This window comes from Pseudophryne corroboree, chromosome 2, assembly GCF_028390025.1.
Source record: "Pseudophryne corroboree isolate aPseCor3 chromosome 2, aPseCor3.hap2, whole genome shotgun sequence".
In the NCBI taxonomy this organism is placed as follows: domain Eukaryota; kingdom Metazoa; phylum Chordata; class Amphibia; order Anura; family Myobatrachidae; genus Pseudophryne; species Pseudophryne corroboree.
The window spans coordinates 743,998,275-744,142,453 of NC_086445.1; the positions used below are offsets into that span (position 1 = coordinate 743,998,275).

The 144,179-nt window shown below is 45.4% G+C and overlaps 1 non-coding gene across 1 annotated transcript; it reads right to left on the bottom strand.

The window, feature by feature from the left end:
• Positions 1-61,322: 61,322 nt before the first annotated feature.
• On the bottom strand, positions 61,323-61,435 carry LOC135054159 (U5 spliceosomal RNA). The gene has a single exon (XR_010243398.1). It is a non-coding gene; the product is annotated as a U5 spliceosomal RNA (small nuclear RNA).
• Between the last annotated feature and the right edge of the window lie 82,744 nt (positions 61,436-144,179).

Below are 144,179 nucleotides of genomic sequence, written 5' to 3' on the forward strand. Positions count from 1 at the left end.
TCAAGCTCTGCTTCCTTAAAGCCTTCAGCATGACGGTGGACCGTGATGCCTGGAAGACTGGCGGGTGGGAGCCCAACTAAAATTCTTCAGTCATGTCTGGACAAGTTCGTGCCAGGATGCCTGGGTCATAGATCTTATTTCTCAGGGCTACAGACTGGAGTTCCAATAGCTCCCAATTCACAGATTCTTCAAATCAGACTTACCAGTTTCGCAAGAGGCAAGTATAACTTTACAGGTCACAATTCAAAAACTGGTACAGACTCAGGTCATTGTTCCAGTTCCACCTCATCTGCAAAACAAGGGGTATTATTCCAACTTGTTTAAGTACCGAAACCGGACGGTTCGGTAAGACCGATTTTGAACCTCAAGTCGTTGAACCTGTACTTACGAGTGTTAAAATTGAAGATGGAGTCTCTGAGAGCGGTGATCTCAGGTCTGGAGGAGGGGGAGTTCCTAGTGTCTCTGGATATCAAGGATGCATACCTTCACATTCTGATCTGGCCACCTCATCAGACTTATCTCCTGTTTGCATTGCAGAACTGTCACTACCAGTTCCAGGCCCTGCCATTTGGTCTCTCCACGGCACAGAGTGTGTTCACCAAAGTGATGGCAGAGATGATTTTCTACTCAGAAAACAGGGAGTGAACATAATTCAGTACCTGGATGATCTTCTGATAAAGGCACCGTCCAGGGAGCGGTTGTTGGACAGCATTGGCCTTTCAACCAGACTACTCCTGGATCCCGGGTGGATTCTAAACTTACAAAAATCTCAACTGGAACTGAGGCAGAGGCTCAGACAGTGTTCCTTCCCTTGGAAAAGGCAATGGTAATCCAATCGATGGTGCGGGCTGTCCTGAAGCCAACCCGGATCTCGGTGAATCCATGCAGTCGCCTTCTGGGGAAAATGGTGGCCTCTAACGAGGCACTTCAGTACAGAAGGTTTCATGCGAGAGCCTTCCAGTTGGATCTGTTGGACAAATGGTCTGGATCGCATCTTCACATACACCAGAGGATCAGTCTGTCACCAAGAGCCAGGATCTCCCTCTGTTGTGGCTACAGACTTCTCACCTCATCGAGGGTCGGAGGTTCAGGATTCAGAATTGGATTATGCTAACCACAGATGCAAGCCTCAGAGGTTGGGGGGCAGTCACCCAGGGGATGCAGTTTCAAGGAAGATGGTCAAGTCTGGAAGTCATCCTTCCAATTAACATACTGGAACTCAGGGCTATCGACAACGCCCTTCTGCAGGCCTCATCTATACTTCGGAATCAGGCCATTCAAGTCTAGTCGGACAATGTGACGGCGGTAACGTACATAAACCGACAGGGCGGCATGAAAAGCAGAGCAACAACGTCAGAGGTGTCAAGAATTCTCCTCTGGGTGGAAAACACGCTGTGGCATTGCCAACGGTCTTCATTCCGGGAGTAGACAACTGGGCCTACATCTAGGCTCCATTAAAGTCCAGATTTCGGCCTTGTCTATTTACTTTCAGAAACAGTTGGCATCTCTCCCTGAGGTCCAGACGTTTTTGAAGGGTATTTTGCACATCCAACTTCCTTTTGTGCCTCACACGGCACCTTGGGATCTCAATTTGGTTCTGCACTTCCTCCAATCGGACTGGTTTGAACCGTTACAGGAGGTGGACGTAAAGTACCTTACGTGGAAGACCGTCACATTGCTGGCCTTGGCTTCAGCAAGACGTGTGTTGGAGCTGGGGGCATTGTCTTACAAGAGCCCCTACTTAATTTTCCATGAGGATAGAGCTGAAATCAAGACTCGTCAGCAATTTCTTCCTAAGGTGGTGTCAGCATTTCACATCAACCAATCTATTGAGGTTCCGGTTGTTACGGACACCTCTGCTACTTCAAAGTCTTTAGATGTCGTAAGAGCTTTGAAGGTCTATGTGAAGAGAACAGCTCGTCACAGAAAATTGGACTCTGTTCGTTCTTTATGATCCCAATAAAATTGGGTGTCCTACTTCAAAGCAGTCCATTGCACACTGGACAGGCTCACTATCCAGCATGCTTACTCCATGGCAGGTTTGCTGGTTCCAAAATCTGTACAGGCCCACTCTACTGGGTCGGTGGGTTCTTCTTGGGTGGCTGCCCGGGGTGTCTCGGCTTTACAGCTCTGCCGAGCAGCTACTTGGTCAGGTTCAAACACGTTTGCTAAGTACTACAAGTTCGATACTTTGGCCACTGAGGACCTTCAGTTTGGTCAATCAGTTCTGCAGGAACCTCAGCACTCTCCCACCCGGTTTGGGAGCTTTGGTACTTCCCCATGGTACTAAATAAATTCCTAGTATCCCCTAGGATGCAAGAGAAATAAGGATTTTAATTACCTACCGGTAAATCTTTTTCTCGTATTCTGTAGGGGATACTGGTAATCCATTTAGTACCAAAGCTCCCAAACCCGGTGCTTCGTTCTTCCTGCACAGTTACTTGGTTAAGTAATGTTGTTTGGTTCAGCTGTTGCTGTTCCTGGTTTCAAGCTTGGTTAGCATGGCTTTCCTCTTGTTCTGTGTGTGCTGGTTCATAATCTCACCACTTTCCTTATCTATCCTTCTCTCAAAGTATGTCCGTCTCCTCGGGCACAGTTTCCTAGACTGAGTCTGGTAGGAGGGGCATAGAGTGAGGAGCTAGCGCACACTATCAAATTCTTAAATTGCCCATGGCTCCTAGTGGATCCATCTATACCCATGGTACTAAATGGATTCCCAGTATCCCCTACGGACTACGAGGATTTACCGGTAGGTAATTAAAATCATATTTTTAAACAAGGAGACAAGTTCTTGTACCCACCAGTGGAATAAAAATGTATGCTCAATGGCGAGGCCTTATTGAAGTCATAGAGGCAGTGAGACCTGTTAATTATAGGCAGTGCCGTTTCTAGCGGCGGGCGAGCCGTGCAACCGCACGGGGCGCCCGCCGCGGCACTTTGTGACCACTGCTCTCCTCCCTCTCTCTCCCCCCGAGCGCTCCTGCTCGGGGGGGCGGGGCTTCGCGGAATGACGCGTTTGCGTCATTTCGCGAAGCCCCGCCCCCCGAGCAGGAGCGCTCGGGGGGAGAGAGAGGGAGGAGAGGAGGACTGGAGATAACCATCGACAGAGGAGGCGGCCGGCGCGCGGGACCCGAAGAGCGGCAAGTTGTAAGTATTCATTCTCTCTCTCTCTCCCCCCACTTGACACCTGCCGATACCTGCCGCACTGTGTAAAATGGGGATACCTGCCGCACTGTGTAAAATGGGGATACCTCCCGCACTGTGTAAAATGGGGGCACCTGCCGCACTGTGTAAATGGGGATACCTGCCGCACTGTGTAAAATGGGGACACCTGCCGCACTGTGTAAAATGGGGACACCTGCCGCACTGTGTAAAATGGGGACACCTGCTGCACTGTGTAAAATGGGGGCACCTGCCGCACTGTGTAAAATGGGGATACCTGCCGCACTGTGTAAAATGGGGATACCTGCCGCACTGTGTAAAATGGGGGCACCTGCCGCACTGTGTAAAATGGGGACACCTGCCTGCCGCACTGTGTAAAATGGGGACACCTGCCTGCCGCACTGTGTAAAATGGGGACACCTGCCTGCCGCACTGTGTAAAATGGGGACACCTGCCTGCCGCACTGTGTAAAATGGGGACACCTGCCTGCCGCACTGTGTAAAATGGGGACACCTGCCTGCCGCACTGTGTAAAATGGGGACACCTGCCTGCCGCACTGTGTAAAATGGGGACACCTGCCTGCCGCACTTTGTAAAATGGGGACACCTGCCTGCCGCGCTTTGTAAAATGGGGACACCTGCCTGCCGCGCTGTGTAATATGGGGACACTTGCCTGGTGTAATGTGTAAAAAGGGGACTTTTTTATTTTTATTTTTTTCCCCTGTGGTGGGTGTGATATCAGACGAGGCCACGCCCACTGTAATGAGACCACGCCCATTTCAATCAGGCCACACAGCCTTGTCGGGAGCGCGCGCGCCTTCGGCGCACGCATGCTTTTTTTCTGGCTATATGGGGGGGCACGCAATTTTTTTTTTATAGCAATGGGGGGGGGGGGGGGGCGCATTTTGAAATCTTGCACTGGGAGCCAAATTGTCTAGAAACGGCCCTGATTATAGGGATCGAAAGAAGGGTAGAAGGATTCCTACCCTTTACCCCGGGTGGACGAGCTGGTGGAGAACCTAGCAAACAGCCAGTATTTCACCATTCCTGATTTGACAAAAGGGTATTGGTAAATTCCTTTGACTGAGGTTGCTAAGGCCAAAACAGCCTTCTCTACTCCAGAGGGCTTATTTCAGCACAAAGTGCTGCAATTTGATTTGCATTGAGGACCAGCAACTTTCCAGAGAGCCATGAACAAGTTGCTACGACCTCATAGAGAATATGCAGCTGCATATCTAGATGACAGTCATCTTTAGATCTGACTGGGAGGCACACCTTCCAAGGGTAGAGGTATTGTTACAGTCTTTAATGGTGGAGACAAAATACTTGGGATATATTGTAGGCAGAGGGCAGGTAAAACTTCAGCCCAATAAGGTGGAGGCAGCCCTCACATGGCATAAACCCAAATATAAATCCCAGCTCAGAACATTCCTTGGTCTGGTGGGTTACTGCCGCAGATTCATTTGTGATTTTGCCACTAGGGTGGCACCAATAACTGAGTGCCTGAAAAAACAGTCCCTAGACAATATAATGTGGTCTACACCAGCAGAGGCTTCATGGCAGGATTTAAGGCATGCCTTGTGTGCAGAGCCTGTTTTGCAGGCTCCTGATTTCAAGAAACAGTTTATATTGCAGGTAGATGCCTCAGGTACAGTCAGGGTTGGATTGGGACGCCGGGACACTATGTCAGTTCCTGGTTGGCCGTTCCCTTTGTCCCATCAGTGGCCACCTGCCCCCCCCCCCCCAATACAGGGCCAGCCGCCGCGATCGGGGCTTGTGCAGCGTTACCTGATAGAGTGTTTTTGAAATGCCGGCCACTGCGGGGTTGTGGTGGTTTCCTATGCGGTAGCCGCACAGGAGGGGAGAGTTTATCTCTGAGCAGCAGCATCACCAGCAGCGGAGGCGGCAGCGTTACCAAAGGCAGGGGCAGCAGCGGCAGTGTTACCAGCGAGTGCATGCGGCAGCAGTAGTGGCCCGCTCCCCCCCCCCCATGCTTAGACATTGTGATGAGTGTTGAGCCATTGCGAGGTGGTGAGAGGGTTGCCGGCCACTGTGGGGGAAGAGAGCCGCTGATGAGGGCAAAGGGGTGTTGCCAGGTGCTGCGGGGGACAGAGATGGCAGGTTTGCCGGAGGCTGCTGGGGGAAAAGAGGGAGGTTGCAACATACTGTACTGGGGGGAGAGAGATAGTGGGGGGAGAGAGAGTGGGGGGAAAGAGGGGGGCTGCTGGTGACTGTACACTGCAGGGATATTTGCCAGCTGTATGTCGGCTACTTATGTGCATTGAATCTGACAACTATCATCTCACCCGGCGACTGCATGCATCTCAGTGTGTCCGTATCGGTCTGTGTTATGTTTGTGTGTGTGTGTCATCGTCAGTGTGTCAGAGTCTGTGTGTGTAGGCTTCTGTGTGTCAGCATCTGTGTGTCAAGCATCTGTGTGCCAGTATCTGTGTGTCAGCGTCAGTGTATCAGCATTGGTTTGTGTGTCGGCGTCAGTGAGTCAGTGTCTGTTAGCATTAGTGTGTCAGCATCTGTCTATCAGCATCTGTGTGTCTGTGTCATGCTCTGTCTGGTGCAATGTGCTTTACCTGGTGCAATGTGTATGTATGCTTTACCTGGTGCAATGTGAATAATGTGTTCTGTCTGGCACAAAGTGTATACCACGCTCTACCTGGCGCAATATGTATAACATGTTCTACCTGGCGCAGTGTGTATAGGCGGTTCTACCTGGAGCAATGTGTATAAGCGGCACTACTGTGTGGCGTAACGTGAATTGACACTATTATGTGGCCACGCCCCTTCCCCACAAAGCCACACCCCTAAAATTTTGGTTCGCACTTTCCATACCAGCATGTAACCAGGCCTTCTGAGCACCAATCCTGCCCACTTGACAGACTCCACCCCCTCAACAGAACAGACCGCCACCCCTATTAGTGCTGCTTCCATAAATTTCCCGGGCTGGTTTTCGATCCCAATCCGCCCCTGGGTACAGGATTGGGGGCAGTCCTTTCCCAAATGATAGAAGGAGAAGAGAAACCCATCCTCTACCTTAGCTAGAAATTTCTGCCCAGGGAACACAAACGCTCTACTGTAGAACAGCAGTGACAATCAAGTGGGCAGTAGACTCATTGAAATACTATTTGTTGGGACTGGAAATTTTACTAATGTACCCCAATGTGTAATGGTGATATATTAACTATTTATATTTAAGGTAGTCAGATATGTTTTATAGGATGTATAAAAATTATATATATGATTGATCAGAAATGGGAAATTAGTATTTCAATGTGTGTGAACATGTGCAGTTTATGATATAGGGTTAACATCTTGAATGCCCAAGTGCAGTGAGGGATATGTAGAGACTGCGGTATGTGGACTTGGGATGGCCATCCGACCATTGATGATTCAAAATCATCGATGGTCTATGACTGATGTTTACTTTTACCATCGATGGGGAAGAACCAGATGGTTTCCCACCATCGATGTCAGAGTTATCAATATTTTTTCCCACCATCGAGATTATCAATCGATGGTACCAGTGATGATAACCCACCGATGGCCATCCCTAATGTGGACTGAGCGGGAGACATACAGGGGAACTACCAGCTAACACAGCTCCAATCTGAGAGAGTGAGAGAGACTTGCTTGGGGTAATCAGGCTGAAAACAGCTGTGCTCCTGTCCTGTTACGGTGCCATGGTTACCTGATTCACCGCAGGGAATGATCAGGAGCTTGCCTCTTGTTACGTCCTACTGAGTGAGCTGTTCTGAAAAGGGAATCTGACAGTGATCAGCTGAATGGGTGGTTCTATGTCCAGGAAAGGATGGTGGTGGGTGGGTGGGGGGGGGGGGGGGGGGGGGGGAGATGGACACAGGCATCCTTGTAAAGGAATAGTAGGTGGCAGTAAACTACCTATGGAGAGCTGGATCAGAAGGCAGCATTAGAAGTGACAGCTACCCAGGAACAGGAGAGGAGGCAAGACTGGAGAGACATTGAACACCGCTGCAGTTCCTTGATGTTTTCAGCCCACACAGAGCATCCATCTAGTAAGTTATAGCAGCCACACCAACACTGGGGGTAATTCTGAGTTGATCGCAGCAGCAAGTTTGTTAGCAGTTGGGCAAAACCATGTACACTGCAGGTGGGGCAGATATAACATTTGCAGAGAGAGTTAGATTTGGGTGGGTTATTTTGTTTCTGTGCAGGGTAAATACTGCCTGCTTTATTTTTACACTGCAATTTAGATTTCAGTTTGAATACACCCCACCCAAACCTAACTCTCTCTGCACGTTATATCTGTCCCCCCTGCAGTGCACATGGTTTTGCACATGGTTTTGCACATGGTTTTGCCCAACTGCTAACAAATTTGCTGCTGCGATCAACTCAGAATTAGGCCCACTGGCCCTCATTCCGAGTTGTTCGCTCGGTAATTTTCTTCGCATCGCAGCGATTTTCCGCTAATTGCGCATGCGCAATGTTCGCACTGCGACGGCGCCAAGTAAATTTGTTAAGAAGTTTGGTATTTTACTCACGGCATTACGAGGATTTTTCTTCGTTCTGGTGATCGGAGTGTGATTGACAGGAAGTGGGTGTTTCTGGGCGGAAACTTGCCGTTTTATGGGTGTGTGTGAAAAAACGCTGCCGTTTCTGGGAAAAACGCGGGAGTGTCTGGAGAAATGGGGGAGTGTCTGGGCGAACGCTGGGTGTGTTTTTGACGTCAAACCAGGAACGACACTGACTGAACTGATCGCAGTGGCAGAGTAAGTATCGAGCTACTCAGAAACTGCAAAGAAATTTCTATTCGCAATTTAGAGAATCTTTCGTTCGCAATTTTGCTAAGCTAAGATTCACTCCCAGTAGGCGGCGGCTTAGCGTGTGCAATGCTGCTAAAAGCAGCTTGCGAGCGAACAACTCGGAATGAGGGCCACTGTGCAGAATTGCAGCCACAGTTAGTTAAACAGTAAGCAAAGCTGTAACATAAGCCTGCATCACCTATTAAGGTTGTAACTAGTGATGTGCACCGGAAATTTTTCATAGATTACCGCACTTGGGGGGTAATTCAGATCTGATCGCCGCTGTGCATTTTCATAACAGCGCATGCATATGCACCGCAATGCGCAAGCGTGTCAGGGAACAACGGGGATTGCCGGTCCGCGACTGGATGGTGCGATAAATCTGATCGCACATTGCCTGACATCAGCTCCGGCCCCAATAAGCCTGCCTCTATTGCACCAGAGGAGTAAAAACGCAGCCCAGCGATCAGATCTGAATGACCTCCTTTGATTGGTTGTACTGTTCCACACCAGTATACTATTCCTCATATTGATGAAGCAGTGGACTGTCCAGAAGCCAATGGTTCTCAGTTTTTGACTTACAGTATGTTTTAGACTTAAGGAACGGGTACTATAAAATCCCAATGAGTCCTGAAGTTGCTGAGAAAACTACCTTTATTTATCCTCTAGGCTAGCTGCCTAGAGGACCCTAGGTCCTCTAGGGGTTTTTTTTAGTTTGAAGGAATGCCACAAGGTTTATCAAAAGCTCCTGCTATTTTTCAAAGGAGCATGGAGAACACTATGGGGGACATGAATCTCCGTGAGGTCCTCATGTATCTTGATGACATCATTGTTTTTGGGAAAACATTGGAAGAGCATAATATACGTTTATTACGAGTGCTTGACAGGTTACTGAAACATGGTTAGAAGATTTCATTAGACAAATGTAAATTTTGTCAGACATCATGTAAATACATACAGTAGAGGTCAGGTGGTTAGCCGAGAAAGCATTTTCACAGGCCCTGAGCAAGTAGCTTCAGTAGCCGATTGGTCACAACCAAGGAAACTGAAAGATCTAAGATCATTCCTAGGTTTCTGCGGATACTAACAGATTTGTGCCAAATTTTTCTAAAACAGCTAAGGCATTAACAGATTTAACCAAAGGATATCCACCTCCAGTCGAGCAAATCTTTCAACATTGAAAGTTCAACTTCATGGCCCTTATTTTAAGTTCAATAAGGAGTTTAAAAAATGTTGGACTATTGAATTTGAACACTTTTTTTTAAGCTAAAAGAGTTTGACCAGCAGTCCACTTCTGGTGGTATGCAGGTCCTGCATTACCATATGTGCTTCATGTGGATTTCTCTTTTGAAGGATTGGAGGAGAGCTTTATCAGCAACATCAGGATCAATTCCAACCTGTGTCCTATATAATTCCTGGGCTGAGTGTAAGTGAAAAGAACTACCCAGTGCATAAATTTGAGTTTTTGACGTTAAAATGGTCTGTAGTGGATAAACTGCATAAATATTTGTATGGGGCTCGATTTGAGGTTCATAGAAATAATATCCTGTTACCATACATTCAGACCGCTGCCAAGCTGGATGCCACTGGGCACAGGTGGATGGCTTCTTTAGCCATATATAATTTTTGCATTAAGTATCATCCCAGAAGAAATAACAGTGATGCAGATTCTCTGTCTCGAAGACAAAATTTTTCCTATCATTGACAGGAGGATGAGTGGTTTGAGGTCCTAGCTTCTGAAGTACGAAGTTTATGTAGAATAGGTAAGGTAATCATGTCTCAACCCGAGGGAAGTGTTGCTGCTTTGGGGGTGACCGGGAGTGCTCTTCCTTTGTCATTTTGTTGGCTATCCAATTTGGAAATTAGGAAATTGCAGAGGTTAAGATGAAACCAAATTATATCTGAACAAATTAATGACCCTTATATATGGGACGTGTAACTAGAAGTAAAACATCTTAGAATTTTACTTTTCAAACTTATAAAGCGTCTTATGGCCAGATTTTTGGTGAAACAATACAAATGGTTAGTGGCACTACTAAGAGTGGACAAATACAAAATCAGCTAGTACTCCCGGGAAAGTATCGTTCTATGGTACTACAAGCTCTCCATGATAATCATGGACATCTTAGCATAGATAAGACTATAACTTTTAATATCTGACCATTTTTGGGGCGCTAAAGGAAAGGGGGGTATCTGAATATTGTTGGATATGTGGAAAATGTTTTTGAGGAAGACCTTGCCTACTTGTTCAGCATCTATGGTAAATATATCAAGTAGTGGACCTTTAGTCTTGGTTTGGCTAGATGTACTGTCATTGGAAGGGGACTCGGGACATGTCAATGTGTTAGTGGTCACTGACCATTTCATAAGGTATGCTCAAGCTTTCCTTACTAAAGACAAACGAGATGCTACAGTAGGCAAACCTTATGGGAGCAATATTTTGTACACTATGGGCTTCCAGCTCGACTGCATTCTGACCAGGGAGGGATTTTGAGAGCTAGATTAGTAAGGATTTGTGTCACCTATGCAGCATTAGGAAGTCAAGGACTACCCCATAACATCCACAAGGGGATCCTTAGCCTGAAAGATTTAGGATTCTTCTGAATAAGTTGGGCACCTTGGATCCACACAAGAAATTACATTGGAGCAGATCTTTTTCATCTGGTTCATGCATACAATTGCACTAAAATAATTCAACTGTGTGCTCTCTATTTCTCATACGTCCGAGAGGATGCTGGGGACGACATCAAGACCATGGGGTATAGACTGGATCCGCAGGAGACATGGGCACTCTAAAGACTTTTCATTAGGTGTGAACTGGCTCCTCCCTCTATGCCCCTCCTCCAGACCTCAGTTTTAGAAATGTGCCCAGGTCGACTGGATGCACTCTGAGGAGCTCTACTGAGTTTCTCTGAAAAGACTTATGTTAGGTTTTTTATTTTCAGGGAGATCTGCTGGCATCAGACTGCCTGCTTCGTGGGACTGAGGGGGCAGAAGCAGAACCAACTTCCTCAAAATTTCTTGGCTCTGCTTCTGGCTGACAGGACACCATTAGCTCCTGAAGGGAACTGAACGCTAGCAGTGTCTAGATGCTCACTTCCACAGCACGCCGTCACCCCCCTCACAGAGCCAGAAGACAGGTGAGTATAAGAAGAATGATCTTCTATCAAGTGAGTGACGGCTGAGGTGCGGCGCGGCTGGCGCGAGCGCAGCGCGCCATTGCGGCTCCCACACACAGGCACTACAGGGTGCAGGGGGGGCGCCCTGGGCAGCAAGAAAACTGGCTAAAAGAGGGCATAAGTTGCCGCTGGCACAGCCCTACCCCCGCCAGTATAAATATTACAGTGTTCTTCCTCAGGCAGCTAGCACACTACTCAGCCCCATTTTCTCTCTCTCTCCTCTGGCTGCAGAGAACACGCTGGTCCTCTCCTCCACTTCTGACAAGTACAGGGTGCTATTAAGGGGGGGCACAAAGCGATTGTGGTGCATTTAATAGTGTGAATTACTGTTTAAAGGCACTATTTGGCTGCGGACATTCTGTGTTCAAAGGGAATACTGGCGCTGGAGTTGTGAACTGGCTGCTCCTATCCTGTGTCCCTCTGATAGATTTTACTGTGGGTCTGTCCCCAAAATAAGTCCCAGTGTGTCTGTTGGTATGCTGTACACGTGTGAGACATGTCTGAGGCAGGGAGTTCCTCCCCGGAGGAAGCCATTTTAGGGACACAGAGTTGTAATGTGGTGGCGCTACCGGCACACCAAGAGCCTGCATGGGTGAAAGAGATACATGACAGTATGTATCTGATTAACCATAGATTAGATAAGTCTGAATCTAAGGCTGCATGCTGGAGAAAATCTGTGGAAGATGCAATTTTTCAGGATGCTGTTATTCCTTATGTGGGCAGCCCCTCTGGGTCACATAAGAGACCATTTGCAAATGTTGTAAACACTGATACCGACATGGATTTTTACTCTTGTGTCGACGATAGTGAATCCAGAGAGATAGATCATAAATTGGCAAAAAATATACAATATATGATTGTGGCTATAAGGGACGTGTTGGAGGTTACAGAAACCACTCCTGTACCTCAGGAGAAGGCGTATTTATGTAAGGAAAAGAAGCCCAAAGTCACGTTCCCGCCTTCACACGAACTAAATGCTCTGTTTGAAGGGATGTGGGTGAATCCTGGTAAAAGATTTCGTATTCCAAAAAGGATTCACATGGCTTACCCTTTCCCGGCTGAGGACAGGAGAAAGTGGGAGTCACCCCCTGTGTTAGACAGTGCACTTTCCAGGTTGACAAAGAAGGTAATTCTCCCTGCTCCTGGTACGGCTTCTCTTAAAGAGCAGGCAGACCGCAAAATGGAAACGACATTGAAATCCATTTATGTTACCAATGGTACACTGCTCAGGCCCACTGTTGCCTGCGCATGGGTGAGTCGTGCTATTGAAAAATGGTCAGAAAGCGTGTCATCAGAAATTTACACGATTGATAAAGATGAGATACTCCTTAAGTTAGGGAATATCAAGGACGCTGCCGCCTACATGCTGGAAGCAATGAAGGATATTGGACTCTTGAGTTCACAGGCCGCTACCATGGCAGTTTCGGCTAGACGGGCGTTGTGGATTCGCCAGTGGAACGCGGATGCAGATTCCAAAAGAAACATGGAGACTCTCCCATATAAAGGTGAGGCCTTATTTGGCGATGGCCTGGATGCATTAGTCTCGGCGGCTACCGCAGGTAAGTCGACATTTTTGCCCTCTGCGCCTGCACCGGCAAAAAAGACCTATCACCCGCAAATACAGTCCTTTCGGCCCAATAAATACAGAAAGACGAGAGGTTCCCCCTTCTTTGCAGGTAGGGGAAGGGGAAAGAAGCCCACAGCGGCTTCAGGTTCCCAAGAGCAGAAGTTTACCCCTACTTCTGCCAAATCACCAGCATGACGTTGGAACTCCCTTGCGGGAGGCCGCTCAGATGGGGGCACGTCTCAGACTCTTCAGCCAGGATTGGATTCGGTCTGGCCTGGATCCCTGGGTGTTGCAAATAGTATCCCAGGGGTACAAGCAGGAGTTTCAAGATGTTCCCCCATGCCGATTTTTCAAATCGACCTTGCCAGTTTCTCCGTCAGAAAGAGAAGCAGTAACAGCGGCAATCCAAATATTATGTCAAGGCCAGGTCATAGTCCTGGTACCGTTGTCACAACAATGGAGGGTTTTTTATTCAAGCCTCTGTGGTTCCGAAGCCGGACCGATCCTAAATCTAAAGGATCTGAATTGTTACCTAAAAAGGTTCAAGTTCAAGATGGAATCACTTCGGGCAGTGATTGCCAGTCTGGAGGAGGGGGACTACTTGGTGTCAGTGGACATAAAGGATGCTTACCTGCATGTCCTCATTTATCCTCCTCACCAGGCTTATCGGAGATTCGCGGTTCAGTTTTGCCATTACCAATTCCAGACGTTACTGTTCGGTCTCTCCACGGCGCCGAGGGTATTCACCAAGGTGATGGCGGAGATGATGGTTCTCCTTCGTCAGAAAGGAGTCAATATAATTCCTTATCTGGACGACCTCCTGATAAAGGCGAGATCCAGGGAGCAGTTGTTACAAAACATATCATTCTCTCTGTCAATACTCCAACAACACGGGTGGATCATAAATTACCCAAAGTCACAGTTGGAACCGACGACAAGGTTGTCTTTCATCGGGATGATTCTGGACACAGAAGTTCAGAGAGTATTTCTTCCGCTGGAAAAGGCTCTGGAAATACAGAAAATGGTAAAACAGATATTGAAACCATCAAGTGTGTCGATCCATCAGTGCATTCGGTTGTTGGGGAAGATGGTGGCGGCCTACGAGGCCATACAGTTTGGCAGGTTCCATGCCAGAGTATTCCAGTGGGGCCTGTTGGACAAGTGGTCGGGGTCACACCTACGCATGCACAGAAAGATAATCCTGTCGTCAAAAACCAGGATTTCGCTCCTGTGGTGGTTGCATAGCGCTCACCTGCTAGAGGGACGCAGGTTGGGGATTCGGGACTGGGTCCTGGTAACCACGGATGCAAGTCTCCGAGGCTGGGGAGCAGTCTCTCAGGGAGAAAACTTCCAGGGATGTTGGTCACAACAGGAAGCCTGCCTTCACATAAACGTTCTGGAGCTAAGCCATTTACAACGGCCTTCAACAAGCAGTACATCTTCTTCAAGACCGTCCCGTGCAGATCCAGGCGGACAATGTAACAGCAGTCGCATACATAAACAGGCAGGGCGGAACGAAAAGCAGAGCGACAAAAATCCTCCGCTGGGCAGAAAAACATCTACAAGCTCTGTCGGCAATATTGATTCCAGGAGTAGACAACTGGGAAGCAGACTTCCTCAGCAGACACGATCTCGATCAAGGAGAGTGGGGCCTCCATCAAGAGGTCTTCGCAGAGGTGACAAGTCTTTGGGGAGTTCCTCAAATAGACATGATGGCGTCTCGTCTTAACAAGAAGCTTCAGAGATACTGTTCCAGGTCGAGAGACCCTCAAGCAGTAGCAGTGGATGCACTGGTGACCCAGTGGGTGTTTCCGTCAGTGTATGTCTTCCCTCCTTTTCCGCTGATCCCAAACGTACTCAGGATCATAAGAAAAACAAGGGTTCGAGCAATCTTCATTGCCCCAGACTGGCCAAGGAGGGCTTGGTACCCAGATCTTCAGCAGTTGCTCATAGAAGATCCTCAGCCTCTTCCTACTTGAGAGGACCTGCTTGCAGCAGGGGCCGTGCGTGTACCAAGACTTACAGCAGCTACATTTGACGGCATGGCTGTTGAGCGCCGTATCCTAGCCAGGAAGGGTGTTCACGAGGAGGTCATCCCCACCCTTACTCAGGCCAGAAAGGGAGTAACGTCGAAACATTACCACCGTATTTGGGGAAAATGTGTCTTTGTGTGAATCCAAGAAGGCTCCTACGGAAGAGTTTGACTTGGGTCGTTTTCTCCATTTTTTGCAGGATGGTGTGGAGGCGGGCCTCCGATTGGGATCAATCAAGGTACAGATTTCGGCCTTGTCAGTGTTCTTCCAGAAACTGGCCTCTATTCCAGAGGTTCAGACCTTCATGAAAGGGGTTCTGCACATCCAGCCTCCATTCGTGCCTCCAGTGGCACCATGGGACCTTAACGTGGTATTGCAGTTCCTTCAATCGGATTGGTTTGAGCCTCCACAAAAGATAGAGTTGAAGTTTCTCACTTGGAAAGTGGAGATGCTTTTGGCTTTGGCATCCGCAAGGCGGGTGTCTGAATTGGGGGCCTTCTCTCACAAGAGCCCTTACCTGATCTTCCATGAAGATAGGGCAGAGTTAAGGACTCGTCAACATTTTCTTCCGAAGGTGGTTTCATCTTTCCACATAAACCAACCTATTGTAGTGCCAGTAGTTACTGACACATTCACTGATTCCAAATCTCTAGATGTGGTTAGAGCTTTGAAAATCTATGTCGCTAGAATGGCTCGTATACGGAAAACAGAGGTTCTGTTTGTCCTGTATGGTCACAACAAGATTGGCTGTCCTGCTTCCAAGCAGACTATTGCACGTTGGATTAGAAATACGATTCAGCAAGCTCATACTACAGCTGGTTTGCCGTTACCAACGTCGGTAAAGGCCCACTCCACTAGGAAGGTGGGCTCATCCTGGGCAGCTGCCTGGGGCGATCTCGGCATTACATTACAGCTACTTGGTCAGGGTCAAACATTTGCTAAGTTCTACAAGTTTGACACCTTGGCCGATGAGGACCTCAAGTTTGGTCAATTGGTGCTGCAGGGTCATCCGCACTCTCCCGCCCGTACTGGAGCTTTGGTATAGACCCCATGGTCTTGATGTCGTCCCCAGCATCCTCTAGGACGTATGAGAAAATAGGATTTTGATAACCTACCGGTAAATCCTTTTCTCCTAGTCCATAGAGGATGCTGGGCGCCCGTCCCAGTGCGTACTTTACCTGCAGTTTATTTATTAGAGTTACACAAGTTGTGTTTTCTTGGTTTCAGCATGTTGCTGCTATTGGTTCATGCCTGTTGGCGTGTGTTATGTTGAATGCCATGTGTGCGGCATGGTTGAGGGTGTGAGTTGGTAGATATCTCACCACTAGTTAAGTAATTCCTTTCCTCGAAATGTCAGTCTCCCTGGGCACAGTTCCTACAACTGAGGTCTGGAGGAGGGGCATAGAGGGAGGAGCCAGTTCACACCCAATGAAAAGTCTTTAGAGTGCCCATGTCTCCTGCGGAACCCGTCTATACCCCATGGTCTTGATGTCGTCCCCAGCATCCTCTACGGACTAGGAGAAAAGGATTTACCGGTAGGTTATCAAAATCCTATTATTTTCTGATGTTTGGGTGTAAAGCCCATCTTCCAATTGATGTTTGTATGGAACTATCCCACAAAAGCCTTATTGTTCACCAACAAAATATGTGGAACAACTTAGACACGAGTTGAAGGAGGCATATACTATAGTTGAAGAAACTGCAGAGAAGTTGGGAAAATGTAACAAGATTAGGTACAACAGAAAAGTAATGGAGCAAACTTTTATTCCTCGTGATAAAGTATTAGTACAGCTATTAGGTTTACCTGGAAAAAGGAATTGTCTAACCGCTCGAAATCTGAACCCTATGAAGTGATTGAAAAACTACTTGGAATTCCATATTACAAAGTGAGACCCGATGGGGCCACTGGGCTTATTAAGATGCATCACCGGCAGCATTTGCTTCATTTTGGCCACCCAATGAGATTCTCTCAAAAGAAACCAGATAAAGAATTGGAGGGTCATCATCAAGGTTGGAAAAATACTACTAGACTTCGTGGTCATTCTTCACTACATCATTCTCAGCCAAACCTATTCATTTCACCACATCTTCAGATGGATGATATTGATTCCTCCTATGATTCGGACAATGAGAGTGGGTGCTTTTATGATGAATCCCCTAAAAACCCTTTGGATAATATGGCAGATTATGGAAGTATCTTAGGAAGAAGCATCTGAAAAGACTATCCCTGTGCCTAATGTTTCTGGAAAATATGTTGGCTCAAGCTTTAAAGAGATGAATATGTCATTAGATAGTAGAGAATTTAACACAATTTTCGAATCAGAGCAAATTTCAGAAGGGGAGGGTGATAAAGAACAGTAGAAGAGGCAAGGCTGGAGAGACAGTGAACACAGCTGCAGTTCCTTGATGTTTTCAGCCCACACAGAGGATCCAAACTAGTAAGTTAAAGCAGCCACACCAACACTGTAGAATTGCAGTCACAGTTACTTAAACAGTAAGCAAAGCTGTAACATAAGTCTGCATCACCAATTAAGGTTGTAACACTAGGAAAAGTGATGTATCAAAGGAGCTACATTAATGATAGCTATAGTGAATCAGTATTAAACACTGGAGAGGAGTTCATTATAGTTGCTGAGGGCTAAATAACTTCAATTTACAAACTGGTATTTCATATATGCAGGAGCACATCCATAGCTCATAGACTAGGATTATATATCTCAATTTCAGTAAACCCTCAGTATCTTCTATGACATCCACTAACATCTGTACATGCTAGTCCCTCTCAGCTGCCATCTAGACTATTCTGAGCACTATATTTTTTTTTTAGACAGCTGTGTTTGGATGTGTTTGTGTGTGTGTATATATATATATATATATATATATATATATATATATAATATCCCAATAAAGATGACAGCGGCACTCAAGGCTTTGCAAAAATGAAAAACTGTATTCAAAAGTGAATAAACAAGCCGACGTTTCGGGGCTTACTCGCCCCTTTGTCAAGGTGTGTAACAATCAAAACGTGAAACATACCTTTTATGATGGAGAAGCCCGCCAGTGCTCGTGTGTGGGTCGGAGTCGCGGCTTCCCGCTATACTTCCGGTCCCTTTGTGATGACATCACTCCGGCTGCGTCTGATGGTTGCCGTGGCAACCCCGACGCTTCTCTGTGTGCCGAACCAATCTGTCAACTGGAGACAAAGTGCTAGATAGTGTACTCTCACCAATTAAAGAACCCACCACCTCACTACTTGCATTCGGCGCACATCTCATTAAATATTTCCAACATTATGACTGTCTGATTATTAAACAAGTGATGTGTTTTATAAAAATCGTGGTACGCAGGCCGTGTATCTGTTAAGCTAAAGACTGTCGGGCAGTGATCCCCTGTTATGTCTGATGTGCTGATTAATCCATAACTACATTGTCTTCATCTAGTGTGTGTTATGTCAAAAAGTGACATGACGTGAATGTGGTGTCCGCTTATATCAGTTAAAAGCAGGCCGGCAGGTCCCACATAGGACACTGCTGTTAGATACGGCTAACTACTGTGCATATGACTAAATGGAGAGTAACCTTTGTGTCTGCTCAAAAATGTGTCTACAGTGTATGCTGTGCGAGTCTAATCGTGTGTCTCTGCTAACCAATGCTTACTGGTGTTTGTGACAGGTTAAGTGGACAATTACCGTCCTGTGTGGTCCGTGCATGATGATACCAATTGGGCTGTGATTCTAGGGGACCAATGTCTGGGTCATGTACCGTGGCAGGTCTATAATGGCACTAAAAGCCAGATGTGTCTCTGTATTCACAGTAATTAGAAAAATAATGAGAGGTGCGCTGATGGGGAAAACAGATATCACTATACAAAGTTGCCTATGTCATGTGTTTCATGGTATTAACCAAATAGGTACATGATTGGGGCAACCTGTTTCTATATTGTCAAACCCTATTGGGGTTTATAAGACAAATCAGCAGTACCTCTGCCTTCTGCTGCTGTAATTTGTGTGGGTCATATCCCCTCTGCTCGAACTTCCTCACCATCACATTCAATTCTTGGTCCAGTGAAGAGCGGTCGCTGATTATTCTGGAAGCCCTGATCATTTGGGATCTTGGTAGACCATCCTTGATGGTGACTGTTGGCACGTAATAATACGTTTTTGTCTGTCGGTTTGGTATACAGGCTCGTAGACAGCCTCCCTTCTGATAGGGTCACTTTGACATCCAGGTAGTTGAGGGTGTCACCACTGATTTGATGTGTGTATTTGATGGTTGATTGTCGATTATTGGTATTCGACATTAAACATTCAAAGGCTTCGCGTCCCCCAGTCCACAGGAGGAACAGGTCGTCTATGTACGTCTGTGATGGTGAGGAAGTTCGAGCAGAGGGGATATGACCCACTCAAATTACAGCAGCAGAAGGCAGAGGTACTGCTGATCCCTAGGGACAATCTGTTGAAACCTACCCCTAAATCCACCAAAGCAGTGATCCCATTTGTCAACACCTTCAACACGGCCAGCCCAGTTATCCAAAGAGCCACTAGGGCACTGTGGCCAATCATTGCAACAGACAAGGCACTCAATCAATGAAAAATATGAGACCTATGATGTGTTTCTCCAGGGGTAGGAACATCAAGGACACTATTGTACACACCGACATTACAGGGTTCCAAGATGAGATAAAAAAGAAAGGGGCTTCATTTTTGACCAAAGCACCAGGGTGCTACAAGTGCCTTGGATGCACAACATGCAGCAAAATGATAGTAGGGACTTCATTCAAACATCCCCATAGTGAAAGAAGATACAACATCAGATATGTGCTGTCATGCACAACAACTCATATAGTATATCTTCTCACATGTCCCTGCGGCCTGTTCTATGTGGGGAAATCAATAAGAACGATGCGGGAGAGAATGGCCCTCCACAGGACAGCGATCAAGCAAGCACTGGCGGGCAAAGCCTCAGACCAGCCGGTGGCACGCCCATGTGCCCAGAAACCCCAGGGGGGGTGACCGTGACCGTAAGCTGTTACAAGTAGAATGCAAGTGGATCCACGAGTTGGGCACGGTCAGCCCGGGAGGACTTAATGAGAAATTTTCATGGAATGTCTTATAGAATCACAAAATCAAAAAAATCTTTTTCCATGCATTATGATTAGCACCTTGACCCCATACCTGGAAATGGAAGAAGATGGGACTGATCACTAATGTTTAAACCTGATTTGTCTTATAAATCCCAATAGGGTTTGACAATATAGAAACAGGTTGCCCCAATCATGTACCTATTTGGTTAATACCATGAAACACATGACATAGGCAACTTTGTATAGTGATATCTGTTTTCCCCATCAGCGCACCTCTCATTATTTTTCTAATTACTGTGAATACAGAGACACATCTGGCTTTTAGTGCCATTATAGACCTGCCACGGTACATGACCCAGACATTGGTCCCCTAGAATCACAGCCCAATTGGTATCATCATGCACGGACCACACAGGACGGTAATTGTCCACTTAACCTGTCACAAACACCAGTAAGCATTGGTTAGCAGAGACACACGATTAGACTCGCACAGCATACACTGTAGACACATTTTTGAGCAGACACAAAGGTTACTCTCCATTTAGTCATATGCACAGTAGTTAGCCGTATCTAACAGCAGTGTCCTATGTGGGACCTGCCGGCCTGCTTTTAACTGATATAAGCGGACACCACATTCACGTCATGTCACTTTTTGACATAACACACACTAGATGAAGACAATGTAGTTATGGATTAATCAGCACATCAGACATAACAGGGGATCACTGCCCGACAGTCTTTAGCTTAACAGATACACGGCCTGCGTACCACGATTTTTATAAAACACATCACTTGTTTAATAATCAGACAGTCATAATGTTGGAAATATTTAATGAGATGTGCGCCGAATGCAAGTAGTGAGGTGGTGGGTTCTTTAATTGGTGAGAGTACACTATCTAGCACTTTGTCTCCAGTTGACAGATTGGTTCGGCACACAGAGAAGCGTCGGGGTTGCCACGGCAACCATCAGACGCAGCCGGAGTGATGTCATCACAAAGGGACCGGAAGTATAGCGGGAAGCCGCGACTCCGACCCACACACGAGCACTGGCGGGCTTCTCCATCATAAAAGGTATGTTGTTTCACGTTTTGATTGTTACACACCTTGACAAAGGGGCGGGTAAGCCCCGAAACGTCGGCTTGTTTATTCACTTTTGAATACAGTTTTTCATTTTTGCAAAGCCTTGAGTGCCGCTGTCATCTTTATTGGGATATTGCAGAATTGTTACCAGGAGGCACCAGGGTCACGTTTTGCCATCAGGAGGAGTGCCGGTCCATACCTGCTATATATATATATATATATATATATATATATATATATAAAAATATATATTAAAATAGAACAGTTGTTGCCCACAAACTGATATTTCATTTAAATGAGGGATTAATACCCTTGGATACCACTATAGGAAAATTTAGGAGCACATCCGCTATCTACAAATGCTGGATATTAGCTGATATTACAAGTTGAGATTACATTAGATCATCAGCTAGAACAGTAACTAGTAATGGAAACGTGTTACTTTATTTCATTCAACTCAGCCAGGGAGAACCACAGTGTCATTTAACCAGGGTTCACCAAGTAATAAAGAACCTTTCATAATAAACAAATTTGTGCACCAACGAGAGTATGGCCAACAACAAAAACATGCAAACTATTTAATTCTTAATATTTTTATTATTTCTCTATTTTAGAGTTTCATATATTACAAGAGTAGTAACTATGATACAGCATGTGAGTGTTGGTTTGTGTAAGGTAGTATATCTTGTAGGGTTCAGGACCCCTTTACTCTGGGGAAATAAGTGTACAAGCTTAAATTTGGTGATGGCAAAGTCAGTTATTATTATTCATACTACTATATAAAACAAATTTCTGTAATCTATATATTTAATGAAATGTGACTGCATTGAAATGTGAAATATCAGGGGCGTTCATTAGCTGATAATTGTTTACAAGTTAATGATTGATTTTTATTCTGTGCCAGTCTATGGAAAATGTTGGTAGAAGATTAAGTTCCAGCTCAATAAATTTTTCATCTTTATTTTTTTCTTGTGTCAATTTGTCTGATTGTGCTTCTTATTTGCTAATGGTATTAGGGTTTCCCAAAACTGCCCTATTATTAGAAATAATACAAATCTTGGGTGGAGGCATCACCACAATCAACTAACAAAATCATGAGTGTAGTTTTGTTTGCCACATCATATCTTGCAGGTAAGCAAGTGTTACACTAATTATAGATCATGCACATTTACAGTAGATGTACATGAACAAAGAAGTGAATGCTCATGTGACCTGCTGGACCAGGATGTCCCAGGTTTAGCAGAGCAGCAGCAGGCCTGAAGGGTCAAGCCCAGGTTTTGCCTATTGCCTTAATCAGTTGTCAGGCAGAAGCTAGGCTAATTAATTAACAGCACCTGTAATATGCCTTTATGTATGTGTTCAGTGCACAGACACTGCTCCTTATGGCAGTTAGTTCCCAGGTGAAAGTGTGGGGTTATGTTAGGAGTCATTTTGGAATAATATTATTATTATTATTATAATCCTTAATTTATATGGCACCGCAAGGGATCCGCAGCGCTCAATTACAGACTACATAAACAAATCATCAAAACAGGAAAATAGTGACTTACTGTTGAAGACAATATAGGGCAAGTACAGGGTAACTAAACAGAACTACACCAGCAGATGACACTGATATACATATCAGGGCGGCCAAAAACTGCAGGATTTGGGGCAGTTGAGGATTATTAAAGTAAGAAAAGGATAAGCACATGAGGGAAGAGAGCCCTACTCATAAGAGCTTACATTCTAAAGGGGAGGGGCAGACAGACAGGGGTGACACAGATGAGGTAGACCGAGCGTGGAACAGAAGGTTAGGATGAGATTTAAACAATTTTTTTTCTGCTTAGAGAAACCCCTCCCTTTCGAGCACCTTAATGATATCACTAAGCTAATTGAGCATACCACTATATATGTTTAGGATGAGATTTGTCTGGGTTGTGTTATGTCTGTTTTGTTTAGTTATTGTCTCACCACCAGGGGTCACCAGACATTTATGGATTGCAGTTCCGCTCTCTGCTGCTCTTTGGACATTCTTGCAGATCAGGTGCCTGGTGAGTCTGGACACCTGTCATCTGGCTTTTAAAGTCTGCTTGAGGCCAATACACTTTGCTGGTCATTAAATGTCCTGGTCTGATATAAGGAGGTTGCTGTTCCTGGAGCTGTTCCTGTTCTTACCAGCAACCCTTTGTTCTTTGGATTCCTGACTAACTTTGGGAAAGTAAGCTTAACAGTTTGGTAAAGAAGTGGGTCTTAAGAGCCCGTTTGAAGTTCTGTAGAGAGGTGGAGAGTCTGAGGGGGAGAGGTAGAGAATTCCAGAGTAAGGCAGCAGCACATGAAACATCTTGGAGACAGGAGTGGGAGAAAGTAATCAGATGCACTGTTTTTGACTATGAATATTTGGAGTGTTGTCGGCTGTGTTGAAAACTACCTGTAAACCTAAACCTGTAATTCCTACATATGAAGCTGTATCCTGTATGAGGTGGAAACTAAAGTGTTGGATTTTACCCTGTCTATGATTTCTGTCACTATGTATGTATGTAGGTATGTATGTTCAGGGTCCATATAGGTTCTTCTGCCACTACACCAGGTGCCCACACTTGCCCCAGTGTGCTAGATTGTGGATTATATTTGGACACCCCTTCTAGGAATCCTGCATTTGCCCCTGCATGTCAAATGGCATATTTATAAAAAAATTTTTTGCTAAAATATGAAAAAGGGTGTTTTCACACCCTTGTCATATTATTTTAGAATCACCTGAATGTATTACAGGGCTTATGGAACAATTTTTTGAAAAAGCCCCTTAAATCACAGGCTAATCACTGTGAAGGAAAAAAAAACACCAAAAAAAAAACCATACTCTCCTAGCCCAGGGACCGGTGATCAGTGCTCTGGTGTGGGCTGCCATTCATTGGGGCTCCCTGCTGCTCCTGTGACCTCCATTGCAGTAAAGTGATGCTGCGAAGTGGCAGGTCACTTTACAGCACCATAGGTCACAGCAGCAGGGAGGTGGTAGCAGCAGCGGTGATGTCGGGCAGCGGCGCATGCGCAGCATATTATCCGGGTATTTTTCATGATAAATACCCCAATTTGGCAGTGGAGTGGCATTGCAGGGACAGAGCTTCCTCGCAAGTTCTGTCCCTGCATGCAATTATTGATGCTTCCATGCAATGTAATCAATAATTGCATTGCTAATTGGGTTGATTTTATGACATCACATCCTCAGATGCGGATGGTGATAAATTGGTACCTTAGCCTCTACCAATTCTGGTGGGAAACTATTCCACTTATCTACTACTCTTTCTGTGAAGTAATTTTTCCATACATTTCCCCTGAACCTACCTCCCTCCAGTCTCAGTGTATGTTCTACTTAAGTGGTGTGCCACAAGGCTCGGTATTAGGACCGCTATTGTTCAACATTTTCATTAACGACCTAACAGAAGGTCTAGAGAGCATGGTGTAAATTTTTACAGATGATACCAAATTGTGTAAGGCTATTAATACGGAGGAGGATGCTGAGTCTTCAGAACGACTTAGTTAAATTAGAAGCATGGGCAGCCAAATGGAGAATGCGCTTCAATACAGACAAGTGTAAGGTAATGCACATTGGTAGCATGAACAAAAATAACACCTACATACTGAATGGGATAAAATTAGGGGATACTGTACTGGAAAAGGACTTGGGTGTTCTCATAGATAGCAAACTAAGCAGCAGTACCCAAAGGATTGCAGCAAAGAAGGCTAAAGATATTAGCATGCATAAAAATTAGGAATTGATGCTAGGGACGAGAGTATTATACTCCCGTTATATAAATCACTAGTGAGGCCACACCTTGAATACTGTGTACAATTCTGGGCACCATACTATAAAAAGGATATCCTGGTGCTAGAAAAGGTTCAGAGGCGGGCGACCAAACTAATTAAGGGCATGGAGACGCTGGAATATGAGGAAAGGCATGCAAGACTAGGCATATTTACACTGGAAAAGAGGAGACTAAGAGGGGACATGATCAACATCTACAAATATATAAGGGGACAATACACAGAGCTTACACGGGACCTGTTTTTGGTTAGATCAACACAGAGGACTCGTGGACACTTGCTTAGGTTAGAGGAGAGGAGATTCCGCACAATACGTCGTAAAGGTATTTTCACGGTAAGGACAATACGTGTTTGGAATTCCCTGGCTGAGGGAGTTGTAATGGCGGACTCAGTCAACATCTTTAAGAATGGGTTGGATAAATTCCTAATGGATAAGGATATCCAGGGTTATGGTGCATAGTCACGTACTATAGTTACTATAAAAAGAGGGATAAAATGCGACGGCTGACATCAGCATCAATCAAAATTTTAGACCATTAATCCCGCATAGGAGACCACAAATAGGTTGGACTCTATGGACAATCGTCTTTTTTCAACCTTAGATACTAGGTTACTTCTTCTCTTCCCTTGAAGAATGTTTACCTCCTGTACTTTGTTAAAACTAGGGATGAGCGGGTTCGGTTCTCTGAGAACTGAACCCTACCGGACTTTACCATTCGGATCCGAGCCAGGCTCTGGTTTTCCCGCCTGACTCGGAAACCAGAACGAGGCAAAACGTCATCATCCCGCTGTCGGAGTCTCGCAGGGTTTGGATTCCATATAAGGAGCCGCGCGTCCCCGCCATTTTTACTCCGGCATTGGTGAGTGTAGAGAGAGGACGTGTCTCCGTTCTCTCAGTGTCCGTGTCTTGTGCTGTATTTGTCCACAGTGGTTGTGTCCTCTTGCTGCCATATGTTCATTGCTGCTGTGTTGTGCTGCATCAGTCCAGTGGTAGTGTTCTGTGCATCAGCCATCAGTCATTCCAGTGACCAGTATTTCACAGTATCTGTATCCTCTTGCTGCCATATGTCCATTACATTGCTGCTGTGTTGTAAAGCATCAGTTCAGTGGTGGTGTATTGTGCTGCATCAGTCCAGTGGTAGTGTCCTGTGCATCAGCCATTCCAGTGACCAGGCAGTGACAGTGTTATATGCTGCTACTGTATGTCCACTGCTACAGTATAATAATAATAATAACAATAACAACAAGTCCCTTACAGTGTTGCTCTGCATCAGACCAGTGGTAGTGTCATGTGCATCAGCCATCAGTCATTCCTGTGCCGCATATTGTGTTATATAACTCCAGAAACATAATGGAGAACAAAAATTTGGAGGATAATAGGGAAAGATCAAGAACCAATTCCTCCTAGTGCTGAAGCTGCTGCCACTAGCCATGACATACACAGATGAAATGCCATTGTCGTCTGCCAAGGCCGATGCCCAATCTGATAGTAGAGGGCGTGTAAAATCCAAAAAGCCAAAGTTCAGTAAAAAGACCCAAAAAAGAGAAATATAAATCATCTGAGGAGAAACGTAAACTTGCCAATATGCCATTTACGACATGGAATGGCAAGGAACGGCTGAGGCCCTGGCCTATGTTCATGACTAGTGGTTCAGCTTCACATGACGAAGGAAGCCCTCATCCTCCCGCTAGAAAATTTTTAAAGAGTTAAGCTAGAAAAAGCACAGAAGAGATGGTATCACAAATCCCCAAGGAGAGTCCAAGTGTGTCGGCGGTTGCGATGCCTGATCTTCCCAACACTGGATGGGAAGAGGTGGCTCCTTCCACCGTTTGCATGCCCCCTGCAAGTGCTGGAAGGAGCACCCACACTCCAGTTCCTGATATTGAAATTGAAGATGTCACTGTTGAAGTACACCAGGATGAGGATATGGGTGTTGCTGGTGCTGAGGAGGAAGTTGACGATGAGGATTCTGATGGTGATGTGGTTTGTTTAGGTCAGGCACCGAGGGAGACACCTGTTGTCCGTGGGATGAAGAAGCCCATTGTGATGCCTGGGCAAACTACCAAAAAAGCCACCTCTTCAGTGTGGAATTATTTCTTCACAAATCTGGACAACAGGTGTCAAGCCATCTGCTGCCTCTGTCAATCTGTAATAAATAGGGGTAAGGATGTTAACCACCTAGGAACATACTCCCTTATACGTCACCTGCAGTGCATTCATCATAAGCCAGTGTCAAGTTGTGAAACTTTAGGTAAGAGCGTAAGCAGTCCACTGACACCTAAATCCCTTCTTCCTGTTGTACCCAAGCTCCTGCAAGCCACACCACCAACTCCCTCAACGTCAACTTCCTCCTCAGCCATGTCACTGTCAAGACTGAGGAGTCCTCTCCTAACCGGGATTCCTTGGGAGGATCCTTGAGTGGTACGCCTACTGCTGCGGTTGCTGCCGCGAGTCGATCATCCCAGAGGGGAAGTCGGAAGACCACTTGTACTACTTCAACTAAGCAATTGACTGTCCAACAGTCCTCTATAAGTAAGAGTGAGGAAGATTAAATATGACAGCAATCATCCTGTTGCAAAGCAGATACCTGAGGCCTCGACACTTATGTTGGTGTTAGACATGAGTCCAGTATCTGCCATTAGTGCAGTGGGATTTAGACAATTGATGGAGGTATTGTGTCCCCAGTACCAAATCCCATCTAGGTTCCACTTCACTAGGCAGGCGATACCGAGAATGTACAAAGACGTCAGAAAGAGAGTCACCAGTGTCCTACAAAATGCGGTTGTATCCAGTGTCCACTTAAACATGGACATGGACATGTGGATAAGTAGAACAGAGCAGACTAAGGACTCTATGACTGACAGCCCACTGGGTAGATGTATGGCCTCCCGTAGCAACAGCAGCAGTGGCACCATTAGCAGCATCTTGCAAACGCCAACTCATTCCTAGGCAGGCTACGCTATTTATCACAGCTTTCCGTAAGAGGCACATAACTGACAACCTCTTACGGAAACTGAGGGACATCATTGCAGAATGGCTTACCCCAATTAGACTCTCCTGGGGATTTGTGATATCGGACAACGCCAACAATATTGTGCGTGCATTACATCTGGGCAAATTTCAGCACGTCCCATGTTTTGCACAATTAATTTGGTGGTGCAGAATTTTTTGAAAAATGACGGGTGTACAGGAGATGCTGTCGGTGGTCCGAAAAATTGCGGGCCACTTTCGACATTCTGCTACCACGTGCCGAAGAATGGAGCACCAGCAAACACTCCTGAACCTGCCTTCCATCAACTGAATCATTTGGCGGTAACGAGGTGGAATTCAACACTCTATATGCTTCAGAGTACGGAGGAGCAACAAAAGGATATTCAAGCCTATAAATCCACCTACGATATAGGCAAAGGAGGGGGAATGCACCTGACTCAAGCGCAGTGGAGAATGATTTCTATCTTGTGCAAGGTTCTCCAACTCTTCGAACTTGCCACACGTGGTCCGTTCAGACACTGCTAGCTTGAGTCAGGTCATTCCCCTCATCAGGCTTTTTCAGAAGCAGCTGGAGAAATTGAAGGAGGAGCTAAGATGGAGCGATTCCGCAAAGTATGTGGGACTTGTGGATGGAGCCCTTCATTCGCTTTGCCAGGAATCAAGGGTGGTCAATCTGTTGAAATCAGAGCACTAAATTTTGCCCACCTTGCTCGATCCTAGGTTTAAAGCCTATGTTGTATCTCTCTTTCCAGCAGACACAAGTCTGCAGAGGTGCAAAGACCTGTTGGTGAGTAAATTGTCAACTCAAGTGGAACATGACCTGTCAACAGCTCCTCCTTCAATTTCTCCCGCCACTGGGGCTGCAAGGAAAAGGATAATATTTCCTAGCCCAACCGCTGGCGGTGATGCAGGGCAGTCAGGAGAGGAAGCCGACATCTGGTCCAGACTGAAGGACCTGCCATTGCATATGATTCTGTCACCATTGAAAGAATGTTGAATATGAGTGACAGCATCCAAGTAGGCATGTCAGACAGTCCGTATGTATACTGGCAGGAAAAAGAGGCAATTTGGATGCCCTTGCACAAACTGGCTTTATTTTACCTAAGTTGCCCCCCCTCCAGTATTTAGTACAGCCGGTAACCTTGTTAGCGATCGGCGTAGGTGGTTACTTCCACAAAATGTGGAGATGATGTTCATCAAATTGAATTATAAGTTCCTCCAGGAAGACCTTTACCAGCAATTGCCTCCAGAAAGTAGAGCTACCTGTGATGGTGGATTCCAGTGGGGATGACTTAATACTCTGAGAAGGAGGATGTACACAGTGAAAGGGGTGAGGAATCTGAGGATGAGGTCGGCATCTTGCCTCTGTAGAGCCAGTTTTGTGCACTGAGAGATTGATTGCTTTTTTTGGTGGGGGCCCAAACAAATCAGTCATTAGGGTTAGGGTTGTTTATACAACATAAGGGTTGGTGGGAGGGCCCAACGACAATTCCATCTTGCACCTTTTTTTCTTCTTATCATGTGCCGTTTGGGGACTATTTTTTTTTAAAGTGCCATCCTGTCTGACACTTCCATAATATGTCCAGTGGTAATGCCATTTAATTCCAGTGATTTGGATGTCTAATTCCAGTGATTTGAACGTATAATTCCAGTTATTTTGCAGTATAATTCCATTGATTTTGCCATTTCATTCCAGTGATTTGGATGTATAATTCCAGTGGGAATTGTTTATGTCGCTTGGTTTAGTCATATAGCTACCTCATTGCACCTCTTTGCATGAGGTGCTGTTTGGGGCCTAGTTTTTGAAAAGTGCCATCCTGTCTGACACTGCTGTATGAGTCCTGGGGTACTGCTATATTAGTCCTGGGGTCCTGCCGTATAAGACCACCACTTGCAGAATTTTAAAAAAATTACAGGGGCATACTGGAGACGCTGTCAGTGGACCGAACATTTGCGGCCCACTATCGACATTCAGCCACTGCGTGACACTACTAGATGGGCCAGGTGGTTGTGTCGCTTAGCTTAGTCATACAGCAACCTCGGTGCACCTTTTTTTCTTCTTTGCATCATGTGCTGTTTGGGGGCCTTTTCTTTATATCTGCCCTCCTGTCTGCCACTGTAGTGCCACTCCTAGATGGGCCAATTGTTTGTGTCACTTGGCTTAGGTATACAGCTACCTCATTGCACTCTTCTATATCTTTGCATGAGGTTCTGTTTGGGGCCTTTTTTTGGATATCTGCCCTCCTGTCTGCCACTGCAGTGCCACTCCTAGATGGGCCAATTGTTTGTGTCGCTTGGCTTAATCATACAGCTACCTCATTGCACCTCTTCTACATCTTTGCATGAGGTGCTGTTTGGGGCCTAGTTTTTGAAAAGTGCCCTCCTGTCTGACACTGCAGTGCCACTCCTAGATGGGCCAGGTGCTTGTGCCGCACACTTGTGTAATTTAGCTTAGTCATACAGCCACCTCGGTGCAACCTTTTGGCCTAAAAACAACAATATTGTGAGGTGTTCCGAATAGACTGGAAATGAGTGGAAATGATGTTAATAATACGTAGAATCAAAATTACCCCCAAATTCTGTGATTTTATCCATTTTATGTTGTTGTTTTTCAAAAATCATCCAGAACCAAAACACGAAAGGGTGGTTTTGACAAAACCAAGCCAAAACACGAAAGTGGAATTAGAACCAAAACACAAAAAGTGCCAGCCGCACATCTCTAGTAAAAACCCTTGGTACAATATATTTGTAACTTTCTATTTACATGTTAACTAATTTCATACCTATGTATAGAGCAAGGTATCTTAATCTTTTTCAAGCACAATCCATCAAAGGTGGATTAAATATCACAGTAATTAAAACTACGTTGTTCACAGACATATCTCGTCGGCCCTGTAGCAAAACCAATGCCGATCTATCTTGCAGGTGCATTTGTGCATCCAATGGTGGATTTCCCACTAGGTACATGATGCACGTGCTTAAAGCTGCCACTCACTGGGGGGCGGCACAACATGCTCCCCTTCATGAGAGCCCCACTAGGCTTCTTACTTGAGGAGGCCAGGTGATTTTTTATTTTTCTTGTGCAATGGGCACAGGGAAGAGGGGTTGAGGCAAATTTGTGTGGGAGATGAGATATGAGGATGGGGCTGCTTTGGAGGCATTAGGACTGGCCCATCATGAAGGCAGCAGTGATGGGGGGTGACCAGTGTTCTTGTGCTTAGGGGTGGCCTGATGCCTAAATATGCACCAGGGTAAATCTACATGCGTTTACAGCTGATCTGCTGGCTGACCCATATACTAACCTCAGTAACCGATGACAATGACATCACAACTAACATCCACAATTCCCAATTTTCACAATACCACATTTTACTATATTTTGATTTCATTTTTATATCCAGCAATAAAAATATTATTGGAATCAGTAGCCTTATAACCAGTTGAAATAACTTGAATGGCTATTACTGCAATTGACAGGTGCCCCTAACCTATGGAACTTTAATAGCAACATTGTTATACCCAACGAATTTCTAATATTCTAGAAGATTAGGACTGTCTAGTCCTCGTTTGTTAACCATCTGCACTGCAGGGGGTGCAGGTGTAACATGTGCAGAGAGAGTTGGATGTGGGTGGGTTATTTTGTCTCTGTGCAGGGTAAATACTGGCTGCTTTATTTTTACACTGCAATTTACATTTCAGTTTGAACACACCCCACCCAAATCTAAATCTCTCTGCACATGTTACATCTACATCCCCTGCAGTGCACATGGTTTTACCCATGAGAGAAAAATTTTGCTGCTGCGATCAGGTCTGAATTAGGCCCTAAATCTTATCTGGATTAAGAGGTAATAGAATTTATAAAAAAAAAAAAAATTCACCCCTTTGGGGGTGGACTTTTGAAAAATCTCTTCTTAGCCGGTGCCTATGTCACAAAACAAAGCTTCTGTCCAAATTTCAAGCTCCTAGTCCTTATGGTTCCGGAGATTTTCTGATGAGTCAGTCGGTGGTATTTGGCTTTAATATATGTAGATTGTGTTCTTTTGCACACTCTTCAGTATATTGATTAACATGGATATTATAACATTGTTATCACACAAGAAACAACTTAAAGCAGCTCAAACATTGTTATTAAGATGGGGAGAGAACACTGACACGCAGAAAAGCAATTACCATTTAACTTATAAACATTGCCCTAAAAGGAGAATAAGAACTAACAAATTTCTTCACGATTTTCAGCTTCCTTTTGACTTTATCTGAAAATCAATCATCGAGTTTCTCTTTCGCTTTGCAGCTTCTGCATAATGCCATACTGCACTGCGGCCCTGATTCATATTTGTATGCAAACTTGATGGTTTTCATACATTGTTCGTGGGTCTGCATAGGTGCAGAGCCGTTCTGCCCATGTGCATACCGCTCACAGACCCTATTAGTTGCAGCATGATTGACATGCTGTGGTGTTTGGGGGGCAGCAACCGGCAGACTGACTGGTGCGGGTTGCGGCGGGTTGCGGTATGGGCGGCGGTGGGTTGCGGTGGCGGTGTGGGCGGCGGCGGTGCGGGCGGCGGCGGGTTGCGGCAGCGGTGCGGGCGGGGGAAATTTACCTTTATCTTGCAGAGTTTGGCAGCGGAGCGGTACCAGTTTCAAAAATGGCGCCTCAGCGTCATTTTTGAAATTCAAGATGGCCGCCGCGAGCCAATCACGGCTCGCTGCGTCATCGCCCCGCCCCCTCCCGCTGACTTATATAAGTCAGCGCGAGGTAGCGGCTTTCAGTCCGACGGCGGAGGAGGAGCGGAGAAGAGCTCCTGAAGACTGAAGACGCCGTGGAAGTCCTGGATGGGCGGCGGCTATGCAAAAGAGCTTAGCAGCCGCCGCCCACCAGGTGAAGATGCTGGAAGTCCTGGGAAGGCGGCGGCCATGCAAAAGAGCTTAAAGGCCGCCGCCTCCGAGGTGAAGACGTCGTAGAAGTCCTGGATGGGCGGCGGCTATGCAAAAGAGCTTAAAGGCCGCCGCCTCCCAGGTGAAGACGTCGTAGAAGTCCTGAATGGGCGGCGGCTATGCAAAAGAGCTTAGCAGCCGCCGCCCACCAGGTGAAGACGCCGGAGCAAGACCCCAGAAGCCCTGGGGAGGTGGCGCCCCCCCAGGTGAAGACGCCGGAAGCCCTGGGAAGGCGGCGGCCATGCAAAAGAGCTTAAAGGCCGCAGCCCCCAGGTGAAGACCCAGTTTAATAAAGGATTTTTTAAAGAATGTGTCGTGTTTTTTTTCCAATATTTTCTTTGCAGGTGGACTACAGGTGCCAGCGGGCCCTTTATGTCCGGGCATGCTGGCACTTGTGGTTCTCCAAGTGCCAGCATGCTGGGGCAGGCTTGCTGGGACCTGTAGGCCACCTGTAAAGAACAATATTACTATTGAAAGGCTATCAGCCTCCCATCCACCGCCCACGGATGGGGGGGGGGGGGGGGGGGGGACAGCCTCGGGCTTCACCCCTGGCCCTTGGGTGGCTGGAGGGGGGGACCCCTTGATTTAAGGGGTCCTCACTCCTCCAGTGTACCCCGGCCAGGGGTGACTAGTTGGGGGGGTAATGGCACGGCCGCAGGGACCAATATAAAAGTGTCCCCCGGCTGTGGCATTATCTCCCTGGCTAGTGGAGCCCGGTGCTGGTTTGAAAAATACGGGGGACCCCTATGTCTTTTGTCCCCCGTATTTTTTAAACCAGGACCGGACGCAGAGCCCGGTGCTGGTTGTCTAAATATAGGGGAACCCTACTCATTTTTTCCTCTGTATTTTAACAACCAGGACTGGCTCAAAGAGCCCGAGGCTGGTTTTACATAGGAGGGGGGACCCCACGCAAAAATTTTTTTTTTACTTTTAGCTATTTAAATACCAGCCACCCTGTAAAATCGTCCTATATATGACACTCATCCCCTTATTTAAATGATAGTCAAAATCTCCCATAGCCAAAATCTCCCATAGCCAAAATCTCTTGCATAGTTAGACAAAATCTCTGGTAAAGTTAGTCAAAATCTCCTACTGCCAGTTCAAGGGAAAAGTTAGTCAAAATCTCTCCGTGTGTATGCACCTTGAGACTATGTATATATATATTCGCGTTTCTTCTCTCAGACTTCATGGGGTCCATGAAGAAGTCTGAGAGATGAAACGTGTTGGCCCTTTCCCTAGAGACCTCCTGCTGAATCAGTTAAGATTCATAAGCTTTATTCATTTTTTTCGACTTGTATTTTTGCACTTTGCACTTTAAATAGGAATGACATATAATGCATTGTACATTGACTTTTATATAGCTTTTCTTTTTAATCTTTATTAATATCATTCTTGTCAATTTTTTTATCAGTATTGTAAAATAAAAATATTTTTATTTACTCATATAAACACTTTGTGTATGGATAAAAAAATTTAAATACCACACCGTTGGTCGCTAGAACCCTTACTGACGCCCAGATAATTGGGAGTGTGATTATACATTTTGGAAGGAGTAGTATCATAAGTGGCGCGGCATTTCTTTGCAAATATATACTACGAAGGGAGATGCACTCTCCTAAAGGTCAAAGAGTCCAGTCCAAATGTAATCATCTTTAATGTTCAAATATAGGAGCTCAGTATGTCAACGTTTCGATTCCAGAATAGAATCTTTGTCAAGACGAGCACAAAAATGACATCCAGCATCATATGTACAACATAGGAAGTAATTCATAGCCCTCAGCAATAATAAAGGGATCAAATATTCTACTAATGTAGTGGCCGACAAGTTCCATCAAGAGGATATCCATATATCCAAACTAGAATCAAATATAGTCATAAAATAGTCAGCTGGCAGACATCAGGGCATCAGGACAAGGGCTGCATGACATACATACATATATATATATATATATACATATATACATATATATATATATACACACATACACACACACACACATACATATACAGTCACAGTGGGCCAATTGGTGTGTGTGTGTGTGTGTGTGTGTGTGTGTGTGTGTGTGTGTGTGTGTGTGTGTGTGGGGCCATCTGTCACATGTGCTCCCCCCTGCCTCAAATCGTTGTGCCTTGTGTGCTGCGTCCACTGGAGGATATCAGAAGACCTATCAGGAGTAGAGAGAGCCTGTCGCCCCATTGCGCGTCACAGACTCAAATCAATGTGCCTTGTGTGCTGTGGCTGCTATCAGGAGAGGCACCCACACCCCACCCGACTCTCAGGAAGTGGAGGTCCGCTAAGCAAGCGCCATAGACGTCATTGGTGCGGACCTCGGAGGAAGAGACGGCCACGGTGGTTTTAGCAGCAGGAAAGGCGAGTATGATGTATTGATCTTGTATTGCCAAATACACTGCTCAAAAAAAATATAAGGAACACTTAAAACAACATAATGTAACTCCAAGTAAATCACACTTCTGTGAAATCAAACTGTCCATTTAGAAAGCAATACTGATTGACAATCAATTTCACATGCTGTTGTGCAAATGGAATAGACAACAGGTGGAAATTATAGGCAATTAGCAAGACACCCCCAATAAAGGAGTTGTTCTGCAGGTGGTGACCACAGACCACTTCTCAGCTCCTATGCTTTCTGACTGATGTTTTGGTCACTTTTAAAAGCTGGCGGTGCTTTCACTCTAGTGGTAGCATGAGACGGAGTCTACAACCCACACAAGTGGCTCAGGTAGTGCAGCTCATCCAGGATGGCACATCAATGCGAGCTGTGGCAAGAAGGTTTGCTGTGTCGGTCAGCGTAGTGTCCAGAGCATGGAGGCGCTATCAGGAGACCAGCCAGTACATCAGGAGACGTGGAAGAGGCCGTAGGAGGGCAACAACCCAGCAGCAGGACCGCTACCTCCGCCTTTGTGCAAGGAGGAACAGGAGGAGCACTGCCAGAGCCCTGCAAAATGACCTGCAGCAAGCCACAAATGTGCATGTGTCTACTCAAACGATCAGAGACAGACTCCATGAGGGTGGTATGAGGGCCCGACGTTCACAGGTGGGGGTTGTGCTTACAGCCCAAGACCGTGCAGTACGTTTGGCATTTGCCAGAGAACACCAAGATTGTCAAATTCTCCACTGGCGCCCTGTGTTCTTCACAGATGAAAGCAGGTTCTCACTGAGCACATGTGACAGACGTGACAGAGTCTGGAGATGCCAAGATGAACGTTCTGCTGCCTGCAAAATCCTCCAGCATGACCGGTTTGGCAGTGGGTCAGTAATGGTGTGGGGTGGCATTTCTTTGGGGGGCCACACAGCCCTCCATGTGCTCGCCAGAGGTAGCCTGACTGCCATTAGGTACCGAGATGAGATCCTCAGACCCCTTGTGAGACCATATGCTGGTGCGGTTGGCCCTGGGTTCCTCCTAATGCAAGACAATGCTAGACCTCATGTGGCTGGAGTGTGTCAGCAGTTCCTGCAAGACAAAGGCATTGATGCTATGGACTGGCCCGCCCGTTCCCCCAGACCTGAATCCAATTGAGCACATCTGGGACATCATGTCTAGCTCCATCCACCAACAGACTGTCCAGGAGTTAGCGGATGCTTTATTCCAGGTCTGGGAGGAGATCCCTCAGGAGACCATCCGCCACCTCATCAGGAGCATGCCCAGGAATTGTAGGGAGGTCATACAGGCACGTGGAGGCCACACACACACTACTGAGCCTCATTTTGACTTGTTTTAAGGAGATTACATCAAAGTTGGATCAGCCTGTAGTGTGTTTTTCCACTTTAATTTTGAGTGTGACTCCAAATCCAGACCTCCATGGGTTAATAAATTTGATTTCCATTGATAATTTTTGTGTGATTTTGTTGTCAGCACATTCAACTATGTAAAGAACAAAGTATTTAATAAGAATATTTCATTCATTCAGATCTAGGATGTGTTATTTTCGTGTTCCCTTTATTTTTTTGAGCAGTGTAAATTACCCATGCTACTGTATTTCCAAATAAACTGATCAGGGCATGGTGTATTTCTCCCTTCACTCTCTATTATGGATAGACTATGTTTTAAGATGTTTGTGCTGCTGAGCTTGGATGTGTGCTGCCAGGTAAATAACATGTTTGCAGGCAGTACTAGAATATATATATATATATATATATAGATATAGAGAGAGAGAGAGAGAGAGAGAGAGCGAGAGAGCGAGAGAGAGCGAGAGACTACATTTGGTGCTGCCCACGGGGCCACTTCTAGAATTTTTCCCAGGCCCACTTTTGTTTCCCAATCCGCCCCTGTACACAGGGCTGGATTAACAGTGGGGCAGAAGGAGCTGCAGCTCCAGGCCCCCCATTGAAAATAGACCCACAGCCTGCCACAGTGAAGAGGCACATATCGCTGGCATTACAATGAGCCACTCTGACTCATTGTATGCTGCGGACAGACAGTGCCCGGCCGGAGCAGGAGGAGGGGCCGCTCTCCTCTTTAGCGTTTCTTCCCCACAGATTATTGAACTGCCTGGCCAGTGTGGAGGAGGAGCCACTCTCCCCTCTACTCTCAGCTCCTCCCCCCTAGACTTTAGTGCTGCTGATGAGGAAGGCCCAGCAGAGGGGGAGGAAGGGCACAGCAACGTAACTGCCACACATCCTCCTTCCTGGTACTGCACGATGTAGCGGCGTATGAGTGTCCTGGGTGCATGAGCGGCAGGGGATGGCTGAGGTGATCAGCCCTGCTGTGCTGATACAGAATGATGAAGATGACCTCCTGTGTGCCTGTTCCCACCGGGGACACTGACACAAATTCTTATGTCATACTCGGATCCACGGTGGCAAGGAGCCGACAGACCCACCCGTGATCCTGAACCAGATGGTCCCTGTTCCCCACAGTCTCCAGCCTGCCACCCCACAATAACCTGAAGCAAAAACATGAGCTGGGCAGTCAGTGCATGGTTCAGGGAGGGGGGCAGGAGGTTATTTACATTTTTTTTAAAAGAAGAAGACTGACATGTTTTCCTGGCGGGCTGGCCTGATATGGGGCTGCGAAAAGCATTTATTACCGGCCTGCCCTATATTGATGTACTGCCTGGAGGGAACTGGTCACAAGAGCAGCGCCAGTGTTCCGCCACTTGCTGGAGCTCCTCGCTTTTACCCCTGCCTGATGAGTTAATAATAATGAGTTAATAACACAGCTCCACATCATGTTTTACAGGAGTGTCTGGGAAAACGCAGGAGGGACCAGGTGTTTGGAGGGAGGGTTTCTGACGTCCCCTCCGGCCCCGATCATCGCAGTGGCTGAGTAAGTCCTGGGCTGAGCAGAAACTACACAAACCGATGTTTGTGCAGTTCTGCTACAAATGCATTCACACCCCTGCACATAGCTAATACCCTCCCCCTGTAGGCAGTGACTACCTGATCGCAGGGATGCAAAAAACGCACCCTAGCGATCCATTCTGAATTACCACCTTTGTGATAAACTCTGGAAAATGATACAACACACAAACAACTCACTGTAGCATACCTCCCAACATGACCCTCTCCAGGAGGGACACAATGCTCTGCTTCTGGATTTTTCTCTTAATTTATGATTGCCGGCACCTGTTTTGAACAGGTAATGGATAAGAAAGGCGTTTCACCACAGGTGATGGCAATAATAAATTGAGGTGGAACTCCAGAAGCAGAGCATTGTGTCCCTCCTGGAGAGGGTCATGTTGGGAGGTATGCTGTAGGTCTATACCCAATTTGCAGGTTGTAGTCAAAGGGTTTGTTGCGCAGTTGGCCCCATTTTGCTCTACCACAAGCATGTGTAGAGCAATGCCATGCAAGATATGCTACAATAACTGGTCTAGCACCAACTTTGCATCAGGCCCAAATTCTGGTTGTCAACTAAAAACCTCAAACACACAATACCTGTAATTATAAACTGAGATAATAGTGTATTGTACTATTTAAGATTTCATCTCAAATTATCAAAGTTGCTTTCTACTTTGCACTTCCAGTTTCTATCAAAAGACATCTGGTTTTTCACACTTCACTGCTCCATTTGATGAGAACCCCATCCCAGGTGAAACATTAACTCATACAATGAATTAATATATATTGGGCGCAGCTATTACTATAGACACAATTAATACATTTTTATATATAAAAACAAGAGCACTAGTAAAATAATGACTACAATAAATGTGCAGCTCCCAATGGGTGATCTGGATTAACACCCCAATATAACAATATAAGAAATATTATGAGAGCACATAAAATTTATGCACATATATAAAAACCATATAATTATAAACTGTGTAATTTACGGCTATAAACCTCCCATGGAGAAGTGCAGCACAATTATAGCGTATCCGGAATGTAGTGGTTCTTATCTCAGGAATCTCAGGATAAGAACCCCTACAGTGGTGAGCATTCAATTTACCTTTATGAGAGGACATTGCAACAGTATCCTCTCTAGCTACACTGTGTGACTACTGTATATTCATATCTCCATCTGTGGCTGATTATCATCCTACTGGATAATTGGCACTGGACTATACTAACTTTGATTATTTTGCATACACTGTAATTGTGCTGCACTTCTCCATGGGAGGTTTATAGCAGAAAATTACACAGTTTATATGGTTTTATATATGTGTGAATTAAATTTAATTCTTTCAAATTGTATGCGCTCTCATAATATTTCTTCTATTGAAACATTGGGCCTAATTCAGATCTGTTCGCTCGCTAGCGTTTTTCGCTGCGCTGCAATCAGGGCTCTACTGTGCATGCATATGCAGTGCAATGCACAGGTGCAACGTATGGGTACAATGTGGATTGTTGATGTGCACTGGTTCTAGCGAAGAATCCATTTGCACAGACGATCACAAGGAGATTGATAGGAAGAGGGTGTTTGTGGGTGGCAACTGACCATTTTCTGGGAGTGTGGAAAAACGCAGGCGTATCGAAGCGTTTGCAGGGCGTGTGTCTGACGTCAATTCCGGGCTCAAATAGGCTGAAGTGATCGCAGCGGCTGAGTAAGGTTAGAGCTACTCAGAAACTGCACAAGCTGTTTTTGTACAGGGCGGCTGCACACACGTTCGCACACTTGCAAAGCTAAAATACACTCCCCTATAGGCGGTGTCTATCCATTCACAGCGCTGCAAAAAATAGGTAGCGAGCAAACAGATCTGAATGAGGGCCATTGACAACCAATAGCAATCGTAATTGAAGGCGAAAAAGATTTTATTATAAAGAAGATCTTGGCTCGGGACTCCTGCCTGTGGAAGATGTATTCTAGATGTGGAATAGTTGTTTACAGTATGAAACAATGAAGTAATGATAACACCAATTAAAGAAATATATTGGTACTTTCCACAGATTTAATTGAATGTTTTGATGCTGCTCTACATAACAGTTTAGTTAGTTTATACAATAAGAAGTAATAAAAAAAGGGTCTGTCCCGTGAAAATCAGGAGAGTTTGGAGGTATGTACTAGGCAGGTGCATAACTATAGTGGGGCAGGAGTTGTCGCTGCTGCTGGTCCTGGGGTCATAGGGCCCTGACTCAGGAAACCCATCTCACCAACTCCCCGGGCAATTTTCTTGTTTGTAGATTATTTCTTTTGCACTGCAGATGCTTGTGGCTTTGTTGGGCTTGCTGTTCTTTTCACTTATGCATCTGCTTGGATCTTGAGCAGCCGTACAGAGAATTAGGACTCTGGTATTTCCTGAACTACAGAAGGATTTGTACGGGTACAATATTGAACTGGTAATGGTGACTGAATGCAGTATGTGGGAGGAGCAGCTAGAGTCACATGTAGTGTGTAATGTGGAGAACCTGCTGTTCTCTGTTCTAGTCTCTTGTGGAAGATTAACCCACATCACACATACTGGCAGCCATTCCTCTACCCAACCTCCTCTCCTAGACAATTATTACATAGTGAAGTGAGGACCCAGTACACACATAATCCCACCCCAGGTACTCACATGGGGTGAGGACGAGAACCACCAGTATAGATATGATTCCCTCACCCTCCCTCTGTATGAGTACTACAACACATACACACACACTCTCCCATGCTCCCTGTCACACTCGCAGAATTTTTCTATGGGGCCCACCAACGTTTAGTGGGCACGCCCCTTTTCCTATACTTTCAATGGAAGTTTGGAGAGCCAAAAATCAGTATAGACCATAAAAAACACATACTGCACCTGCCAAAAAGGTACAGTTGGAGGGTATGCAATTAGCTCCTGTCATTTTTCAAACACAGCCTGTAACATGTGTCATCCAGGACCTGAAGCAGTAACCCTCCCAGTGAAAAGGAAATACAGTAAGCATAGAAAAAATAATCTGCTGTAATCCATGGGTTGCACACTGTGTGAAACAGGTCACTGCTGTGACAGTTCCATGTACAAACTGACTTCCTTGTTCTTAAGATTGCAAATTAATTTTAAAAAGGGTCAATAGCCCTGTGTCCTCAAGGACATGTAGCCAACGAACACATTGTTAAAAAATTAAAAAACACGGGGTTATTCAGAGTTGTTAGTAAATCAAAAAAGTTAGCAAATGGGCAAAACCATGTGCACTGCAGGGGGGGGGGGGGGCAGATATAACATGTGCAGAGAGTGTTAAGGCCCATATAGATGGGAGTGATGTGTGCTGAGCGATGCGGGGTAGGACAGGAGGCCGCTCACCGACGTGCTACAGGCCAATCTAGCACCGGCGATAGCGATGTGCAGGGCCGCGCATCGTTATCGCTAAGGGGGGTACACACGAGTGATCTGTTCTTAAAATCTAAGCAATCTAGTCAGATTGCTTAGATTTTAAGCATGGATCTCTCCGTGAGTACCTCCCTTAAGATTTGGGTTCGTTATATTGTTTCTGTGCAGGGTAAATACTGGCTGCATTATTTTTACACTACAATTAAGATTTCAGTTTGAACACACTCCACCCAAATCCAGTGTCGGACTGGGGCATGAAGGGCCCACCAGGGGGGATGCAGTTATAGGGGCCCATACTTAAGGGTGTGGTCAGCATACAAAGGGGGTGTGGCCAGCGTCCACAGAGGCTTAAAATATAGTGCAGTGTAATACAACATATCTAACATGTATAATACAAGTCTGGAACCTGATCACTAGAGGAAGGAGTGGCCCCTCAGGCAGTGGGGCCTACCGGTGGTTTCCCAGGGACCCCTGTGGGCCAGTCCGACCCTGCCCAAATCTAACTCTCTCTGCACATGTTATATCTGCTCCCCCTGCAGTGCACATGGTTTTGCCCATTAGTGTGCTTTTTTGGTTGCTAACAACTCTAAATAACCCCCATAATTCCTATATACATTGTTATAATAATATCAGCTGGGAAAGTATGTGGCAGGAAGTATGTGCAATTCCAAAATATAACTGGAAACAGCAATATAAAATATATAAACTCGTGATATATAAATATATCAAAAGGATCAAGGACACAGGAACTGATAATATTCCATATTTATTTATTAAAATTATATAAAGTAAATAATATAAATAAAGTAAACAACTAATTAATAACATAAGAAAATAAATTATACACATTCCTCCATCACAGTTCTTCAGAGTAGACTGCAGGAATGATGGGCCTGATTTAGCATTGTAGTCCCAGCGGCTGCGGACAATGATGAGGCGTAGTTCGCAGATCAGTTATCGAGCTTCTGAATACTCCTACAGTATAGTTGTGCAGCTTGGCCTCAGGAAGTGAAACACCACAGCCACTGTTACTGCATACGGGATCGCTGACACATATCCAGCCTTTTTCCCAACATTCCCTATAACCACCACCATCGTGATTGTCAATCACTGTAAATACATCCTCTCTGCTGGTGCCATCGCAAGCCCTTTGCAGCACATGGGCAGTGCGACGCAGACCTACGCAGTCGGCCGATAACCATTCAACTGTAAAATAACTGCGTTTGCGTATACCGTAACTCTGTACTAGGCACAATATCGTCTAATCAAATCATGCTGCAATAACACTGTTCTAGTCTGATCACAATATACAGTAGAACGCGGTGAGATAATATATATAATAGTATTAATAGAACTATAATCAACACAGTCTTATTTTAAAAAGAGATCTACAAGTGGACCCAAAATATCTCAATTTAATCGGTGAGTGCACGTGACATTAGACATAGCCCTGCTAATGATATCAAACAAGAGACCAATTAAGCTACAAATCTGTTGTTGTCAATTTCAGGTAGCATATCAGCATAAAGGGCATAGCATGTTTGTCTGCCCTCCTATACCCACACACCTATGTTCTTCATCATCTTAGTGGCATGAATGAATGTAATGTAATGTAATATTATGGGCCTAATTCAGACCTGATCATAGATGTGCGAAAAAATGCACATTTACAATCAAAATCTCAGGCATGCGGGGGGACGCCCTGCACAGGGCTAGTCCGCCTCACATGCCAGGCCCTAACCCCCCACCCCGCAGATGTGTAAAAGCATCGCACAGCGGTGATGCTTTCACACCTGCCAAGTAGCTCCCTGCTTGCGATTGCAGACAGCTACTCGCCAAAGTTTTGGCCACAGCAGCTGCGTGTGACATCACGCAGTTGCCGCAGCCCGCCCTGCAAATAGTTCGGAACACCTGCATTGTCCGGACTGCACCGCGAAAACACAGCCGACACGCCCCGCGACGGCCTCTACCTGTCAATCAGGCAGAGGTGATCGCACAAGTGAGATGCCTTCGCATCTCACTATGTGCGCACACGCAGTGCGTCCGCTGCACGTGCGCACACAGCACAGGGCTTCAGCCTGCGATCCTACCACTGCAGCGACAAGGTCTGAATTAGGCCCTATGTTGTAGCCCAAATTCTGATTTTCCCTAGTTCCTCTTATTTATTTTGCCCCAATGATTAGAAAGTATGATAACTGTAGGTACTAAAGGTGCCCACCGACTAAGGTACTGTGCATACTACTCACACAGAGGACAGAATTGGACTAACGGCTGTATTGGCTAAACAAGAATATTACAGGTCTTCTTGTGTGAAAGTGTCTCTGTAACATGACTGATTAAGCACTATTGTTCTTCAATACTATTATAAATATATAGGCGCAAATTGATCAATTATCGGGTGTTCGACCCAATACTTGTTATTACTTATCGCTGCCATTCATGGCAATAAGAAACTAATTACCGCCCAAACGCATCCAAACTCATACACTAGGAGAGGTGCTTCAAAAGGAGCCGTACCCTCTGTGTTTTCGTAGTAAAATGACCGAATCAGTGGTCTCTTCACAACTCTATTGGGACCTCTGCCCACCCCTGAGTGCAACTGCGCCTATGCAGTCTACTGACCATGCATGTCCGGTGGCTACTGTCTTGCTTGGTAATTTATGCAAAATGTAGTCCATATGCTACAGCAGCTAATGCCATCTGAAGCTTGGTAAATCTGACAGTTTAGATAAAACAAGGAAAAATAATGTAGTTTTAAGATGCACTTTTCGGCCAATTGAGTAATTAATCAGGATGCAGTTATGCGGTCACTTTACCGACCCTGGGATCCCGAACAGTAAACAGCCCGCCATTCAGCATGCTGACCAACAGGGACTTTTCCCACTCATGGGTGTCCACGACATCCATACAGTGAGCATCAAACCTGTGGCGAGCGCATCTAACCACCAAGCCTGCTGCGTGGTGAGCACAGCAAGCCAGCAAGGGGCTTTGTTGTGCTCGTCCTCCCTGCCAGCCATCTAACTATCGAGTTCCCGGCATCAGTATGCTGACTAGCGGTCTCCCGCACAATAAAGTTTATTTTGTCAGGGCGCAGTGGCATGAAATAATGGCATCGCACCACTCGACACTGTGAAGAGGAGCCGAGCCACCTACGATGATGGAGCAGCAAGCAACATCCTCATTATGCAGCTCCTCACATGCTGGGGACCGCGCAGCACAGGGCAAGGCCACCCAGCATGTGTAGCACCATCTCATGATGCGTCTGCAATTAAATTGTGGATGAACCAAACAGGCTGACCTAGCAGCGTCCTGCCATCATTTTTTAAAATGTCACCCCATGAACGCCTGCCGCTGTCAATCACACTGTAGCCACATCCTCCCGGAGTGGGGTTGCAATGTATAAGGTCATAGACGCGTGGCTCCGTTCGGGTCTGAATGATCCTCCTACTGCATACTAATCGCCTATGTACTTACATATGTGATATGTGATTAATAACACAAAGGACAGCCCTCCCGCTAACAGCTATCCTTTGTGATCACTGCACTTCCAGGTTTCGGCCCTGGGAGTTCTTCTACGCATAGCAGACACAGTGACTGTGATGCTGATGGACACAGATGGAGAGGCTGAGAGACACAGGGGACAGGAGACTGAAGTGATGGGGCAGGAAGCTGGAGAGACATAGGGGGCAGGTAGCTGGAAAGACAGGGACAGGAATCTGTAAAGACAGGAGGCAAGAGGGATACAAGGAGCAGGAGGTGACAAGAGTCATATTCCAGACTTTGGGATCCTACGTGAATACCAACTGATGACGCTGCCAAGGGAGGATCAGTTTCTACAGATGTTCCCCATTGCAAAGAAACCACTATATAGTGGAGTGCATGGAGACATTGAGAAAGCCCCTTAAAAGACAAAATACCCTCCTCAGCAGCCACTTACCTAGTGGTATCGGTGTACCCTGCAGCTGCTCCCTCAGGTGAGTCTGCGTTGCATATATAGTAACAGACAGCCTGGGGAGCTATGTGCATTGTCTTTGCTTGTCTCTGAGTCAGGACTTGAGGCTGATGTTGCTAACCCAGAGTTCAATGTAGATCCCTGGTCAGTATCACCCCAGATTTACCTCTCCCTCACTTTTCTTTACCTTCATTAATCAGGCACTCTCATTAGGGAACCTTTCCCTCGGCAAATCTACAGTACCTACTATTGGATTTGCGAGGGAGAGGGATCTCAACAGCAAACGCGCCTGACCTTCTTTCTGTACCCAGAGATTATGAATCCGCTCACATATCATTCACTGCATATCACATGCAGCAGCGATCCGTGCCTATATATCCTAAGGTACAGTACTTCTCTGTTTCCAACTGTTACTACAATATTTATTGTCTCCTTAATTAAGGAATACTGTAGCCCACAATATAGTGGTATATTTGACTCTGCCATCCTACAGGTCTTGTGTCATAAGTGTTCACTGTTTGTTGTAACTATAACTTTGTAACTAGCGTTGCTGATTTTTGAAATCAAGAAACTGTTTTGTTTATTATAATAGTATCTATCCTTTATTATTATTGCCAGGGGGTGCAGAACTATTCCCATTTGGGTGTTATCTGATTCAATATACATTTTTGATAGATTTTTGCTTGGTCTATTTTTGATTATATGGGTGCATTCTAACAAACAGTTGGAAATGACCAGTATGCGGATGATAGATAGACAGTGTCTAGTTACAGTACATCGTCCATACATATACACCATAGGCCAAATGTAATAGAGTGAGAGTTTCAGAAAGTGAGAGATTTGGTAAGGTTTTTAAGTTTTTTATTTTTATTTTATGTGGCAATCATTTACACTGCAAAACCAGGTTGCTCTTGCTGTGTAAATGATTGCTTCTTTAAAAAAAAAATCTGCAAAACCTTACCAAATCTCTCGCTTTTTGAAACTCTCACTCTATTACATTTAACCCCATATGTTAGACAGACATAAGATCGACAGTACAAAAGGTCCACAGGGTCAAAAAGGTAGACAGGGTCAAAAGGTTACTCTGTTCTCAAAACGGCAACTTATTGGCTATCCAAAACAAGAAACATCCGTGAGCCAATAAGATGCTGTTTTGAGAACCAAGTAAATCCGAGTAAAACCGAACCCGCTCATCTTTATTTTACATGTTTTGGACTTTCACATACCGTCTCTATCCATGTCGGCATAGATTTGGTTTTAAACCTTGTGGTGAGCGCAGAGAGCCACGGAGCCCGAAGCGTGGCGAGCAGATGTCTTTCTACAGTTGGGGGTCCCAGATGAAAAACTATCCACACAAACCCCAAAAATGCAAAAAAAATGTTGTCTACCTTTTTAATGTCAACCATTTTCATGTCTAGCTTTTGACCTTGTCTAGGTTTTGACCCTGTTGACCTTTTGTGGTGTCTATCTATTGACTGCCTAACTACACACAGTCTATTTATTATACCACACCAGGGGCAAATGCAGGAGAGGTTCCGTATATTGACTTAATCTGAAAAAAATGTGGAAATGAAGGCACTAACCAAAAAGAGTATACAGTAATAATCTATTTACTTCAACTCAATCACAGTTACTGCCACAATGGTTGGTTAACGTTTCTTTTCAGGCGAATATTTTTCAATGACATGCAGCAGGCTGAGTACTGAATGCAAGTCTCCGAGGCCCTCCCACATTTATACACTACAAACAGGAAACATACCATACAAAGGGAAATTACATCAACCCATATATAATTGCAAAAAATAAATGAATAAAAAACAGATAAACAGATAAATGAAAATAAAGAAAATGCCACCACTTTAGATACCCGCAAGAGAGATGAATATAAGTAATAACATCGGAAACAGACAGAAATTGCGGCTGGTACATAGTAATAGCACAATAATAAGCATAATAATAAAAGTATAGCTTATACTAAATATATATATATATATATATATATATATATATATATATATATACACAACAATACCATAACTAGAAGCTCCATTAAGTACATGCACAGTGGGAAAAAAACTTCAATCGCCGGACCAGATGGGGCAAAGTGTGGCAGCGGAAACAGTGTGTGTATCAACCACCCAGAACGCATAACAGATGCTAAACGGAAGTGCCATGTGCTCCATAATAATGGAACGCAAGGTGGAAGAGGTTTTCCATCACCGGTGGAAGCCGCATGCATGGAACACACAACAAGCAATAACCGGAAGTGCCATGTGTTCCAAATACTGGACCAAAATGCTTAAACCGTAGTGGGTGGCACAATCAAGGCTATCTGTTAAAGTGGAGCAATCATATAGGAAGACCCAAGAACTCACAACCACCAATGAAAATACATGTAACAAAAAGGGACACAAAACATAAGCACACACACTCAAGTCAGACTCGCATATCTAGACATACCATGGGTTGAAGGTAGACAGGCGACACTGCTGGAACATTGCTAGTGTGCTGCTGTGGCTGAACATGCGCAGCCAGCACCTTCCGCCGGACATTCTCTATGCCGAGAGCTACAGAGCTCTCTATTGCTGCAGATCCACGATCGCGGTCGCGTCTTTTGCTGAGGTGGAGACACAGCTGTCTCCGTCTCCAAAATAAAAAAATTTACTCATCAGGGGGGAGTGGGGTTAGGGGCACTGCCGCAGTCCAAAGTTCAAATAGGGAAGCCACACCAACTGCCAGTGAGTCAGTTTGGAAAAACAGTTGGTGGCTCCCCTATTTGAAATTTGGACTGCACTGCTGCCCCGTCTCTGAAGCAGCCCCTGTCTATGTTTCATGTTGTGCTTGTCTTGTGTTGTGTTCCAATATTTTAAAATTAATTAATAAAAGTTAAGTTTTACTTGGTATTATACCTGTTACTATGGTGAATTAGTGCCCCAAACAAGAGAGTACTCCTTTTTTCTCTTTATTTACTTACAAACCACTATGTCGGTAAGGTGTATTTGGAATGGAATGGGGAAGAAGGCTCCCAGAGTGACGAAAAACCAGTGGTGTGTCATACTGACATGCAACCCGTTTTCCAGTGTCCATGCCCCTCAAGATGCATGGTCATGCTTCTCGTGACTGCACAGAGTGGCCGATTCAGCAAGAGTTGTAGTTTTGTGAAATTTTGCAAAAAATACAATTCCTTTCTCTAGCATGCGGGGTACTGCCGAGCACAGAGGAAAGCCGCCTTGCATGCCGGGTCCTTCTTCCCCGCTAAAATGCAAAAGCATCGCTAAACAGCGATGCGCTCACATCTTACGTGTGTCATCACGCAGCTGCCGCGGCACGCCCCTCAAATGGTCCAGACACCCTCTGTTGTTCGGACCGCACCCCCAAAATACTGCAACGCTGCCCCATCGCCGCCCACGCCTGGACTTAGATTGCGATCACTTACTGTTGTCTCTGCCTTGTCCTGTTCCCTACCTAATCTCCTAGTCAGCGTGTGCTCCTCTGCTTCTCCTCCACCTGCTCTGTGGCTGCCTGTACAGCGGCCCATAGTGTAGCTAGTGGAGAGAGGGGGGCACACCCTCTAACTTTTCAGGTGCCAGGAGCTCGCAATCCACCGGCGCCACCCTCGCTACACTCCTGGCCACACCATCCCTATCCATTGGTGTTTCTATCATGGGTGCAATGTGTGTAGTGCACACAGGTTTCTGTGTCCAGGGGGGCCCACACTGCACCCATGTTGTTGTATTACTTACCTTTCCGGAGTCTCGCGATGGGTGCTGCAGCCGCAGTAAAAATCACGCTGCACAGTTGGTAATTAGTCTCCAGACCATGGTGGGCGCCATGTTTCCGGAGACCTGCACTTGCGCAGTAGATTGCAGCACATTGCCAAAGCCCACTGCACAGAGGAGAGAAGGGGGCCCATCTGGAGTCTGCACACAGGCCCCCTCCTCTCTTTAAAATGCCCCTGCCCCTATACATATGCTTGTTAAAATAGCTGTAATCGTTATCTGCATGCACTTGCACCTGTCCTATAGCTCATGAAAAATATCCGTCTGAAATAAATATATTGTGATTATACCACCAACACTAATTATTGTAGGTGATTGATTAATATATATTTATCTTTTCTGCTGTCCATACTGAACAATTGTGTAAGAGTATTTCTTTGATGATTTATTAAATGGTTATTGATTTTTATTAAAATATTATTTATTTTATATAAATTGAAATTAATATGGAAGATAACTTGACCTTGATTATTTTCTGACACATTTGGTTAGTAAAATATTTACAGAGAGTGGGTTCATACATTTTATTTTCATGTTCCTTAAGAATATTTGTTCGAGCAGTGTATCCGTTCCCTAATTTTACATATTGTTTATCTTATGGAACTAAAAATATTTATTCCTATACTCTAGCAAAAGAAAATTATATCTATAAAACCCATATGCACATGTATTTTATTAAAGAAAATAAGCAACAAAAATAAAAAAGTTATTTCCAAAAAATATAGAGGAACAGCTTACTGCTGCAGCCAGAGCTGGATTAAGGCATTGGAGTATAAAACAAACATTATAAAGGTTATAGAAACCTAACAGTAGCAACTGTATCAATTTATTCTGATATTTGCACAAATACCATTGGTAATTGAAAACTATGAACGCCAAAGATGCTTTATCAAAAATCATATGTAATTCAGCTTTATCAAGACTGTATACACATAGGTGTTTCTATCATGGGTGCAGAAACACACACACCACACACTGCACCCAGAGCCGGATTTAGGGGTCAGGCTGCCCGTAGGCACAATGATATTGGCTGCACATTGCACCAGGTAGCCTATTATACCCATTGCACCAGGTAGCCCATTATACCCATTGCACCAGGTAGCCCATTATACCCATTGCACCAGGTAGCCCATTATACCCATTGCACCAGGTAGCCCATTATACCCATTGCACCAGGTAGCCCATTATACCCATTGCACCAGGTAGCCCATTATACACACTGCACCAGGTAGCCAATTATACACATTGCACCAGGTAGCCCATTACACACATCTCCACACAAAAAATAACTGCTGTCTTATTTTTTCCTCCTTGGGGAGAAAAGCCTGATCATCTGCATGCCTGTACACTGCAGTGCCTGTGGCACGCTTCTCTCCTGCTAGAATCCCTCTATGTTATGGGCCCGCCGCCAACCCAGGCTCCTTCCTTACAGCCTGCGTGGCAGCCGATCAGTCAGATTGGAGAGTCTGCGCAGTCACAAGATTTCACAGTCTCCATATCTTTTCAGGGCAGGGCTTGTACTGCGATGCTGGGCTGCAGTGGCAGCGATGCGGATCGTTTATTAAGATTCAAGCTGCGGCAAGTGGCAGGGGGACCTTTCAGACCGGAAGGGGGTGGGTAATCTTGTTCCACCCCTAGGCACGTGCCTCATGTGTCTAGTGGGAAATCCAGCACTGACTGCACCCATATCGTTTTACTACTCACCTTTGGAAGTACTGCGATGGGCACAGCCATCTCTGGACTATGGCGGGCGCCATAATTCCACAGACCTGCGCATGCGCAGTAGACTCTGGCACAGTGCTGGAACCTACGGCACTGTGGAGAGGAGAGGGCCCACCTGGAGTCTGCACACAGGACTCCTACTCTTAAAATGCCCGTGTGTGTACTGTATAGTGTCTCAGCCAGAATTTTCAAAAGAAGTCCAAACAAATCCACACAAGTTTAACTATTATTTTGTCAGGTAGGAATTTTATAACACCATGTGGCTGCTTAATTTAAATAATATAGTTCAGCCAAAAATATTTATAATAAACAACTACCCCAGGCAAGAATTCTGGTTCTGCTTTCACCATTATATGATATATATGGCTTTAAATAGCCATACTGACAATGCTCGATGTAGGTGCCCGGCATCCCATCCTGGGACTAGAGGCTGACCTATGTTGTAGCCAAGAAGAGCTGGCATCTGACCCCACAAAGTGGAGCCATGGGCAGATCCCCAGCGAAGATGAGAGAACTTAGGGGGTTATTCAGTATGGATTGCAGAATCTGGGTAAGACCGCCCAGCATGCAGAATGGCCTGCCAAGTGGCTGCGACCCCAAATTAATTATGGTCGCAGCAACTGTGGATGGCCCCCTGTAGCCACAGCTAGGCTGCATATGCAGGTGGTCAGCCACCATTTTTCGCATCCTAAAATGCTGCCAAACCACCCCCGTTTTCCCCACGCCGCCCCCGCTATGCTCCATCCCTGCCCGCAAATGCTTCTGCCTGACAATCAGGCAGAGGAATTTGCAGCCAATGCGATCAGATGGCATTGGCTGTTCACACACAAGCAAGATGGGACCTGCGTGTGCGCATTGGCACCAGGAATGGGGTTATTGCAGTTGCATCGCTTGGTGATGCGACTTGACTAACCCCCTTAGTCCTTATCGGTGCGTTAAAACTGCAGCGACTGACCAACTAAATAAAAGACAAGATTAAGAAATATTATTCCTAAAGACAAACCAAAATTTCCTTGTCACAATGTCGAAAAGCAGGCCATGTGCAAAATATTCACATTATATGGGAAATCACACATAAATATGTTGTTCCATATTGCAAGTATGATGCCCCAGTATCTGCTCCCCCAACTCCTGTTGAGAAAACCTGCAAGGGTTAACAGAACCCCCGGTTGCTAAGCAACCACAGCCGGCAGGAGGGCTACACAGAGGGCACTAGGACCAAGTGCAGGGCAGCATGTGTGTGGAGACGCGCGCTGCTGCAGCCAGCTGACAGGAGAGACCGAGAGCCGCAGTGAGGAGGCGGCCGGACCAGGAGGCGCTGTGTGCGCCCAGGAGAGGAGAGCCACAACATGTGGTGTGGTGTAGGGCGAGAATCGGTCCAGGAGGACGGGATTATGAATCCTTGGTGGAACCCTGTGACTCGGAAGGCCAACAACCTTTTGCTGTGGCGAGGACGTTGACGAAGGTGGAACACGGGAGAGGGACAGTATGCATCCTGAACCCGCACCCCTATTCTATCAGGCTCCACAAACGCTGCCTGGTAGTGAAAGTAAGCCTAATTGACTTCAAAGACATTGTGGGACAAAACAGGACCACAGCCACTCAGGAGTTGGCGACCGAGGTGCTGACGACGTAGGGTCAAGAACCCCCATGGTGGGCTTAAGTTCAGATCGGCGACACCGATACTTCTGATGAACAGAAGGAAGGAGTGTTACGAGTGGTACAGCGAAATGCAGCAGCTTTTAGCCAATACCCTTCCGATTTCAGAAAAGCCGACAAAGTGTACCATCATATTCCTACAGGGACGACGACTCATCAAAGAGAGACACCGACCACGCCCTCCAGCCTTGTATCAGCCTGTGAGGAATATGATCGCGGAGATGAAAGATGCAGGAGATATCAGGGAAAGTCACAGCCCGTGGGCCGCCCCACTAGTAATCGTCAAGAAGGATGGCAGCCTTCACTTCTCCATTGATTACCGCAAGGTCAATGCGGCTACCCATAAGGACGCCTACACACTTCCCCGATCGAAGAGTCCTTGACGGCCCTGAAGACTGCTGCATACTTTTAGACCCTTGATCTCACCAGTGGATACTGGCAGATCCAAATGGCTCCAGAGGATAAGGAGAAAACAGCCTTTACAACACCAATGGGGCTGTTTGAATTTGAAGGGATGCCTTTCGGGCTTTGTAACATGCCTGCCACGTTCCAACGCATCATAGAGCACTGTCTTGGACAGCATATTTTCGAGATGGTTTTGTTTACCTCGATGATGTATTAAATATTCTCCAAGAACTACGAAGCCCACTTACACCATTTGGAAGAAGAGTTCTGGCAACTGAGCAAATGTGGTCTAAAGCTTAAGCCGACAAAATGTCACCTGCTCAAGCCCAGTGTACAGTACTTGGGCCACGTCATCAGTGCTGAGGGCGAAACGCCGATACCCGACCCCTAGAAGGTCCGAGTTGTTTGGGACTGGCCAATGCCGAAGATCATCAGGGATGTCCAAAGCTACTTTGGGTTTGTGGGTTACTACAAACGCTTCGTAGAGCACTTTGCCAAAGTTGCAGCCCTGTTGCACGAGTTGTTGAGAGGCCAGACCGGCCATGAGAGAAGGGAATCGTCATTGGTGCAGTGGGGTGAAGAACAGCAACATGCCTTCCACCAGCTAAAGACCTCCTTAACAGAAGCCCCACTATTGGCTTACCCCGATTATGAGCAGCCATGTCAAGTCTATACAGATGCCAGCCACCATGGATTGGGAGCCGTATTGTCCCAGAGGCAGAACAGGTGCAAAAGGGTGATCACATATGCTAGCAGGGGACTATGCAAAACAGAACAGAATTGCGAGAATTAGAGTCTTTTTAAGTTGGAGCAGCTCACCCTTGTCTGAGCCGTCACAGAAAAATGTAAACATTACCTCATTGCTACGCCATCATCATGACGGATAACAACCCATTGGCACACCTGTCCACCATTCGCCTTGGTGCCCTTTAACAGAAATGGGTATCACAGCTCACCAATTTAGAATACATCATGTCCTAAAGGAGTGGGAAATCCAACGGCAACGCCGACGCTCTATCCCGCTTACCTACCACTGATTTGGTGGAGGAGGAAGGGGACATTGAGGGGGAGATAGAGGCCCCAGTCTTCAAGGCCTTGAGGAAAGGATGGACAGTTACCTCAGACCCACTAGCCGTCGTGGGCCAACAGCAACCTGATATGTCCAAAGCCCCTGCAGTCAACTGGGAAGAGATCCAGCGACGAGATCCAGTGCTGAAGGAACTCACTGCCCTACTCATGCAAAACTGCCAGCTGTCCCGGGAACGTGCCGAGGCGGATCCGGGGCTGGTAACATTACTGCAACATCGGGAACAGCTTCATCTGAAACAAGGCATTCTTGTACGGACCAGCATCAACTCTGGCACTCACCAGATAGTTGACCAAGTGGTTGTCCCCAGGAACCAAGCCACCTTTCCACTTACCACAACAAATCCGGGCATTTTGGTACACAAAAAAACTGAAGCTATCTTGTGCACACTTTACCTCTGGATAGGTATGCGGGCCGACGTAGAGCGATGGTGCAGGGACTATGTGCCCTGTAACTAGAAGAGGCACCCGGATGCACATCAGAAGGATCATCTGCACCCTTCTGAAAATTGTCACCCTGGACCACGTGAAACTAGAGCCCAGTACCAGCGGACACAACTACGCCTTAACCATGATCGGCCAATATAGCAAGCTCCTAGTGCTGGTCCCTACGAAAGATCTGACTGCTAAGATGATGGCTGCGCTATTCCTGAAACACTTTGCCAGGGGTATCCCGAGTGTATACTAACTGACCAAGGCCCTGCCTTTGAGTCACAGCTATTCCGTGAACTGTGCTCCTACTATGGCTGCAAGAATGATGGCATACCACCCACAGGGGAATGGCCTGTGCGACTGAGCAAGTCAAACCCTTATCGGGATGCTCAGAAGTCTACCAGCTGAAGACCGCGCCCGTTGGCCAGCCTTGTTACCCAAACTCATCTACCTCTACAATAATGCAGAACATTCTTCTACAGGCTTCACACCATATTACCTTATGTTCAGTCGCAAAGGTAAACTGCCCAAGACCTGGAGCTCACCTCTGCACTAAATTTTCCGGTTACTCTGCAAACCGACTGGGTCCGGGTGCATCAATGGAGGATCGAAGCATCCTGAGGGGATGCGGTCAAGATGCCGCCGGCCGGAATCCTGGCGGTCGAAATCCCGACGCCGGAATCCCGACCGCCACAATCCCGACATATTCTCCCTCCGTGGGTGTCCACGACACCCATAGAGGGAGAATATAATAGTGTGCCGAGCGTAGCGAGGCACCGTGCCCGCAGCGTGGCAAGCGAAGCGAGCCCGCAAGGGGCTGCGTTCCGCTCGCCACCCCTGTCGGGATTGTGTGGTCGGGATTCCGGCGTCGGTATTTCGCCCGCCGGGATTCCGGCCGGCAGCATTTAGTACTGATCCCAGCCTGAGGACTAGTGGAAATGCGGATGCAAACTGTCCGACACCGCCAGGAAAGGAATTACAATGCAACTGTCCGGCCTACGCCTTTAAACGTGGGTGACCTTGTTTGGAAGAAGCGGAATCACTGCACCAGTAAGTTGGACACCATGTGGGAAAGCACACCCTATGTTGTCGTCAGTGTTCCGGAGGGAGAACAGTTCACCTATATCATCCAACGAAAGTCAGGACGGGCCCGTCAGTGTTGTGTCCCGAGAGCAACTCAAGACTTGTACCTCCGAAGTATCACCTGAGACAGAGTACTCACCTGTGGCAGAAGGGCGGGGATCCTCAGGGGCATACCCTTACTCGACCCCATGGAGCTCTTACTCTATGTGCAGCCCACCCTCATCGAGCTCAGCGCCCCATGACACCCTAGATCCTGTGGCTAATAGGCCCGTCGAGGGTCAGAGTCGGCCCAATCCAGTCACTACCCACAGTGAGAACAGAGTCCCCACTGTGGAAATTAGAAGGTCAGGATGTGGCACAAAGGGCGTCCCGCCCTCCAGGTACAGGGAATAGGCTAATACTTGATCTGTAAATATGTTTATATTCAGAAATGTACTTGCATGTTGGTACCCAACTTAGTTATGTTCACCGGTTTACTACTGTTTGCATCTTGAAAGACTATGGCATTGACTTTTGTCATGTTGCCTAATGCGTGAGGACACACAATCTTCCAGAGGGGGAATATATGATGCCCCAGTATCTGCTCCCCCAACCCCTACTGAGAAAACCTGCAAGGGTTAACGGAACCTCCGGTTGCTAAGCAACCACAGCCGGCAGGAGGGCTACACGGAGGGCACTAGCACCCAGTGTCACGGTGAGCTGGGGATGCAGGGATTGGCTGCCGGAGAGCAGGAGAAAGGAGAGGTGGGGTTGGTGCTGGACAGTGAGGGAGAGATCACGCTGCAGGCGGAGAGAGGTGACTCTGCTGCCAGGGCTAGCGCTGCCGCTGACCAGGAAGGAGGGACGCAGGACACGCTGTCACTGGCCAGCAGAGGAGAGGTCGGACTCACTGCCGCTGAACAGAGGGGAGACACGCAGCGCTGCTGACCGAGAGAGGCGCAGGACAGCGTGTGTGGGGAGACACGTGGTGCTGCAGCCGGCTGACAATAGAGAGCAAGAGCCGCAGTGAGGAGGCGTCCAGGACCAGGAGGCGCTGTGTGCGCCCAGGAGGAGGAGGAGAGCCACAACAGCAAACAGGAACCTGCACCTCCAATGTTATGCTCTCTGCAACACTCGGGAGTCTATTAAAGGCAGCTCTCTGACTCTTGGAGCTACCACTGGACCCCGTTAATATTGTGCCCCCTGAACTTCTATAGCTGCATGTAAACTCACAAAGGGCCACTGCATGTTTATTCCATCCATCGCATAACAAAAACTGTTATTAGGAATACGCAGGGGTGTACCCTTCCCCGTGTTTGGCCATTCTCTGGCATTGTATACAGCTACCCAGGAATTGAGGATACAGGATTCACTGGATTCAGACGTCGCGACAAGTGAGAACTGGACGACCAGACAGGCTGCAACTGGACAGGTGTAGATATAGGGCCGAATTCAGACCTGATCGCTGTCCTACAAATTACACTGTCCTGCGATCAGATAGTCGCCGCCCAGGGGGAGTGAAAATTCACCCCGTGCAAGTGTGCGATTGCATGTGTACGCTGTGCGGAAATTCCCCTCAGTCAGCGGACATCTGCAAAGCCGTTTGCATCACACTCACCATCGAATGGTTTTTCCCATTCTGTGCAGTGTGTACAGTCTGTACGTAGCTCAATACTTACTCCATCAGTGTGAAGAAATCAGGCTGATCGGGGCCGGAGTTTGGGAACGCCTGCGTTTTTCCTGTCACTCCCTGAAATCGGCCAGTTACCACCCACAAACGTCCTCTTCTTGTCAATCACCTTGCGAACAGCCGTGCAATCAAAATTTTCACACTATCCTGTTACTGTTTGGCGACACGTGTGCACATTGTGATGCATACGCATGTGCAGTAGTTCAATAATTGCCCGCTGTGCGAAAATAGGATTTTGGTACTTACCAGGTAAATCCTTTTCTTTGAATCCATAGGGGGCACTGGAGTACTCTTGGGATATGGGCGGTGTAGCAGAACAAAGGCACTGAATATTTAAATTTAGAACTCTCCACCCCTCCATATCCCTAGAGTACCTCAGTGTACGAACCCAGTGTTTTTACTGAGCGAACTACTATAGAGAGGTTGACAATGGAGAATTCCTATAACATAACGGACAACAACAAAGTTGACCCATAACGTTAGTGTCAACTAAACAGTTGACAGCATAACCGATAGACCTTTATTGTTGAACCAATCGGTGAAAATGTGTTACCATAAGCTCCTTTGAGCTTAATACAAACCAGGTAAAACGTGTTACCCTAAGCTCCTCTGAGCTTAAAACAACCCAGGTAAAACTGCTCTGGGTGGGCGTCCAGTGCCCCCTATGGATTCAAAGAAAAGGATTTACCTGGTAAGTACCAAAATCCTATTTTCTTTTTCATCCACTAGGGGTCACTGGAGTACTCTTGGGACGTACCAAAGCTTCCCTCGTGGGCGGGAGAGCTGTTTGACACTTGTAACAGTAGGCAGCCAAAGCTAGATGCTGATGCCGCAACCATTCATAACGTGTAAACGTGCACAAACGTGGTGCACTGAAGGCTATGTAGCCGCGTCGTAGACGCTCCACGACCCGCTGGGTCTGACATTCCCACAGAACCTGTGGGATGAGCTATTACTGACGTAGGCGATTGTAACTTAGCCTTAAAGTAAGCCTGACTTGTAGTCATTATTATCCCACTGGATAATATCTGCTGAGAAACTGGCTAACCCCAGTTGGCAGCATTATAGAGAACAAACAACGTATCCGTATCACGTACTGTAGACGTTCGGGACATATATAAACGCGTAAAGCGTGTACCACATTCAGAATTCTAGAATGTGCTGTCAACACAGGAACCACTATTGGTTTATTGATGTGAAAAATAAGAAAGCGGAATTCGTCCGAAGATCTGCTTTGTCATGAGAAAACTCAAATACGGTGGCTTGGAATACAAGGCACCCAAATATGAAAACAAAACCCTTGCCGAAGCTAAGGCTAGAAGAAAAATGTTTTCCCAAGTGAGAAACTTAATTCCCATTTATTGTAAGGGTTCAAAATATGAAAACTGTAAGAAATCTGAACCCAACCTCAAGTCACCTGGCACTGTAGGTGGGATAAATGGAGGCTGCACTTTGATGACACCTTGTAGAAAGGTGTGTACAGACGCAATAGAGTCAAACGTCTTTGAAAATAAGTTGACCACACAGATACCTGCACCCTTAGTGCAGATAAACGCAGTTTTCCATCCCACCCCGTTTAACAGAATACGGGTAACTTGAAGGATGATGTCGGAAACTTCCGAGCTTTACCACCTACGTAAGCACACCAAATTTTGTAATAATGAGCTGCCTTAAGCGGCTTACTAGCTCGTAACATGGTGGTATAATACTGTAATGCCCTATTTCTTTTCTTAAGAGGGCGGTCTGAACCCTCACCCCGTCAACCGCAGCTGCGGTACATAGGTAATAGGTACATAGGTAACTATGGGTAAAAGAACTTTCCCTGTTGTAACAGGCTGGTCGTATTATGAGCGGACCAAGATCGTGTGCAAGTATTCCTTGGAGATTTGAGAAGCAAGCTCTCCGAAACCCATGAGATATCACTAGTATGACTGTGACGAACTGTCTTATGATCCGTTTTGGCAACGGAGAGAGCAGCGGAAAATGGTGGAGCCAGATACACGATGCTGAATGACCACACGAATGTGAGAGACTCCACCGCCACTGTCCTTGTGATCTGTTGTTTTGTACACATACTGAGCTGTAATTGTGGCGAGATGCCATCATGTATACCTGAGGGTAACCCCCTTCTGTGGACTCACATATGAAAGACCTCTGGATTTAATGTCCAGTTTTCAGGATCTAAATCCTGACGGGTGAGATCATCTGTCTAACAGATGTCCACTCACGGAATGAACCCCGTTGACATTATCACATAATGTGTTCTGGGCAATTGAGGATTCGAGTTACCTGCCGCATTGCCATGCAGCTTCTTGGTTCTCCCTGGTTGTTGTGTATGCAACTGCCGTTGCGTTGTCTGACTGTTGGTCAGACTGAAAGCGAAGCATGTAGTGCATTGTAAAATGCACGGAGTTCCAGGACATTTCTCGACAGCAATCTGTCGTGATCCGTTTCAGAACCTCTGTCGCTGATCTTTTTTAACTACAACTCCTGAACCTCTGAGACTCTCGTCCAGATTATATGCACCCTCGCCCCTCTGTGGGAAACGCGAGTGAAGGCCGGCGAACTAAATCGCTTTGAAACACATCATTATTCTTAACAGGCGAAACTAGCAATGTACCGCTAGTGCGCGTGTTGGCGAATACAGCAATGTACCGCTAGTGTGCGTGTTTTGCACTAATTACTAGATGTACATTTGTTCTTGCTGGTGTAGTAGGTAAATGTCTTCGATTTACCGTATTTATAATCTTACCTAGGAATTGACGTCGTTTAGACGGAATTAGATGCGATTGTTTTTGAACTTGATCTGCCACCGCAGTATACATTAGTAGCGCAAGTTAGAGGAACTTTGTTGAGACATAGTTCTTATGAGCAGATCGTCTAAGATAGAGGAACTCTGTTGAGACAGAGTTCTTATGTCTATCAGGACTCTGAGATGAGCTATCATCACCAACATCACTTTGGTAAATACCCGAGGCGACAAGAAACGGTAGACCTGAAATGGTTAATGGTTGTGGCGTTTTGCAAACGCTAGAACCTGTGATGAACAAACCGGAATGGGTAAATACGCATTGTGAAGATCAAATGCAATTATGCAATTTTGTGGCTCTAATAAGCAAAATACTAACCGCAGAAATTCCATTTTCAAACTGCAGTAAGTGACTTGCTGATTGAGATTGCGACGGAGCTGTCTGGTTTTGCTCAAACAGAGGGGAATAAGTAACCCTGACTCTGTTGGTGTACTACTGCCTGGATTATAAAGACAGCTGAAAACCAGCAGAGACTAAATGGCAACCTGCCAAACCGTTCGACAGAGGCAGTCTTGTCCTTTATCTGTAAATAGCTGAGACATCCATGAGTTGAAGTCTGGAACCCCCGCAAATGTAAGATGTAAAGACGCGCTTCCACAATTGGAAAAGAGGTCATCAAACCACTGGCTTGCTGACTGTAGCGTCCTGTCGTTACAAGGCGTGACTGTTTTGTACCACCGTCTGGAAAAAACTGAAGTCTAAAGGGAATAAACGCCGGCACAAGTATTTCCGTTTTGATACTGGATGCGGTAATGGCTGAATATCAAATTTAGGACCAAACAAGCTCTGGCCTTGTCGTGCTGAAACTAGCGACGATGAAAAGTGAGAATCGAAGTAACCGGCGTTAGTAGAAGGTTTACAGATATACTCTGCAGCTTCTTTTAACAGTTATCTCATTGTTTCCATACATAGAGTCTAGTGACCCAAATGTATCTTGGGTCTTTATAATGTTTGACACAAACGCATTTACCAATGGTGGATCGCATCATTTTGGAAACGATTAAATAGTGGTCAAAGTCTACTCAGTCTTTGTAAAAATGGAGACATTGACTCACTGGGATTTAGCAATGTACGTCAACAACCCCGCACTATCTGAGTGCTGGTCTAATGTACCCTTCTCACTCGTAGTTATCGGTGTGAGATCTGACATAGAATCGTGCATTAAATTATAAGACCAGTTAAATAAACACCCTGGTACCCAAAGGGAATTTGGCCCTTTGGAAAGACTGTCTTTTGTTAGAGCAGGCGGAGTACTTCCGAGACTCCGATGTTACCGCTCTTTTAATGTGAATTGCCCATGCTTATAGGATATTTAAAATTATTTTTAGTCTGCGCTAGAGCCTTACTCGCTATGCAGACAGACACCACAATAGGCAACGGACAGACACTTGCACGACTTATTGAAGTTATTATGTGTCATATATATATTTTATTGTATATGAAACTCATGGTTGTTCCTCTCTACGGAAATCTTTAGTAAAAGGCGAAAGATTTATTAGCTCTGAAGAGAAACAAGAGTATTCTTATGTGAAAAGCAGTTCACATGGGCATGTGAAACCCGAACCAAATTCCCACTAACACCCCTGCGCCTCTGGTGGCTTAGAGATGTAGGGCAGGAATGTTCCAGAATTACAAACTGGAAAACAACAGGAAGCATGGTTAAAATGGCCCCTTTGCCATGCTGACCTGATAATCACAGAACAAATTACAAATGTTTCCGTGTTAATATATTATACAGTATAATCACAGGCCGGGTACAACACATGCTCTATGAATAAATATATCTAAGCTCATAGCCTATGATAATTACATACATTAATATATTTATACAGCATTAATATAGGCTCAATAGCCTATTATACAGTGATACCACAGACCTTAATATAGGCTCCCTAGCCTATTTACAGTGTTAATAACAGCCATTAATATATAGGCTCAATAGCCTATTCACAGACAGTAATATAGATTCAATAGCCTATTACTGCCAGGACAGGTACAATACCTTATAAATACCTGTGATATATATATCTATATACCCTGCTGTTATATTTGATCCGCCAGCTTCCACCGTGCCTCTTCCCCCCTGTAACGCTGTGTCTGCGGGAAGCCTGCACTGGCATGTCACCGTCTCTGTACTGAGACTGATGGAGCTGCGGCTGTATGGCGCTGGGCGGCCGGACGTAGCTGGGCGGCCGAACTCTCTGCGGAAGGCCTGCACTAGCACTTGTGGATGGAAGGTGCCGGAGCGGCGGTCATACTGAGTATGGCTTCCCCCCTGCTGTGCGGCCGGACGGAGCTGGGCGCCGAACGGAGCGCTGGGACGGGCGCCGCTGTTAGACGTAGCGGCTGGGCTTGGCGGCGTATGAGCGGCGAAGCATATTAACCCCAACATAGCGGGGCGGCAGCCTGCGCTGACCGCCCCGTTCCCCAGCCTACCTTGCTTGCTCCTGATCATGGCTGCGACAGGGCTTCTTATGTGTAAGCTCCGTCCAGCTTCAGTGATGTGACTCATGGCTGTGACGGGGCTTCTTCTGTGTAAGCTCCGTCCAGCTCTGTAGTCCTGGCTGCGACGGGGCTTCTATGTGTAAGCTCCGTCCAGCTTTCAGTCAGCTTCCAGTGATCTATGGCTGCGACGGGGCTTCTTCTGTGCAAGCTCCGTCCAGCTCTCTAGTCCTGGCTGCTCTTTGCAGGAGCAGTGGGCTGTCTGTGGCTGTGAGGGTGCTCTTTGTGAGGACCGACACGCCATGCGCTGCCCGTGCAGCGGCACTATCCCGGACCCATGTCTTTCTTGAAACTGGGAAGGGATGTGCTCTTAAAAAAAATTAAAAATAAAAATGAAAAATTAATAAAATCTTCCAACAAGTGTGGGAATCCCACAAGCCGATGTTAGTGCTTTGAGCACAGAAAAAACACTGGGTTCGTACACTGAGGTACTCTAGGGATATGGAGGGGTGGAGAGTTCTAAATTTAAATATTCAGTGCCTTTGTTCTGCTACGCCGCCCATATCCCAAGAGTACTCCAGTGACCCCTAGTGGATGAAAAAGAAAACGCACCGCAGCAATCAGGTCTGAATCGGGCCCATAAAGTGTAGATGAAAAGAAAGTTCATGGATATTCATTTTAGGATCATTCTCACCAAAGGGACTCAATGACAATATTAAGTATACCGTTTTTCTGTCAAACTGAAACACACTATTGGAATAACCATGGAGCATCCTATATTACTATTATTGATAATTATGCTCAGATTTTCAATATAGTTATTCATCACTTCATTAGACTCAGATTTTAATTAGTTACTGTAGCATTAACACAGTACAAATTACACATGGGTGTAGTAGGGTATGCCGGCGGCCGGGCTCCCGACGGCCAGCATACCGGCGCCGGAATCACGACCGCCGGCATACCAACAGCTGGGTGAGCGCAAATGAGCCCCTTGCGTGCTCGCCACGCTACGGGCGTTATGCGCGCCACGCTGTCTATTCTCCCTCCACAGGGGTTGTGGACCCCCAAGAAGGAGAAAAATTGTCGGTATGCCTGCTGTCAGGATTCCGGCGCCAGTATACTGTGCGCCGGGATCCCGACAGTAGGCAAACTGAAGGCCACTTATCTCACACGACTCAGGTCATCTTCTTGCTATAACTATTACTGTTTCAATTTTGACTTTCCCTATAATATCGTTATCACAAATACCACATTTTATTAAAATACCTCGAGAAAAGTCCCAATATCCCTGTCCCAACGAAAAATTGTCTACAGAGTCTAACAATTGGATACTCAGTTATTAGTCTCAGGGAAATACTGTGCCTAAGGCAAGGGGATCACTAATACCTGAATGGCTACAACAAATGTCAATCAGGCCCTTGCTCCTTTGTGATTGGCTCACAGCTGCTTAATAGCGTAAGCTGGGGGAATCTCAAGCAGGGACAACGATGACCAAGCCCATCCTAGGGTGAAACATACGTTCGTGGCAGACGTCACATCTGATGTCACTTCCGGGATCCTGTGCAGTGCACACGGGACCTGGCATCGGGAACCGAGAGAGACGCTTCCAACACTGAGGACACAGAGAAAAACACACTCTCCACACAGGTATCTTTGGCATCCTCTCATTGGGGTGCAGCGGCAAAGGGTGCTCTGCAATGACCGGTTTGTTATCAGGACAGTCAAAGCCAGGATCCTCCAACAGCAGACATGCCACTTCTTCCTTCTCCCCGGCGCCGACCAGTTAACCGTCTCACCTCTCATTCATTGTGCAGACACATGGGAAAGAAGCATAGGTTACAGGACACATAGCATAAGTCCAGTGGTGCCAAGAGAGGGGGGGAGAGAGTACAAATGACCTGGGCCCAGGTCTGAAGGAGGGGACAGTGGGGGCCCAGGCCCATGCCTCCTTTGATTAAGCCATGCCCCCTGAAAAGTACCTGGGCACAGCCAAGTTCTCTACTGCCCTAGCTGTGAGGCATACCATGCTCCTGTGAGTGGGTGCTTCTCATGTGCTAGACACGCCAAAGAGGTGTGGCCATGCCCCCCACATGCTGTGGTCACTCCCCCGCCAGGGGGCCCCAGAAAGTTGTTGTACCGGGGCCCAGGATTTCTCTTGGCAGCCCTGCATAAGTTTCCACTGTCCATTACATTGCACTGTATATTTGATGAATTATTCCTGGTAATGATTAGCACCTTTTACTTTTGACTGTCTGAGGACAGCTGAAGTATTACTACCAGCTTTGTCATTAAGGTGGATGCATATTGATAAACAGTGACTTACCCCAAACTATCATATATGATTCATACAGAATACCACTCTTAGAAGGTTGATTAAAAAAAAAAATAGGAGTGAGTGACAGAATACCGTGCCATCATAAATACCAGACTGTGTGAATATAACACTGCAAGTGTGTCTTTTTCTTCTGAAAATTATATAGTAATAAAAATTGCTGTTATAGATCAATTTATATTAGTCTAAGACTGCTAAAGTCTCTCTCTCAAATTATTTTTTATAAACCACATAATGAGGAAAACACAACCATATACCTGATATTATCTACTGTGCCCAACAGAGGCTATAGGTATTGCTTACCTTCAAATTATTAAGCCACTGTCTTACATCATTATATTTTTTCACCCATTTGACAAACCGTGATCATTTTGTCAACTACGCCCTTACTGTAATATAACAGGCAAGAGGATGATTTTGTCTATTTTTTTTCTATTAAATTCTATTTTTAACCTATTTCCTGTAGTAGGAAACAGTGGAGACTTGTTAATCACCAGGGACATTTTTAACTCTAATTCTCTCTCAATTTTTTTATATATCTATTAAAAGTTACATTTTAACACATACTCAAAAGAGTGCCCCCCCACCCCCACCCCCAAGAGAGGTCAACCTCTCGCCTTCCTGCTCTCCTGCAGGAATAACCCCCTGTAGATATAAAGTACAGCAACTTATTGCAAGTAATGGAGAGGATGTTATTAGAGATAATATAGAAATTGCAGCAGTAATATTTGATGCCCTTTTTTACTTATTAAATATACTAATGACATTGGTGTTACTTAAATGGACCATTCATTTAAAGGAGGTGTCCCTGCATAGAAATATTTTATCATTGATTTCTCACTTTCCCTTTCCAGACACATAGGGGTGTATCCAATTAGCTGCAGTTAATTACCACGGCACAGGGTGTGTACACACGGTGAGATCCTTGCTATGCCCGATTTTCACTTGCGATTTCCCTTGAACTCCCTGGAGCCCAGCACCACCGATTTTGACTAACTTTTCTTGAGGTATGGACTATGAGTGCTTACGATTTTGGCTTATGTGAGATGTCATTGACGTGTGAGATGAACTAGATAGTACACCGATCTAGCAAGGATTGACTTGCCTGCACAGTCTATCTTTTCTTGCGATGCCGACCTGGCGGGACCGCGCATCGGGATCGCAAGGTGACTTTCACCTTGAAATCTGCACTAACTGTTCTTACGATTTTGACTATACAGTGAAAATCGAAAGAAAATACCTCACCGTGTGTATACACCCTAACTGTCCCGCCGGGGGCTTGCCTATAAACCCTAAACTGGCGAGAGTCGCGGCTTATCAGGGCAATTGTTTCACCTGCCTCAGGGCGGGGGGGATTGAGATCAGATTAGGATAGTCCCAGAAAGTGACAGGGTGCCTGCATTAAGAAGATCTCCAATCAAAATGGAATGGTCCTGCAGGTTGGAGCTGGTTGGTCCTAGCCCCCTGAGTGGCATAATGTGTACTGCCAGCACTTCAATGTGGCATATTGTTAACTGGGAGGAATACAATATGGCATATGAACTGGTGGCACTGTGTGGTAAAATGTGAGCTAGGGCACTACTATGGGGCATAAAATGAAATAGGCACTATTACTGTATATTGCATAAAATGATCACTGGTGTCCCTCTAGAGGCAATGGGGAGGAGGCCATTTAAAATGTTATGGGGCCCACAAAGTTTTGGTTATGCCCTTGAATGAATGCCAACCTCCATGATGCCCAACTCCACACATTCACTTTCCTAAAAAAGAGGGCAAATTTATGCAAGAGTAGGCAGGTGACAGCACAGAACAATAATTGCACTACATTTTTACACCTGTTTATTTTTTAAAATGAGTATTACTATTCAAAAAGAATAAAAACAAATGATCCTTTAATTCATTCTAATGATTTAACTGCATTATTGATATGAGTAGGAAAATCCATCCATCAATGTCCATAGGAATTCCAAAAACAGAACTTGAATACAATATCACTATTCACCATATACAACACATATTTACAAACAAATAAATCAACAGGAATGTACACATTGCACAGCCACCTGGGGATGTATAGGATATGATCACCTTAGAGATTTGAAACCTACAGATAATATCCAGCACCCTCAGTAACCAGTTAATGAAACACTCACCATTATTGCACTCGTCCTGTGACATATTTTAACTCGCTCTGAGATCTAAAAAAGCAGAAATGAAAAACAGAAAGCTGAGCTGTAGATAATAGTCTGTAAATTGGTAATGCTATGACACTCTCCACCCATTTGTAAAAGGATAATTGTGTAATCCCTTAAAATTGCACTTTTCTGCTTTACTTACTTGTGGTGTTTTAACTGTAGAGGCTCTATAGAACATATTCTAACCGACTCATTTGTCATTTCCTTGTTGTCTTTACTTGTAGATTTCAAGAGTTGTTGAAGCCTTAAAAGAGAGAAAAAGCACAATCATATTATCATAGTTATCCTACTAGAATCCAAACAAATAATAAAAAAAAGATTTTAAAGGATATCTTGGATATGGAGATATAGAAGTGTATTCAATTAGTGTTGAATCCTCTACGTCGAAGAGGATCCGATCCAACCTTAAAAAGTCGGAAAATACAGTTTTTCCGACAAGTCGGGAATTTCGACAGTAACTGAATACACACCACAGGCGTAAATGTATGATCTGTCGGTATGGGGGAAAAGTGGTTATGTGCACTGATACCGCTTCTCTCCCATGTATGACAGCAGTAGTGCGGGCTTAGGGAGCAGGGGTGCCCCTGTCCATATCGGCGCTGCTGTCTAACAGATAGCATACCGATATTCGGGGCAATGTATGATGACCGTTCCGACACCTGCAGCTATCGATTTCACCAGCCGCAGGTGGCGATGCCCCATTTCCACAGCAGGGACAGAGCTGTCCCTGGCTGTGACGGGGGCCGGCTCTGAACTGCACAGAGGATCTCGCCTGAGTAGCGAGATCCCGCGCAGGAGCAGTGCAGCAAGCCGGGCAGGGAGACTAAGCTGATGCGCTGTGTGCTCAGGGGAGCATCGCCAGAGGGGGCAGTTTCCACTCCCCCGCTTCGGCAGACAAGACGTTAATACATCTTGTAGATGTCCCTTCCTGCTTCGCCTCTGTAATGTGCCGCTATAATACATTTACCTAATAATGCTCTAATTTTAAAGCTGTCACCTGAGATATAGGGGTTTTTACCGTTTTGTCAGATTCATGAACAGGGTTTTCGCAGAGAAATCTATGATTTGTTTTATATTTCTGTCGCCCCATTTTTGTCTATTTTCACTTCCAATAGTTTGTGAAAAGCGACACGCTTGCAATTTATTAAAGTCATAATACCAATTTGTAGTTGAGAGAACATTCTTCCTGCTTCACCCAGTGCTCAGCATGCCTGGTATGCTGTGCAGTGTATAGAAGTCCTCCATAGCTTGGAATTCCCTGTCTGGTGGGTGTGTCAATTGTTTAAAATATCAGGAGATGCGGGTCATTATTTTAATCCCTGTCTGTAACAGTCAGTTCCCTCTGGTAAATCACTCACTGTAGTTCACTTATAGCCCTTTCAGACATGCATCAAAATCCCAGGTTTATGCATGTGGATGCTCATCAACCAAGGATTTTGGTATGTCTGAATGCAAATGACCCCGGACCCTTTTCCCGACCAGAATCATGGAGCTCAAACCTGGGAATTTGCTGGCGTGCTAGACCTTGAAATTTCCTGGATCTGATGTCTGGAAGGGGTATTAGATGACCGCAAGTGCTGCACTCTATCCACATATCTCCCAACATGACCCCCTCCAGGAGGGACATAATGCTCTCTACCTGGACTTTCCTCTTAATTTATGGTTAGCATCACCTGTGCTGAAACACCTTTCTTATACATTAACCTGTTCACACAGGTGCTGGCAATCATACATTGAGAAAAGTCCAAGAGCAGAGCATTTTGTCCCGCCTGTAGAGGGTCATGTTGGGAGGTATGTATCCGGGTGTCTAAGCAAAATCCTGAGCCCTAACATCCAGGGTTGATGTGCAGCAGGGAAGATTCTAGCACTGGCTCAACCACAGTCTGGGATGATGTTCATCCATATGCTGTCAGCTAATGCCTGCTTATTTGTGGTTTGCCTAAGGACATTGCTGATTTAATATTGTAGGGCATTTCTGGTAAAGTATGCTTTGGTGGAAGTACTGGTGTAATGCAGGGTGAGCACTTGAAGCATGTTAGCTGGGTGCTGAAAGGGGTGAGTGCAAGCTACATAGTTGCACAGATTCCAGGCCAGTTTGAAGAAAGCTGCTGAAATATTGGACTGTGTGAGTCTGATGACTGATAGGGCATTTAAAATGATGACATGATGATGTGTAGTGGTGAATTTCCCAGTAGGCACATGCCTGAGGACACGACTTGATTGCATCGCTACCGGCCATTAGCATGCTGTGCAGCCTTGCCCTGTGCTGGGCGGCCCCCAGCATGCGATCGCAGACCGTTGCAGTTTTATTATTTTAGCAAAACTCAACAGAAGCTGTAATAAGGTCCTGTATGCCATCTTGAATGGAGTTTGGACGGGTAGGACTTGCAAAGATTGTCCCTGTAAGCTGTCCTACTTAGCATACATGTACAGTATACTTTACATAATGATGACCGGAAACCCCCTCGCTGCCTGCGCCATGCGATCGCAGATTGGGTCTGGGGACCTGGCCAATAGTGGATACCCTCTTATCAGTAACTGTCTGTTACTGACTCTACCCACTGCACAGTAGGTTGGTATTTTGCTGCCACCACTGGCACCAGGAACCACGTTTCTGCTCAGGCTCCTACCACCGGCACCTGAATACCGCTTACTGCTATGTATGCATAGGCCTGGTGTAGTGACACCTCCTGGTTAGCGTTGGGTGACCCCAACTGGCCACTGACCAGGCCCCTGCATCAGTAGCTGGCAGAAGGTGAAGCTCAGAGACACTGGGCTCACTCCAGGACAGGCGGGGACAGGACTGCGTTTGTTGCATTCCTGGTAGTCGCAAGATGAAGGCAGTTGTTTTGAAGCATGATGTTTAATTTCTCAAATGGTCTTAAAAAAGACCCTTCCCTTTTGCAAGGCGATACCGCATACAAGATGTTTACAGTTCCACACTTCAAGATGTCACAGAAAATGTACATTCTGAGGCACACAGGCCTCCTTTTATCTTCATGCAACACACAATGCCACAGGGGGTAGTTCCGCCCTGTTATCTTTACCCAATCCACTTAAATGCATGTGTCGTGCATGCCTTGTGCACATGTACGTTTAACATATGGTTACTCCTCTATGCCTAAACCCACCCGGGGTGTTAGACACAGACCAGGAGTCTACTCGTTTGGAGTTGGGTGTTCCCTCCAAATATACTTCCAGGAATCTGCTCAGGGGCCAAGCCTGCTATCTCTAACCTGAAACCAAGCTCCAGAGATGGGCAATCAGGGTCCCCTGGCAGAGTTCCCTTACAAAGGCAGGTGGGGGAGGTGGTGAGGGGGGCCCACAATCCGACAGAGAGCTCCGGACTCCTGCTAGACCACCAAGAAGAAAGGCAAGTGCATTTTATCTTTTAGAATACATTTAAAATATATTTCACATATAAAGATGGCGCCCTGCTCATCTATCCCTTTAATAGGATTAATTGAGCCAGGGCTGTCGGACTTAATCCCCTGCTGTAATGACTTAATCCCCTGCTGTATTGTTCTCTCTATATTGTATTGCAGCTGAGAACAATAATAAACCTTGGTGCACCTAGGCGCAACAGAGAAGGCTAGATGAGCGAGGCTCCATCTGTACATACAGTAGTTTGTGCCTGGTCCCTGCACAAGGCTTTACACAACAGCACTGCAGCTCGGGATCTGCTCTTCCCGCCTCAGTGCTGCACAACCCCTTAAATAATATTTATTGGAAATATTCTTATGCTTTATTTTATACTCCCCCTGTTGCAGCATGGCCTCTGGGCGAGCATTAACTCTCCCCTGGTGCAGAACAGTGCACCGGGTGTTAACTACTCAAATCGCTGACGTTTTGTGCTGGGTGTACGTGTGCCTGCCCCTCCCAGTCCCCCAGCGTGGAGCAAACAAAGCCCTGCATTGCCGACTGGGAACTGGCTTCCCTGGTCCCCCCAGCGGCAGCTCTGCTATCCCCTGCAGCGGTTCCTTACACACTGCCCGCTGCCTTGGTAGTGCTGGGGATCCCAGTGGTCGGTATTCCTGCAGTGCACAAAGGGTTAACACAACACTGCCTCCCCCCGGGGCACAGAACACTGCACTGAAGGTTAACTAGCACTATTGTCACAGCCTACGGAGGTGATCCAGGACTGCGGAGCTCTACACAGCACAGGGACAGCTAATTACCTCTCCTGGCCCACTGGGGGGGGGGGGGGGGATTAACATACATTGCTACGGCCAACGGTCATGGTCCGGGGCTGTGGCACATCAAAGCACATTCAAATAATGATTTTGAAACCCTTGGCGTCTAGCGTTCACATACATTTAAATATGGCACCTAGCAACGATTGACTCTTTAAATATTGCACCGCAGCATGGGGGGGTTTAACCCTTTCAGTGCCACGGTCACCATTAACCACGTGGGTCGGGGGGTTAAACAATCGTCAAATGAGGGCATATTTTCAAGCAATGAAAATCATAAAATTGGGCGCGAAGGAGCACTCATTACTTTTGTGCATAGGGCTGAGTTGACCCATAAATCCATCCCTGACAATGGGCCTGATTCAGGTCTCGAAGCTAGTGCATGATGCAAAGTACTGATGTTCTGTTCTTTGTGCATATGCCACACCCGTACTGCACATGTGCAATACGGGTCTGCGATGTAACATGCAGACCGGCCTCATACTGTCAGTGATTGACGGTCTGATACGGTTTGGTGGTAGGAGAGGGACAGCGGCGGCAGCGGTTTCCTAAAACAGAGGAGTGTGGGAGAGGGACAAGGTCATGATCTCTGTCAGGGGAGGGAGTATTACCACAGACCAGGATAGAACCAATTCTTCGAACAAAGAAAAAAAAGAAGCTTGTGAATGGTGCACAATGATCAAATAAAACACAACTTTTATTGAGTTAAATTAAAAAAGTTTAATTAATTTACACTATATAATTTATATTTAAAAACAATAGTTAAATTATAGAAAAAGTAAAGAATGTGTATAGATTGAGAAAATTGTGAAAAATAAAAACTATTCAACTGTGTTCCTGTGTTGTGTTTTCTGTTAAGCTGTGATATGTGTTTGTACTCTATCGAGTTGATCGCTAGCTGCATTCGTTCGCTGTGCAGCAATGAAGCAAAAAAACGGCACTTCTGCGCATGCAGCGCAATGCGCACGCGTCCCGCAGAGTGATTGACAGGAAGAGGGCGTTTCTGGGTGTCAACGGACCATTTTCAGGGAGTGTTCGGAGAAATGCAGGCGTGGCTGGGTGAACGCAGGGCGTGTTCGTAACGTCAAAACAGGAACTGAACAGTCTGAAGTGATCGCAAGCGCTGAGTAGGTATTGAGCTACTCTAAAACTGCACAAAAAAACTGCCGCCGCTCTGCGATCCTTTCGTTCGCACTTCTGCTAAGCTAAAATACACTCCCAGTGGGAGGCGGCATAGCGTTTGCACGGCTGCTAAAAACTGCTAGCGAGCGATCAATTTGGAATGAGGGCCAATATACGAATTAGAGTAACAAGGTTAGGGATTAGAAATATTACAATTCTTTGACAAACCTAGTATTTTAATGAATTTTAATCGAAGCTAATTAGCCATCTGTTATTAGCCAAAATCTGTTAAAATTAGGTAGCTGCATAACGCCATATCTGACAAAAAAAAAAAAAAAATCCGTTTTTTAATTACATTGAAATCTAAATTGCAGTGTAAAAATAAATGTGTCTAAAGAATGATTCCACAATCCACGCCAATACATTACAGATACAGTATTTTTCAGTGATATGCAGATCATTTTCAGCATATACAGATCTGCCAATCTTGAAAGACTCCTCTGTTTACTAGAAATGGTCTGCAAATCTGCTAGTTGTTACTATACACTAGCAATCTACAGCCCCAATTGATCTGTGAAATCCAACATGTTGGACAACCTGATTTACCAATCCCAATAACTTTTTGGTTGGAATCTACGATCTGTGAACCCCATACATTGCAGATTGTTTTACACAATCATCTGCAAAACACCAAATTGTCTTAATTGATTGCTGATGTATGGGGGCATTAACATTTGTAACTACATGCAAAAGTAGCTAGTATTCACCCTGGGATTTACCCTGGCAGTAGGAATGCAGACACCTGAATCCCGACACTGCTTGGAATACCAACACATGGGGGGGTTGAGGTTAGGTTTAGGCCGTGGGGCAAGGCTTAAGGTTAGGCACCACTGGGGATGGTTGGGGGGTTAGGTTTCGGGGAAGGGAGGGTTAGGGTCCGACTGCGATATGGGGGGGGGGGGGGGCGTTAGGGAAGTTAAGGATTAGGGATAGCATCCTTACCTTGTAGGTGTTGGGATACTGAGCGTCAGGATGACACTGTCGGTATTCTGGCTGCCAGCGTCCCAAGCGCCGGGATCCCAATACCATACCTCTACCTTGCACAGACAAAATGTAAATGTATTTTCTCCCCTTGCATGGTTGGTTCCACACACAGAGTTATAGTACTTGCTTTTTTTTTTGCTTTACTTACAAACATGAATCAGGCCGAAATTTTAAATTGCAGTGTTATAACCACCGCTGCAATCCTCTCTTCGTCATTTGGCTCTGTCCCCTTGGAGCCTTCATAAGAAACAGACAGCAGTATATATATAATATAATGGGTAACACACTGTTAAAACACACACTAGGTAGCTGAAACTCAATATTAATCGAATTTAACACTGCATACCACCCATCTTTAAGATACCCATGTCTTAATAGAGGGCCCATGTGCAAGGTCTTTGTGGACGCCCTTCTCTCTGGCAGCGGCCACAGCACTGAAATCTCTGGCTAGAGTCTAGGGCAGAGGTTCTCAAACTCGGTCTTCGGGGGCACACACAGTGCATGTTTTGCAGGTAACCCAGCAGGTGCACAGGTGTATTAATTACTCACGGACACATTTTAAAAGGTCCACAGGTGGAGCTAATTATTTCACTTGCGATTCTGTGAGGAGACCTGCAAAACATGCACTGTGTGTGCCCCCGAGGATTGAGTTTGAGAACCTCTGGTCTAGGGCGTATGTGCAGGTCTTAGAAAACGGCATCCACTCCTTTTTCTCGAGGACATCACTACTATGCATGCGCAAATCTCTGGGAAAATATCCGCCACACCTTTTTCCTGGTGATTTGTTTCTGCAGTGCCGGCCGCAGGACTTTGGAGGGGTAATTATAATTATATGGGTAAGGGTGTGCAGTGTGGGCCAATATGAACTGGAAGGAATACAGTGTGGCGTAATATGACCTGGTGTCACTTCAATGTGGCATAATATGACCTAGGGGCACTACAATGTGGCATATTATGAACTGAGGGCACTGTGTGGCATAGTGTATAAAGAGCCTTATTCAGCACGGCAAAAATAGCAAAACTGCAACTGAAGCTAAATAAGGTCCACTGGTTGAACTACAATATGGCATATTATAAGCTGGGGCACCACAATGTTGCATAATATGAACAGGGGGCACGGTTATATAATGCGAACCAGGGCACTGTGTTATATAATGCGAACCAGGGCACTACTATTGGGCATAAAATGAACAACAATACTATGGGACATAAAATGAACTAGGGCACTGTGTTATATAATGCGAACCAGGGCACTACTATTGGGCATAAAATGAACTACAACAATACTATGGGACATAAAATGAACTAGGGCACTGCTACTGGGCATAACAACCACTACAGAGAGGTGTCTCTATAGAAGTGGTGTGGCCCGTTCAAAATTTTGTTATGGGACCCACAATGATCCGTCTCTGCCTTGTTTTTTTGTCCTTCAATTATATTTTCTTAATAGATCTCTAACCTACTACAGGTTGAGTATCCCATATCCAAATATTCCGAAATACGGAATATTCCGAAATACGGACTTTTTTGAGTGAGACTGAGATAGTGAAACCTTTGTTTTTTGATGGCTCAGTGTACACAAACTTTGTTTAATACTCAGTTATTAAAAATAATAAGAATTTACTTACCGATAATTCTATTTCTCGTAGTCCGTAGTGGATGCTGGGGACTCCGTAAGGACCATGGGGAATAGCGGCTCCGCAGGAGACTGGGCACAAAAGTAAAGCTTTAGAACTACCTGGTGTGCACTGGCTCCTCCCCCTATGACCCTCCTCCAAGCCTCAGTTAGGATACTGTGCCCGGACGAGCGTACACAATAAGGAAGGATTTTGAATCCCGGGTAAGACTCATACCAGCCACACCAATCACACCGTACAACTCGTGATCTAAACCCAGTTAACAGCATGATAACAGAGGAGCCTCTAGAAAAGATGGCTCACTACAGCAATAACCCGATTTTTTGGTAACAATAACTATGTACCAGTATTGCAGACAATCCGCACTTGGGATGGGCGCCCAGCATCCACTACGGACTACGAGAAATAGAATTATCGGTAAGTAAATTCTTATTTTCTCTAACGTCCTAAGTGGATGCTGGGGACTCCGTAAGGACCATGGGGATTATACCAAAGCTCCCAAATGGGCGGGAGAGTGCGGATGACTCTGCAGCACCAAATGAGAGAACTCCAGGTCCTCCTCAGCCAGGGTATCAATTTTGTAGAATTTTACAAACGTATTTGCTCCTGACCAAGTAGCTGCTCGGCAAAGTTGTAAAGCCGAGACCCCTCGGGCAGCCGCCCAAGATGAGCCCATCTTCCTTGTGGAGTGGGCATTTACAGATTTTTGGCTGTGGCAGGCCTGCCACAGAATGTGCAAGCTGAATTGTACTACAAATCCAACGAGCAATAGTCTGCTTAGAAGCAGGAGCACCCAGCTTGTTGGGTGCATACAGGATAAACAGCGAGTCAGATTTTCTGACTCCAGCCGTCCTGGAAACATATATTTTCAGGGCCCTGACAACATCTAGCAACTTGGAGTCCTCCAAGTCCCTAGTAGCCGCAGGCACCACAATAGGTTGGTTCAGGTGAAACGCTGAAACCACCTTAGGGAGAAACTGAGGACGAGTCCTCAATTCCGCCCTGTCCGAATGGAAAATCAGATAAGGGCTTTTACAGGATAAAGCCGCCAATTCTGACACGCGCCTGGCCCAGGCCAGGGCCAACAGCATGACCACTTTCCATGTGAGATATTTTAACTCCACAGATTTAAGTGGTTCAAACCAATGTGACTTTTGGAACCCAAAAACTACATTGAGATCCCAAGGTGCCACTGGAGGCACAAAAAGAGGCTGTATATGCAGTACCCCTTTTACAGACGTCTGAACTTCAGGGACTGAAGCTAGTTCTTTTTGGAAGAAAATTGACAGGGCCGAAATTTGAACCTTAATGGACCCCAATTTCAGGCCCATAGACACTCCTGTTTGCAGGAAATGTAGGAATCGACCCAGTTGAATTTCCTCCGTCGGGCCTTACTGGCCTCGCACCACGCAACATATTTTCGCCAAATGCGGTGATAATGTTTTGCGGTTACATCCTTCCTGGCTTTGATCAGGATAGGGATGACTTCATCCGGAATGCCTTTTTTCCTTCAGGATCCGGCGTTCAACCGCCATGCCGTCAAACGCAGCCGCGGTAAGTCTTGAAACAGACAGGGTCCTTGCTGGAGCAGGTCCCTTCTTAGAGGTAGAGGCCACGGATCCTCCGTGAGCATCTCTTGAAGTTCCGGTTACCAAGTCCTTCTTGGCCAATCCGGAGCCACGAATATAGTGCTTACTCCTCTCCATCTTATCAATCTCAGTACCTTGGGTATGAGAGGCAGATGAGGGAACACATACACTGACTGGTAAACCCACGGTGTTACCAGAGCGTCTACAGCTATTGCCTGAGGGTCCCTTGACCTGGCGCAATACCTGTCGAGTTTTTCCCAACGGTTTATAATCATGTGGAAGACTTCTGGGTGAAGTCCTCACTCTCCCTGGTGGAGGTCGTGTCTTCTGAGGAAGTCTGCTTCCCAGTTGTCCACTCCCGGAATTGCTGACAGTGCTATCACATGATTTTCCGCCCAGCGAAGAATCCTTGCAGCTTCTGCCATTGCCCTCCTGCTTCTTGTGCCACCCTGTCTGTTTACGTGGGTGACTGCCGTGATGTTGTCCGACTGGATCAACACCGGCTGACCTTGAAGGAGAGGTCTTGCTAAGCTTAGAGCATTGTAAATGGCCCTTAGCTTCAGGATATTTATGTGAAGTGATGTCTCCAGGCTTGACCATAAGCCCTGGAAATTCCTTCCCTGTGTGACTGCTCCCCAGCCTCGCAGGCTGGCATCCGTGGTCACCAGGACCCAGTCCTGAATGCCGAATCTGCGGCCCTCTAGAAGATGAGCACTCTGCAACCAACACAGGAGGGACACCCTTGTTCTTGGTGACAGGGTTATCCGCTGATGCATCTGAAGATGCGACCCGGACCATTTGTCCAGCAGGTCCCACTGGAAAGTTCTTGCGTGGAATCTGCCGAATGGGATTGCTTCGTAGGAAGCCACCATTTTACCCAGAACCCTTGTGCATTGATGCACTGAGACTTGGCTCGGTTTTAGGAGGTTCCTGACTAGCTCGGATAACTCCCTGGCTTTCTCCTCCGGGAGAAACACCTTTTTCTGGACTGTGTCCAGGATCATCCCTAGGAACAGAAGACGAGTCGTCGGAACCAGCTGCGATTTTGGAATATTGAGAATCCAATCGTGCTGCCGCAACACTACCTGAGATAGTGCTACACCGACCTCCAACTGTTCCCTGGATCTTACCCTTATCAGGGAATCGTCCAAGTAAGGGATAACTAAAATTCCCTTCCTTCGAAGGAATATCATCATTTCGGCCATTACCTTGGTAAAGACCCGGGGTGCCGTGGACCATCCATACGGCAGCGTCTGAACTGATAGTGACAGTTCTGTACCATAAACCTGAGGTACCCTTGGTGAGAAGGGTAAATTTGGACATGAAGGTAAGCATCCTTGATGTCCCGAGACATCATGTAGTCCCCTTCTTCCAGGTTCGCAATCACTGCTCTGAGTGACTCAATCTTGAATTTGAACCTCTGTATGGAAGTGTTCAAAGATTTTAGATTTAGAATCGGTCTCACCGAGCCGTCCGGCTTCGGTACCACAACAGTGTGGAATAATACCCCGTTCCCTGTTGCAGGAGGGGTACCTTGATTATCACCTGCTGGGAATACAGCTTGTGAATGGCTTCCAAAACTGTCTCCCTGTCAGAAGGAGACATCGGTACAGCCGACTTTAGGAAACGGCGAGGGGGAGACGTCTCGAATTCCAATTTGTACCCCTGAGATATCACCTGAAGGATCCAGGGGTCTACTTGCGAGTGAGCCCACTGCGCGCTGAAATTCATTGAGACGGGCCCCCCACCGTGCCTGATTCTGCTTGTAAAGCCCCAGCGTCATACTGAGGGCTTGGCAGAGGCGGGAGAGGGTTTCTGTTCCTGGGAACTGGCTGATTTCTGCAGCCTTTTTCCTCTCCCTCTGTCACGGGGCAGAAATGAGGAACCTTTTGCCCGCTTGTCCACGAAAAGACTGCGCCTGATAATACGGCGTCTTCTCATGTTGAGAGGCGACCTGGGGTACAAACGTGGATTTCCCAGCTGTTGCCGTGGCCACCAGGTCTGAAAGACCGACCCCAAATAACTCCTCCCCTTAATAAGGCAATACTTCCAAATGCCGTTTGAAATCCGCATCACCTGACCACTGTCGTGTCCATAACCCTCTACTGGTAGAAATGGACAACGCACTTAGACTTGATGCCAGTCGGCAAATATTCCGCTGTGCATCACGCATATATAGAAATGCATCTTTTAGGCATGCTCTATAGGCAAAAATATACTGTCCCTATCTAGGGTATCAATATTTTCAGTCAGGGAATCCGACCACGCCAACCCAGCACTGCACATCCAGGCTGAGGCGATTGCTGGTCGCAGTATAACACCAGTATGTGTGTAAATACATTTTAGGATACCCTCCTGCTTTCTATCAGCAGGATCCTTAAGAGCGGCCATCTCAGGAGAGGGTAGAGCCCTTACAAGCGTGTGAGCGCTTTATCCACCCTAGGGGGTGTTTCCCAACGCACCCTAACCTCTGGCGGGAAAGGATATAATGCCAATAACATTTTAGAAATTATCAGTTGTCATCGGGGGAAACCCACGCATCATCACACACCTCATTTAATTTCTCAGATTCAGGAAAACTACAGGTAGTTTTTCCTCACCGAACATAATACCCCTTTTTGGTGGTACTCGTATTATCTGAAATGTGTAAAACATTTTTCATTGCCTCCATCATGTAACCTGTGGCCCTACTGGAAGTCACATTTGTCTCTTCACCGTCGACACTGGAGTCAGTATCCGTGTCGGCGTCTATATCTGCCATCTGAGGTAACGGGCGCTTTAGAGCCCCTGACGGCCTATGAGACGTCTGGACAGGCACAAGCTGAGTAGCCGGCTGTCTCATGTCAACCACTGTCTTTTATACAGAGCTGACACTGTCACGTGATTCTTCCAACAGTTCATCCACTCAGGTGTCGACCCCCTAGGGGGTGACATCACTATTACAGGCAATCTGCTCCGTCTCCACATCATTTTTCTCCTCATACATGTCGACACAAACGTACCGACATACAGCACACACACAGGGAATGCTCTGATAGAGGACAGGACCCCACTAGCCCTTTGGGGAGACAGAGGGAGAGTTTGCCAGCACACTCCAGAGCGCTATATATATACAGGGATAACCTTATATAAGTGTTTTTCCCCTTATAGCTGCTGTATCTTTAATACTGCGCGTAATTAGTGCCCCCCCTCTCTTTTTTAACCCTTTCTGTAGTGTAGTGACTGCAGGGGAGAGCCAGGGAGCTTCCCTCCAACGGAGCTGTGAGGGAAAATGGCGCCAGTGTGCTGAGGAGATAGGCTCCGCCCCCTTATCGGCGGCCTTATCTCCCGTTTTACTATGTATTCTGGCAGGGGTTAAATGCATCCATATAGCCCAGGAGCTATATGTGATGCATTTTTTGCCATCCAAGGTGTTTTTATTGCGTCTCAGGGCGCCCCCCCCCAGCGCCCTGCACCCTCAGTGACCGGAGTGTGAAGTGTGCTGAGAGCAATGGCGCACAGCTGCAGTGCTGTGCGCTACCTTGTTGAAGACAGGACGTCTTCTGCCGCCGATTTTCCGGACCTCTTCTGTCTTCTGGCTCTGTAAGGGGGCCGGCGGCGCGGCTCTGGGACCCATCCATGGCTGGGCCTGTGATCGTCCCTCTGGAGCTAATGTCCAGTAGCCTAAGAAGCCCAATCCACTCTGCACGCAGGTGAGTTCGCTTCTTCTCCCCTTAGTCCCTCGATGCAGTGAGCCTGTTGCCTGCAGTTCTCACTGAAAATAAAAAACCTAAAACTAAACTTTTCACTAAGCAGCTCAGGAGAGCCACCTAGTGTGCACCCTTCTCGTTCGGGCACAAAAATCTAACTGAGGCTTGGAGGAGGGTCATAGGGGGAGGAGCCAGTGCACACCAGGTAGTTCTAAAGCTTTACTTTTGTGCCCAGTCTCCTGCGGAGCCGCTATTCCCCATGGTCCTTACGGAGTCCCCAGCATCCACTTAGGACGTTAGAGAAATTGTATTAAATGAACTTCAGACTGTGTGTATAAGGTGTATATGAAACATAAATGAATTCTGTGAATGTACACACACTTTGTTTAATGCACAAAGTTATAAAAAATATTGGCTAAAATGACCTTCAGGCTGTGTGTATAAGGTGTATATGAAACATAAATGCATTCTGAGCTTAGATTTAGGTCCCATCACCATATCATCTCGTTATGGTATGCAATTATTCCAAACTACAGAAAAATCCGATATCCAAAATTCCTCTGGTCCCAAGCATTTTGGATAAGGGATACTCAACCTGTAATAACACTCCCTCTTATGCAAACAGTACTAAGTTAATTTTTTTTATTTTATTACATTTAAAACATTTTTGATTTGCAGTTATATTACCCATAGATTGTATCCCCACACATCTGCAACATTTCTTTACTGATTTATCAAACCATCTTTACCATGCTTTTACCACTATGCTGTGATATTGTAAATTAAGGAGTGTGAGAAAGGAGAAGTACTATTTGTCAGTGGGGAGTAACCCTTGCTACATATGAATATTTTGTCTTGTATCAAACTACACTTCTCTTTTTTTTTTAATCACAGACTTATTGGTAGAAACAACACATTAAAGAATATCTGGGTGATAAGGTGGTATAAAAGTATTAATCATGTCCTAAATTTTCTAAGCCACATGACAATGGTCAGGGCTCAAGGATGGATAACAGGGGGGGGGGGGGGGAGATATAGGAGGCAGTCCTGGGGTCCCCACATATAGAGGTCCCCCAGTGTGTGCAATTACCAGGGCCCAGGAGTACCGGCAGTGTCATCCTCTGCGGCGGTTCAGCTGTGCTGTATACAGTGTCTGCCGCAGAGATTGGAGAGTAGACATGTCTCGAAGTATGTCGGGAGTTCAGTGGAGAGTCGCAGTGTCGTGATGCAGTATGAATACGCGAACATACGCATGGTGAATAGCAGTAGTGAGACACCATCCCAGAAACACACACACACAATGTTAATCGTGGGGGCCTCCACACCATTCATTGTCTTGGGCCCCCACAAGCTTTAATCCGGCTCTGCTAGGGATCAGTAACTGGATTTTTACTATTTTATTTCTAAGGGACCACACATTTGAATCTAATTTTAGTTAATGTTTTAGTCATAACTTATGTGTTTAGTAATCTAATGCCTTACGTTTCTTAGAACAAACAAGTGCATACACAATCCTATTTCCTTCTTAGCAGGACATTTATTTTCTGCAAAAACCTAGAACACATCATTGTTCTTTGAAAATATGAAACCCTACTTCCAGTGTTAATTTTGACAAGGATTTTAAATGTAGTTACAGGGCTAGATGCATCATCGCTTGGAAAGTGATAAAATGGAGTGAAAAAGTACCAGCCAATCAGCTCCTGTCATTTTTCAAACACAGCCTGTGACATGGCAGTTACGACCTGATTGGCTGGCACTTTTTAATTCTCCATTTTATCACTTTCCAAGCGATGATGCATCTAGCCCTTAGTCTTAGTCACTTTTTTTTTGCCTTGTTTTAGTCAATATTTAGGGGTCTATTTACTAAACCTATGATGGAGATAAAGTATCAACCAACCAGGTACTTACTGACATTTTTCAAACCCAGCCTGTGACATGTCAGTTAGGAGCTGATTGGCTAGTACTTTACCTCCGTCCACATGATCAAAGACTTAGTAAGTAGACCCCTTAGTCAGTGGATCTCAGTTTTTTAATTTTAGTCTAATTTAGTGTAATTTTAGTCCTGAAATAAATTGCAGTCGATGGTAACTTTTAGACAACATTTTTGTTGACAAAATTAACACCCAATTCATGAATGCCGGCAGGCTCGGTAGCCCCACAACGTAATTACTCCAAATTAGCTACGCGGTGTGCTGGGCCTGCTGGGACACTGACAGCAGTGTCACGAGTCATGAAATAGGCCTCTCTTTATGCAGTGTGGACTATATAGCCAGGGGCCGGCCTGAAATGCTACGCGGACTCTAGAACAGATATACAGGCTATGAGGTAAGTTCATTTTAAACAGGAGGGAGAAAATGGGTACTTGAAAGCTCAATAATTAATATTGGGGGCCCCACAAATTGTTTGACCAGGGGCTCCAACACACCTTGACCCAGCCCTGACAGGATCACAGGGTCATACATCATACACGGCAGGAGTCAGGTGCACAGGCTCACAATCTTGGTCAGGAATGTGTGTGGTACACAGAAGGTATATACAGTATAACAGTAACTGAAAAAATTGATATGACCTACTGTAATACTCTGACACTGAATAGTGCATAAAGTGCGGTTTCAATAGACAAGAATGTTTATATTGGGCTCCACAGGTATTTGGTGTATGATTGCAAGTTAAAATGTCATCTGTGCCGCATGCTTAGGCTATGTACACACTAGGACAATGTGCGCATGATGCGACATCGATAGCGACGGGACCCGGCATCGGCAAGTGTATACACACTTGCCAATGTCTGGAGCGACGGAGCGTTCGGCAGCATGCCCCTCGTTAGCAACATCACCTGTCGGACCTGCATGTAGGTTCAATGGGCAATGCCACATACGACCCGTGGGAGCGCACATCGTACATGTTATAGTGCATAAACACTAGACTATGTGAATGATACATCGTACGATCAAGCCAATATCATCAGGATCGTACACAATATCGCCTAGTGTGTACGCACCCTTGCTCCTATGGGACAGCCACTGCTACCAGAGCAGTAGTTGCCTGGAGAGGTGAAGGCAGTCAGACAGGAGCAGCAGCTGACACAGAGGCGCCAATGAATGAGGTGGAGACCAAGACCCTACCTTGAATGATAAGACAGTGTTATGCACCAATTTGTTGCAGTACCTGGCTCTATTAAAAACCTGGAAATCACCCACCCCAAAATATAGGCACTTAATAATCTTACTTAACAAGACAGGAAAAAAAAGTAGTAACTTTTCCTGCTATTAAAACTTCCATATACAACAATGTGTATAACAAATACAAAATGTAATGTTTGTAGTACAGTCTCGAGACACTCTCTTGATCACAAAGTAAAAAAAGCTAACTAGACTAAACTTTTTTCCTTGGGTAATTCAAATTGTAAATGGGTTATATAAAATATGAATGCCAGAGCTGCATGTTATACTGTACAACGTAAAATAGTTATTTCTTATATCATCGTGTCTATTTATCAAAAACTCAAAGCCCTAAATCTAGTAAAAATGGGATGGTTATTCAGACTTTTGTCTACTTATCAAACTATAGCCCTTACCTCTGGTATTCTGTTTCCCATACAAAGTCAATGTATTATAGACAGCTGTGCAATACCAACCACAAATGGTTTATTATTACAATAAAGCATTTTTATCTAGATTTAAATAAATAAAAAATTTATAGAAAAGAAAGTTGTAATGAATATGGAACAGGATGCCTGAGTCCCAACCTCCAGTCTCAGTGTGTTTAATGGAGCAATAAGCTGGCTCACGTATGAGCTTCTGTAAAAAGACTAGCTTGGCAAGCAGAAAGATTACTTCTAAAGCTGCTTGCCGGTGTCCTTAGCATCATTCAGCTGCCCCAGTCTCGTTTTAATTTGATAAATTGCTGCGGGGTCATCTTAATAATTAGACCCAATATGAACCATACAGTATTATAGCCCTGATAACACATATATATGCCCAGACTTATCAAGCCTTGTGTATAAAGTTGTGTGTATAAGGGCATTAATAAAGGTTGGCGTAATGTGTAAGGTGCATTATGTTTATAAGGACAGTAATAATTTGTGTCATACGAAAGGGCACTACTGTGTGGTTTGTGTGGTCTAATGTGAATAAATAGCAATATGGTGCGGTATAATGTGAATAAGGAGCAATTCAGTGTGATCTAATGTTAATAAGGGGCACTACTGAAAAGAGTAACGTATATTAGGTAAAGTGGTACTACTATGTGAATGAATGTGAATAAGGGACACTATCGCATGATAAAATGTGAAAAAATATGCACTATTGTGTGGTGCCATTTAAATTGGGGGTACTATTGTGTGGCCATGCCCCTTCCCAGCAGGATCAGGCCCCTTTTTGGGCTGTGCAGCAAATGTACGCACTGTTCCTATGTGAACTATAGGGAATAGGAGCACCAAAATGAGGACTGCTATCGGTGAGGAGTGATGGTGCTGGGAAAGGGGTACAGGGTTAGAGGCGGAACTAGCAGCGGTGCTAGGGGACACCAGCCAAAATATACGCTATGGTAAGAACTTACTGTTGATAACGTGATTTCTCTTATGTCCACAGGTATCCACAGGATAACATTGGGATATTGTCGAGCGACAGCGAAAATGGCACCAACGCGGTCACAAGCTTTCTGGCCTCCCAGGATGCATTGGGGCCTCCACAATATAGTCCCGCCCACTGACTCAGTCAGATCAGTTCTTTCCACAGCGATTTTAGGCAGGAACATTAGGCAGAGACCTGTTTAGGCGATAAGAACACACATGCACACCCTTCCATACAAGAAGGAAGAGGTGTTAGTGATTGTCTAGATCCTCAAATCAGATGAGTCAGGGTGGGATCCCTGTGGATACCTGTGGACATAAGAGAAATCACGTTATCAACGGTAAGTTCTTACCATAACGTATATTTCTCTGGCTGGGTCCACAGGATAACACTGGGATTCCCAAAGCCATTTTAGTGGTGGGGACGCTCCTGATTGCACAGGAGGACCTTTCGCCCGAAGTCTGCGTCATGAGAGGCAAAAGTATCCAAGGCATAATGTCTAATGAATGTGTTTATGGAAGACCACGTGGCTGCCTTACATATCTGTTCTGCTGAAGCACCCTGTTGTGCTGCCCAAGAAGGACCTACCTTACGTGTAGAGTGTGCAGAGACATTAGCCGGAATAGGGAGATCTGCATGAGAATAAGCTTCTGATATTACCATTCGGAGCCATCTCGCCAGCGTCTGTTTACTAGCAGGCCATCCTCTTCTATGGAATCCATAGAGGATGAAGAGAGAATCTGTTTTCCTGATGGCACTAGTACGATCTATGTAGATTCTTAAAGCCCGGACCACGTCCAGCGACGCTTCTCCCGCAGATAGTCCCGATACCTGAAAAGCTGGGACTACAATCTCTTCATTCAGGTGAAACTTTTATACCACCTTTGGAAGATAGCTAGATCTCGTTCTGAGAACTGCTCTGTCTGCAAAAAAATTTAGGAATGGAGACTTACACGATAATGCTCCTAAATCTGACACTCTTCTGGCTGACGCCATTGCCAGTAAAAAAAAGAACTTTAACCGTTAACCACTTAAGATCTGCTCTCACAAGTGGTTCAAACAGAGGACCCTGGAGAAATTTAAGAACTAAATTCAAATCCCAGGGAGCTGCAGGAGGAACAAATGGAGGTTGTATATGTACTACTCCTTGAAAAAACGTACGTACATCCTGTAAATCAGCAATCTTTTGCTGAAACCATACAGTTAACGCTGATACTTGAACCCTCAAGGAAGCAACTTTCAAACCTTTATCCAATCCTGCCTGAATGAAATCCAAAATCCTAGCTACTTTAAAAGATCTCGGATTGACATTTTTTCCAGTACACCAGTGAATATAGGCTTGCCATATTCTATGATACACGGGACGAAGAAGGCTTTCTTGCTCTAAGCATAGTTTGGATTACTTGTTTCGAAAATCCTTTAGCCTCTAGGATAGAGGTTTCAACAGCCACGCTGTCAAAGATAGGCGATCCAGATGACTGTGACAAGGACCCTGCATTAGCAGATCTGGATGTTGAGGGAGCAGTATCGGTGCTTCCACAGACATTCTCAACAGATCTGTGTACCAATGCCTTCTTGGCCAAGCTGGAGCTATTAGAATGATTGCTCCCTTTGCCTGTTTTATCTTTCTCACTACTCTGGGTAACAGAGATATTGGGGGGGAACAGATATGCCAGCTGAAACCTCCATTCTACTGGCAGTGCGTCTACCAGGACCGCTCCTGGGTCCCTTGTTCTCGATCCGTACCTCGGAACTTTGTTGTTTAGACGAGACGCCATAAGGTTTATCTCCGGTAGACCCCATCTGTTGTCAAAGTCGAAAAATATTGTTATACATATGCCTTGCACTAACCCCATGCACATGCCCGCTGCTCGTGCACTCAGTCCTCCGTGCGTGCACATATACGCAGTTTGCGTAGGAGTCGCTCCAGAGATCCTGTGCGTGATACGCAGTTTGCGTAAGAGTCGCTCCGGCGACCCTGCACGTGATATGGGTATTTACGGCGGAGTTTGTGAACGCGTAGCGTGTAATCAGAACATTACATAATTAACCCAAATAGTGCATTTTGTAGATATTGTTCCCCTAGATCATGTCAGCGAGTATTATTAGTTTAAACAGTTCCTGGACAGAGAGATTCCTCTTTGCATGATAGGAAGGGTCAGTCAAAGGTTGGAAGGTGATGTTTGGTATTCAGCTGTAGGGTATTTTAAGGGAAACATTCCGGTGTTGGTTAGAGGAAGATCGCATGTTGCAGCGTATAGTTATCTGCAGAAGTAGAATATAGACATATAACTGTATTTACTATGTATTATGTATGCGGCGGGAATCCAGAGGATACCACCCCCAAAAGCAGTTGAGAATGACATTGCCCACCTTTTCAAATCAACCTATGACCTCTCCTGTAATGTAAATGAACATCTCTGTGTCTAATAGACAAAGGGATTACAATGACCATTGTATTGTTTTGGATGAAGTGAATAAATAGAGCAGCTTGCAGCAGGCTTGGTCACACAAGACTCTGAACGCTATCTACTTGACGAGCGGAGGACTGGATCCAGGTTGCGCTTGCGAAACATTCTCACGTATGTACATTCTCTGTAGCCATTATTCTCACTTATTCTGTTTAGATTTCCTTGTTAGTCTGGAGTGTATAACTTGTACTTGTTTACCTTTTTCCCTGAATAATCCACTGCGGTGTTAGAGCCCAGTGGTTTACCACAAATCGGTGTTGTGTTTTCACTTTCCTGCAAAGGGCTTTTCATAGCGTATTAATCGGTATAAAGTGTATAAGCATTGTTAACGTGTACGCACTGCGGGTACTTCATACCGCCAGCGCTACTTAAGGTTTTAAGGTATTACACAGTTGCAGTACTTGGCTGCTAAGGTTTAAGTATAAGCATATCCTTACATTGTTCCATTAATAAGGTTTACAGTATTTTACTCTGTGTGCGTACGTGCCGCGTGTGCGTTGTGCCCACGGCACAGCGTCTGATACGCTAAGTACGTATCAATATGGTACTCCGTACGCAAATAGTGTACTTAGTACGTAGTGTGTGTAATTAGTCTAGCGCAGGCATTCCCAACCACGGTCCTCAAGGCACACCAACAGTGCAGGTTTTAGTGATATCCAGGCTGCAGCACAGATGGTTAAATCAAAATAACTCAGCTACTAATTAAGTCACCTGTGCTGAAGCCTGGATATCACAAAAACCTGCACTGTTAGTGTGCCTTGAGGACCGTGGTTGGGAATGCCTGGTCTAGCGGCTCCAAGGTAATAGAGGTTCTAGTGGTATAGCTTTGTGTTTTAAGATAATAATTGACATTATCACTGTTCACCAGTGTCTGAAACACTTCTGGTTGTAGTGCCTATTCGGTTTCCTGAATGGTGTGTCGACTGAGAAAATCCGCTTCCCAATTTAGTACACCCGGGACAAATACTGCTGACAATGCCGGGAGATAGAGTTCTGCCCATTTTAGAATGGGAGTTACTTCCTCCATCAGTCTCTTGCTGTGAGTTCCTCCTTGATGATTGAGGTATGCTACTGCTGTCGCATTGTCTGAGCGGATCTGGACTGGTCTTCCTTGTAGATTGTCCTTTGCCTGAACTAAAGCCAGGTAAATGGCCCTTATCTCCAACAGATTTATCGGCAGGCGACTTTCCCTTGCGGTCCATTTTCCCTTGAATCATAGGCTTCCGAGTACCGCCCCCCAGCCTTGCAGGCTGGCATCTGTTGTCAGGACTTGCCACTCTTTTATCCAAAAGGGTCTCCCCTTGTTTAAATGGTCTGTCTGTAGCCACCATGCTAGAGACCTTTTACATTTATTGGAATCTCTATCATCTGCTTCTTTATAGTCTGATGATTTCCGTTCCATTTGGTCAGAATAAGGTGCTGCAACGGTCTGGAATGGAATTGCGAATATTCCACCATGTCGAAAGTTGATACCATCAGACCCAACAGTTGCATTGCTGCATGGACTGACATTGTCTGGGCTTGCAACGCTTCCTGAGCCATGACCTGCACCTTGACTATCTTTTTCTCTGGTAAGAGAACTTTCTTTAGGTCTGAATCCAACATGGCCCCCAAATGAACCATCCGCTGTGACGGATTCAGGGACGACTTTTCCCAATTTATGAGCCACCCGTGTCTCTGTAAACAAACTATCGTCTGTTGAAGATGGCTCAACAGTAAATCTTGCGACTGTGCTAAGATTAACAGATCGTCGAGGTATGGGAATATTCTTATCCCTTGTTTGCGCAGACAAGCTGCCATAACCACCATGATCTTGGTAAACACCCTGGGTGCTGTAGCTAGCCCGAATGGCAGAGCATGGAACTGAAAATGTTCCTGGAGGATGGCAAACCTGAGGTAACACTGATGAGCTATAGGCACATGTAGGTAAGCATCCCGTACATCCAGATATACCATGTAATCTCCCGGTTCCGTAACCAACATTATGGAGCGTAACGTCTCCATGTGGAACTTCGGGATCCATATGTATTTGTTCAACATTTTCAGATTTAGAATTGGTCGGTATGACACATTTGGTTTCTGGATTAGAAATAGATTGGAGTAAAACCCCTGTCCCCTTTGTGATGGAGGTACTGGAACAATCACACCTGACTGCAGTAATTTTTGGACTGCTTCTTGCAGGGCATTGGCCTTCGACTCTATACGAGACGGGCTGGTGCAAAAAAATCTTTGAAGAGGCTGCCTCCTGAATGGGAACCCATACCCCTGAGATACTACCTTCTGCACCCAAGCATATGCTGTTGACTGTTGCCATATGTGTGCAAAAAGAAGGAGTCGGCCCCCAACCCAGGAATCCTCCAGGCAGAGGCCCGTCTCTTCAGGCTCACGGTTTCTGTTCAGGTTTGGAAGCTGGCTTTTTGCTAGCCCACTGCTTCCTACCCCTGGATTTAAACTGGGGTTGCTTAGGCTCCTCTTTAGCTTTCGCTTTGCTTTGTCAACGAAATGAGCGAAATTTTAAACCCTTGGACTTAGGGTTATAAGCAGCCGGAAATCTGACCTTTTTCGATTCAGCCTCTGATTCTAGGATATCCGATAAAGGTTTTCCAAATAATATATTACCGACAAAAGACAATGCTTCCAATTCTTTCTTGGACTCCACATCTGCCTTCCAGGTCCGTAGCCAAACTGCTCTGCAAGCGACTACTGTCAAGGCTGAAGCTTTAGAAGCAACTGTGCCTACATCAATTGCTGCTTCTTCCAAATACTGGGCAGATTGTCTTAAACGGCAAAAACGATCCTCTTACTCCCTAGTAGGAGAAGGGATGTCATTCTCTAGTTCCTCTATCCATTCGCCCACTGCCTTTGCTACCCAGGCCGAAGCCATAGCAGGTCTTACCACTGCTCCTACTAGAGAAAAAATATTTTTCAACAGGCTCTCTACCCTTCTGTCTGTGACATCATTCAATGAGGTAGATGACAGTGGTAAAGCAGATTTATGCACGAGTCGCAGTACATGTGCATCTACTTTTGGAGGAACTTCTCTTTTCCAACAATCCACAGCAGGAAATGGATAATAAGAATCCCATCTCTTAGGAATCTTATACTTTTTACTTGGGCGCTGCCCAAGACTCATCCATCATTTCCATCAGCTCATTTGATGCTGGGAATTCAGCTTTCACTGATTTTGTTCGTTTAAATACAGGTGCTTTAGCCTTTAACACTGTCTTGGCTGGCTCTTCCAACGAGAGAACAGCGTTCACAGCATTAATAAGTTCAGCTACATCTTCTGAACTAAAGCTCTGCGACTGATCATACGGAGTTGAATCTATTGTATCATCATCATCCGATGTATCATCTTGTGTAGTCTGCCACACAGACGTATCTGTCTTAGTCTTACCTGCCCCTTGGTTGCTTGTAGAGGCTACTGGAACCAAACCATAGGAAGGGAGGTGCAAGTATGGGTTTATAGTGTAACCTAACCCTTGAGGTGGTGCTACCGGAGCTAACCTGTCCGCTATTGAAGACAGAGTCTTTACGAACATATTCCATGGTGGCTCTGTTGGTGGTTGAACCAACTCCTGTTTCTCTGACGTCCTAAGTGGATGCTGGGACTCCGTAAGGACCATGGGGAATAGCGGCTCCGCAGGAGACTGGGCACAACTAAAAGAAAGCTTTTGGTCTAACTGGTGTACACTGGCTCCTCCCTCTATGACCCTCCTCCAGACCTCAGTTAGAATCTTGTGCCCGGCTGAGCTGGATGCACACTAGGGGCTCTCCTGAGCTCCTAGAAAAGAAAGTATATTTTAGGTTTTTTTTTTTTCAGTGAGATCTGCTGGCAACAGACTCACTGCTACGAGGGACTAAGGGGAGAAGAAGCGAACCTTCCTGCTTGCAGCTAGCTTGGGCTTCTTAGGCTACTGGACACCATTAGCTCCAGAGGGATCGAACACAGGGCCCGACCTCGATCGTCCGGTACCAGAGACGCGCCGCCGTCCACCTTACAGAGCCAAGCATGAAGATGGTCCGGAAAATCGGCGGCAGAAGACTTTGGTCTTCAACAAGGTAGCGCACAGCACTGCAGCTGTGCGCCATTGCTCCTCATGCACACCTCACACTCCGGTCACTGATGGGTGCAGGGCGCTGGGGGTGGCGCCCTAAACAGCAATATTAATACCTTGGCTGGCAAAAAAAAAATCACAATATATAGTCCCAGAGGCTATATATGTGAAAAATACCCCTGCCAGAATCCATAAAAAAGAGGGAGAAAGTCCGCCGAAAAAGGGGCGGGGCTATCTCCCTCAGCACACTGGCACCATTTTTCCCTCACAGCTCCGCTGGAAGGATCGCTCCCTGGCTCTTCCCTGCAGTTTCAAGCTACAAAGGGTAAAAAAGAGAGGGGGGGCACTAAATTTAGGCGCAGCAGTATATATATATAAGCAGCTGTTAGGGAAAATCACTCAGTTATAGTGTTCATCCCTGTGTTATATAGCGCTCTGGTGTGTGCTGGCATACTCTCTCTCTGTCTCCCCAAAGGGCTTTGTGGGGTCCTGTCCTCTGTCAGAGCATTCCCTGTGTGTTTGCGGTGTGTCGGTACGGCTGTCGACATGTTTGATGAGGAGGCTTATGTGGAGGCGGAGCAGATGCCGATAAATGTGATGTCACCCCCTGCGGGGCCGACACCTGAGTGGATGGTTATGTGGAAGGAATTACGTGACAGTGTCGACTCCTTACATAAAAGGTTTGACGACATACCAAATATGGGACAGCCGGCTTCTCAGCCCGTGCCTGCCCAGGCGTCTCAAAAGCCATCAGGGGCTCTAAAACGCCCGCTACCTCAGATGGCAGACACAGATGTCGACACGGATACTGACTCCAGTGTCGACGACGATGAGACTAATGTAACTTCCAATAGGGCCACACGTTACATGATTGAGGCTATGAAAAATGTGTTGCACATTTCTGATGTTACCCCAGGTACCACAAAAAAGGGTATTATGTTTGGAGAGAAAAAACTACCAGTAGTTTTTCCTCCATCTGAGGAATTAAATGAAGTGTGTGAAGAAGCGTGGGCTTCCCCCGATAAGAAACTGGTAATTTCTAAAAGGTTACTAATGACGTACCCTTTCCTGCCAGAGGATAGGTCACGTTGGGAAACATCCCCATGGGTGGATAAAGCGCTCACACGCTTGTCAAAGAAGGTGGCACTACCGTCTCCGGATACGGCCGCCCTAAAGGAGCCTGCTGATAGGAAGCAGGAGGCTATCCTGAAGTCTGTATATACACACACAGGTATTATACTGAGACCAGCTATTGCTTCAGCATGGATGTGCAGTGCTGCAGCTGCGTGGTCAGATTCCCTGTCGGAAAATATTGATACCCTAGACAGGGACACTATATTGCTAACCGTAGAGCATATTAAAGACGCAGTCTTATACATGAGAGATGCACAGAGGGATATTTGCCGGCTGGCATCTAAAATAAGTGCAATGTCCATTTCTGCCAGGAGAGGGTTATGGACTTGGCAGTGGACAGGTGATGCAGATTCTAAAAGGCACATGGAAGTTTTGCCTTATAAGGGTGAGGAATTGTTCGGGGATGGTCTCCCGGACCTCGTTTCCACAGCAACAGCTGGGAAGTCAGCATTTTTACCCCATGTTCCCTCACAGCCAAAGAAAGCACCGTATTATCAGGTACAGTCCTTTCGGCCCCATAAGGGCAAGCGGGTTAAAGGCGCGTCCTTTCTGCCCAGAGGCAGAGGTAGAGGGAAAAAGCTGCAGCATACAGCCAGTTCCCAGGAGCAAAAGTCCTCCCCCGCTTCCACCAAGTCCACCGCATGATGCTGGGGCTTCACAGGCGGAGCCAGGTACGGTGGGAGCCCGTCTCAAAAACTTCAGCAATCAGTGGGCTCGCTCACGGGTGGATCCCTGGATCCTTCAAGTAGTATCTCAGGGGTACAAGCTGGAATTCGAGACGTCTCCCCCCCCGCCGTTTCCTCAAATCTGCCTTGCCAACAACTCCCTCAGGCAGGGAGGCAGTGCTAGAAGCAATTCACAAGCTGTATTCCCAGCAGGTGATAGTCAAGGTGCCCCTACTTCAACAAGGACGGGGTTACTATTCCACAATGTTTGTGGTACCGAAACCGGACGGTTCGGTGAGACCCATTTTAAATTTGAAATCCTTTAACACATATATAAAAAAATTCAAGTTCAAGATGGAATCGCTCAGGGCGGTTATTGCAAGCCTGGACGAGGGGATTACATGGTATCACTGGACATCAAGGATGCTTACCTGCATGTCCCCATTTACCATCCTCACCAGGAGTACCTCAGATTTGTGGTACAGGATTGTCATTACCAATTCCAGACGTTGCCGTTTGGTCTACCCACGGCTCCGAGGGTATTTACCAAGGTAATGGCCGAAATGATGATACTCCTTCGAAAAAAGGGAGTTTTAATTATCCCGTACTTGGACGATCTCCTGATAAAGGCGAGGTCCAGGGAGCAGTTGTTGGTCGGGATAGCACTATCTCGGGAGGTGCTACAACAGCACGGCTGGATTCTAAATATTCCAAAGTCACAGCTGGTCCCTACGACACGTCTACTGTTCCTGGGGATGGTTCTGGACACAGAACAGAAAAAAGTGTTTCTCCCGGAGGAAAAGGCCAAGGAGCTGTCATCTCTAGTCAGAGGCCTCCTAAAACCAAAACGGGTGTCGGTGCATCACTGCACGCGAGTCCTGGGAAAAATGGTAGCTTCCTACGAAGCAATTCCATTCGGCAGGTTCCATGCAAGAACCTTTTAGTGGGACCTGTTGGACAAGTGGTCCGGATCGCATCTTCAGATGCATCGGCTGATAACCCTGTCTCCAAAGACCAGGGTATCTCTGCTGTGGTGGCTGCAAAGTGCTCATCTTCAAGAGGGCCGCAGATTCGGCATACAGGACTGGGTCCTGGTGACCACGGATGCCAGCCTTCGAGGCTGGGGGGCAGTCACACAGGGAAGAAACTTCCAAGGACTATGGTCAAGTCAGGAGACTTCCCTACACAAATATTCTGGAACTGAGGGCCATTTTCAATGCCTTAAGTCAGGAAAAAACCCTGCTTCAAAACCAGCCGGTACTGATCCAGTCAGACAACATCACGGCAGTCGCCCATGTAAACAGACAGGGCGGCACAAGAAGCAGGACGGCGATGGCAGAAGCCACAAGGATTCTCCGATGGGCGGAAAATCACGTGTTAGCACTGTCAGAAGTGTTCATTCCGGGAGTGGACAACTGGGAAGCAGACTTCCTCAGCAGGCACGACCTCCACCCGGGAGAGTGGGGACTTCATCCAGAAGTCTTCCAACTGATTGTAAACCGTTGGGAAAGGCCACAGGTGGACATGATGGCGTCCCGCCTAAACATAAAGCTAGAAAGATATTGCTCCAGGTCAAGAGACCCTCAGGCGATAGCTGTGGACGCTCTGGTGACACCGTGGGTGTACCGGTCGGTTTATGTGTTCCCTCCTCTTCCTCTCATACCAAAGGTACTGAGGATAATAAGGAGAAGAGAAGTAAGAACTATACTCATTGTTCCGGATTGGCCAAGAAGAGCTTGGTACCCGGAACTTCAAGAAATGATCTCAGAGGACCCATGGCCTCTGCCGCTCGGACAGGACCTGCTGCAGCAGGGGCCCTGTCTGTTCCAAGACTTACCGCGGCTGCGTTTGACGGCATGGCGGTTGAACACCGGATCCTGAAGGAAAAGGGCATTCCGGAGGAAGTCATTCCTACGCTGATTAAAGCTAGGAAAGAAGTGACCGCGAACCATCACCGCATTTGGCGAAAATATGTTGCGTGGTGGCCCCAACGGAGGAATTTCAGCTGGGCCGTTTCCTGCACTTCCTACAGTCAGGGGTGACTATGGGCCTAAAATTGGGTTCCATTAAGGTCCAGATTTCGGCTCTATCGATTTTCTTCCAGAGAGAACTGGCTTCACTGCCTGAAGTTCAGACTTTTGTTAAGGGAGTGCTGCATATTCAGCCCCCTTTTGTGCCTCCAGTGGCACCTTGGGATCTCAACGTGGTGTTGGATTTCCTAAAGTCACATTGGTTTGAGCCACTTAAAACCGTGGAATTGAAATATCTCACGTGGAAAGTGGTCATGTTGTTGGCCTTGGCCAGGCGTGTATCAGAATTGGCGGCTTTGTCATGTAAAAGCCCTTATCTGATTTTTCATATGGATAGGGCAGAATTGAGGACTTGTCCCCAGTTTCTCCCTAAGGTGGTATCAGCCTTTCATTTGAACCAACCTATCGTGATGCCTGCGGCTACTAAAGACTTGGAGGCTTCCAAGTTGTTGGACGTAGTCAGGGCCCTGAAAATGTATGTTTCCAGGACAGCTGGAGTCAGAAAGTCTGACTCGCTATTAATCCTGCATGCGCCCAACAAGTTGGGTGCACCTGCTTCAAAGCAGACTATTGCTCGCTGGATCTGTAGTACGATTCAGCTTGCACATTCTGCGGCTGGACTGCCGCATCCTAAATCAGTGAAAGCCCATTCCACGAGGAAGGTGGGCTCTTCTTGGGCAGCTGCCCGAGGGGTCTCGGCTCTACAACTTTGCCGAGCAGCTACTTGGTCGGGGTCAAACACATTTGCTAAATTCTACAAGTTTGACACCCTGGCTGAGGACCTAGAGTTTGCCCATTCGGTGCTGCAGAGTCATCTGCACTCTCCCGCCCGTTTGGGAGCTTTGGTATAATCCCCATGGTCCTTACGGAGTCCCAGCATCCACTTAGGACGTCAGAGAAAATAAGATTTTACTCACCAGTAAATCTATTTCTCGTAGTCCGTAGTGGATGCTGGGCGCCCATCCCAAGTGCGGATTGTCTGCAATACTTGTATATAGTTATTGTTTAACTAAAGGGTTATTGTTGAGCCATCTGTTGAGAGGCTCAGTTATTGTTCATACTGTTAACTGGGTATTGTATCACGAGTTATACGGTGTGATTGGTGTGGCTTGTATGAGTCTTACCCGGGATTCAAAATCCTTCCTTATTGTGTCAGCTCTTCCGGGCACAGTATCCTAACTGAGGTCTGGAGGAGGGTCATAGAGGGAGGAGCCAGTGCACACCAGTTAGACCAAAAGCTTTCTTTTAGTTGTGCCCAGTCTCCTGCGGAGCCGCTAGTCCCCATGGTCCTTACGGAGTCCCAGCATCCACTACGGACTACGAGAAATAGATTTACCGGTGAGTAAAATCTTATTTTTTCACTTCGCTGAAAAGCGAAACAGTTTGCACACAAACCCTCATAATTGACCAATTGATTCATATCAATTACCCCTGACTTACAAGATAAGCATGTTAGGGCTGTAGGAGTGCTTGATAAATTCTCCTCATCACTTTTGCCGCTCACAGACATGGTATTAAACGGTTATTGACTATACAATTTATGACTGAAAATCACCCTATATGTCAGTATATAGAGGTGAGATCAATCTGACCACAGTGCACCTGATTTGAGGGTCAGAACAGGACTGACATTACACAGAAAAGTCAGCACACATACTAGCAGTCAGTCACATGTTAAAGCATTAGACATTGCCATATGAGAATACAACCTCCATAACAACTTATACATAAGTAGGAAAATTGTACTTCTGTTTTAAATTGGTTCTTTTTTCAACATAACATGCAGAAAATAAGAATTTACTCACCTGTAATTCTATTTCTCGTAGTCCGTAGTGGATGCTGGGAACTCCGTAAGGTATATGGGGAATAGATGGGCTCCGCAGGAGACTGGGCACTCTAAAAGAAAGATTAGGTACTATCTGGTGTGCACTGGCTCCTCCCTCTATGCCCCTCCTCCAGACCTCAGTTAGGGAAACTGTGCCCGGAAGAGCTGACACAACAAGGAAAGGATTTGGAATCCAGGGTAAGACTCATACCAGCCACACCAATCACACTGTACAACTTGTGATAACCATACCCAGTTAACAGTATGAACAACAACTGAGCCTCCTTTAACGCATGGCTCATAACAATAACCCTTTAGTTAAGCAATAACTATATACATGTATTGCAGAGAGTCCGCACTTGGGACGGGCGACAAGCATCCACTACGGACTACGAGAAATAGAATTACCGGTGAGTAAATTCTTATTTTCTCTGACGTCCTAGTGGATGCTGGGAACTCCGTAAGGACCATGGGGATTATACCAAAGCTCCCAAACGGGCGGGAGAGTGCAGATGACTCTGCAGCACCGCATGAGCAAACTCAAGGTCCTCCTCAGCCAGGGTATCAAACTTGTAGAACTTAGCCAACGTGTTTTGAACCCGACCAAGTAGCAGCTCGGCAAAGCTGTAAAGCCGAGACCCCTCGGGCAGCCGCCCAAGAAGAGCCCACCTTCCTTGTGGAATGGGCTTTTACTGATTTTGGATGCGGCAATCCAGCCGCAGAGTGAGCCAGCTGAATCGTGCTACAGATCCAGCGAGCAATAGTCTGCTTCGAAGCAGGAGCGCCAACCTTGTTGGCTGCATACAGAATAAACAGCGAGTCAGACTTTCTGACTCCCGCCGTTCTGGAAACATAAATTTTCAAAGCCCGGACTACGTCCAGCAACTTGGAATCCTCCAAGTCCCTCATAGCCGCAGGCACCACAATAGGTTGGTTCAAATGAAACGATGATACCACCTTAGGGAGAAATTAGGGACGAGTCCTCAATTCTGCCCTTTCCATATGGAAGATCAGATAGGGGCTTTTACATGACAAAGCCGCCAATTCTGACACACGCCTAGCCGAAGCTAAGGCCAAAAGCATGACCACTTTCCACGTGAGATATTTTAGCTCCATGGTCTTAAGTGGCTCAAACCAGTGGGATTTCAGGAATCCAACACAACGTTAAGATCCCAAGGTGCCACTGGTGGCACAAAAGGAGGCTGAATATGCAGCACCCCCGTAACAACGTCTGTACTTCAGGCAGTGAAGCCAGTTCTTTTTGAGAGAAAATGGATAGGGCCGAAATCTTGACCTATATGGATCCTAATTTTAGACCCATAGTCACTCCTGACTGTAGGAAGTGCAGGAATCGACCCCGCTGGAATTCCTCTGTAGGGCCTACTCGGCCTCACACCACGCAACCTATTTTCGCCATATACAGTGAAAAAGTCTTGCTGTCACGTCTTTCCTAGCCTTTATCAGCGTAGGAACAACTGCATCCGGAATGCCCTTTTCCGTCAAATGCAGCCGCGGTAAGTCTTGGAACAGACAGGGCCCCTGTTGCAACATGTCCTGTCTGAGAGGCAGAGGCCATGGGTCCTCAGAGCATTTCTTGCAGTTCCGGGTACCGAGTCCTTCTTGGCCAATCCGGAGCAAAGAATATTGTTCTCACTCCTCCGTTTATTACAATTCTCAGCCCTTGGGTATGAGAGGAAGAGGAGGGAATACATAGACCGACTGGAACACCCACGGTGTTACTAGTGCGACCACAGCTATCGCCTGAGGGTCCCTTGACCCGGCGTAAAACCTTTTTTAGCCTTTTATTGAGGTGGGATGCCATCTAGTCCACCTGAGGCAGTTCCCATCAATTTGCAAACTGCGTGAAGACTTCCTGATGAAGTCCCCACTCTCCCGGGTGGAGGTCGTGCCTGCTGAGGAAGTCTGCTTCCCAGTTGTCCACTTCCGGAATGAACACTGCTGACAGTGCGCTTACTTGATTCTCCGCCCAGCGAAGAATTCTGGTGGCTTCTACCCTCGCCACCCTGCTCCTTGTGCCGCCTTGGCGGTTTACATGAGCCCCTGCGGTCTGACTGGATCAGAACCGGTTGGTCGCGAAGCAGGATCTCCGCTTGACTTAGGGCGTTGTATATGGCCCCTAGTTCCAGGATATTGATGTGAAGGCAAGTCTGTTGACTTGACCACAGACCTTGGAAATTTCTTCCCTGTGTAACTGCCCCCCACCCTCGGAGGCTTGCATCCGTGGTCACCAGGACCCAGTCCTGAATGCCGAATCTGCGGCCCTCGAGAAGGTGAGCACTCTGCAGCCACCACAGGAGAGACACCCTGGCCCTGGGGGATAGGGTGATTACCGATGCATCTGAAGATGTGATCCGGACCACTTGTCCAGTAAGTCCCATTGGAAGGTCCTCGCATGGAACCTGCCTAAGGGGATGGCCTCGTATGATGCCACCATCCTTCCCAGGACTCGAGTGCAGTGATGCACTGACACCTGTTTTGGTTTTAATAGATTCCTGACCAGTGTCATGAGCTCCTGAGCTCTTTCTATCGGGAGATAAACCCTTTTCTGGTCTGTGTCTAGGATCATGCCTAGGAGAGGCAGATGAGCTGTAGGAACCAACTGCGACTTTGGAATATATAGAATCCAGCCGTGTTGCCGTTACACTTCCAGAGAAAGTGATACGCTGTTCAGCAACTGCTCTCTTGATCTCGCTTTTATGAGGAGATCGTCCAAGTACGTGATAATAGTGACCCCTTGCTTCCGCAGGAGCACCATCATATCCGCCATTACCTTGGTGAATATTCTTGGGGCCGTGGAGAGACCAAACGGCAACGTCTGAAATTGGTAATGACAATCCCGTACCGCAATTCTGAGGTACACCTAATGAGGTGGATAAATGGGGACATAAAGGTATGCATCCCTTATGTCCCGATTCACGATAAAGTCTCCCTTCAGGGATTTTAAATCAATATGGGTCTGACCGAACCGTCTGGTTTCGGGATTACAACATGGTCGAATAATAACACCCTCTTGTTGAAGGAGGGGACCCTTGGCCAACACCTGTTGAAGATACAATTTGTGAATTGCAGCTAACACTGGCTCCCTCTCTTGGGGGGAAGCCCGCAGGGCCGTCGGTGAGGGGGCATCTTCTCACAGTCCAGCTTGTATCCCTGAGACACAATATCTATTGCCCAGGGATCTAACAGGGAGTGAACCCACTTGTGGCTAAACGTACGAAGGCGTGTCCCCACCGGGCCTAGCTCCGCCTGTGGAGCCCCAGCGACATGCGGTGGATTTTTGTAGAGGCCGGGGCGGACTTCTGTTCCTGGGAACTAGCTGTGTTGAGCAGCTTCTTTCCTCTGCCCCCGGCTCTGACAAGAAAGGACGCACCTCAGACTTTCTTGTTTCTTTATTCGAAAAGCTGCATTTAATAATGTTGTGCTTTCCTAGGCTGTGCAGGAATATAAGGCAAACTAGCAGAATTACCAGCTATAGCTGTGGAGACCAGGCCCGAGAACCCTTCTACACACAATCCTCAGCCTTCCATATGCCTCTTAAGTCGGCATGATCTGTCCAATGCATATTCTACAGGACACGTCAAGCAGAAATCGACATAGCTTTGACTCTAGGACCCAGTATACTCATGTCTCTTTGGGCATGCTTTATAATTATATATCTATCACTTAAGACAGCATCTTTAATATATTTATATCTATATGCATACTAGGGTCTCAATCTCTGCTGATAAGGTACCTGTCCACGCTGCCACAGCGCTATAAACCCATGCCGACACAATCGCCGGTCTGGGTAGTATACTAGAATGTGCACACTATCTGCAGAATCCCTGAGAATAGCTAGTGCTACCGTCTGTGCAAACAGGACACCCTAGGGGAAGATTCTCAACACATCCTGGCCCTAGTGGGGAAAGGATACAGCCTGAGAATTCTCTTGTGGGAAGCTGCCGTCTCTTGTCTGGAGATTCCTGCTCTTTTTCCTCATGAGAGGAGGGAAATTTACCTCAGCATTCTTCCCCTTAACATGTGTACTCTCGTGTCAGGGACAGATGAGTCATCAGTGATATGCAAATCATCTTTTATTCCAATAATCATATAATGAATATCTTTTAGCCCTCTTGGCTGTAACTTTGCATTATCGTAGTCGACAGTGGAGTTAAACTCCGTGTCGATACCAGTGTTTGTTATTTTGGATAGTGAGCATTGAGAGACTCTGAAGGTCTCTGTGACATAGGGACAGACAAGGGTAGATTTCCTTTCTGTTCCCTAACCTTTTGTGCAATAAATTCACCTTAGCACTTACACATATCCAATCAGGTGTCGGCGTTGTCGACGGAGACACCCTCCCACACACATATTCGCTCTATCACCTCCTTAGAGGAGCCTTTTACCTCAGACATGTTGACACACGCGTACCGACACACCACACACACAGGGGATGCTCTAATTGAAGACAGTTCCCCCACAAGGCCCTTTGGAGAGACAGAGAGAGTATGCCAGCACACACCCCAGCGCTATATAACCCTGGGATTACACTACAACAAAGTGTTTACCCAGTAGCTGCTGTATATACAAATTTTACGCCTAAATTTATGTGCCCCCCCCCCCCTCTCTTTTCACCCTTTGTGTACAAGGATACTGCAGGGGAGAGTCTGGGGAGCTTCCTTCCAGCTGAGCTGTGAAGAAAAAATGGTGCCGGTGTGCTGAGGAAGAAGGCCCCGCCCCCTCAGCGGCGGGCTTCTGTCCCGCGTTTTATGTACTTTAATGGTGGGGGGTTTTACACATATACAGTCCGGAGACTGTATTATGTGTATTTTTGCCAAAAGGTATTTATAATTGCTGCCCAGGGCGCCCCCCCCAGCGCCCTGCACCCTACAGTGACCGGAGTGTGTGGTGTGCTGTGGGAGCAATGGCGCACAGCTGCAGTGCTGTGCGATACCTTAATGAAGACAGGAGTCTTCAGCCGCCGATTTTGTCGTTCTCTTCTGTCTTCTGGCTCTGCAAGGGGGACGGCGGCGCGGCTCCGGGAACGGACGATCGAGGTCAGGCCCTGTGTTCGAACCCTCTGGAGCTAATGGTGTCCAGTAGCCTAAGAAGCACAAGCTAGCTGCAAGCAGGTAGGTTTGCTTCTCTCCCCTCAGTCCCACGTAGCAGTGAGTCTGTTGCCAGCAGATCTCACTGAAAATAAAAAACCTAACAAATACTTTCTCTGACGTCCTAAGTGGATGCTGGGACTCCGTAAGGACCATGGGGAATAGCGGCTCCGCAGGAGACTGGGCACAACTAAAGAAAGCTTTAGGACTACCTGGTGTGCACTGGCTCCTCCCACTATGACCCTCCTCCAGACCTCAGTTAGATTCTTGTGCCCGGATGAGCTGGATGCACACTAGGGGCTCTCCTGAGCTCCTAGAAAGAAAGTATATTTAGGTTTTTTATTTTACAGTGAGATCTGCTGGCAACAGACTCACTGCAGCGAGGGACTAAGGGGAGAAGAAGCGAACCTACCTAACAGGTGGTAGTTTGGGCTTCTTAGGCTACTGGACACCATTAGCTCCAGAGGGATCGACCGCAGGACCCGACCTTAGTGTTCGTTCCCGGAGCCGCGCCGCCGGCCCCCTTACAGAGCCAGAAGCAAGTAGTGTTCCGGAAAATCGGCGGCAGAAGACTTCTGTCTTCAACAAGGTAGCGCACAGCACTGCAGCTGTGCGCCATTGCTCCTCATGCACACCTCACACTCCGGTCACTGATGGGTGCAGGGCGCTGGGGGGGGGGGGGCGCCCTGAGGGCAATATAAGACACCTTGGCTTGCAAATCATCACAATATATAGTCCCAGGGCTATATATGTGATAAATTACCCCTGCCAGAATCCATAAAAAAGCGGGAGAAGAGTCAGCCGAAAAAGGGGCGGGGCTATCTCCTTCAGCACACTGGCGCCATTTTTTCTTCACAGTGCAGCTGGAAGACCGCTCCCCAGGCTCTCCCCTGTAGTTTTCAGGCTCAAAGGGTTAAAAAGAGAGGGGGGGCACTAAATTTAGGGTAAATATATATATACAAGCAGCTATTGGGGGAAAAATCACTCAGTTATAGTGTTAATCCCTGCATTATATAGCGCTCTGGTGTGTGCTGGCATACTCTCTCTCTGTCTCCCCAAAGGACTTTGTGGGGTCCTGTCCTCAGTCAGAGCATTCCCTGTGTGTGTGCGGTGTGTCGGTACGGCTGTGTCGACATGTTGGATGAGGAAGGTTACGTGGAGGCGGAGCAGAGGCCGATAAATGGAATGTCGCCCCCTGTGGGGCCGACACCAGAGTGGATGGATAGGTGGAAGGTATTAACCGACAATGCCAACTCCTTACATAAAAGGCTGGATGACGTAACAGCTGTGGGACAGCCGGCTTCTCAGCCCGCACCTGCCCAGGCGTCTCAAAGGCCATCAGGAGCTCAAAAAAACGCCCGTTACCTCAGATGGCAGACACAGATGTCGACACGGAGTCTGACTCCAGTGTCGACGAGGTTGAGATATATACATAATCCACTAGGAACATCCGTTACATTATCTCGGCAATGAAAAATGTGTTACACATTTCTGACATGAACCCAAGTACCACATAAAAGGGGTTTTATTTTTGGGGAGAAAAAGCAGCCAGTGTTTTGTTCCCCCATCAGATGAGTGAATGAAGTGTGTAAAGAAGCGTGGGTTCCTCCGATAAGAAACTGGTAATTTCTAAAAAGTTACTGATGGTGTACTCTTTCCCGCCAGAGGATAGGTCACGTTGGGAGATATCCCCTAGGGTGGATAAGGCGCTCACACGTTTGTCAAAAAAGGTGGCACTGCCGTCTTAGGATACGGCCACCTTGAAGGAGCCTGCTGATAAAAAGCAGGAGGCTATCCTGAAGTCTGTATATACACACTCAGGTTCTATACTGAGACCTGCAATTGCCTCAGCATAAATAGTGCTGCTGCAGCGTGGTCTGATACCCTGTCAGATAATATTAATACCCTAGACAGGGATAATATTTTGCTAACATAGAGCATATTAAAGACTTCGTCTTATATATGAAGGATGCACAGAGGGATATTTGCCGGCTGGCATCCAGAATTAATGCAATGTCCATTTTGCCAGGAGGGTATTAGAAACCCGGCAGTGGACAGGTGATGCTGCCTTTAAAAGGCACATGGAGATTCTGCCTTATAAGGGTGAGGAATTGTTTGGGGATAGTCTCTGGGACCTCGTATCCACAGCAACAGCTGGGAAGAAAATTTTTTACCTCAGGTTTCCTCACAGCCTAAGAAAGCACCGTATTTTCAGGTACAGTCCTTTCGGCTTCAGAAAAGCAAGCGGGTCAAAGGCGCTTCCTTTCTGCACAGAGACAAGGGAAGAAGGAAAAAGCTGCACCAGACAGCCAGTTCCCAGGATCAAAAATCTTCCCCCGCTTCCTCTGAGTCCACCGCATGACGCTGGGGCTCCACAGGTGGAGACAGGTGCAGTGGGGGCGCGTCTCGGGAACTTCAGGGACCAGTGGGCTTGCCCACAGGTGGATCCCTAGGTTCTGCAAACAGTATCACAGGGATACAGGCTGGAGTTCGAGGCGACTCCCCCTCGCCGTTACCTCACATCAGCCTTGCCTGCTGCCCTCGGAGAAAGGTAGTACTGGCGGCAATTCACAAACTGTACTTCCAGCAGGTGAAATCAAGGTACCCCTCCTTCAACAAGGCCGGGGTTACTATTCCAAAATGTTGTGGTACTGAAACCAGACGGTTCGGTGAGACCCATTCTAAAATTGAAAGCCTTGAACACTTATATACGAAGGTTCAAGTTCAAAATGGAATCGGTCAGGGCGATTATTGCAAGCCTGGAGAATTTCATGGTATCACTGGACATCAAGGATGCTTACCTGCATGTCCCTATTTACCCTCTTCACCAGGAGTACCTCAAAATTGTGGTACAGGATTGTCATTACCAATTTCAGACGTTGCCGTTGGTCTGTCCCCGGCACCGAGGTATTTACCAAGGTAATGGCCGAAATAATTATCCCGTACTTGGACAATCTCCTTATAAAGGCGAGGTCCAGGGAGCAGTTGTTTGTCGGAGTAGCACTCTCTCAGGAAGTGCTACAACAGCACGGCTGGATTCTGAATATTCCAAAGTCGCAGCTGGTTCCTACGACGCGTCTACTGTTCCTGGGTATGGTTCTGGACACAGAACAGGATAAAAAGGGTTTCTCCCGGAGGAGAAGTCCAAGGAGTTGTCGTCTCTAGACAGAGACCTCCTAATACAAATACAGGTGTCGGTGCATCAAGGCACGCGAGCCCTGGGAAAGATGGTAGCTTCTTACGAAGAAATTCCATTCGCCAGGTCCCATGCAAGGATTTTCCAGTGGGATCTGTTGGACAAGTGATCCGGGTCGCATCTTCAGATGCATCGGCGGACAATCCTGTCTCCAAGGGCCAGGGTGTCGCTGTTGTGGTGGCTGCAGAGTGCTCATCTTCTAGGGGGCCGCAGATTCGGCATATAGGACTGGGTCCTGGTGACCACGGATGCCAGCCTTCGAGGCTGGGTGGCAGTCACACAGGGAAGAAACTTCCAAGGCTATGGAAAAGTCAGGAGACTTCCCTACACATAAATATTCTGGAACTAAGGGCCATTTACAATGCCCTAAGTCAGGCTAGACCCCTGCTTCAACACCGGCCGGTGCTGATCCAGTCAGACAACATCACGGCGGTCGCTCATGTAAACCGTCAGGGCGGCACAAGAAGCAGGATGGCGATGGCTTCCACATGGATTCTCCGATGGGCGGAAAATCATGTGTTAGCACTGTCAGCAGTGTTCATTCCCGGAGTGGACAACTGAGAAGCAGACTCTCTCAGAAGACACGACCTCCACCCGGGAGAGTGGGGACTTCATCCAGAAGTCTTCCAAATGATTGTAAACCGCTGGGAAAGGCCACAGGTGGACATGATGGCGTCCCGCCTCAACAAAAAGCTACAAAGATATTGCGCCAGGTCAAGGGACCCTCAGGCGATGGCTGTGGACGCTCTGGTAACACCGTGGGTGTACCAGTCGGTGTATGTGTTCCCTTCTCTGCCTCTCTTACCCAGGGTAATGAGAATAATAAGAAGGAGAGGAGTAAGAACTATACTCATTGTTCCGGGTTGGCCAAGAAGAGCTTGGTAACCAGAACTCCAAGAAATGATCTCAGAGGACCCATGGCCTCTGCCGCTCAGACAGGACCTGCTGCAGCAGGGGGCCTGTCTGTTCCAAGACGTACCGCGGCTGCGTTTGACGGCATGGCGGTTGAACGCCGGATCCTGAAGGAAAAGGGCATTCCGGAGGAAGTTATCCCTACGCTATTTAAAGCTAGGAAAGAAGTGAACGCAAACCATTATCACCGCATATGGCGGAAATATGTTGCGTGCTGTGAGGCCAGGAAGGCCCCAAAGGAGAAATTTCAGCAAGGTCGATTTCTGCACTTCCTACAGTCAGAGGTGACTATGGGCCTAAAATTGGGTTCCATTAAGGTCCAGATTTCGGCTCTATCGATTTTCTTCCAAAATAGAACTGGCTTCACTGCCTGAAGTTCAGACTTTTGTTAAGGGAGTGCTGCATAGTCAGCCCCCGTTTGTGCCTCCAGTGGCACCGTGGGATCTCAACGTGGTGTTGGATTTCCTGAAGTCGCATTGGGTTGAGCCACTTAAATCCGTGGAGCTATAATACCTCACGTGGAAAGTGGTCATGCTGTGGGCCTTGGCGTCGGCCAGGCGTGTATCAGAATTGGCGGCTTTGTCATACAAAAGCCCTTAAATGTATTTTATATGGATAAGGCGGAATTGAGGACTCGTTCCCAATTCCTTCCTAAGATGGTATCAGTTTTTCATGTGAACCAACCTATTGTGGTGCCTGCGGCTATTTGGGACTTGGAGGATTCCAAGTTACTGGACGTAGTCAGGGCCCTGAAAAGTATATGTTTCCAGGACAGCTGGAGTCAGGAAAACTGACTCGCTATTTCTCCTGTTTGCACCCAACAAGCTGGGTGCTCCTGCTTCTAAGCAGACTATTGCTCGCTGGATCTGTAGCACGATTCAACTTGCACATTCTGCGGCTAGACTGCCGCACCCTAAATCTGTAAAAGACCATTCCACGTGGAAAGTGGGCTCTTCTTGGGCGGCTGCCCGAGGGGTCTCGGCTTTACAACTTTGCCGAGCTGTTACTTGGTCGGGTTAAAACATTTTTGTAAGAGTCTACAAGTTTGATACCCTGGCTGAGGAGGACCTAGAGTTTGCTCATTCGGTGCTGCAGAGTCATCCGCACTCTCCCGCCCGTTTGGGAGCTTTGGTATAATCCCCATGGTCCTTACGGAGTCCCAGCATCCACTTAGGACGTCAGAGAAAATAAGATTTTACTCACCGGTAAATCTATTTCTCATAGTCCGTAGTGGATGCTGGGCGCCCATCCCAAGTGCGGATTGTCTGCAATACTTGTTTATAGTTATTGCCTAACTAAAGGGTTATTGTTGAGCCATCTGTTGAGAGGCTCAGTTATATTTCATACTGTTAACTGGGTATAGTATCACGAGTTATACGGTGTGATTGGTGTGGCTGGTATGAGTCTTACCCGGGATTCAAAATCCTTCCTAATTGTGTCAGCTCTTCCGGGCACAGTATCCTGAGGTCTGGAGGAGGGTCATAGTGGGAGAAGCCAGTGCACACCAGGTAGTCTTAAGCTTTCTTTAGTTGTGCCCAGTCTCCTGCGGAGCCGCTATTCCCCATGGTCCTTACGGAGTCCCAGCATCCACTACGGACTACGAGAAATAGATTTACCGGTGAGTAAAATCTTATTTTCTTTTCTAGCAAGCTCAGGAGAGCCCACTAGGTGCATCCAGCTCTGGCCGGGTACAGATTCTAACTGAGGTCTGGAGGAGGTGCATAGAGGGAGGAGCCAGTGCACACCAGATAGTACCTAATCTTTCTTTTAGAGTGCCCAGTCTCCTGCGGAGCCCGTCTATTCCCCATGGTCCTTACGGAGTTCCCAGCATCCACTAGGACGTCAGAGAAAACACAGTAATGTACAGGTCTCATATGCAATAGGTACTAAAAATTAACAATGCATATTAAGAAGTAGAGAGAATTTTTAGTACTGTATACCCTGCCTCCGTAGAGCGGGATACAGGGAGACTCGCCACACTTCCCTATCCAAGCAAATACGCTCGTAAGACGCTGAGTGGATTAAGACGCTACTGGTGTACACTGCCGCTCTGATAACTGATAACGGATGATCACCAACGGACACGGACGCTGAGCGACTTCCACAAGTATGCAGACGCTAAGGCCTGCGACTCGGTCTGGGCGGGTTTATCTCCAGTGTACACAACCGCAGCGTCTAAGCTGCGACCGAGTACCCTCGTGGTAGCGTCTGAGCCGGAAGCGAGGTCATTTACTTCATGAAACGAGAAACCCGTGGGAACTGGCCATGAACTCGGAGGAGGGACGGCCAGGAGAGCGTCTGAATCCCCGTTGACTTAAACTCCCAGGATCGCGGCCTCTACCTAGTTCTGGCGCCTATGATCCCCGGAGCGTAGCGCTGTCGCACTCTAGATGTTCGGCGCATCAACACACTGTTTGTAGTCTCCACCAAAATCAGTGTAGCTGTGTCCTGACCCCTTTAGTAAGAGGAAGTCCATAGACTCACCATCTCCCCATGCTCCGGCCACAGCCTGGTTACGTCTGCTGGACCTGCTAGAACATCCGATACAGACGCCCGTCGAGACAGCACTTATACCCGAAGGTAAGCGTTGTTGCGACCTGGTGGGGAGTTGTTGGAGCGACTCTTTCTAGTATGCGTTTAAGACGCTGTTAAGAGAAGTCGCTCAAAAAAAACAATATAGTAAGTCTATAAAATAAAATAAAAGCTTGAGGCTGCTCTCACAGCAGCCCTGTGACCATGCGGCTTCCTGCCGCACCAAGCAAAAAACTGATCTGACTGAGTCAGTGGGCGGGACTATATAGTGGAGGCCCCAATGCATCCTGGGAGGCCAGAAAGCTTGTGACCGTGTTGGTGCCATTTTCGCTGTCGCTCGACAATATCCCAATGTTATCCTGTGGATAATCCTGTGGACCCAGCCAGAGAAATCTTGCCTAGGGCATCATATTGGTTAGGGCCGGCTCTGGACATCACCACTGGTTCCTGTGGCCAGACGTATCAGTAAGCCAACTGGGAAGTGTGTATGCTGTGCCACATGCTTTCCAAATCGGTCAGTTGGCTAGTCAGACATACAGCCAATCCATTGGCCAAGTGTGTACCACACATTAGGCAAATAGGCTGCATCCAGAGAGCCGCAACTGTCTTATTAGGTTGGTCATTAAATGGACAGGTCTCAATAAGCTTAATGTATATCTTTAGAATACGCATTAAGGAAAACCATTACGATAAAATCCAGCAGTTACAAAACACATGGTCATTTCAGAGTATAGATGCACAGTACATACCCTGGTCATACAGAGGCTCCTCTTCCCTGTGCATATCGCAGTAAGATGTACAATATGTGCCTTATTCATTACAATACAAAACAGAACAATTTCACCATGCAAAGCGGCAGCTCAGCTAGCGGGTATCTTGACTTTCTCACTGAATAATTACTTCCTCTTTTTGACAGGCTGGTTTATAATGGTACAGTAAAGCCATTTAATTCAAAGTAAAGTATTGTTTTATTAAACAAAATAATCCCTTTAAAGTGCAAAAAAGGTAAAAATTAAGCATAGTCCCTGAATTAGTGCATTAAAAGTTTATATTACCTAATGACTACAGATGCTGTATTAACTTTAGATGGGAAAGTTCCGCACCTATATACCATGTTTCCCCGATAATAAGCCCTACCCTTGCTTTTGGAAACTGGTCCAAAATAAGCCCTACCCCGAAAATAAGCCCCATCAAAATTCCCATTACCAGAGTCCGTGCACTAAATTCAATGCCCCCAGCTCCATCCCCGCTAACCCCCTTCACCGCCGCCCTGCTTGAGGGATGCTGTACAGTACTGTATAAGCCGTTGAAGACTCCAGCTCCCAGTCCCAGGGATGCTCCCTGCGCATGATGTCATTGCGCACATCACGCGGCTTCTGTACACGGCTTGAGCGGAGTAGCAGCGGCGCCGGCTGAGAGCAAGAACAACAACTGGAAAGTGCTGTAGGTGAGGAGCAGGACTGTGGGCATGGTGGCTGTAAGGGGGCATGGTGGCTGTAAGGGGGCATGGTGGCTGTAAAAGGAGGACTGGGGGCTGTAAAAGCAGGACTGGGGCATGGTGGCTGTAAAATAAGCCCTACCCCGAAAATAAGCCCTATGGTGTTTTTTGTTGAAAAAAAAAATAAGACAGTGGGGGATATTCAATTATCCGCAAATTCGCTGCAATTTTTCGCCCGAAAATTTTTTGCGGCAATCGGCCGAAAATTGCTGCGAAAACGCTCCGTTTTTCGACCTATTCAATTCCGTCCGGGTTTCACGTGAAAATTCTTGCAGTGAAAAGTGCAGGTGAAAATGGGGAAATCAGCCTGTACCCCAAAAATGCTAAACTAACATAGGAAAACAGAAGAGAAGTGTGTTAGAGATCACATTAGAGTGTTTTTGGGGACTTAAATTGTGTGAAATGGCTGTTATATGCATTTTTTTAAAAATGCAAAAAAATTATAGAAAGCAATTTTTTTTGAGCAAAATAAATGCTCTCATTAAATTTGGGGTACATGAAAATGGGTATAAGTATATATTTGGGTCATTTTAGGGTACTTTAAAAAAAAAGTGGAAACAGACCGATTACTCCCATCTGCAAGCCTAAAAAACACCTGTCCCACTCATAAAGCACCCCAATATACCTGCCCCATACCTTGAACCCCAATTTCCATGACTTTTTACTTTTTCACCCCAAAAATTACGTCATTATTGGCCAATTAAAAATAATTAAAAACTTCAACGTGCCTAATTAGTCATTAAGGGGGGTGTCCCAGGAGTTCTGTACCATATCCAAACATTTTTACCTTAAAATAGTGACTTTTCCCAACTTTTCACCTGCTTCAGAGAAGGTGAAGTGAAATTAGTGAAAAAATGATCACCGATAAGTTTTCACGGAAAATTGAATAGGCTGTAATTGCGTTTCATGTGAAAAGTCAGTTTTTTCACCCGAAAACCGGACTTTTCACGTGAAAAGTTCGTTATCACTGCTAATTGAATATACCCCAGTGTCTTATTATCGGGGAAACATGGTACTCATACCTACCAATGTGTGATGGCAGCAAGGCAGGACCCAAAAAGGTGCATGGCCTTGGCTGGATGGGGTTGTGGCCTCTGGCTTTTTTGGAGGCGTGCCCAGCTCTCCCCGAGCAGCTGGAGAGCCACTGGCTCACTTCCCTGCACTGTTTAGATGCCATGTGCACAGCATCTATGCAGAGATCTTGAGATGCACCAGCGGATCACGGTAGCAGGCAGGAGGTGGCTATTTACACCAGACGCCTCCTGCTGCATTTGCATATTAGCTGTATTGCACAGACACTTCCTTGCGGCTGTGGAATAGTGTACAACTCTTAATCAGGCCCAATGAAGTTAAGAAAACCGTCTAAACTCTGATTTAAAGATACATGGGTATATAGATACATAAGGACTCATTTATCTCAATCCACATTTAAAATGTGGTTGTGGTATGATATTTTTGCTCCTAAAATGTGCAGTAATGCAATTTTCTGCCAGAATTTATCATGCCTGAAGTTTCAGAACAGATCTTACGAGAAATCTCTGTTCTGACGAAGAGTTGGAAGTAAAATCATAGGTAACACTTTGCTCAGGGTATGGACCATCTAGCGACACAGTGTTCCCCCAGCATGGGCCATCATGGTCTGAATACCTCTCTGGAAAAGACGCAATACAGTAGGTCATCATGGTCTAATGGTCATAGCTACTGGGACCAAGCATTCCAGAGCCTGGTAAATGTCATAATTAGAAGCCATCATAGAGTTGTTATGGGGGCTACTTTTGCAATTGAAAATGGAGGGTCCCCCTTCATAGAATCTGGGGATGCTTTGTTTGCGGGAACCCCATGAAAACAGCCTTTTTTTCTCCCCTAAAATTATTTTCGGAAACATACCTCAAACATAACTGCCAATGCATTAGTAAACGCTTGTCATATTAGTTTGAGGAATTCCTTTTAGTGTGTGCAAATCGCATGCTATAGGGCGCTATGCCAGTACACATCAGTTGCATACCTCCCAACATGTGGAACAGTTGAGGAGGGACAATTTTGAAAAGGGTCATGGCCTACGTGAAAGGGGCATGGCTTCATGGTAGTGCCACGATCACATGACACGCCTCCGGTTTTTGACACTGAGGGGGCATGCCCAGCGCTCTGTAAGCTGCTGGCATGCCTCCTCCCCCTCTATTCACCGCTGCTCTGTTAAGCAGAGCAGTGACTGCCCCAGGAGAAAATCAGGACAGTTGGGAGGCATGCAGTTGTATTCTCCTAATGAGGATGTGCTTCCATAGTTTTAGTATACTTTTTCAGGTTTCCATGAAGAGCCTGTAAAATGTGTCTTGGTACTCCAGCCAGTGCTTCAGACGACTCTCTCCTCCCTCTCCCCCCCTTCCTTCCCTTCAAGATTCTCTTCCCAACTCCTCACACACCTGGCTTTTGTAAAATAAAAATAATACATTTTCCCCTGACTGGCAAGGCTGCAGTCCAGGTCCACTTATTTATGTTGCAGTACGCTGTATTGATTGCAAGGCCGATCAGGAGGAAATGCAGCATACTGTACGTGCCTACTTTTCAGGGTGATGTGAAAGTAACACCTATCAGCGCGGATGTGTACTACTACATCTGAGAGGTGTGTCAAATACATAAACCTAACCGACATCCAAATGTAAATGAGCAACAATATTAGTAAAATCTACTTGTTGGAGAAAAGACACTGATTTTTTACTGGATTTGTGTAATGTGTTTTACAAGAGGTCCCATATACTGTAAGTGGCCATGAGAAAACTTATTTAAAGTGCATGTAGCCATAGGGATCACTGTGCCTTATAACCAATGCAGGGAAATGGCACTGATGAGCCCATTTGAATGCATCTCAGATATCTTTTTCTCCAATAATGTAACAGCTACATAATGGGGATAAGGTGTAAACAGGCCTATGCAGGGGCTCAGGAAGATTGCTGCTATTTCAGGGTGTCTCCTGCAGAATGCGGGAGGGTAGGCTACTATAAAATACATATGTACTCATACCCTCCAACTGTACCTTTTTCGGGGTTTATGCAATTCTGGACGAATTGCGCCTTTTTTTCGTCCGTTTAAAAATTCGCCTGTACTCGACAGCCGCAGCCCTGCCGCCGGGACCATGAATTCACCATATGCAATGCAAAACTGATTCGACACACCCCTTGGCGGATAATGGACCAATCGGCGAGTAGTGGGCGTCCCGAATTCGACTTCCCGCCGTTTGCAGCCCTTTATTAGGGCTTGTTTGCTGCGTGCTCAGCAGCCATTTTGTGAACCTGCAGACAGGTGTGAGGAGGTGCAGAGCTAGCAAATTGGTTGTTTGCTGTGGTATCGTTTGGACACCCAGCAGGCTTTATTCCAGGACAGACAGGAGGATACCTGTTACCCCGGAGGAGAGTCGTTTTTGGAGCTATTACTACATTTGTAGGTAAGTACCACATGTGGGTCTGGTGTTGCATGTATGTGTTTGTGTAGTGGGGGTTGCCATGAGGTGTACATGGGGTGTTTGGGTATGTGTGCAGGTATGTGTATAGCTCCTGCTTGTTTTGCTGCATTTTTTTGTGGAGTTGTGTGTTTTTGGGTAGTTTTTCACGTTTTTTTTTCCTTCTTAAAATGACTTTTTGGGTCATGCTTTTGCATTGGTGTACCTCCAGCATGTGCAGGAATGATTTTTGGCTAGTTTGGGCTGATTTTAGTGTGCGTCGGTATCAATGCGGTCGACATGTGGTGTTGTTTGTTTGCCAAACATGTTTATTTGCTCCTATTTTAGCACTGGTGTACCTCCAGAATGTGCAGGGATGCTTTTTGGCTAGTTTGGGGTGATTTGGAGCAAGTTTGTGTCTTACATGTGGTGTCATTTGTTTGCCAAACATGTTTTTTCCCCTCTTATTTTAGCACTGGTGTACCTCCAGAATGTGCAGGGATGCTTTTAGGCTAGTTTGGGGTGATTTGGAGCAAGTTTGTGTCTTACATGTGGTCGACATGTGGTGTCGTTAGTTTGCCAAACATGTTTTTTTGCTCCTATTTTAGCACTGGTGTACCTCCAGAATGTGCAGGGATGCTTTTTGACTAGTTTGTGGTGACTGTCAGCCATTTTGTGTGTGTCAGCCATTTTGTGTTAGCACTGGTTGACTTCCAGTATGTGCAGGGATGCTTGTACGGGGTTTTTCTTTATTTTTTTCCCTATTTTTCTTTTTTTCTTTTCTTTTTTTTGTTTGGTCCTGCTTGAGAACTGGGGTTCCAGCAGCATGACGTGTGATTGCATGTAATTATGTAATGTGTGTTAAATTTGTAAAAATATATATATTTTTTTTGTTCTTTTTAAAACAGATGTCCAGGGACAAGCGGACCCGATCCCCCCTTTCCTCCAACCCCTCAGAACTTTCCATGCATAGCAACGAGGCGTGGGAGCCGACCCAGGAGGAGGATACGACCGACCAGGCATGCAGTGACCAGCCGCGGTTGTCAAGGGCCCAAATGGAGAAGTCGAAAAAGAAAGTCTAGAAAGGTACTGACAACACCTGCAGACACAAATAGCATCCAACTTGACACACCCTAGTTTGCGCACTGCCATGCACACCTACAGGTATATTTGCGCAATGCCAGGGATACTGACACTCACAGGTACATACCGATCTTCTTAAATGCAGGGTTTTTTTTTAAATCCCTAAAGGCAAGAAGCCAGCCAGAGGAGCAGTCGGAGGAGGAAGCCTCTGGTGAAGATGCAGGACCGAAAAAGCCGCGTGGACCCAGATACACTGAGGCGGAAAACTGTGCCCTAGTGGATGGCGTCGACAGGTCCTACGACGTTCTGTATGGACAAAGGGCACAGACCACAGCAGCTAAGACCAAGCGAAACATCTGGGATGCCATCGCGAGCCAAGTCACTGCAGTATCTGGAAACCGCCGGAGCACCAGAAACTGCATGAAGCGGTACAGTGATTGCCGCAGACAGACCAAAAAGAAGATGGGGATTCAGCGCCGACATGAGACAGCTACGGGAGGTGGCCCGGCTCTCAATCTGAAGTGGCTACCCTGGGAGGAAGTTATTAAAAGGCGCATGAACCCTGCCATGGTCCAAGGAGTTCGCGGAGGTGTGGACTCCAGCCGTCCTGCTGGCTTTCCCGAGGAGGAAGAACCGCCCAGAAGACGGAAGAAGGCGGGAGACAAGCAGTCCAAAAGGAGGCCTGATGGTAAGAATACATTCAGATGAGCTGTACTAAAAAAAATATTTTTTGTATTTGCTAATGTGATTTTTTTTTTCAGACACGCCTGCCCAGAGGACATCACCTGCGCGCAGGACATCGCCAGCACGCGGACCAACACCTGCGCAGCAGGCATCGACAGCAGCACGCGGACCAACACCTGCGCAGCAGGCATCGACAGCAGCACGCGGACCATCACCTGCGCAGCAAGCCTCAGGAGCGCGCAGATCATCACCTGCGTGCCACACATAGTCATCGCGCAGTTGGTCACCTGTGCACCAGACGACGTCAGCGCGCAGACTATCACCTGCGCGCCAGACATCAGCACACAGAACGTCACCTGTGCGCCAGACACCGTCGGCGACACCACCACCACATGGGCGCCAAACTACAGCTCCTGCGCGCAGGCCATCACCAGATCGTCATCTCTCCAGGAGCTCTGGGACTGTGACCGAAGAGCCTCAAGACACTACCCTTGTGGACCCATCACTCGAACTGTTTGAGTCTACAGGGTTAACGGACGAGACTTTTCTTGGGTTTGAAGACAGCCGTGCAGAAGTAACCAGCCAGACCCTTGAAAAAAGTCTCCAGAAATGAGGACAAGTGAAGCTCCTGGAGCAGTGGCACCACAGGATGGAGGTTTGTATTTAATTTTTGGGGGTGTGGTGGTGGGGGGGGGGGGTGCACCAGTTTTGTATAGTTTATTAACTTAATTTTTTTTTTCTTTTGCAAACAGTGGTGCCACGGACCAGCAGCGGACTTGCTTCGGGGATTGGTTCCTACTACAGGCCGGATCTCCTCCTAAAGGATTAGTCAGAGGATGACGAGGTGGAAGTGCAGCAGCCTGCAGTTTCTACATCCCTGGGTGAGTAAATATCGAATTGTGAGCCTTCAAACAAATGTATGATGAATGTGTATAATAATTTCTAATTTTCTTTTCAGCTGCACAAATGCAATTGGTGGCAGACGTCCAGGAAGGGCAGGATCCCTCAAATATTCGGAGGGTAAACAACCTGGCAGCAGAGATGAATGTCAGCCAGGATAGTTTTCGGGCTGTCGTTGGAAGCAGACTGGACGCCGTTGAGAGGACAATGGATAAGATGGCAAACGGTCTGCTTGAAATGCAGAAGGCTCATGCCGACAGCACGGCCAAAATGATAAAGACCAGAAGAGAAGATCATAGGGAGACTATGGACATCCTTCACATTCTGGTCCAATCCATGAGCCGGCTGGTGGAGAACACATCATGCCTGGCACACAGCAATGACAACATGTCGGAGAGCCATCGACATTCCTCATCCAGCCAACAGATCATCGCAACAACACTGCAGATGATATACGATAAACTCCCAGAACCAGCTCATCAACACGCTGGTGATCCACCATTTCCGCCATCACAAGCCACAAGGACGCCTCCTTCCCTTCCTCCACTACCATCCTGGTATAGACAGTCACAGATGTACCACGGATATACAGGGATGTACCCCACCCACCAGATGCCTCCACCACCAACACCGGCCGCAACATCTACAGCCGCACGGGCACAGAGGCCCAGTCAACCCACTACCCAGCCTCCCAGGACATCGACGCCCCATCAGGATCCGGACAGACTTCCACCATGAGCCCGGTCGTATTGTTTTATTTACTGTAAATGTTTTTCATGTATCCCTTTCTTCCCCTCCCATTAGTTTTTTTTTTTTCTTACTATTGTTTTATATGTGTTGGGCTTCCCCACCCGTGACCGGGTACTACCAAGGAGCTTTATGTGTAGGCATACATGCGCGGGCATGTATGCGGGCGCGTGTGGTAACGGATGAAAGCTCCTTGTGGCTACATGTATGATGGGCCAAAGAGCTATTCTGATACCACTTTTTTACCCAAAAAATCCTTTTTGTAATGGTGTACAATAGGCTTTCACTGTTGTGTGAATTTACTATTCACTAGTGTTTGTTTTTGGCTTATTCATAGGATTGGGTGGAAAATTGAAGTGGACGGCATAGTTCGTGTTGTGCGTACCAAGGTGGTTAGAGCTATGTTTCAATGTATATATTCAAGAAACTTTGGTCCGCCTGCCTTTGTGGAACCACACAGCCCAGCAATGGGTCATGCTGGGCTGTGTGGTTCCACAAATGCAAGCGTGTCAAAGTGCTGACCACTGACACCACTCTGCCACTTTGGACCGCCCGCCTTTGTGGAATCACACAGCCCAGCAATGGGTCATGCTGGGCTGTGTGGTTCCACAAATGCAAGCGTGTCAAAGTGCTGACCACTGACACCACTCTGCCACTTTGGACCGCCCGCCTTTGTGGAATCACACAGCCCAGCAATGGGTCATGCTGGGCTGTGTGGTTCCACAAATGCAAGCGTGTCAAAGTGCTGACCACTATTCCACTTTGAACCGCCAGCCTTTGTGGAACCACACAGCCCAGAGCAATGGGTCATGCTGGGCTGTATGGTTCCACAAATGTTCTTGGGAAAGGAATTAACATGACTTTAGTGTCTTTACTTAATATTTTTTTTTTCTTTTCCCCACAGATATCTATCTACACAAGAAAAGAATGTAAAGAAGAAAAAACTACTTTTTTTTTAATTAACTTTCAATTTTTATTTAAAAAATAAAATACAAATTTTCTTCAATAAATTTTTAAGAGAGAAGTTTTCTGTGGTTTTTATTTGAATTATTTGTAAATCCAATGTTAAATATGATATGCAGTGGAATTGTGTTAGGTCGCCCATGGTACAGCAGGGAAACTGTTGTGTCCCTCTTCATCCATGAGGATTCAAGCCACTTGGGAAGGATACACCGCAAGACCTGTGGAAGAGAACAGTATGAGGTTCCAGCTATTGGTAAGTGTCACCCTGGTACAGAAAAGAAGAGGTACAATCAACACGACACAAGCAGGTTACAGTGGGCCCAAATGCAACCCTCCGGCACTTGCGTAACTACACATCCAAACATTCCCTGACAAGCATTGGTGTATCAGGGAATGATTGGATGTGCAGTTTTGCAAATGCCGGAGGGCTGCACTTTGGACATGCTGGGGTGACTTGGACAAGAGGGAGTTTTGGGCAATACATCTCACCTGAGGGGGGTTGTCTGCTACATGGCGGTCACGGGGGGGGGGGGGGGGGGGGGTTCTCTGCATTCGGGGAAAGGGGTCCCATGTGTAAACATTGGACCCCTTTCAGCCTGCTGGTCCGGGTGTTCGTTTTGATTTTTTGCCAAGTACGAGGATTTATCTCTGGACACTGGATTGAGGTGAGTCGAATTTTATTCACAGGTACCCCGGATCGTCGGAGACGAGACGTGCCAGTCGGCGTGTCAACATAGGTAAGTATGTGTGTGTCGGCAGGTGTGAAATAAAGTTTTACTCTCAAGGTGCGTGTCTCCTGTTTTTATTTGGGTATTTTTTTTCAAGTAATACTACAGGTACCAGTGGGCCTGTTTTTCTCCTGCATGCTGGTACTTGTGGTACTCCCCCAGGGTACCCCGGCCAGGGGTGACTAGTTGGATATTTAATGCCACGGCCGCAGGGCGCTGTATAAAAGTGACCCCCGGCTGTGGCATTATCTGTCCAGCTAGTGGAGCCCGATGCTGGTGTAAAAAATACGGGGGACCCCTACTCTTTTTGTCCCCCGTATTTTTTGCACCAGCATCAGGCGCAGAGGCCGGTGCTGGTTTTAAAAATACGGGGGATCCCCTGTCCATTTTCCCCCCGGATTTTTAGAACCAGGTCCAGCTCGAAGAGCCCGAGGCTGGTTATGCTTTGGAGGGGGGACCCCTCGCCATTTTTTTTCCAGGATTTTACCATTCCATCTAAAAAAAAAATATATATATATTTTTTTTAAATATAGAAATACTTGTGCCTCCAAAAAAGACAAACCAAGTACCTAATCCCTTCTAATATAAATAGATATGCTATTACCAATAAAAAAAACACCAAAAAAAAACATGTTTTAATTTTTTTTTTATTAGTTTCACCCACCAAAGTGTGGCGGATTGAAAATGACGAATTTACTGTCTAAAACCACTGTTGTCGAATTTCCAAACTTCAATTGAATATACTTTTGTCGAATTGCAGCATTTGTATCATTGCAGAAAAGTCGAATTTGACAAAAGTCGAATTTCAAAAAGTCGAATTTTGAAAGTCCGTTTTTTTTGACGGAAAGTATTGCATTGCCGATTTTTTTTTTTTGGCGAAAAAGTCACGTTTTTCGACAATTTCGGGAATTCGACCGCAATTGCATATACCCCTTAGTAGGTACAGTACCTTTTATTTTATTTTTAAGGTCTGTACCGATTTTTGGCTCTCAAAATTTCCATTGAAAGTATAGGAAAAGGGTCGTGGCCACACCTCCTTTTAACTGTGTCCACGCCCCCTTTCCTAATTTGTACCGAATTTTATGTGTAAAATGTTGGAGGGTATGATGTACTGTGTCTTAGTATTGCACTACTCCGCCACTTATATCTGAAGGCAAGGACTTTTTAATAAGAAAGTTTTTCTAAATTATTTTTGTCCAATTGATAGATGCCAACCATACCGCTTTTGACGGGACTGTCCCCCAGTAAGGATATACCGGTACATCCCAAATCAGGGAAGGAAGGGGGGTGTTGGGTTTGTTGCTGCAGGAATTGAGACGTGTCGCAGTGCCGCATACTGTGGAAGCAGATGTTCCAACAGCATGCAGTATAATTTTTTCTTTTCTTTTCTGCCCCCCAGGGGAGTGGTCATACCAGCATTTTGCCACAACTACACCCTTCCCCCTGTGTTAAGACTTCTGATGTACGGATGTCTGCCCAATTATGCTAATGTTGCACTAATTTGTTTACTCTTAAATGGCTGTAATAATATCCTAAAGCATAATTGGATGTATGTACAGATTTTTTTTTATTTATTCTTTTTTTTATTGTATTGCTGGTGTGTTCTTATTTTATATTAACATTTTTTTTGTGTGATGGAGTATTGCTTTTCTTTTAATACTGTATAGCTTGTGGTAAATGACTAGTCATCATATTAATAAACAAGCAAAGTGATAGTAGTTACTAATCTTTATTCACAGTTTATTGTATATCAGAAAATTGTGACCATCATCTGCTTATTCTGCGCATAAAAAGGGGCGCAGTGTCATTTATCATGTCCTTTGTCCTGTCTCTGTCCACCATGGCAGAGTGTCTACAGCATCCAGCCACCATTCTCGGTCCTTGACTCCTTTTAGGGGAAGGGGCATGTCATCTGCTGTTATTTGAAGATTTGGTCAGCTGACCACTGACATCAGGAGGGCATGTAGCCTGTTCAGTGCCGTTTTCTGGATAATCCTAATTGGTTTAAAAGAATAGTAGCCTACCCTCCCGCATTCTGCAGGAGACACCCTGAAATAGAAGCAATCTCCCTGAATAGTCTACCAATTCCCTGATTGCACTTTATCCCCATTATGTAGCTGTTACATTATTGGGGGAAAAGAAATCAGAGATACATACATTCAAATGGGCTCATAAATGCCATTTCCCTGCATTGGTTATAAGGCACAGTGATCCCTATAGCTACATGCATTTTAAAAAAGGTTTCTCGTGGCCACTTACAGTATATGGAGCTTTTTTGTAAATCATTTTAATGACTCGCCTCTCAGATATAGCAATACACATCTGAGCAAATAGGTGTTACTTTCACAGTCTCCCTGAAATGCTCTTTCAAAAATAAGCATGTATGAAGCTGGCTGGTTGCTAAGCGACAGCAGTGGCACAGGCACATGGCAGTTTATAGCACATCTACGAAATATTGCCACAGAGTACTGGGGTACAGTGCACAGAACAGTGCAAACAGATCTATATTTTTATTTTTTGAACTCAGAGCTCGATTCAAACTGCGTGGCGTCACAGGGAACAAAAGGCACTAAGGTAAAGCACAACAAACAGTACAAACAATATGCGAGAGAGAGAGAGAGAGAGTAGATAGAGGAAACCTGCCGCATTCCAAGTAATAAACATGTATTTAAATCATGCAAAATATCACGACAGCGGCTAATTAGGCAACGTTTCGGTACACGCAGGTACCGTTTTTAAGCCCCATGCTGACAGACGGAAATACAAAACAAAAGAAAATAAGAATTTACTTACCGATAATTCTATTTCTCGTAGTCCGTAGTGGATGCTGGGAACTCCGTAAGGACCATGGGGAATAACGGCTCCGCAGGAGACTGGGCACAAAAGTAAAGCTTTAGGACTACCTGGTGTGCACTGGCTCCTCCCCCTATGACCCTCCTCCAAGCCTCAGTTAGGATACTGTGCCCGGACGAGCGTACACAATAAGGAAGGATTTTGAATCCCGGGTAAGACTCATACCAGCCACACCAATCACACCGTACAACCTGTGATCTGAACCCAGTTAACAGCATGATAACAGAGGAGCCTCTGAAAAGATGGCTCACAACAATAATAACCCGATTTTTGTAACAATAACTATGTACAAGTATTGCAGACAATCCGCACTTGGGATGGGCGCCCAGCATCCACTACGGACTACGAGAAATAGAATTATCGGTAAGTAAATTCTTATTTTCTCTGACGTTCTAGTGGATGCTGGGAACTCCGTAAGGACCATGGGGATTATACCAAAGCTCCCAAACGGGCGGGAGAGTGCGGATGACTCTGCAGCACCGAATGAGAGAACTCCAGGTCCTCCTCAGCCAGGGTATCAAATCTGTAGAATTTAGCAAACGTGTTTGCCCCTGACCAAGTAGCTGCTCGGCAAAGTTGTAACGCCGAGACCCCTCAGGCAGCCGCCCAAGATGAGCCCACCTTCCTTGTGGAATGGGCTTTTACAGATTTTGGCTGTGGCAGGCCTGCCACAGAATGTGCAAGCTGAATTGTACTACAAATCCAACGAGCAATAGTCTGCTTAGAAGCAGGAGCACCCAGCTTGTTGGGTGCATACAGGATAAACAGCGAGTCAGATTTCCTGACTCCAGCCGTCCTGGAAACATATTTTCAAGGCCCGGACTACGTCCAACAACTTGGAGTCCTCCAAGTCACTAGTAGCCGCAGGTACCACAATAGGTTGGTTCAGATGAACCACTGAAACCACCTTAGGGAGAAAATGAGGACCAGTCCTCAATTCCGCCCTGTCTGAATGGAAGATCAGATAAGGGCTTTTACAGGATTAAGCCCGCCAATTCCGACACGTGCCTGGCCGAGGCCAGGGCCAACAACATGACCACTTTCCATGTGAGATATTTTAACTCCACAGATTCAAGTGGTTCAAACCAATGTGACTTTAGGAACCCCAAAACTACATTGAGATCCCAAGGTGCCACTGGAGGCACAAAAGGAGGCTGTATATGCAGTACCCCTTTTTACAGACGTCTGAACTTCAGGTAGTGAAGCTAGTTCTTTCTGGAAGAAAATTGACAGGGCCGAAATTTGAACCTTAATGGACCCCAATTTTAGGCCCATAGACACTCCTGTTTACAGGAAATGCAGGAATCGACCTAGTTGAAATTCCTCCATCGGGGCCTTACTGGCCTCGCACCACGCAACATATTTCCGCCAAATGCGGTGATAATGTTTTGCGGTTACATCCTTCCTGGCTTGACCAGGGTAGGGATGACTTCATCCGGAATGCCTTTTTCCTTCAGGATCCGGCGTTCAACCGCCCTGCCGTCAAACACAGCCGCGGTAAGTCTTGGAATAGACAGGGTCCTTGCTGGAGCAGGTCCCTTCTTAGAGGTAGAGGCCACGGGTCCTCTGTGAGCATCTCTTGAAGTTCCGGGTACCAAGTCCTTCTTGGCCAATCCGGAGCCACGAGTATAGTTCTTACTCCCCTCCGTCTTATAATTCTCAGTACTTTTGGTATGAGAGGAAGAGGAGGGAACACATACACTGACTGGTACACCCACGGTGTTACCAGAGCGTCCACAGCTATTGCCTGAGGGTCCCTTGACCTGGCGCAATACCTGTCCAATTTTTTGTTTAGGCGGGACGCCATCATGTCCACCTTTGGTTTTTCCCAATTGTTTACAATCATGTGGAAGACTTCTGGGTGAAGTCCCCACTCTCCCGGGTGAAGGTCGTGCCTGCTGAGGAAGTCTGCTTCCCAGTTGTCCACTCCCGGAATGAACACTGCTGACAGTGCTATCACATGATTTTCTGCACAGCGAAAAATCCTTGCAGCTTCTGCCATTGCCCTCCTGCTTCTTTGTGCCGCCCTGTCTCTTTACGTGGGCGACTGCCGTGATGTTGTCCGACTGGATCAGCACCGGCTGACCTTGAAGCAGAGGTCTTGCTTGGCTTAGGGCATTGTAAATGGCCCTTAGCTCCAAAATATTTATGTGAAGTGATGTCTCCAGGCTTGACCACAAGCCCTGGAAATTTCTTCCCTGTGTGACTGCTCCCCAGCCTCGCAGGCTGGCATCCGTGGTCACCAGGACCCAGTCCTGAATGCCGAATCTGCGGCCCTCTAGAAGATGAGCACTCTGCAACCACCACAGGAGACACACCCTTGTCTTTGGTGACAGGGTTATCCGCTGATGCATCCGGACCATTTGTCCAGCAGGTCCCACTGGAAAGTTCTTGCGTGGAATCTGCCGAATGGAATTGCTTCGTAGGAAGCCACCATTTTTCCCAGGACCCTTGTGCACTGATGCACTGACACCTGGCCTGGTTTTAGGAGGTTTCTGACTAGTTCGGATAACTCCCTGGCTTTCTCCTCCGGGAGAAAACACCTTTTTCTGGACTGTGTCCAGGATCATCCCTAGGAATAGAAGGCGTGTCGTCGGGATCAGCTGCGATTTTGGAATATTGAGAATCCAACCGTGCTGCCGCAGCACTATCTGAGATAGTGCTACCCCGACTTCCAACTGTTCCCTGGATCTTGCCCTTATCAGGAGATCGTCCAAGTAAGGGATAACTAAAACTCCCTTCTTTCGAAGGAGTATCATCATTTCGGCCATTACCTTGGTAAAGACCCGGGGTGCCGTGGACAATCCAAACGGCAGCGTCTGAAACTGATATTGACAGTTTTGTACCACAAACCTGAGGTACCCTTGGAGAAGGGTAAATTGGGACATGTAGGTAAGCATCTTTGATGTCCAGAGAGACCATATAGTCCCCTTCATCCAGGTTTGCAATCACTGCTCTAAATGACTCCATCTTGAATTTGAACCTTTGTATGTAAGTGTTCAAGGATTTTAGATTTAAAATTGGTCTCACCGAGCCGTCCGGCTTCGGTACCACAAATAGTGTGGAATAGTACCCCTTTCCCTGTTGCAGGAGGGGTACCTTGATTATCACCTGCTGGGAATACAGCCTGTGAATGGCTTGCAATACTGTCTCCCTGTCTGAGGGAGACGTCGGTAAAGCAGACTTTATGAAACGGCGAGGGGGAGACGTCTCAAATTTCTTGAGACGGGCCCCCACCGTGCCTGAGACCGTTTGTAAAGCCCCAGCGTCATGCTGAGGACTTTGCGGAGGCGGGAGAGGGCTTTTGTTCCGGGGAATTGGCTGTTTGCTGCAGCCTTTTTTCTCTCCCTCTGCCACGGGGCAGAAATGAGGCGCCTTTTGCCCGCTTGCCCTTGTGGGGCCGAAAGGACTGCGCCTGATAATACGGCGTCTTCTTAGGTTGAGAAGCTACCTGGGGTAAAAATGTGGATTTTCCAGCCGTTGCCGTGGCCACCAGGTCTGTTAGACCTACCCCAAATAACTCCTCCCTTTTATAAGGCGATACTTCCATATGCCTTTTGGAATCAGCATCACCTGACCACTGTCTTGTCCATAACCCTCTTCTGGCAGAAATGGACAGCGCACTTACTCTTGATGCCAGTCGGCAAATATCCCTCTGTGCATCACGCATATATAGAAATGCATCTTTTAAATGCTCTATAGTTAGTAATATACTGTCCCTATCTAGGGTATCAATATTGTCAGTCAGGGAATCCGACCAAGCCACCCCAGCACTGCACATCCAGGCTGAGGCGATTGCTGGTCGCAGTATCACACCCGTGTGAGTGTATATACATTTTAGGATATTTTACTGCTTTCTGTCAGCAGGTTCCTTAAGGGCGGCCGTATCCGGGGACGGTAGTGCCACCTGTTTAGACAAGCGTGTGAGCGCTTTATTCACCCTAAGGGGTGTTTCCCAACGTGCCCTATCCTCTGGCGGGAAGGGGTATGATGCTAATAACTTTTTAGGAATTAACAGTTTTTATCGGGGGAAACCCACTTATCATCACACACTTTATTTAATTCCTCAGATGCAGGAAAAACTACAGGCAGTTTTTTCTCACCCAACATAATACCCTTGTTAGTGGTACTGGTATTATCAGAAATGTGTAAAAACATTTTCCATAGCCTCAATCATGTAACGTGTGGCCCTACTGGAAGTCACATTCGTCTCTTAATCGTCGACACTGGAGTCAGTATCCGTGTCGGCGTCTGTATCTGCCATCTGCGGTAACGGGCGTTTTAGAGCCCCAGATGGCTTTTGAGACACCTGGACAGGCACAGGCTGAGTCGCCGGCTGTCTCATGTCATCAATCTTTTGTAAAGAGCTGACACTGTCACATAATTACTTCCATAAGCTCATCCACTCAGGTGTCGACTCCCTAGGGGGTGACATCTCTGTTACAGGCAATTGCTCCGCCTCCACCTCATTTTCCTCCTCATACATGTCGACACAACGTACCGACACACAGCACACACACAGGGAATGCTCTGAGGACAGGACCCCACTAGCCCTTTGGGGAGACAGAGGGAGAGTATGCCAGCACACACCAGAGCGCTATATATATATATATATATATATATATATATATATATACACAGGGATAACCTTATATAAGTGTTTTTCCCCTTATAGCTGCTGTATTGTTATACTGCGCCTAATTAGTGCCCCCCTCTCTTTTTTAACCCCTTTCTGTAGTGTAGTAACTGCAGGGGAGAGCCAGGGAGCTTCCCTCCAACGGAGCTGTGAGAGAAAATGGCGCCAGTGTGCTGAGGAGATAGGCTCCGCCCCCTTCTCGGCGGCCTTTTCTCCCGTTTTTCTGTGGAATCTGGCAGGGGTTAAAATTCATCCATATAGCCCTGGGGGCTATATGTGATGTGTTTTTATTGCTGCTCAGGGCGCCCCCCCCTAGCGCCCTGCACCCTCAGTGACCGAACTGTGAAGTGTGCTGAGGAGCAATGGCGCACAGCTGCAGTGCTGTGCGCTACCTTGGTGAAGACAGGATGTCTTCTGCCGCCGATTTTTCCGGACCTCTTCTTGCTTCTGGCTCTGTAAGGGGGCCGGCGGCGCGGCTCTGGGACCGAGCTCCGAGGCTGGGCCTGTGTTCGGTCCCTCTGGAGCTAATGATGTCCAGTAGCCTAAGAAGCCCAATCCACTCTGCACGCAGGTGAGTTCGCTTCTTCTCCCCTTAGTCCCTCGATGCAGTGAGCCTGTTGCCAGCAGGTCTCACTGAAAATAAAAAACCTAAAACTAAACTTTCACCAAGAAGCTCAGGAGAGCCCCTAGTGTGCACCCTTCTCGGCCGGGCACAAAAGTCTAACTGAGGCTTGGAGGAGGGTCATAGGGGGAGGAGCCAGTGCACACCAGGTAGTCCTAAAGCTTTACTTTTGTGCCCAGTCTCCTGCGGAGCCGCTATTCCCCATGGTCCTTACGGAGTTCCCAGCATCCACTAGGACGTCAGAGAAAAAGGCAAAACTAACTTACCTAAATACAAAAAAAAAAAAACCACCGCTGGAGGAAGCAGGGTCCAGTCAGCTTCCCGCGTGGCGTCCGTCCACTGTGGTCGCTTCCGATGACGTCAGTCCGCTGGCGCCAGCGGTGTCCTAGAAACGCGTCACATGTTGCCTGGCAACCAAGCGCCTGCAGCTGCATTGCCTCACCGGCCTCCCACAGCGCCTAAAAGAAAAAATAAAGACAAAAACAACACATACAATCACTTAGATAAAAGGACATGTAGACCTAGAAACAGTGATATACAGTAGTAGCTGACTAAATACCAAGTCAAAAATAGAAAAACTTATTATGGATAAGGAGCTCCTCCCATCCATTGGAGAACTACATCTCTACGAATAAACATATGGGTGGTATCTTACACAACATAATTTTTGATCAGAATAAATACCAGATCAAAGAAAAGTGTTCTAATTATAATGTTCATTCAAACCCGCTGGAGACACTGTACTTAGATAGTGTATCCATTTCATTTCACATCTTAAAAGTTTTCCATTCCGATCCCCGCCTCTTAGAGAAGCTGGAACGTGATCAATTAACATATGTTTGAGAGACGAGAGAGGATGTCCTAGCTTTTTAAAATGATGAGCCACTGGTTGATCTGAATTACCACTGGCTATAGCTTTTCCAATTGAGGACCGATGAAGGGCCATTCGCTCACGTGCTGTACGAATGGTTTTGCCCACGTAATATAAATTACATGGGCATAATGATAATATAGATCACGTGGGTGGAATGACACGAGAGAGTATGATTGATGGAGATGATCCTTGAAGTATGCGGATGTTTAAATGAAGGTCATATGAGGGCAAGTAGTACAATGAGGAAATTTATAGCAGCCAGGAGGTTTGGACAGAAAATGAGGAGGAGGAGTAGGTTTAGCAAATCCAGTAATGTCCATATGGACCACCATGTCTAAGATTCCAGCCTCTAGTGTAACAGGCCATGTGCCTCTTGGATTTAAAACATTGTAGGTTACTATAGCTACTATAGGCCATAGGGCACGACTTGCCCGCTGTACCACTTGGCTGGATGATGTATACTCCATCTTCCAAGGGATCACTGATTTTTTATCTTTGACTTTTGGTGTAAGCAGTTGGTTCCTATCCATTGCTAATACCTCCACTTTGTTTCTTTAAATCAGTTAAATTATAGACCCTGACGACAAACTTGTCAATGACAGTGTCTATACTGGTTGCTGCATCTCTCGATTACTTGCAATTCTAGCCACTCGTATCATTTGGGATTTTGGCAGCCCTCTTTAAAGGTTTCGGATGGAAACTGGAAGATAGTAATAATGTGGTCCGATCCGATGGTTTTGAAAATACTTTGGTGCTCAGTAGGTAATCTTCAATGGACACCTTAACATCTAGATAATGAATGAATGTCTTGCTGTAATTGGACGTGATCCTGATGGTTGACGGTCGTATATTGATATCTTCAATAAGGCGTAGAAGAGTCTTTTCATCCCCTGTCCATAGGATGAAGAGGTCATCAATATAACACATGTAGTCTTTAATGTACCTGGTAGTATCTGGAGTAGAGAAGAACATTGACTCTTCGAGGAACATGAAGATATTTGCGTAACTAGGCGCGACGTTAGTACCAATGGCGCATTCTGACAGTTGTCTGTAGAATGCGCCATTGTAGATAAAGTAGTTGCGGGTTAGTGTGCGTTCAGGAAGTTTCATGAATACCTCAATGTACAAGTCCGCAATCCCCTCTTTGATATAGAAAGTTCTTACTGCAAGTAACCCTTGTTGGTGTGGAATCGACGTGTAGAGACTATTAATGTCCAATGTGCATGAGAAGGTATATTCTGGGATGGTACCAATACCAGCTAGACTATTTAAAAAGCTTGTGGTGTCTTTAATCAGTCTATCATGTCGAATCACATATGGTTGCAGGAAACTGTCGAGATACATTGCAATGGGCTGATGTAGAGAATCTTTGGCTGAAATAATGGGGCATCCAGGCCGGTGTATCGGGTCCTTGTGAATTTTGGGAACAGTATATAGAATGGTGTCCACCGGAAAGGGTTGTTGTAGAGCCGCCAGGAGTGCATCATCCAGATGGCCATCAGATCTGGCCTGTTGCAGAATGGTAGTTAATTCAGTTTGATATTGGTGAAAAGGGTCAGCATCAAATTTCTGGTAAACTTCTGTGTCCAAAAGTTGACGTTCAATTTCAGACATATAGTCCCCTAAATTCTGGATCACGATAGCACTCCCGTTGTCCGCTGGATGGATAACAATATCTCTATATCCCAAAAGATTTTTTAATGCTTTGTGTTGTTTACTTAAGTTGTAATGTTGTACAGCTTGCACAAATTTATGGACAATCATCAGTCATTCTGGTATAAGTTTGTATGAAGGTATTCTGTGAAATGGGATCGAACACAGAGCAACACCTTTTCCTCAAAAATTGTTGAGTTGGAGAAGTGATGGGTTCCTCGATGGAAAGCTGAAAATGCTCCTGTAAACAGTGTTCAAGAAAACTGATGAAGGTCTATATTCCACTTGAGATCATTGTGCTTATTAGTGGGGACAAATGAGAGGCCCTTAGTAAGAACCTTCTCCTCAGTCTCTGTAAGGACATGGGAGGAGAGATTGTAAATAATTTTTTATTTTGGGAGGGAACTTCTTTTTTGCAGCGTGTTTTGACCCCCGCGATGGATGGCTATGACTTGACGGCCTGATCTTTTGTTTTCTTGATATGTCCTTCTGTGGAGGTGGAGGTCCCTTCTAAAGGGTCGTCAGAATCTCTGATTTGAAAATCACTGTCGCTATTGGAGGTCAAAGTCTCCCTTCCCCTATTTTCACAGCGTTGACGCCAGCCCTGACGAGATCCACCTTTCTGTGGTCACATAGAAAAACGATCTCCACCCATCAACCAATGATAGACCCTGTTGGTTTCGAAGTCTTGTACCACTGTATCATATTTTCTTAGTTTAAATTTGGTCAATTCCTTTTGATATAGTTCCATTGTATATTTGATCTTTGAGTGCCAGTCAGTGCCCACATCGTCAGATAATGCAACAGCACTGTTTGTTTGAAGCTTTTGTATTTTATCTCTAACGAGATTAAATTCTTTTTCGGATTCCTCAACGACCAACAGCATTAAATCTAGACCACATTTATTCACAATCCCGATCCATTGTTGGCTGAATTCGGGACTATGGCAGCCAATAGTTGGTGCATTACAGCAGCGGAAGCCTCGCGGTATCATCTTTTCTTTGAAATACTTGGTAAGTGTGACTCACAATGAACAGTCCAGTATATGTACCCGCACTCATTGCTCTCAGGAACAATAGTAGGAGGGTGCCTTCAGTAAATGGATGATGCAGTAGATAGAGGAAAACTGCGGCACTCCAAGTAATAAACATGAATTTAACTCATGCAAAATATCATGACAGCGGCTACTTAGGCAATGTTTCGGTACACGCAGGTACCAATTTCAAAACAAAAAGAAAAAGGCAAAACTAACTTACCTAAATACAAAGAGCCCCCACCGCTGGAAAAAGCCAGGTCCGGTCAGCTTCCCGCGTGGCGTCCGTCCACTGCGGTCGCTTCAGATGACGTTAGTACGCTGGAGCCGGCGGAGGCCTGGAAACGCGTCACACGTTGCCTGGCAACTCATTACATTCTGAAAAGAAAACTGTTAGGATATTAAGAACAAGCTGGATGTTTGACTCAAAAGGTTAGGAAAGCACCATATGGCACAATACCACATAGTTTTAGAGACCCATTACATTCTGAAAAGAAAACTGTTAGGATGTTAAGAGCAAGCTTGATATTTTACTCAAATTGTCAGGACAAAAAAACAAAAAACCATACAGCATAATGTCACACCATATAACACAATACCACATAGTTTAAGAAACACAATACATTCTGAAATAGAAACTGTTAGGATATTAAAAACAAGCTGGATAATTGACTTAAAATGGTAGGAAAGTACCATACAGCACAATGTCATACCATACGGCACACCGCCACAGTTTTTGAGACCCATTACATTCTGAAAAACAAACGGTTAGGATATGAAGAGCAACCTGGATATTTGACTCAAAATGTTAGAAAAAAACCACACAGCACAATGTCATAACATAAGGCACAACGCAACAAAGTTTTAAAGAAGCAATACATTCTGAAAAGCAAACTGTTAGGATATTAAGTAAGAGCAACCTGGATATTTGACTCAAAATGTTAGAAAAAAAACCATACAGCATAATGTCACACCATACAACACAATACCACATAGTTTTAGAAACAATACATTCTGAATAGGAAACTGTTAGGATATTAAATAAGAGCAACCAGGATATTTGACTCAAAATGTTTGGAAAAAAACCATACAGGACGATGTCACACCATAAGGCACAAAGCAACATAGTTTTAAAGACGCAATACATTCTGAAAAGCAAATGGTTAAGATACTAAGAGCAACCAGGATGTTTTACTCAATGTTCGGAAAGCACCATACAGCACCATGTCATAACATAAGGCACAACGCAACATAGTTTTAAAGAAGCAATACATTCTGAAAAACAAACTGTTAGGATATTAAGAGCAACCTGGATATTTGACTCAAAATGTTAGGAAAGCACCATACACAGCTCAATGTTACATAGTTTTAGAGACCCATTACATTCTGAAAAGCAAAAGGTTAGGATATTAGGAGCAAGCTGGATATTTGACTCAAAATGTTAGGGAAAAATAAACATACAGCACAATGTCACACCATAAGGCACAAAGCAACAGTTTTAAAGACGCAGTACATTCTGAAAAGCAAACTTAGTATATTAAGAGCAACCTGGATATTTAACTCAAAATGTTAGGAAAAAACCATACAGCATAATGTCACACCATACAACACAATACCACAGTTTCAGAAACACAATACATTCTGAAATAGAAGCGGTTAGGATATTAAGAGCAACCTGGATATTCGACTCAAAATGTTAGGAAAAAACCATACAGCATAATGTCATGTTAGGAAAAAACCATACAGCATAATGTTACACCATACAACACAATACCAGAGTTTTAGAAACACAATACATTCTGAAATAGAAGCGGTTAGGATATTAAGAGCAACCTGGATATTCGACTCAAAATGTTGGGAAAAAACCATACAGCATAATGTCATGTTAGGAAAAAACCATACAGCATAATGTCACATCATACAACACAATACCACATAGTTTTAAAGACACAATACATTCTGAATAACAAACTGTTAGGATACTAAGAGCAACCTAGATATTTGACTCAAAATGTTAGGAAAGCACCATATAGCATAATGTCATAACATAAGGCACAACGCAACATAGTTTTAAAGACGCAATACATTCTGATAAGCAAACTGTTAGGATATTAAGAGCAACCAGGATATTTGACTCAAAATGTTAGGAAAGCACCATACACAGCTCAATGTTACATAGTTTTAGAGACCCATTACATTCTGAAAAGCAAAAGGTTAGGATATTAGGAGCAAGCTGGATATTTGACTCAAAATGTTAGGAGAAAAAAAACATACAGCACAATGTCACACCATAAGGCATAAAGCAACATAGTTTTAAAGAAGCAATACATTCTGAAAAGCAAACTGTTAGGATATTAAGAGCAACCTGGATATTCGACTCAAAATGTTAGGAAAAAAACATACAGCATAATGTCATATCATACAACACAATACCACATAGTTTTAAAGACACAATACATTCTGAATAGCAAACTGTTAGGATACTAAAAGCAACCTAGATATTTGACTCAAAATGTTAGGAAAGCACCATACAGCACAATGTCATAACATAAAGCACAACGCAACATAGTTTTAAAGAAGCAATACATTCTGAAAAGCAAACTGTTAGGATATTAAGTAAGAGCAACCTGGATATTTGACTCAAAATGTTAGGAAAAAACCATACAGCATAATGTCACATCATACAACACAATACCACAGTTTTAGAAACGCAATACATTCTGAAATAGAAACTGTTAGGATACTAAGAGCAACCTAGAAATTTGACTAAAAATGTTAGGGAAAAAAAACATCCAGCACAATGTCATAACATAAGGCACAACGCAACAAAGTTTTAAAGACACAATACATTCTGAAATGAAAACTGTTAGAATATCAAGAGCAAGCTTGATATTTGACTCAAAATGTTAGGAAAGCACCATACAGCACAATGTCGCACCATACAGCACAACGCCACATAGTTAGAGACGCATTACATTCTGAAATGGAAACTATTAGTATTTTAAAGGAAAGCCAGCTGGAAATGGGGCTGACAATGTTAGGAAGGCACTATATAGCACAATGCCATGCCGCACGGTACCATACGGCACAACATGATGCTATTCTAACGGTGACGGCAAGCTTACCCTATTGGCGCAAGCAACAATTAAGTCTAACAGTTGTAGGGATGCTGAATACTGGTTTAACCCAGATATTCAAACTATTAGGATATTAAGAAAAAGCAAGCTGGATATGGGACTGAATATGGTACAAAAGCACCATACATCATATTGCCATGCCATACAGCACCGCATAGTTTTAGAGATACATTATATTATGAAATGCAAACTATTAGGATTTGAAATGAAAGCAAGCTGGAAATGGGACGGACGTCAGGAAGGCACAATGCCATGCCGCACTGCACAGCATGATGCTATACTGTGCCGGCAAGCGTACCCTACCGGCACATGCGACAATTAAGTCTAACGGTTGTAGGGATGCTGAATACTGGTTTAACCCAGATATTCAAACTATTAGGAAATTAAGAAAAAGCAAGCTGGATATGGGACTGAAAATGGTACAAAAGCACCATACATCATATTGCCATGCCATACAGCACCGCATAGTTTTAGAGATGTATTATATTATGAAATGCAAACTATTAGGATTTGAAATGAAAGCAAGCTGGAAATGGGCTGACAACTTCAGCAAGGCACAATACAGCCATCAAAACATGTTATACCCAGCAATACAAACTATTAGGATATGAAAGAAAGATAGTTATGTAAAACGAATACAAAAGATATTTACCTGTGCACTGAAGTCAATAAACATCTAGTGCGGCAGCTTCGGAGACACAATAGTCTGCAGCACTGGATCCTGATGCTCGCTTTTAAGGTCACCCAAAGAGCTATCCTTCGTGTTTGAAGACATTTGCTGCCTCTTGCAAATTTGCTAATGGAAGAAGCACACCATTTTCTTTCAGGTACCCAAAAACCTCAACATTCAAAAGAGTAGCTGCCCTAGTGAGAAGTGGAAACAATACTGGTAAGTCTGTAAACAATATAAAACAGATCATTTCAAATGCACAACACCCTGCAGGAAGTCAACAAATCACATGATGCCATAATGGAAGGCACCTTACAGAACTGGATATACTTGAAACTTGGACCATATTAAGGTGCCTTAAAAAGCAAGTTTGAGGACCTTTGTATCAGTATATTAAGCAAAATATGGGAGAGAGAAAACTTTAGGTAGACACCATACAGAAAAATGCCACGCCATACAGCACAACATCACATAGTTTTAGAGACACATTACATAATGAAATGCAAACTGTTTGGATATTAAGTGCAAGCTTGATATTTCACTCAAAAGGATAGGAAAAGACCATGCAGCCTAAAGTCACACCATAAGGCACAATGCAACATAGTTTTAAAGACGCAATACATTCTGATAAGCAAACTGTTAGGATATTAAGAGCAACCAGGATATTTGACTCAAAATGTTAGGAAAGCACCATACACAGCTCAATGTTACATAGTTTTAGAGACCCATTACATTCTGAAAAGCAAAAGGTTAGGATATTAGGAGCAAGCTGGATATTTGACTCAAAATGTTAGGGAAAAATAAACATACAGCACAATGTCACACCATAAGGCACAAAGCAACAGTTTTAAAGACGCAGTACATTCTGAAAAGCAAACTGTTAGTATATTAAGAGCAACCTGGATATTTAACTCAAAATGTTAGGAAAAAACCATACAGCATAATGTCACACCATACAACACAATACCACAGTTTCAGAAACACAATACATTCTGAAATAGAAGCGGTTAGGATATTAAGAGCAACCTGGATATTCGACTCAAAATGTTAGGAAAAAACCATACAGCATAATGTCATGTTAGGAAAAAACCATACAGCATAATGTCACACCATACAACACAATACCAGAGTTTTAGAAACACAATACATTCTGAAATAGAAGCGGTTAGGATATTAAGAGCAACCTGGATATTCGACTCAAAATGTTAGGAAAAAACCATACAGCATAATGTCATGTTAGGAAAAAACCATACAGCATAATGTTACACCATACAACACAATACCAGAGTTTTAGAAACACAATACATTCTGAAATAGAAGCGGTTAGGATATTAAGAGCAACCTGGATATTCGACTCAAAATGTTGGGAAAAAACCATACAGCATAATGTCATGTTAGGAAAAAACCATACAGCATAATGTCACATCATACAACACAATACCACATAGTTTTAAAGACACAATACATTCTGAATAACAAACTGTTAGGATACTAAGAGCAACCTAGATATTTGACTCAAAATGTTAGGAAAGCACCATATAGCATAATGTCATAACATAAGGCACAACGCAACATAGTTTTAAAGACGCAATACATTCTGATAAGCAAACTGTTAGGATATTAAGAGCAACCAGGATATTTGACTCAAAATGTTAGGAAAGCACCATACACAGCTCAATGTTACATAGTTTTAGAGACCCATTACATTCTGAAAAGCAAAAGGTTAGGATATTAGGAGCAAGCTGGATATTTGACTCAAAATGTTAGGAGAAAAAAAACATACAGCACAATGTCACACCATAAGGCATAAAGCAACATAGTTTTAAAGAAGCAATACATTCTGAAAAGCAAACTGTTAGGATATTAAGTAAGAGCAACCTGGATATTTGACTCAAAATGCTGGGGAAAATAAACATACAGCATAATGTCACACCGTACAACACAATACCACAGTTTTAGAAACACAATACATTCTGAAATAGAAACTGTTAGGATACTAAGAGCAACCTAGAAATTTGACTAAAAATGTTAGGGAAAAAAAACATCCAGCACAATGTCATAACATAAGGCACAACGCAACAAAGTTTTAAAGACACTATACATTCTGAAAAGCAAACTGTTAGGATATTAAATAAGAGCAACCTGGATATTTGACATATAATGATAGAAAAAAAACATACAAGCTCAAAGTTACATAGTTTTAGAGACCCATTACATTCTGAAAAGCAAAAGGTTAGGATATTAGGAGCAAGCTGGATATTTGACTCAAAATGTTAGGGGAAAAAAACATACAGCACAATGTCACACCATAAGGCACAAAGCAACATAGTTTTAAAGACGCAATACATTCTGAAAAGCAAACTGTTAGGATATTAAGAGCAACCTGGATATTTAACTCAAAATGTTAGGAAAAAACCATGCAGCATAATGTCACATCATACAACACAATACCACAGTTTTAGAAACACAATACATTCTGAAATAGAAGCGGTTAGGATATTAAGAGCAACCTGGATATTCGACTCAAAATGTTAGGAAAAAACCATACAGCATAATGTCACATCATACAACACAATACCACATAGTTTGATAGACACAATACATTCTGAATAGCAAACTGTTAGGATACTAAGAGCAACCTAGATATTTGACTCAAAATGTTAGGAAAGCACCATACAGCACAATGTCATAACATAAAGCACAACGCAACATAGTTTTAAAGAAGCAATACATTCTGAAAAGCAAACTGTTAGGATATTAAGTAAGAGCAACCTGGATATTTGACTCAAAATGTTAGAAAAAAAACATACAGCATAATGTCACACCATACAACACAATACCACAGTTTTAGAAACAATACATTCTGAAATAGAAACTGTTAGGATACTAAGAGCAACCTAGAAATTTGACTAAAAATGTTAGGGGAAAAAAACATCCAGCACAATGTCATAACATAAGGCACAACGCAACAAAGTTTTAAAGACACTATACATTCTGAAAAGCAAACTTAGGATATTAAATAAGAGCAACCTGGATATCTGACATATAATGATAGAAAAAAAACATACAAGCTCAAAGTTACATAGTTTTAGAGACCCATTACATTCTGAAAAGCAAAAGGTTAGGATATTAGGAGCAAGCTGGATATTTGACTCAAAATGTTAGGGGAAAAAAAACATACAGCACAATGTCACACCATAAGGCACAAAGCAACATAGTTTTAAAGACGCAATACATTCTGAAAAGCAAACTGTTAGGATACTAAGTAAGAGCAACCTGGATATTTGACTCAAAATGCTAGGGAAAATAAACATACAGCACAATGTCACACCATAAGGCACAAAGCAACAGTTTTAAAGACGCAATACATTCTGAAAAGCAAACTGTTAGGATATTAAGAGCAACCTGGATATTTAACTCAAAATGTTAGGAAAAAACCATACACCATAATGTCACATCATACAACACAATACCACAGTTTTAGAAACACAATACATTCTGAAATAGAAGCGGTTAGGATATTAAGAGCAACCTGGATATTCGACTCAAAATGTTAGGAAAAAACCATACAGCATAATGTCACATCATACAACACAATACCACATAGTTTTAAAGACAATACATTCTGAATAGCAAACTGTTAGGATACGAAGAGCAACCTAGATATTTGACTCAAAATGTTAGGAAAGCACCATACAGCACAATGTCATAACATAAGGCACAACGCAACAAAGTTTTAAAGACACAATACATTCTGAAAAGCAAACTGTTAGGATATTAAATAAGAGCAACCTGGATATTTGACTCAATGTTAGGAAAGCACCATATAGCACAATGTTACATAGTTTTAGAGACCCATTACATTCTGAAATGAAAACTGTTAGAATATCAAGAGCAAGCTTGATATTTGACTCAAAATGTTAGGAAAGCACCATACAGCACAATGTCGCACCATACAGCACAACGCCACATAGTTAGAGACGCATTACATTCTGAAATGGAAACTATTAGGATTTTAAAGGAAAGCCAGCTGGAAATGGGGCTGACAATGTTAGGAAGGCACTATATAGCACAATGCCATGCCGCACGGTACCATACGGCACAAAATGATGCTATTCTAACGGTGACGGCAAGCTTACCCTATTGGCGCAAGCAACAATTAAGTCTAACAGTTGTAGGGATGCTGAATACTGGTTTAACCCAGATATTCAAACTATTAGGATATTAAGAAAAAGCAAGCTGGATATGGGACTGAATATGGTACAAAAGCACCATACATCATATTGCCATGCCATACAGCACCGCATAGTTTTAGAGATGCATTATATTATGAAATGCAAACTATTAGGATTTGAAATGAAAGCAAGCTGGAAATGGGACGGACGTCAGGAAGGCACAATGCCATGCCGCACAGCATGATGCTATACTGTGCCGGCAAGCGTACCCTACCGGCACATGCGACAATTAAGTCTAACGGTTGTAGGGATGCTGAATACTGGTTTAACCCAGATATTCAAACTATTAGGAAATTAAGAAAAAGCAAGCTGGATATGGGACTGAAAATGGTACAAAAGCACCATACATCATATTGCCATGCCATACAGCACCGCATAGTTTTAGAGATGTATTATATTATGAAATGCAAACTATTAGGATTTGAAATGAAAGCAAGCTGGAAATAGGCTGACAACTTCAGCAAGGCACAATACAGCCATCAAAACATGTTATACCCAGCAATACAAACTATTAGGATATGAAAGAAAGATAGTTATGTAAAACGAATACAAAAGATATTTACCTGTGCACTGAAGTCAATAAACATCTAGTCCGGCAGCTTCGGAGACACAATAGTCTGCAGCACTGGATCCTGATGCTCGCTTTTAAGGTCACCCAAAGAGCTATCCTTCGTGTTTGAAGACATTTGCTGCCTCTTGCAAATTTGCTAATGGAAGAAGCACACCATTTTCTTTCAGGTACCCAAAAACCTCAACATTCAAAAGAGTAGCTGCCCTAGTGAGAAGTGGAAACAATACTGGTAAGTCTGTAAACAATATAAAACAGATCATTTCAAATGCACAACACCCTGCAGGAAGTCAACAAATCACATGATGCCATAATGGAAGGCACCTTACAGAACTGGATATACTTGAAACTTGGACCATATTAAGGTGCCTTAAAAAGCAAGTTTGAGGACCTTTGTATTAGTATATTAAGCAAAATATGGGAGAGAGAAAACTTTAGGTAGACACCATACAGAAAAATGCCACGCCATACGGCACAACATCACATAGTTTTAGAGACACATTACATAATGAAATGCAAACTGTTTGGATATTAAGTGCAAGCTTGATATTTCACTCAAAAGGATAGGAAAAGACCATGCAGCCTAAAGTCACACCATAAGGCACAATGCAACATAGTTTTAAAGACGCAATACATTCTGATAAGCAAACTGTTAGGATATTAAGAGCAACCAGGATATTTGACTCAAAATGTTAGGAAAGCACCATACACAGCTCAATGTTACATAGTTTTAGAGACCCATTACATTCTGAAAAGCAAAAGGTTAGGATATTAGGAGCAAGCTGGATATTTGACTCAAAATGTTAGGGAAAAATAAACATACAGCACAATGTCACACCATAAGGCACAAAGCAACAGTTTTAAAGACGCAGTACATTCTGAAAAGCAAACTGTTAGTATATTAAGAGCAACCTGGATATTTAACTCAAAATGTTAGGAAAAAACCATACAGCATAATGTCACACCATACAACACAATACCACAGTTTCAGAAACACAATACATTCTGAAATAGAAGCGGTTAGGATATTAAGAGCAACCTGGATATTCGACTCAAAATGTTAGGAAAAAACCATACAGCATAATGTCATGTTAGGAAAAAACCATACAGCATAATGTTACACCATACAACACAATACCAGAGTTTTAGAAACACAATACATTCTGAAATAGAAGCGGTTAGGATATTAAGAGCAACCTGGATATTCGACTCAAAATGTTGGGAAAAAACCATACAGCATAATGTCATGTTAGGAAAAAACCATACAGCATAATGTCACATCATACAACACAATACCACATAGTTTTAAAGACACAATACATTCTGAATAACAAACTGTTAGGATACTAAGAGCAACCTAGATATTTGACTCAAAATGTTAGGAAAGCACCATATAGCATAATGTCATAACATAAGGCACAACGCAACATAGTTTTAAAGACGCAATACATTCTGATAAGCAAACTGTTAGGATATTAAGAGCAACCAGGATATTTGACTCAAAATGTTAGGAAAGCACCATACACAGCTCAATGTTACATAGTTTTAGAGACCCATTACATTCTGAAAAGCAAAAGGTTAGGATATTAGGAGCAAGCTGGATATTTGACTCAAAATGTTAGGAGAAAAAAAACATACAGCACAATGTCACACCATAAGGCATAAAGCAACATAGTTTTAAAGAAGCAATACATTCTGAAAAGCAAACTGTTAGGATATTAAGTAAGAGCAACCTGGATATTTGACTCAAAATGCTGGGGAAAATAAACATACAGCATAATGTCACACCGTACAACACAATACCACAGTTTTAGAAACACAATACATTCTGAAATAGAAACTGTTAGGATACTAAGAGCAACCTAGAAATTTGACTAAAAATGTTAGGGAAAAAAAACATCCAGCACAATGTCATAACATAAGGCACAACGCAACAAAGTTTTAAAGACACTATACATTCTGAAAAGCAAACTGTTAGGATATTAAATAAGAGCAACCTGGATATTTGACATATAATGATAGAAAAAAAACATACAAGCTCAAAGTTACATAGTTTTAGAGACCCATTACATTCTGAAAAGCAAAAGGTTAGGATATTAGGAGCAAGCTGGATATTTGACTCAAAATGTTAGGGGAAAAAAACATACAGCACAATGTCACACCATAAGGCACAAAGCAACATAGTTTTAAAGACGCAATACATTCTGAAAAGCAAACTGTTAGGATATTAAGAGCAACCTGGATATTTAACTCAAAATGTTAGGAAAAAACCATGCAGCATAATGTCACATCATACAACACAATACCACAGTTTTAGAAACACAATACATTCTGAAATAGAAGCGGTTAGGATATTAAGAGCAACCTGGATATTCGACTCAAAATGTTAGGAAAAAACCATACAGCATAATGTCACATCATACAACACAATACCACATAGTTTGATAGACACAATACATTCTGAATAGCAAACTGTTAGGATACTAAGAGCAACCTAGATATTTGACTCAAAATGTTAGGAAAGCACCATACAGCACAATGTCATAACATAAAGCACAACGCAACATAGTTTTAAAGAAGCAATACATTCTGAAAAGCAAACTGTTAGGATATTAAGTAAGAGCAACCTGGATATTTGACTCAAAATGTTAGAAAAAAAACATACAGCATAATGTCACACCATACAACACAATACCACAGTTTTAGAAACAATACATTCTGAAATAGAAACTGTTAGGATACTAAGAGCAACCTAGAAATTTGACTAAAAATGTTAGGGGAAAAAAACATCCAGCACAATGTCATAACATAAGGCACAACGCAACAAAGTTTTAAAGACACTATACATTCTGAAAAGCAAACTTAGGATATTAAATAAGAGCAACCTGGATATCTGACATATAATGATAGAAAAAAAACATACAAGCTCAAAGTTACATAGTTTTAGAGACCCATTACATTCTGAAAAGCAAAAGGTTAGGATATTAGGAGCAAGCTGGATATTTGACTCAAAATGTTAGGGGGAAAAAAACATACAGCACAATGTCACACCATAAGGCACAAAGCAACATAGTTTTAAAGACGCAATACATTCTGAAAAGCAAACTGTTAGGATACTAAGTAAGAGCAACCTGGATATTTGACTCAAAATGCTAGGGAAAATAAACATACAGCACAATGTCACACCATAAGGCACAAAGCAACAGTTTTAAAGACGCAATACATTCTGAAAAGCAAACTGTTAGGATATTAAGAGCAACCTGGATATTTAACTCAAAATGTTAGGAAAAAACCATACACCATAATGTCACATCATACAACACAATACCACAGTTTTAGAAACACAATACATTCTGAAATAGAAGCGGTTAGGATATTAAGAGCAACCTGGATATTCGACTCAAAATGTTAGGAAAAAACCATACAGCATAATGTCACATCATACAACACAATACCACATAGTTTTAAAGACAATACATTCTGAATAGCAAACTGTTAGGATACGAAGAGCAACCTAGATATTTGACTCAAAATGTTAGGAAAGCACCATACAGCACAATGTCATAACATAAGGCACAACGCAACAAAGTTTTAAAGACACAATACATTCTGAAAAGCAAACTGTTAGGATATTAAATAAGAGCAACCTGGATATTTGACTCAATGTTAGGAAAGCACCATATAGCACAATGTTACATAGTTTTAGAGACCCATTACATTCTGAAATGAAAACTGTTAGAATATCAAGAGCAAGCTTGATATTTGACTCAAAATGTTAGGAAAGCACCATACAGCACAATGTCGCACCATACAGCACAACGCCACATAGTTAGAGACGCATTACATTCTGAAATGGAAACTATTAGGATTTTAAAGGAAAGCCAGCTGGAAATGGGGCTGACAATGTTAGGAAGGCACTATATAGCACAATGCCATGCCGCACGGTACCATACGGCACAACATGATGCTATTCTAACGGTGACGGCAAGCTTACCCTATTGGCGCAAGCAACAATTAAGTCTAACAGTTGTAGGGATGCTGAATACTGGTTTAACCCAGATATTCAAACTATTAGGATATTAAGAAAAAGCAAGCTGGATATGGGACTGAATATGGTACAAAAGCACCATACATCATATTGCCATGCCATACAGCACCGCATAGTTTTAGAGATGCATTATATTATGAAATGCAAACTATTAGGATTTGAAATGAAAGCAAGCTGGAAATGGGACGGACGTCAGGAAGGCACAATGCCATGCCGCACAGCATGATGCTATACTGTGCCGGCAAGCGTACCCTACCGGCACATGCGACAATTAAGTCTAACGGTTGTAGGGATGCTGAATACTGGTTTAACCCAGATATTCAAACTATTAGGAAATTAAGAAAAAGCAAGCTGGATATGGGACTGAAAATGGTACAAAAGCACCATACATCATATTGCCATGCCATACAGCACCGCATAGTTTTAGAGATGTATTATATTATGAAATGCAAACTATTAGGATTTGAAATGAAAGCAAGCTGGAAATAGGCTGACAACTTCAGCAAGGCACAATACAGCCATCAAAACATGTTATACCCAGCAATACAAACTATTAGGATATGAAAGAAAGATAGTTATGTAAAACGAATACAAAAGATATTTACCTGTGCACTGAAGTCAATAAACATCTAGTCCGGCAGCTTCGGAGACACAATAGTCTGCAGCACTGGATCCTGATGCTCGCTTTTAAGGTCACCCAAAGAGCTATCCTTCGTGTTTGAAGACATTTGCTGCCTCTTGCAAATTTGCTAATGGAAGAAGCACACCATTTTCTTTCAGGTACCCAAAAACCTCAACATTCAAAAGAGTAGCTGCCCTAGTGAGAAGTGGAAACAATACTGGTAAGTCTGTAAACAATATAAAACAGATCATTTCAAATGCACAACACCCTGCAGGAAGTCAACAAATCACATGATGCCATAATGGAAGGCACCTTACAGAACTGGATATACTTGAAACTTGGACCATATTAAGGTGCCTTAAAAAGCAAGTTTGAGGACCTTTGTATTAGTATATTAAGCAAAATATGGGAGAGAGAAAACTTTAGGTAGACACCATACAGAAAAATGCCACGCCATACGGCACAACATCACATAGTTTTAGAGACACATTACATAATGAAATGCAAACTGTTTGGATATTAAGTGC